The sequence below is a fragment of the Cricetulus griseus genome, chromosome 3 (genome assembly GCF_003668045.3).
Source record: "Cricetulus griseus strain 17A/GY chromosome 3, alternate assembly CriGri-PICRH-1.0, whole genome shotgun sequence".
In the NCBI taxonomy this organism is placed as follows: Eukaryota; Metazoa; Chordata; class Mammalia; order Rodentia; family Cricetidae; genus Cricetulus; species Cricetulus griseus.
In genome coordinates, this window is record NC_048596.1 from 219,505,898 (window position 1) to 219,650,076 (window position 144,179).

The following is a 144,179-nucleotide window of genomic DNA, read 5'->3' on the forward strand; positions in this document are numbered from 1 at the left end:
CCTCTGGCATTTAAGATGTGTTCCCTTCAATTCCTCAGTATATCTCTGTCCCCTAATCTTTTTTCTTCATAAGGACACTGGTAATACTAGATTGGGATCCATCAATTTGACTTATTTTAACTTAATGATTTTCCTAAAGAATCTATAAATAAGGGCATATTCTCTAGGACTGGAATTAAGGCTTCAACATACAAATACTCAGTACATCCAGAAACACCACCAAAAAGAAAGCTATAACAGGACCCCTCCCTTTTTTTAGTGCTGGGTCTTGGGCCTAGGGCCTCTCACAGGCTAAGCAAGCACTCTACAAGAGAACTAGATTGGTTTTTTTGTTTGTTTGTTTTTGGTTTTGGTTTTTGGTTTTTGGTTTTTCGAGACAGGTTTTCTCTGTGTAGCTTTGGAGCCTATCCTGGCACTCGCTCTGGAGACCAGGCTGGCCTCGCACTCACAGAGATCTGCCTGCCTCTGCCTGGGATTAAAGTCGTAGGCCACCAACACCCGGTCGATTGTTTTTAAATTTATTTTTAAATTAAAATGTAGTGTGTGTGTGTGTGTGTGTGTGTGTGTGTGTGTGTGTGTGTGTGTGTATGAGATCATGAATGGAGGGCAACTAGTGGGTCTTTTTTCTCTTCTTCCACCATGTGGGGATTGAACTTCAGTCATTGAGTACAGTGGTAGGCTCCTCTGTTTTTTTGTTTGTTTGTTTGTTTGTTTGTTTTTTTTAATTTTTAGACAACAGAAAATTAAGTTGCTCAGGCTAATCTTGAACTTGATCATCCTTACTCAGCCTTCTGAGTAGCTGGGATTACAGGCCCACGCAATATCCGGTTCAAGGTAAAAGGGTCTTGATTAATGAGACACAGTTCCAGACAGAATGGACAGAGAGGATGGTTCTGAGGAAGCACAACTTTTAAATAAAAGGTTTTTTGTTTTGTTTTAATTTTTTAAATTTTTTTTTTAAAGAGTGAATCTTCAGAGCAAGTGACCTCTAAGGCATGCTAGGTAGGGGGTAATACTAACAAAGAACCATGCCTGGAAACATATATGAGTCGTGTCAGTGGAAGGAACAAAAATTGAAGCTAGTGATGACTGATGGATTTTCAGTGGTAATAGAAATTAAAGTCGTAAGCAGGCATAAAATATGACTAGTGTGACATTATGACTTAGAGATTCATTTTGAGACTTTGAGATGATGGGGCCTTTAGAAATCTCTAGAAAGTGGGAGGAATAATGTTACCATCTCTTGGGGTGAGGAATCTCAATTGGGTATGTCAGATGAGAACTGGGACAAGCTGGAGGCCAGGAGACCCAACACGTTGGAAGTTATTCCAAAGGCCCTGCCATGTTGCCATAAAGCCATGCTCTAGAAACCATTTTGAAGGAGAAAAAGACAAAGTAGAAACAATTTCAAAGGATGATTCTGAAAAAGCCAAAGATCAGCATTGAAATCTCTTAGTTACAAGAAATAAGTCACACTCATTAAATTCCCTGGACATGGTAACCTGGAGGGAAGCTATGTCACAAGTACAGCTCATCTGACTCCGCAATTAAAATTCATGAGGTGCTGCAAGCTTGGATTGGAAATCCTGATTGAATGTTCCTGTTCTCAGTGGATGGTAGATGTCTAGCTGTGCTAGCAACTAGAACATTCTTCTTTGCCTTCATCTCTCAGGCATATCCATGTCTAAGTCACAGTTTCCTTTAGCTCAGTTGTATTCTGTCACCAAAAATCCCTACATTGAAACTCTCATCCCAACTCTTTAAAGATGACAATACTTAAAGTAACTAAAACTCAATGATTCCATATGGGTGGGCCCTAATCTGATGGGTCTGGTAGTTGTTAAGGAGAGAGATTGGGATACTGGCATGGAGAAAAACTATGGGAAGATACAAGGGAAAGAAGGTTGTGTTAGCTTTCCTTTACAGTGACAAAATAACTGAGATGCTTATTTTGGCTCATAATTTTGGAAGCTCAAGACCATAATTTATGGGCCATAGTGCCATATGATGAGGTAGCATTTCATGGAAAAAGAGATACACCCACTGTATTAGTAACTTTTCTGTTGCCGAGATGAAACACTATGACCAAGGCACTTACAGAGGAAAGGGTTTGTTTGGCATCTGGTTCCAGAATAATAGTCTGTAATGGTAGGGAAGTGTGGCCACAAGCAGCAGCACAGCAGATGGAGTGCAAGCTGAGGGCTACATCCTGAACCACAAGTGCCAATCAGAGAGTGCATGCCAGAAGGCAGTGTCATTCTTATTACTCTCAAAGCCCACCCCCCAGTGATGTACTTCCTCCAATAAGGCCACAGACCACCTAAACAGTGCCATCAACTGGAGACCAAATGTTCAAATGCCAGAGACAATGAGGGAACCTCTCATCTTATCCAAACCATCACATCCTCTTTGATGGAGAAAAAGCCATTCACCTTATGTCCAAGACCTGGAGAGAGAGGGAGACAGAGAGGGAGGTGGGGGATGGAGAGATGAGGATCTTACAACTTCCTCCTCTTTTGGCATGCTCCTAAGATTTAAAACCTCCCTCCACACCCACATCATAAAAATTCCCGTTACTTCTCAGTACTAACAAGCTGAGGACTAAGCCTTTAGCACATGGACCCTTGGGGGAACATTCTGGATTTAAACTATCACAACAACCATTCACAAACCAAGGTGAAAGACAGTCACAAACCACTCTGCTGTTATTTGGGTGTCAGGCTTCTGGCTTCTAGAACTATGGGAAAACCAAGTTCCATCAAGCTACCTTCTGTGTGACACTTTGTCATACAGTCCTCAGCTAAACAAAATGCTGCTTCACTCATGGCCACTTCTGACCATGTTGTGTTACCGGGAGGCCTTCTGGATCCTCATTTCATGAGATATTGCTCACAGCCAACTAATGACTCGCTGTTTCAGGTTATGTGCATTTCTTTCCCATTTTGTCCTTCTCTGAGAAAAAGAAACCTTATCATCTGAATACACCACACCTCTGAGCACAAAGCCACTGGTTACCTGTTTAAATTTAAATTAATTAAATGAAATAAAATGATAGATTCACTTTCCTGTTTGCACTAGTTATATTTGAAGTGCTCAGCCATCTTTTGTGACTAGAGGCTACCTTAATGGTCACAACAAGTGCAGGACGTTCCCATCATGTCTACTAGAAAGTTCTAGTAGATAGCATTGCACAGATACAGAAGAAAGCGTAAAAATCCTCATTAAATCACTTAAAGCCCATCATGGCTGTTTTGTTAGGGTTTGCATTTGTAAGGAACATAAAACCATTTACGGCAGTATAATAAGAAAAGAAGTGGAATAAGAAGGTAGTAGTTGGCCTCATTGTCATATCCTACAGGGTCTGAAGGACTGGTGAGAGCTTCCAGAAGTCCTCTGTGGTCATTTCTCCTTGGACCTACCAATGGTCTATACCTTCATTTATCACTTTTTAAAAAGACATGGTCTCACTTTGTAGTTATGACTGGCTTGGTACTTCCAAGTGCAGAGACCTGGTTAGTCTTGAACTCACAGAGATCCTCCTGTTTCTACCTCCCAAATATTAGAGTTATTGGAAAGCCCATGACTTTTTATATCCAGATTTTGAAAATCAAGAAAGAGAACCCAACTTGACTGGCCCATATAGAGATGAGGAACTACCTGGCCAGATAGGACGGAAGCAAAGGTGGCAGTCTCAGGGACAAAAATCCCATCCCAGGGGAGTCTATACAGGTTCCTCTGTTGCAGCTATTTGTGTCTCTTTAGTTGGTACAGAATGTTCCATTGAACAATAACCACTGAATATGCTTTGATCTTTACTTTTAGAGTGGCAAAAGGAGCTAATACCTTTCTCTTTACTCATTAGAAAGGTTTTTCCTGAATACTTCTTGGGTGCACAAATGCTGCTACCAGGCACTATGAGAGACATTAGAGAGAAAGATCAGTTTTGTTCGAAGTACCCTAGCCCATTAAATAAGTTTGTCCCACCCAAAGAACAACCTAAGAACTGAAGGGGATGTGGGCTCTCTAGTTTCTGGATCCATACTTTAGCCTCCTTAGTAATTTTAATCCTACTTCAGCATTAAGGAGAACAAAACAAATAGCTTCCAAATTTGAGACCCTCTCTTCAAACCAGCCATCTTATTTTCTGTAACAAGCTCTTACTGCCAAGATAAAATATGAAAGTGTCTTCTCATAGCCCCAAATATTATGTTACTGAGACAAATCCTGTAATTTTCCACTTTCATGAACAGTTCATCTAAAAGGAGTTTTCCAATTTCAATCTCGCACATTCTATTTGAGTCAGTGTATATACACCTCAATCATCCCCAACCCCAACCTCTGGCGATTGCAGGTAAATGCCACACAAAGACCTGAAATCCCTTTAAAATACTCCAGCTCCCACAAAGAGTCCACTTCATTTCAGGAAGCTCAGTTTCAATTAAAGTCTCTTCTATGTTAAAATTGAAAAGTTTCGAGAATGAATAATGAAAACAATCACATTTGTGGTTTAAAAATTAAGTTGCCAATAATTCCAGAGTTAATAGCCAGGAAACAAAGGATGGAGTACATAACAGCCTCAACAGAATCCACTGGATAATGAAAGAGTGCAGGTTTTAATTTGGAGCTGTGTCATACCCAGGTCTGCAGTGATGGCATGCATCCATCAAGTTTCTGATGAAGATGAGATGCCATTCGGTTTAGCGTGCCAGCTGAGCCCTGAGTGAGGCTAACAGCATGTTTCTACCAGGTAGAAGGAAGCAGCAGCCACAGCATGTACAGCACATCCTCACTGTTCCTCTCCCCATTGCCCACTGGTCATTTGTAATTGCACCGACAAAGAGAACCCAGTTGTTTAGCTACTCCCACAGTGCTTCAAAATCGTTCCCTGACGATAAGGCTATTTGAAGGCTGAACTTAAATGCACCACCATGTTTAAAACTTGAGTTATTCCAAGAAAGCTGGTAGGTGAAGCACTCAAAGAAAGGAAATCGCCAAATCATTTTTCTCTTCTTGAGACTCCCTTTTCACTAGTTTGAACCACGTGTATTTATTCTTGCATTTTTTGTCTCCTTAGTTCCATTCTCTTTTGTATCGTGTAAGAGTATTTATTTCTGCAGCTGAATTATGTCCTCTTTATTGCTCTGGAAGAGCAGCTTGCCTGCTATCTTTCATGGGTGGGAAAGTGGTACCTTTTGAGTGGTTTCTGGCCGTGGGTATTAATGCAGCCATCACAGGGATGGCATTATCATCCACTGAAGCCACTTCAAGTTGATTTGCATTGTACAATATGTATTGCTATATTTGTGTGGATTTAAGAAGAGCTGAAACTCATTAAAATTCAAACTATACTCCATGCTTAAAACTTCATAAAATTCATTGACTATCTCAAGTGTGCTGTGGTGTCTTACCTGGAATGCATTGTCTATGTTTCCAGAGCTGGTGACTAGTTATGTGACAATGTATACAGACAGACAGAAGTAGTTACTGGGGTTGGAATAAATGCTGTAATTATAAGTAACAAATCAAAATGTGAAGGGGAAATGTGACATTCGAATTTGTAGTGAGTAGATCCGTGCTTACAAATGCTCAAGTCTGCAAGCAGCTGTTAGGACGTTTGGTAACTGAATAGTTGTGTAGTTATACCAAATAAAGGATAAAACCATTTGTGTGTGGAGAAGGAGGAGTGAGAGAGTGAGAGAGGACACACACACACACACACACACACACAGAGAGAGAGAGAGAGAGAGAGAGAGAGAGAGAGAGAGAGAGAGAGAGAGAGCATATGCAGGCCTGAGGTTGATGTCATGTCCTCTCTTACTCTCCACCTGTCTTAGTTCCCTTTCCTGTTCCAATGACAAAACACCTGGAGAAAGCAAGATAGAGAAGGTGTTTACTTTATTTAGTTTATTTTAGAGGTGTATTCCAAGTTGCAGTCCACCTTAATAGAAAAGTCAAGGTGGCAGGGACTTGAGGTGACTGGTCACATCTGCAGTCAAGAGCAGAGAGAATGAATGCTCAGCTGGCTCCCCCTTTTCATTCAGTCCTAGGCCCAGCCTTTGAAACAGTGCTACCCATATTCAGAGTGAATTTTGTCACCTTCATTAACCCAATTAAGAAAATCTCTTACAGGTATGCTCACAAGTCAACACAATTCAGAGAATTCCTTATTCATATCTGATTCTAGATTTTACCAAGTTGACTATTGAAACTAATCATCATGGGGCATAGAGAGAGATGCTTCAGCAGTTAAGAGCTTTTATTGCTCTTTCAAAGGACCTGGGTTCAATCCCAGCACCCACTTAGTGGCTAAGGATTGTCTATTATTATTGCTCCAGAGGATCTGATGCCCTTTTCTGTTCTTTTTGGGCACCAGGCATATGTGTGGTTCATAGACACATGTATGCAAAACATTCATGCAAATAAAACAATAAGATATTTTTTTAAATAAAAGAAAATCACCACCACGCCATCTTAATGTTTTTGAGACAAGGTGTCTCATGGAACCCAGAACTTACTAACTGGCTAGGCAGTCAGCTGAGGAGTTCCAGAGATCTAATACCTCTATCCCTTCCCCCATTGTTGAGGTCAATACAGTACCGGGGCAACTTTTCTTTTTTTAACATAATTTCTTTATTGAATCCTTGGGAATTTCACATCATGCTCCCCAATTCTGCTCACCTCCCAGTCCCTCCATATCCTCTCCTCCCCCTGCAGCCCCCCCCAAAATGAACATTAAAAAAATCAAAACAAAATAGACAAGCAAATAAACTCAAGGAGAAAAAAAAAACAAGAACAAAAACAAAATAATAACAACAAAAACTTCTTCACTCCTCCATATTTCCTGACTTTCCAACACCTCTTCATTTGTCCTGGTGGCATTTTGAGCCTCAGTGTGTCACACAGTATACCCTTTTGTCCAATACCTCAGTGCTTGGAGTCAGGTCTGTAGGCTTGAGTAACAGTCACCCACTAATCCATCTCCCCAGCCCTTCCTTTTTGTTTTAAAAACTGGATATTTTGGTAGGTCTAGTAAATTTCTTATGTGCTCAAAGATAAAAAACAACAAAATACAAGTAGTAACATATCCATATCTGTAGTAATTAATAGATTCAGATATTGTTGGCATAGTATGGGAATAAATCTGCCAACTGCTTTAACTTTCTTGCTCTCCCTTCCTCCTTCCCTCTTCCCCTCCCTCTTACTGCCCTTCCTCCTTTTCCTCCCTCCCTCCCTTCCTAAGTCTGAACTTGGCTTCCTTCTTTTTTACTTCTGTCTTCTACCATGGAATAATGCTGCAGGAAGACCTTCACAGATGCCAAACAGATGGCAGCATTATGCCTTGGACTTCCAGCCTTTAGAGCTGTGATTAAATTCATTCCTCTTCTTTATATATTACCTAGTATGTACCATTCCTTTATATAAACACCAAGTGACGAAAACATGTCAGGAGACCACAGATTAAAAGACCCGGTACTGTTCAAGATGGCAGGAGAGAGGACAGGGCTTAGAGTGAAGTACAGTGAGGTGGGTGCTGTCAGAGGAGCATGCTTGAGAAATACAGAGGAAGGTCCAGTGAGGCAAGGAGCTCAGGACAACAGGAGATGGAACAGTGTCCAGAAGGGGAGAGCAGAGAAAAAGGTGTTGAACAGACACTCAGGAAAGCCTGGAAATGGCAAGACTATTTCAGGATGATTAACTGATAATTGGCCAATGATGTGAAAGACAGGCCAGTTATGCAAATCGGGCCTGGGAATTCAAAGAAGCTTTGCACCAGTGACTGGGGCTTAGGGAATTAGAGTCTCTGACCTCAAGGACAGCCAGCAAGTCCTAATTTCTGAGCCGTGGTTGTAGGCCTTGAACAATTGCTGAAGGTGATGAGAAAAGATGGGTGGAGGGTGACATGGACCGTGTTTGGGTCTCTTCTCACATGTTTTATGCTAAATTGAATCGAATTAAATGGAATGTATTAATGAGAAAATAATAGAACTGATTTATCCAGAGAACTTATTCTCACCAGTGCAGTCAAACACTAGATAAAACATTAGATTATGGCCTCTGAGCCAGTTAGAATTTCAGAAGGAAAAGCCAACATGTAGTCTACAGTGTACATGTAATTTTTTTTCCTGAGAAATATGCTTTATGTAGAATTTCTCTTAATTGGTCCCTCCCCCCAACCTTAGTTCTATTCTAGGACTTTAAACCAAGAGGTATATAGACACCATGCTTGGCCATGGGACAATGGACAGAAAGGGCTAGTGGGTGTTCTGTGTTGTTATGGCAGCATGTATGCTCATTCCTAGGGGGACATGCCCAAATTATGGGATTTCAACCAAGAGACATCATTATAGGTATTTCGTATCTTGCGTTCTTTACTTTCCCATTTGGACCTTCTGTCCATCTGTAAAAACAAATAAAATTAAATATAAAGATCATACATTGCATATATAGAAAGAGACAAATGCATAAATGTTTACATATTGATTTGTACTATTAGATAATACATAATGGGAGACATATATAAATACATACATAGTGGAAGACACTGTGAAATAGATATATTTAGGCAACTTCTAATTTAATAGATAATTTTAATAGTTTTTCACAAAAGCATCTATTGATAACACAGACTTCTGCCTCTATCCTGGGGAAGTTGCTGTTTCACAGGAATGGTTTGAACGTAGCAGTAACAAGCTAGAATAGGCAAAAATGGGGTTTAGGTGATGGCTCATTGGGCTAAGTGCTTATTATGCAAGCATTAGGAATCTAGTTCAGATTAGATTAGTTCAGAGCCCCCAAACCCACACAAAAACTGAGTGGGCATGGTGGCCCACCTGTAATCCCAGCACAAAGAAAGTAGAGACAGGAGTCACCTAAATAAGTTGTCTAGATAGATTAGTCAAAATAGCAAGCTCTGAGTTCATCCAGAAGCACTGACTCAATATAAAAAGTAGAGAGCTACGAAGGAAGGCACCATGTCAACCTCTGACATCCACACATATGCACACACAGATGTATATAAACATGTTCACACATGTGCCCACATACATGCAAAAATGTACAAAGAAATGCACATATACCACACAGATGTTAATGCCAAGACAGGCAGAAACACCTGCGACCGTTTATCAGACAAGGCTTGTACTGGAAACCCAAGCTGTAGACATCTTGTTAGAAAGGTCTGAGTGAGAAACATTTGTAGTGATTATATTATTCATGATTTATTAAAGCTTGCCTGCAGATTCAGAAAGCAAAGTCAGATACAAGCTATAGAAGCCAGGCACACACATTTAATCCAGCAGCCAGAAGCTAGGAGGTGGTAGTACACACCTTTAACCCTAGGACTCAGGATTAAGAGACAGACGGATCTCTTTGAGTCCAAGGCCATTCAGATCTACACAAGAGTGAATCAGTCTAAAAGAGAGTTATAGCTCACACTTTTAATCCCAACATCAGGGAAGTATATAAGACAGAAGCAAGGACTCAGAGAGACATTCATTCTCCAGCTACGCTGAGGAGAGGCTTGGTGAAGAGCTGGTGTATGGATCAGCCCTTTAAGCCTGAGCTAGAGGTGAGAGCTAGTGGCCAGTTGCTTTGCTTTTATGAAGTTTGAACCCAAATATTAATCTCTGGTCTTTTATTTTTCAGCTACAAACATTCTTTTCTGTGGATACTGATCAATGGAAGCTTATTGCCATTTGACTCTGGAGCTAAAATAGTAAAAAACCCCACAAAGTTATGATTTAAGTATGATTCTTACAGATTTTCTCCATAGTCCAGAGCCTAAAATAATTATTCATTAATTAATTAAATTATGAAATACATAACTGTTTTGAAGGGCAAACATCACAGTAAAGTTACAACTATTGATCTTAAAAAGCAGAGCTACCCTTCAGAGGGTCATTTTTGTCCCCACTTTACTCTGTGTCTTATTAAAACTCTAAAACACCTTGATAAATTATGTTTTAAGATTCCAGTTTAAAAGTAGAACATTAGTATACAGTTGAGAATTCTCCCTGCATTAGGAAAAGCTGTTATTTCTTTTTGGCACATGGGTACTCCAAAGCATGTTATTTGTTCACAGGTCATGTTTTTTTACATAGGGTCATGCATTGTTCCGAGGTTATACTCATGTAGGTGTGAAACCAAGTACATCTACCAGTGGAGTTCACATTTTCTCTGGGTTGACCACTCTTAGGACCAGATTCTAGAATATCAGCTGTTCTTGTCATGATGTAGCTCTGTTGAAAGCCTTTTATGACCTCCCTTTGCAAAATGCATGGCATCCCTGGATTATTTAACAAAACAATAAAAGCACTACAATTTTCATCACTTCTTCTTATGAGACCAGTCTTTGGATGCACAGTTTGTCTTTTCTGCTGGAGTTAGTTAACTTTACTCCCTTGAATCTACCACTTGTCTTTGATGACTGTGTTCATGTGACCACAGCTTAAGAGGATAGTATTAGTTGCTTTTGAATTGCTGAAATCAAAATACCTGAGAATAACATAAGGGGAAGAGTTACTTACTTTTCATCTTGGTTTCAGCCTAGCATAGCAGGGAAGGCATGACAGAACAGCTGTTCATAGCAGTGGAAATGTACAACAGACACTGTTCACATCCCATTGAGCCAGGGGACAGAAGACAGGGAAATGTAGGTGCTGTGCCGGCTTTATGCTTTTGCCACCTTTATCACTTCTGGGCTCCTAATGCATGGGATTGTGCTACCAATGTGTAGGTTGGTCTCTTCATTCAGCCATTCTTTCTGAAAACACAGATATACCCAGAGATGTGTCTTTACCATATTCCGGTGACTTTAAACCTAGCCAAGTTAACAATGAAAGTCAGAAATCAGAGAAGACTGATTCATACCTCAATCCTTAGTAACTTGCCCTTCATTCTACATCAGCAGGGTAGTAGGGACCAAGCACTATATTCATGACACGTAGAAAACACCATATTCATCCTGGAGATTGTATCCTTACATTTATACAGCTAGAATCTGAGACCAGTTTGAATATTTGTTCTATTCTAGTCTTTGGTAATGAGCTGGTTGCTACCTCCAGCCACCTATTCACTGGTTTGGTCACAACTGATCTGTCAAACTACCCTTCCAACTCATTCTCCTGTGTATTGAAAATTGTCAACCTGATACTATGGTGCTGACTGAGAAGTCCTTCAAAGTGATTGACCTTCTTGCTAATGTACAAGCAGCCTCAGTTGGCACGTTTCCTTATTTGAGGGTGATCATAAGCAGTAGTTCCCAAATAACTACCTCAATAATTTTAAAGTAGGACCATGACTTGTCAGCTTCAGAGAGGGCTTTCCTACAGGAAAAAGGTACATCCTCTTCGATCCTCCATCTGAAACCTTCAGTGAATCCAAATAACCTTGGTGTGCAATTTTCTTTGTCTTACCTTGGAGAAGTCATCCTCATTTTGAGTTTTGTCTTTCTTTGTCTTAGATCAGTGATCCTCAACCTTCCTAATTCTGTGACTGGTTAATGCAGTTCCTCATGTTGTGGTGACCCCAACCCTAAAATTATTTTCATTATTACTTCATAACTGCAATTTTGCTACTGTTATGAATTGTAATGTAAATATCTGATATGCAGGATATCTGTGAAAGGGGGTTATTAGACTGCTAAGGGATCACGGCCCACATGTTGAGAACCACTGCCTTAGATGATAGAAGATGTCACGTGACAACTCAACTGGAGAATTTTCATGTTCTTTCTAAGTTTATCTAAGTCTATAGCACTAATTGTCCATTAAATGCCATTTCTCTTAAGTTGCTCTTAAATTCCATGCATTCTACCATCCAATTGATAGATGCATGTCCTGCTCAGCATCCCTATAATACACAAATGCAAATTATTGAGTTCTCACAAATTGGGTACCATTGTGATTATCTGTATTAATTCTTCAATCTCCACAACTCTGTGATTTAGATACTAACATTATTCCCATTTCATGGAAAAAGGAATTGAAGCTCAGAGCCAGTAAGCATCCTTCCCAGCTACATAATGAAGACATATAGGGAACACATTAAGAACCATCTAGTTCTCAAACCATAAGGATATATTGTTTTCTCACATATTTCCAAACAGGCCCTTGAAAGCTAGAAACTTAATACTTCTCAGTCAAAAGAGCATATGTTGGGAAACACAATTTGGAGACTCAGACATTCAAGGTGAATAGCTGACCAAGTCCCAATTTTTAAAAACAATTTCTTATGCCTGTTTTTCTAGCTTGGACCTATTAATTTGTTACTTTTCTTATTATAAGAAATGCTATTTCTGTTTAAGTGCTGCTAGATTTGGAAGTCATTCTTATGACTAAATATTTGTTTGCCTGTAAGAGCCCAGGCTAAGGCTATGCTGCCAGTGGGTGCTCAATAAAGATTAATGGATGGCTCTGTATATCTGTGTGGGAGTCTTGTACTTAAGATCTGCCCAGCTCTTCGAAAGCAGCATAAATGATGCAGGAAGATAAACATCAAAGATCACCACCCTACCACGAGATCATAGGTTTCTGGACCAGGCTATGTCAGCTAAAGCATCCCAAAAGCTCAGATACTGGTGAGAATGCCACTCGTGTTCTCTCTCTCTCTCTCTCTCTCTCTCTCTCTCTCTCTCTCTCTCTCTCTCCAGAAACAGTGCGAAAACGAGACTCCACAGCCATTTCCAGGACTAATAACAAATATGAGAAAAAACTTGCTTTACCGATGAACACTAAAGAAAACCAAATATTTTAATCGACACGTTTTCTATCATTCCATTGTATATATAAAGAAGATGAATAAGAAGCCACATCAGATGCTTTATTCAAACTGTCAGAACAAGAGATGAAGCATGAGTAACTCTCCAGAGAGGCTTCTGTGGACTAGAGCGGTAGAAAATGACAGTAAGCAGCCATACATTCATTTACTACCGAGTCATCCCTGAATATCGTGGGGAAACAGAAACCGTTTTCTCCCAAAGTGCATGGTGGGGGTATTTCTCAAAGAAGAGGAAGGAGGGTGATAACTTTAACTTACTTTACAAAAAAAGCCAAATGCTCCTGTGTGCCCTCAGAAATGTGCTTGTTATTTGGGAGGGGGTGCCTTCATTCTCAACAAGCAGCACTGGACATCTTGAGAAACTTCAGCGGAGTTCTAGGATGTCAGAACAGTTGCCTGCAATATCAAACTTTGAATTGCCTTAAAAAGAAGTGGACGAAGGAATGTCCCATGTTACCACCCTTCTCAGGCTGGACTAATGTATTAATATTATGAAGAGATCATCCCAGTGAGCTCACCCGATGGTCCCGACTCTGCACTGGTCTGGGTCTTCCCATCTGCATGAGAAGATGGAGACTAATTTATTGGGGCTGATCTTGACTCTAGCACATCACATTCTTATTGATGAATTCTCTCATGAAGTGAGCATCCTTAAAAGGAAAGCCCTTTGTGTCCCAGACATTTGATGAGCATTTATTTATCTCCATCTTTTAAAAACTCCTTTTTTATTTCAAACATTCTTTCCATCAAACTCTTCTTAGTAATTAAGATGGCTTTATGAATTGTGATATTTTGGAACATGAAAGAAGAGTTCGTTTCATTAGTACATTTCCTTCCACTGTGGGCACGCATTATGGTTCACCATTTTCTCACCCCAGAGAAATATCTTTGGGAAACAAGCAAGAAGGTGTGTTGGGAAGATAGGTGTTGGTATTATGGCCTGAAATGATTGGCCTCTGTGTTTGCTACTTAAAAATACATGAACAAAAATTTGCAAAATATATATGCCAAAGATATTGGTGCTCATTTATAAAAACCATTATCCTAAAATGAAAGTTAAGATTTTGAGAGCTGGAAGGCCATGTCTTATTACCAGTAGCTAGAGCCTTATCAGCAGCCTGGCTGATGGTGACAGAACATGGTGCAGCTGGACCATTGGAAAGTAAGCCCAGTTCTCTAGTGTTGACTCTCCCAGAAAGCCTTCAAGGAGCTGCCGACATTCCCCTCCAAGGAATCAATGAATCCATTTCTATCTGTCACTTGACCTTACTTAGTTTTGAATCAGAGAGAAGGGACTTAACTGTTGGGTTAGGGGAGAGTAAGGAGAGGCTGCAGAATCTTGTAGGAGATGCCATGCCTTGGAACCTACAGGCAAGACCATTTGCTGGTAGTCACCTACGATTTATTGCTTGCTTGTTATATTATTACTTGTTCCTGCCTCTCATTTCAGATTCTCACCCTGTTGTAATAAGTAACTGCCTTCCCAGCCATCATTCTGTATTGACAAGTAAATGTCACCCATGTTTGATTGACATCTATTACTCCTGAATGCAGAAGTACGATTTGGGAATCAATTCTACTTACTTACTTAAAACCATTCATATGTGTCAAATGTATTTTGTTGGTGGAATAACCCTCCTAATACCCACTCTCTGGGGGCCTTCTATTGATATTCTAAATTCAAGTGGTTTCTTCATCCAGCTCTTCCACTGTTAGGGGTGGTGGCTTTTCTTTGTCATAATTTCCCTACTTCCCCTCCCCCAATTCACATCTGGGAAATTTGCTATGGCGCCTACAGAACTCTCTGTGTGTCTTATGAAATCTGGCACCACGCAGACGCCACTTGCTTTGTTGTAAGACCTTCGAAGGCATACTGACAAGTGATTATTCCTCCTGCATGCTGCACCTTTAAGCAAATGCAACTTCAAGTGCAATGATGGTATCTTCTAAAGGGCAACTGCAATTGGAAGCCCCTAAGTCAAATGCTCACATATGCTCTCACCATTGTGTGGCACTTGTAAGAACCAGCTCTCCTTCTTTTGGGTGGTGGACAAGTTCATTTAAATCAAGAAATGTCTTTTGGTTTTTAAATACACTTTACTGTTCTCAGGGTAACATCTTATTTCATTTAGGAGGCTGTGGAAGCAAATGCTAAGGTTAAAAAAAAAAAACAACTCACATCTACTGTCTGTCTGGAAAATTGGAAAGGGCCCTCCTTATGTTAAAAGTGGCATTTGAAAAACACCTGAAGCACTGATTGTAGATGAGCCAGGAGAGAAATATTGTCACCAAACCTCCCTCCTTTCAACCTTCGCTTCCACCTCCAACAAGGGCTGCTGGCTCTGGGGAAATTGACTTAGGTGTGACCCTTGAGTCCTGAGAGCTGTCACACAGCTGTGTCCCTCCCCTAGTGTGTCCAGCTAGGGAGCTGCCATCGCCTGGATTAGACAAGGGAGTATTCAGGATTTCACTGTTCATCACTTGCAGAGAAGGAAAAAAAAAAAAAAGGCCGAAAAAAAAAATCCCACATTGTCAGAGTAATGCCAAACTCTGTGTGAGTGGGATGAGCAGAGCAGATGCTGCAGAGAGATGCCAAAGCGGCTCCCCTTCCTCTGTGCCTTGGGTTCCTATAAATTGCTCCGGCGCGCGTTTGTCAGCCTCCTCTTCTCCTGGCAGGTGGTACCCAGGCAGAATTCTGCGTTCAGCCTCTCTCGCTCGGCTCTCGCCGCTGCTGGCTAGCTCCTATCTCCAGCCCTGAGCCTCTCTGAGCCGCTGATCCTGCGAACCGCCGCCGCTCAGCGCATCTCGGGGGGCGCCCGAACCGAGCTCCCTTAGCCCACTAGGGGCTTTGGGGGTGCGCTTCTATTAGAGTTGTGGTGGTTGCGAAAGAGGAAGAAAAAAAAGAAGAAAGAAAGAAAAAAGGCAAGGGACGATCCCAGCCAGAGAAAGAAAAGAAGCAAGGCCCAGGAAAAAAAAAAAAAAAAAGGCAACTTCAGACGGAAAGTTGGTGCGAACTGGCGCAGTCTGCAAAAAAGGAAAAGTCGATCGCCGGAGCAGCCGCATAAAAGTGTGAGCCGCCCGGGGCGAGCGCAGGAGGCAGCGGCTGGCTCTGCCCTCCGGGTAGCCGCGCCGGCACCCGAAGCAGCCACAGGTGCGAAGGGGCTGTCTGGAGGCGAGAGGGCGCCCTGAGCACCCCTCCCCCAGCCCCCACCCCCAGCTCGGGACTTCAGATCAAGTCACTTGGCACCCTAGCTCCCTCCCCAGCCGCAGCCTCAGCGGGGGGAGCAGGAGCCGGAGAAGAACTACCGGCGCGCACCCGCCCAGGGGAGTTGGGGTTCGAAGGGGGATTGTTTTCGGCTCTGAGGAGGTCCCCGCCCAACCTTCAAAATTTTGTCCAAAAGCAGACAAGAGGATCGGCCCGCGCTGAGCCGGCTCGTGGGCAGCAGGAGGCGCCTGATCGCCGCCGGGGCGCTGGGGGTGGTGATGGTGCTTCTGCTGGTCATCCTCATCCCGGTGCTGGTGAGCTCGGCCGGCACGTCGGCGCACTACGAGATGCTGGGCACCTGCCGCATGGTCTGCGACCCCTACGGGGGCACCAAGGCTCCCAGCACGGCAGCCACTCCGGACCGCGGCCTCATGCAGTCTCTCCCCACCTTCATCCAGGGTCCCAAAGGCGAGGCCGGCAGGCCGGGGAAGGCAGGCCCCCGTGGGCCCCCCGGAGAGCCCGGACCACCGGGACCCGTGGGGCCCCCGGGCGAGAAGGGCGAACCTGGCCGCCAAGGCCTGCCGGGCCCGCCTGGGGCGCCCGGCCTGAATGCGGCCGGGGCCATCAGCGCGGCCACCTACAGCACGGTGCCCAAGATCGCCTTCTACGCTGGCCTCAAAAGGCAGCATGAAGGCTATGAGGTGCTCAAGTTCGACGACGTGGTCACCAACCTCGGCAACCACTATGATCCCACTACGGGCAAGTTCACCTGCTCCATCCCGGGTATCTACTTCTTCACCTACCACGTCCTGATGCGCGGAGGGGACGGCACCAGCATGTGGGCTGATCTCTGCAAAAACAACCAGGTGAGCGCGAGCAGGCAGTGGGGAGGGCGGGGAGCGAGTGCGGGAAGGTACAAGCAAGAGGGAGGAGACCCCGGAAATGGGGGTGGGAGGCCGCGGAGGAAGGGCGCGGCAACCCGGCTCCCGGGAGCCAGGGCAAGGGGGACTCTGTGACATGCTGGAGTGATGGGGGTCATACGCGTAGGAGCCTGGGGAGGGTGGTTCTAGGGTGTCAGATCCGAATTGTGGGCACGACCCTCGAGGGGCGAGAAACTGGGAGTCTGGCCCTGGGACAGTTCGTGTACTAGGGGAGCTGGGTAGGGGCGCTGGGCAAAAATCCCTGGCGGGTGAGAGCCTCAGCAGCTTAGGGTCCTTTACAGCCTTTCTGCGAACGTAGCAGGCTTCTGGAGCCCGAAATGGGCGTGTCAGGGCCCCAGACTCTGGGGAGATAGACCAGGATCCCGGGGAGAAAGGAAGGACCCCCAAGAGTGAGTCTCAGACAGGACCATCCGGGACTTAGACAACACTGTGCCGCGCGCGCGAGGTCTTAGGCAGTGAAACTCAGTTACTTTACACTCCGGCTAGTTTCTGAAAGAGGTACTGCTGTGAAAAGGAAAAGTTGCGTTTACTCTGCAGAAATACAGCTGCTCGCACCCAAACACCGGAACCCCAACTTCACTGTTTGGAGTAGGAAAATACACAAGGAGGTGGTTGGGAAGGTGGAGGGTCAGAGTCATCACCGGGGAGCCCCGGAGGCACACTGGTAGAGGCTTTCTAACTCTAGGCTTCTTGATCACAGACTCCCTGCGTTGGCTGTAAAATATCCTCAGGTGAGCCCCAACCCGGACCTGCTCTTCAGAGCTGGTGGGTGGTGCCAGAGAGGCCACTGGTCTGCAGTATCTATGGGCCAAGGATACTTTGCTAGAACCAAGGGCAAGCCAGTGCAAAACTGATGCATTTTTTCATCTTTTAGCCACAGAAAGAAAATACATTTCTATCTAAAAGTGTAATCGGACTTTGTGCACACTCCGAGTCCATGGCACCAGGATGAGGCCTTGGCACTTGTAGCCTGCTGTAGGAGCTGAGTACCTGAGCCCTAAACTTTGCTTACTGACAGTAAGAAAGACCTAGTGATCCTGCCACCCATCCCCCTCCCCCCCAAGATACCTCAATTCGAGCAGTAATTTTGACTTAACAAGGGCTGTTGTGTTGCAGGTCTTTGGTCCCCTGGAAATTCCGATTTTAGCTAAACCCCTATTTTCTACTGAGCACCTTTAGGGCCTGTTTGTTTTTGTTTGTTTGTTTGTTTTCCTCAAGACCCAATTTAGTGTCAGGATTTTTTCAAAGGTAAAAGATTAAATGTAAATGTATGAAACACTTTTTCAATGTCCCTTGATTCCTCTTTTCTGCAAATCCTTTAAAGAACTGTCAAAATACCAGAAACAACAAAAAAAGGAAACATGGCCACCAGGAGGCACTGACCGGGTTGTTCATTATAGTTAATATGCATGAAAATAACAGTAAGATAAATAAAAAATGTTCCCGGAACACTAGGCTAGGTAGTTGCAGGTATGTGGCTACAAAGGGTATGGCTCACTATACCAAAATAGAGGCATTGTGTCTGGCTGACCAAATGGCTTAGGAATGCCACCCCCCAATCCTCCAGCAGGCAGCCATGGGGACCTTTTCATTTATACATTGACTCTGTCTGACTCAAAAGTTGTGTCTGTAAAACTATACTGGGGAGATATTTTTAGGGCCACCCATTAAAATGTACTAAAATTCCTGTTTTGTCAACAAATAATAGAAATGGTAATTTTTAAAATATCTGGAGATTGCAAATGCAGGAAGCCCTAGGAAGCTGCACAATGGAGTTAGTTCAGACGCTGGTGGTTAGAGGGCAGACTCTGGCATATACCCTTGAGTCAATAGAAAGCATTCTGTATATGAATTCTAAAATGCAAACATGCAGGTGTTTTGTGTTTTAAACCATTTCATTGGGGCATGTGTCACTTGAGCATACAGATTCTATGGGAGTCAGGAAAGCAAGTGGGTAAAACACTGGCTGCTTATCCAGTTGCTGCTTTGTCGAAAAGTGGGTAACGGGTAATTCAGAAAAATATATCAATAGTGGTAAACAAAGTCCTTCTGAGTTCAGTGTGGACAGTCTCAGAAAAAGGTTGCTGCAATACTTTGGCTAAGGAATTTGGTCTTTAGAATAAAACTTTCATAAAGTCTGGTTGGCTGCAGCCAGTGCCAAGTGGGAAATCTTGTAAAATCTCTTTTTTTTTTATTAATTTTAAGTAAATATTTTATTCTGGATTTTCAATTATAGTCTGTAAGGTTGTTTCTTAGAATGACAGTTCCCTTTCTGAACTGACCTAATTTGTTTTTATAAAAACTGAAACTCAGAGAGCCATGTCAGAGTGATATTCTGTGGATTAAGTGGATTTTCAGAAGCACAGAGACGAAGCACCAAGGGAAGAATGCAGTCTTTCACTGTAGGAGGGGGCAGTGCCTGCATCATAACCATATGAGGGCCATCTTATTTATGCTTTGTGTTGAATGTAGGGTCACAGATGGAAACATCAAAGGTCAATAAATTAACCTGATGTGCCACTTAACCTTTTGTTTATGGTTCCACAGGAGTACAATGAAAATGAAATTACCACAACATCAGCAGCAATTAATTAAATTAGCAAATGTTACCATAAATACTTTGTATAATGATAACCCCTCAATAATAAGACAATGCTAAAACTATACAGCCTATTATATTCTCACAATCCTATCATGTCCTATAAAGGACAATGGTTTTCATATTCCCCATGAAACCATTAGCCTACACTTAATCGTATCAATTGTTGAGAGGCCATCACATTACATATGAAAGGTAAAAAATAGAGCTTAAATAGCTTTATATAGATACAGGAAGAATTCCTAATGCTTGTATACTTGTAGTTAAAAACCTGAAAAAATAGTTTCTGAATACAGTTACTATAATGTCATTATCATAAGCCACCACAATAAAACTAAATTGCCAGAAGATTAGTCATATAAAATAATTAGAGATAAGCCTTTCACTTAACAAGAATTTATTAGTTATGGTAACAATGTACGTGAACCACATCGGAAAGAATGAATACTGTGGGGTTTTACATTCATTTGTCAGAAAGAGTGATGATGTGCCATGCCAAATTAGTTATCTCTTGAGAAACAGAGCAATACATACTGAAGGTAAAGCAAAAACAATATAGTTAGCATACTAAGAAAATGATATTAAAGAGAATTTAGGAATAAATGGGTATATCGGGCTGAGAAAGGATGCATTATGCTCCCTGACAAAATGCTGAAATAGGTGCACATTTAGGAATCTGAAAATAGCCTTCAGGGTGAACACATTACCTTTCTCAATAGTTTGATGGCTTCAAGGAAGAATTGCTGAAGTCAGTGGGATACATATCAGAGCTTGAAATTCCAAGTCCCATTATACTCTTAGAGTGTGATGGGTGGACAGGCATACTGACATCATGGACACTGGCAGATGGTGGGTATTTAATTGAAAAAGTCCTTTACTGCTGCATAGGTAAAAATCTTAGGGAATTGCTTTTTATTATAAAGCCACCATACTGGCTTTTTCCAACAAAGGAAATAAAACACGCTAAGGATAACCTTCTAGTGTGTGGAGTCACACTAATGCATTAGCAGGTTTCTATGGTTTTTACCTACTGAATTAAAACTGGTAACATTTACTTGGTTTTGTGGCTACATTCTATAGAATTAAAAACTTCACTGTATATTTTAAAAAGATTATAGTCTCTAACTCAAAGATTTCAATGGGTCCTGGCTCCTAAAGGTTTCATGTAGAAAACAATGATAATGGACAACATTCATACAGCATATACTAAATATCCAAAGTGCTGAATAAACTGCATTCTCATTTGTAATAGCTGAGAAGTATATTAGTTTGATGATTAATTAACATATTGCTAATGTAGATAATTGCTAGTTTGTATTTTAATTTTTCACATCCATTAATAGTCTACATTTCTAAAAGTCAAGCTATAATGATGACATTCTCATTGTGTAGATTTTCTTCACTGGGAATTAATAACCAGATTAAATAAATGAACTAAAAGCCTTCGGCTTCTATAAACTGAAGGTTAATTTCTAGGAAATATTATGAAGTGTAAATGCATTGTTATGTAATGGTTAAAATGGATCACCTCAGTACGGTGCACACATTTGAGTCAAGGCTTTTGAGTATAATCATGCAGCATATTGGTTTCATTATATTAATGCCAGCTAGCATAGTGATAAGTAATTCTAAATCCTTTAAGCCCTTCTCTCCTTTTGCTATATGATACTCAGAAAGAAAAAATGTTAAAATACTACTCAAATTACTTTGCAAGTTCAGTGGTGTCCAAGAGCCTTCTCCTTTTATGGCATTTCAGCATTAATGTGAGAACGTATCTTCCCATGAAAATTTAATTTGAAAGCCCATCAGTTAGATTTTTGAAAGACATGCATGGAAATTCTTGACTTATGTCTCCTTTCTCTCATTTTGCCAAGTGATAAAACCTAGCATATTATACCCCAAGTCATACATTATTACATAGTGCAGGTTTACAAAAACCACTAAATCACTTGCTATGTTATTCAGGGAAATACCATTATAGTGGAACCGAAACAAGCCAGAGTAGAAGATGTGTTACTGAAATAAATCACACACAAGCCTGCCTTTTGAAAGATTTTTTTTCCCATGGCAGAATCAAAATATGTCTAAATGAAGCTGAAGGAGAGAGTGTGACAGAATGTCCATATGACATGATATGATAGGCAATTTGACTGTTTGCAAATGTTGATCAACTCTCTAATGAGACTAACGGCAGAACATAAGCAGATTATAGTCAGCTCCCATCCTCAAAAACAGACACATTTACAATCTCACAGATCGGAAAAGCTATGCAACAATACCATGCAGAACTCCTAGAGAACTGAGCAATGTCAGGTCACAAATTTAATTCCTTCTAAAACTTTTGGATCTGGTCGATTTAAAGGCATATATAATTAAATGACAAAAAGACACCATCAAGTAAATGGAAGTTTGGAAATTGGGAGATATAAACAAAGATATTTAAATGAACTAAGTGCTTCTGAAGAAACCTGGTTAACAGGGGCTTTGTTTGTATCAGATTTCCAGGGCTCTAAACTAAAAAAAGCTTCCCCCCTACCCTCTACATAGTAGCAAAGTGGTATTTCCCTAGGTCTTTTGCCACTTGAGATATCAGTTTTCTAATAATTATGATGAGCCATTGAAGTACACAGTTGGTTGGAAGTACACAGGAATGTTGCTATTTGGCTTAGATTAAAATGCAAAACAATACTGCCATTTCCATTTCAAAAAGTGACTGAAAGTGGAGACTGAAGGAATTAGAAAAAGCAGTAATCTAAGAGAAAATTGGATTGGCATGCTTTATTTACAAGGAAAGAAAAGATTGCTACAGTGTCCCTTATGAAAGCAACATTTTCTCTTGTCTAGTAACAGTTGAAGTTGTTACAGCAATTCCTTCTAAAGCTGTGGGACCAAAGACAGCACCACTGTGCTACATTCTATGCTATGGCAGAAAGTCTCCTATTATGCAAAACAGGCAACTTGAAGATTCTCTTTTAGGCACTCTAATTCTTGTCTGTTTCACATAGGTGCGCGCTAGTGCAATTGCCCAAGATGCTGACCAGAATTACGACTATGCCAGCAACAGTGTGGTCCTTCACCTGGAACCAGGAGATGAAGTCTACATCAAATTAGATGGTGGGAAAGCCCATGGAGGAAACAACAACAAATACAGCACATTTTCTGGATTTATTATTTATGCTGACTGATAATGCAGAAACTGAACTTGCTATTCTGAGTTGGAACGATGGATTCGTATGGCTAACGTCAGTGAATCAAGGATCCCGGGGGATGCCGACTGCAGGGCATCTCGGTTGTGTAAATGTGGGGAGATCAAATGCTACCTGACTCACATCTGTATCACTCAGACACATTATGTAAAAAAGTATTTAACGCAAGATAAGCAGATGTGTGATCCACTACCGCCAAAGCAAATACTCCTTATTGTTAGTGTCCATGTGAATGAAGTCCTATATAGATCACAAATTTTTATAGAAAAATCTAAGACACTGAATTATTTCTTCAATATCTATGATACTTTGGTGTACTGTGATCTTGCTGCTTTTATCCATGTGTCAGCTTTGGTTCTTGTGAGTTTACCCGCTTATTAAGATACTCGGAGTCTATTTGTAGTGTGGGGAGGAGTCATTTTACCCTGCAGGAGAAGGTCTAATTGAAGTAATGCTGCTTGTCCCCAAAGATATTGTTTGCCTTGTACTCTCGTTAACTTTAGAGCTAGACCTGGGAATGATTCAACTTCAAGCCTTAACCTGGAATTTTCTGGATTTGTGGGAATTCCCAAGCCTGTGATCATTTTCACATTTTTTTTTCTTTTCATGTGAAATTTTTTTCTCTTTTCTGGTGATAGTCTTAAGAAAATAGAGATTGAAACTGTATCATATAGGATTACCCTCTAAGTGTGAAAATGTGTAATTATGTATGGTATTTAGAAAAAAAACCTGTGTGTCCATTTTGTCAATAGAATACATTTAGACTCACTTGAACAGTCAGAGAAATTTATTCTTTGGTATGAAGTCAGATAGAGGCTTTGCTTTCTTTGGAACAAAAGATTGTTCATAACCTAAGGCACGAAGGTTTAATCTGAGCTACTGCATGCATCATCAAGGGGACAGTAAGTAAGGCCTTCAAACAGTTACCACAAATCTGTGGCCTGAGGTTATTTCAAAATTAACAGTTTCACATAGAACCAATATGATTACAAAGTGTATATATTTTATATAAGTATCTGCCACACACTTATTTATATACATATATGTTAGATGAAATATTATATATACCTGGCTTCAGTCCACTAGTTGTGGTGGCTGTACAGCTCAAAAAACTAATTTAAAAAGTATATATGTATACACACAGAACCATGCACAAATTATTTGACTTATTTTAGATTGAAATATATTTTAGATGATACAAATATATAGGGTAACAAAATAATAAAAGTGACTTCTCTTTAAGAGTTATCCAGAAAATGAAACCTCAGCAGATTCAAATGCCCCACATTGAACATGTGTGAGTTAGTTGATTCCATGGTCACTGTATTCCATATGCAATCGATATTTTAACTGCATTCTCTGGCAGACCATTAATAAGGGACTTCAGGAAGCAAGCACAGTCCTTCACAATGTTTATGAAACATATACATTGGAATAGTCAATTCTTTCCTTTCTATCTGGTGGATTGAAGCTGACAGTATAGTGCAAACTCATTCTCTCTAGTTAAAAACACACTGCCAAGAGCTATCTCTTTAATCTAAGGGAAAGATCAAAATGCATGAGAATATATCCTACTAGCACACAACTTCCCCTCTTACAATGGAAAATCTGTTCCCATTTCAGTTGCCTTTAAACAGTCTTTGACAAGTAGATTTCAAAACCAGAGATTTAAAAATCTGTGTACTTTGCTGGTGAAAGACATTTGCATTTTCCCCTTTAAAGGAATGGGGCCGTCCCCCTGGCTCATTTCACTTCAGTACTTTTTGTTCTAATACACAGAGAGCTCAATCAGCTATGATCAACTGAAATAGCTTTAGTTTAGCAAAACCTCAACTTTCCAAGAGATTTGCATGGTGTTCCCATCTAAAGGTGGTGTCTGCCGTGTTTAAATGCCTTGGTCTGAATAATGGTCATGATTTATATGATAAAAAACACTTAGATCATTCATCAAGAGTAGTGACTGATTCGATTTGGCCCTTCTAATATATAAGGTAACTCATAAATGAATTGCCACAGTTTTAATTTCTATTTAACAACATATATTTTTCAAAGATGGATTGGCAGAGAGGATCAAGGGATTAGCTCACAAACAACAGTGTACATCAATTAAGCGTCTTAACTAACAATTTTGAAAAGGAATTATTAGCAAAGAACTTCATGGCTGGATCTCTTCTAAAGAGTAACATTTACAAACAGACTGTCATTTCCAATAGATCTGACCTTTTCTTTAGATAAATAAGCATTATTTTCTCTGTTTAGGCCTGAGGAAAAAAGAAATAAAAGGTAAATGAAATAAAGGGACTATATATAAGGCAAGCATTTCTCTTTTTCTTTGCATTATAACTTATGAATTAATTAAATTGTGGCCTTTGTTATTATAACTGTAATGATTCATTAAACTATATTATGTAATATATTTTTACTTTTATGATTTCATTTTTGTAATTCACTATTGTTATACGTGCTTAGACAGGCTTTGCAAACACAACACAACTAACAGCAAAAATGACAACCAGAAAGCCAGAGTCAGCAAAAATGATTTATTATAAGTTTACATAGATAGTGCAAAGCACAGTTAACCTTCCAAAATATTTTTATTGTTGTGAATTGGTAATTTTATAGCAGTCTCCTTTGGAAAAAAAAAGTCTCAAAATTTAACTTCCCTTGTTGCAAAAGTGATTTGAAAATGCCATATTATTCATTAAGCATTAATTAAAGAACAGCAGGATAATTAGTAGGATCATCAATATTACAAGAAACATTAGATTGCTCCAGAAGGGGGCAACTTAACTAGAAACACTATAATTTTTCTCAAGTAGTGTAGATGATAGAGTCAGGGGAAAAAAGATTCAAAATGACTCGGGAGATATATCTCTAAATTATTGTTTGGAAACACACTCTTTTGTATTTGTTTTATTAAGGTAAGACAATAGGACTCACTTAAACCCAGTAGCCCCCACCAGAGATTTCCCTGTGATAGTTATCAGGTTTCTCACAGGAGGGAAGTGATCAGTCATTGGTCCTGTGTAGCTTGGATTAACATCTCAGATTGGAAATCATGGAATATTCTCTACAAATTTAACCTCTAGGTCTGTGTTCATAAACAGTCGTCCTATTTAAAAGTTAGCCATTGTCTAGGGTTTTCTATTAGGATCTTATCAACTGCCCTCTCAGTTATTCCTCTGAGGAGCATCTTAGGAACAATGTTGGTGAGAATATGCGAGTAGCCATGGCCTCCATACTTCATCAGTCGGTGTTTCGTGTGTATGTCATGTGCCATGAGAATCCGATCTTCATAGCCCTCATCCACCAGGAAACGGACCCTGGGGGAAAAAAGTTAACTCATCACATGCCATCAGTCTCACATTTTAGACGTTACCTTCCACTCCTGAATGTGCTTGTAAAACTTCTGCCTTTTGCTGTGGCATATGTACCAGGAGACTCTAAATGAACACTGCGTGGTGAAGATGCAGGTGCCACTTCACACCAAGATGAATAAGATCCTTATTCTGTGCACATAGAAATTTCTACCCGGTGGTATTTCTGACATTGTCCGCCAATGCTGCCCTAGACAGAGCTTACTGAGGTTAGGCCAGCTGAATGAATGGCCACAATAGCAGTCCACTGAATAATTTTATATTCGGCTCTCCTCTCTAAAATGCTTGTCTTAGGCTCAATTTTGAAATACCATTCTCTCTCTCTCTCTCTCTCTCTCTCTCTCTCTCTCTCTCTCTTTTAAAGTCAGTGGGCGTTCGTGATTAAAATATAGAAACAAAAGGATTCTTCATATGAATAAAATATTTGGAGTAAAATCAGCTGATTTTCAAGTGCAAGGTCCATGTTATTCGGTTTTACAGTTGGCAAAGTTCTCTGGGTTCAAGTCATCTGTTCCTCTGCAGTCTACAGGAATTCTGTCTTAGTTGGTGATAGTCTCTGAGCATTAGATGAAACTGACCAAAAGTTTTTAGTCTATCTTCCTTGTCGACAAGGCTGCTAAAATAGCAAGCTGTTCCTTTAAATCCATAGTCAGTTGACTAAAAGACAGCTTCCTGGCTGTAAAAAAAAAAAATGTAATCCTCTTTGCCTAGTTAAGAGCATAATCTGCAGCATGAGTCACCTCCTGACAGCCACCATCTGTATGTGTCCGCACTCTGGGCAGTGTCTGTCCCTGACCACCACGAGTCTTTGATGTCAGGGGTACAACTTGCAAACAAAGACTTTTCTTTGGGATTCTGGTATAGTCTTTTGAATATCAAGAGTACCAAATGGATGTAGGTAGATGGATCATGCTCTTCCTCTGGGGGATATTTGAAAAGTCTTGTTTTAATAGACAGAAAGGGGCATTTCTTGCTATTCTCAGGTAGGCGTGAGTCCTATTTAATAACTACTGTGGTACTCAAGGGACACTATACACAAAAATCCAAGTTACAATTGGATTGTAACTTGCCCCCTGAGAACCTTTAAAATAAGTTACAATTGAATACTAGACCCACCTGAAGGTCAAAGGAATGGAAGTGCTGTGGTAAAGAGCCAATCAGTGTGTTTGGTAAAGCCACCAGTTCAGCAGGCACACGGACACCATGCCTGTCTTACAGTGGCGTGGCACCTGTAACCTCATTTATGCCTCTATGTTATTTGGTTTGTTAAAACTGGTCCTGAAGATCTGATTTGCTGTTACTTTTTGAAGAAACTGTAGTTCAGGGGGACTAGCTAAGAGAGCCATATGATCATTTACCATACAAAGGGACAAGTTTGCAGTGTTGACCCCCCAAGATGACTGCAGAATAGAATGTCACCAGAAGGGGAGCTTATAGGGTGCACTTTCTTCCTGAGAACTATATCTCCTGGTGCAAATTTAGTTCCAAAAAGCAGGTAGACCTTAGACCAAGTGCATTATGGGCTCTGGACTCAATCCCCAGCACTACCTAGAAAGGTGTGGTAAGACACACAAGTCTGTAAGGTAATCCCACCCCAGAGGTTGAAGTTGGAGGAGCTGGAGCAGGACTTCAGGCTTGCCCTTGGCCTCAGGTCACTCCAGGGTCCCCACCTAGGCTGTTTTGGACTTTTTCCCCTCCAAAACAATGAAAGAAAAGCTGGGCCATTCCTCTTCAAGCTGATGCTGTAACTCAGTGGTAGAGTGGTTGCTTTTCTGAGAACTTCTATGTTTCATTACTACAATGATATACATTCAGAAAACTTCCTATAATACACTTTTATTCCACTTTGAAACACATGGGAAGTTGAAGGAGAGAACATGATGGATTAAATGCTTGTAATAAAAAAAGAGAACCGTACAAAATTGTAACACCTCCTCCAAAAATGAGAAGAGAAACTTGGAGTCCTTCTTATCCTATTTCAGCTAAACTATGAATAAATTCCTTTTGAGTGGGGTGGGGGGGGAGGAAACTCTTAGAAATCACAATGAAGTCAAGGCTGAAGAGCTGTGTTATCTCATGAACATGATAATATTCTGTTTCCAGAAACACAATCAAACCATACGCTGACCATGAATGGAAAGTGCCTGGACATGCCTACCCCAAGAGTTCATCTCTGATGAACATCTGCGAAGAACAAGAGTTACAAAGACACTGCCAGAAGGGAGGAACCACTACAGACGAGAAGACAAAAAATCACAGTAATTATAGCAATACAAATGAGTCCATGTTTTGCAAACAAATATTAGAGAGAGACTACAAAGTGTGAAAAGGCAGAGATATAATAAGATTTGAGAAATGGAGCATAAGATTGAAAACAGGTGTTAGACACAGAATTTCTGGTTCTGAGAACCAGAGGTAGGCAGAAGCGTGTTTCTACATTCCTGCACTTGGGGAGCTGCAGATTGCCATGGCTGAGAAAAGACTGCCAATGAATGACGCAAAGCAAGTACTCAATACATGGGGACAGTGGGGTTTGGGAATGCACATAGCCCCAAAGGTCATTCAGTTATTATCACTAGCTGGGAAGACTGAACAAATGCATTGTATTGATTTAAGGACAAATAAGCAAGAAACACACACACAGACACACACACACACACACACACACACACACACACACACACACACACACACACATACAGCATATACAGATAATTTATATTCACACATATACACATTTTATTCAATGTTTAACACATAAAGAATGATTACATTGGAACAATAAGAGATAACCAAAATTACCAAAGTAGTTGCAAAGGATTAATTGGGAAGCCATCAGTCATTTATCCATTATCACATCCCCTCTTTATCAGCCCCCTTTCTTGTTCCAGAGGGCCTGGCAATCTCACTGAAGGCACAGTGATATAAAGACACACCCCACTGGCCAAAGAGATTTAGGAAGAAAAAGCAGATCCAGAGTAGAAACTTCCCATTCCAAACTGAAGAGTTGAAAATCTTCATTCCCAACTAAATTTAAAATATATTGAAGACATTCATTATGAAAGAGTTATTGAAGACCCATTTGAAAGAGAATGTGTGTGTGTGTGTGTGTGTGTGTGTGTGTGTGTGTGTTTAGGCATAGCATATACATGCAGGTGCCTGTTGAGGCCAAAAGTGGGCCTCAAATCCCCTGGATCTATAATTATAGGTGGTTGTAAGTCCCTGGGAAGTGGGTGCTGGGAACCAAGCTCCAATTCTCTTCAACAGAAGTACTGCTAACTGCTGAGCCATCTCTCTAGCCCAATGTTTTGGTTTGTCTTACCTTGAGATAATGAAAGATGATAACTTACTATAGCACATCATCTTAAAATCCAAGTCAGTGGACAAAGAAGTTTTACCTCTGAGTACGGCACAAATTGGTAGAGCCTTAAAGAAACCTGTTTGTCCATACGAACAGTGTTCCTGACCAGGAAAATTAAAGTCATGAAGCAAAATAAGTGATAAAAATAGAGACTGGGGAGATGTCTTAATGTGTCTTCACTACATTAAGAGTGAAGATCAGAGTTCAGATCTTCAACACCCACATAAAAAAGGTGGGCAGATATGGTGACCCACTTGTAATGCCAGCCTTGGAAGGTGGAGTCAGGGGATCTCTGGAGCATGCTGGCTAGCTAGATTAGCTGCATCAGCACACTCTTCGATCTGCAAGAGACCTATTTCAGTATATAAGGTGAAGAGCAATGAGGAAGACACTCATTGTTAACCTCTGACCTCCCCACAGTCATGCACACATGCTCATGTGCACCCTGTGCCTCAAAGATGCCTGCATACTACACAGATATACACAAAAGGAACAAAGAGAGGCAATGGATTGGTTTGCCAAAGAACTAGTTCAAGTATCAAAAAAAAAAAAAAAAAACAGCTTCATTGGTCAGGTTGGAGGAAGCACTTTACTGTGTGGAATAGTCTTCACTTTACACGACTAATGTAAATATCGGCTAGCTCTCTCCACCTAATGACACGGAAGTGGGATCATTGTAGACAAATGTCAATACATAGCAGTCTAGGAAAGCACAGAGATACAAACGTCACCTTCCTGAGGGAGCAATCTGCAGCTTGTTTGAAATGAATATGGGCTTGGGATGGTCCTCTCAATCCCACTGTATGCATGTTCAACTATTGATACCTGCCTCAGTTTGTAGACGTTATTTCTCAGTCCTAGTTTTGCTCACTCCCATCCCATCAGCTTTCTACACAAAACCCTTGAGTTTTGGTCCTTGTTATCACAGGACCTTGTCTTTTCAGGACTGCTCTCTCTGAAATCTTAATCTTCAGTTTCTCATGCTCATCATTCAACCTCTTTGTACTGTTTCCATTCACCCTACTTTACATACTCATGCACTTCTTTTAAAGTCTATAACTTAACTTTTCTGTTATGTTATTTCTAAATATACACACATTTCTTTTTTGTATTTTTTATTAGAAAGAAAATTATTTTACATGTCAATGCCAGGTCCCTCTCCCTCCCCTCCTCCCCTGCTCCCCCAACTAATACCCTACCTATCCCATACCCTTTCTGCTCCCCAGAGAAGGTGAGGCCTTCAATAGGGGGTATTCAAAGTCTGTCATATTCTTTGGGATAGGGCCTAGGCCAACCCTCTTGTGTCTAGGCTCAGGGAGTATCCCTCCCTGTGGGATGGGCTTCCAAAGTCCATTCCTATGCTAGGGATAAGTACTGATCCACTACAAAAGGCCCCATAGATTTCCAAGGTCTCCTCACTGACACCCACATTCAGCGGGTCTGGATCAGTTCCATGCTGGTTTCCCAGCAATCACTCTGGGGACCAAGAGCTCCCCTTTGTTCAGGTCAGCTGTTTCTGTGGGTTTCACCAGCCTGGTCTGGACCCCTTTACTCATCCCTCCTCCTTCTCTGCAACTGGATTCCAGTTCAGTGATTAGCTGTGGGTATCTGCTACTACTTCAATCAGCTGCTGGATGAAGGCTCTAGGATGGCATATAAGTTAGTCTTCAGTCTCATTATCAGGAGACAGCATTTAAGGTAGCTTCTCTTCTGTTGCTTAGATTGTTAGTTGGTGTCATCTTTGTAAATCTCCAGACATTTCCCTAGAGCCTGATTTCTCTTTAAACCTATAATCTCTCCCTCTATTATATTATCTCTTATCTTGCTCTCTTCTGTTCTTCCCCCAACCTCCCTGCCCCATCATGTCTTCCTCACCCCTCCACTTCTCCCCTTCTCATTCTCCTAGTTCTCCCCCCCAATTTTCTCAGGAGATCTTGTCCTTTTCCCCTTCTCCAGGGGACCATGTATGTCTCTCTTAGGGTCCTCCTTGATTACCAGCCTCTCTGGCAGCATGGACTGCAGGCTGGTAATCCTTTACTCTATGTCTAAAATCCACATATGAATGAGTACATACCATGTTTGTCTTTTTGTGACTGGGTTACCTCACTCAGAATGGTTTCTTCTAGTTCCATCCATTTGCCTGCAAATTCAATATTTCTTCATATACCTTACCCCCAGCTTGTACACCCTGACTCTCATTTCAACCCTTCCTCTGCTTCCTTTGACTATCAACTGCATCTTTCTGATAAAAACCCCAATCCTAGCTTTCTTTGTGTGTTCACATTTAGTTTTTTGACCCACAATGCTTCACTAACACTATTTTCGATATTAAAAACATCCTTTGGGAAAACAATCAGTAAACCATGTGCAGTAGTGCCAACACAGTCATGCAACCATGATTTCCAGGCTTGGATGAGTCTCAGAAATATGCCTCCAACTCAGCAGCCATTCCTGTTCTTCCCTGTTCTCCACAAGACCCCACCTTTAATCTATCCCTTCTTTCTCCAGAGACAATTCTGTCTGCCTCACATGAAGACTGGAGAACACAAAGGTACTTGGCCTCAGTTCTGGATCTTCTTGCTAAGACATTTATTTGTATCAACATTACTGTTTGCTTCCTGCTTTCCCAATGCAAAGGAGAAATTCTCTCTCAAATAATGTGTTACCCACTCCCCAGATTCCACCCCTTTGTCTCTTTAGGCACCTGGATCTACATTTATTTTTCCATATATTTTTGTGTGAACATTCATCAAATATTTCCATATTTGGTAACATACATTCATACAAAACTCTGAATACTGTATTTTTATGTAAATTGCGTATTAATCTCTTAGAACTACCTTTCTTTCTTGCACCTATTCTCTCTGTGTCTGTCTCTCCCTACTTCTGATCTTAGCTTCATAAACTGTTGAACTTTGGAAAATGTTTCTCTGGATCACCTGTTGTCCTCCAGCCCACCTCCCTGTTTCCCTCTACTACTATAGTTTTGCAAAGAGTAACCTTCACATTCTCTGCCCCCTTCCTTAGCTCCTACTCATTTCTCAAGCCTTCTACTGAGACCACACTTCCTGACTATGAGAGTTTCCTAATTTGCAACCCAGTTGTTATTCTTCAGCCTTGATATCTGCTGTCTACTGTAAGCCTTTGTCTTTAAGCCTCTCTTCTCACTGATATATATTACATTTCCCCTGATGGTATCAGGTTGCAAACATCTCTACCTATCTGTCCCTAAGATGCTGTTATTGACTCCATCTATTCAATATCTGTGTCTCCAGATCTCTGTCCTCTTTCCTCTCTCCATGGTCTTTGGTATTCCCAAGATTTGAACAAGCTCCTACAAACTGATTATGTCTACTTTTATGTCTCAGCCCAGATCCTCGCGCTGAGCTTCACACTCCAATGTTAGTTATTATTTTAGGGAGTAACATTACTTAGATACTCCCACGCTAACGTCTTCATTGTCAATCTCAGATGTATTTCTCCTCTCTGTGTCACTATCTTGGATCATCTAATATTCATGTCACCCTGTGACCAGGACCAATCAAAGTAGCCATCTTTGACTCCATCAAAGAATGAATGCTGTTGTGATTTGCTTTATCACACATTAGACAATTTGGGGAAGATGTGATGTATGGTGTTTACATGTGGCATTTTACCACTTAAGTTGTAATGACCACCTTAATGGATACATCTAATAAAGCATTTTAACTGATAGTTGCAGAAAATCTTGGCTTCTGTGAGATCAACCAGAAAGAGGAAGTGCTGATTCCACTATGGGTAAAAGGGGGAAATGGCTTTCATTCTCTCCTTGTCATGGCAAAGGCAGGGTATTATCTGTTTCTTGTCAGCTGTCCATCTGCACTGAACTTCTACGGCTCTGATAGCTTTAGCCTACTTACTATGACTCATTTTCTTCTTGAAATAATATATAGAGATTTTCTCCCTGGAACAGCTCAGATACATTTTTCTCTGCCAAGGCTGCTTCAGCCTGCTTACTATTTTCCAAATCTTTGCTAAAACTCACCCAGCTATGACAAGCCAAAAGGGCTGGCAGAAGAGAATGTGATGAGAGACTCCAGCATATTTACCTTCTAATTCTTTTGTTATCATCAGGCATATCGATATCAGGGCTGAACTGGTAATTAAGGAGCTCCGTGCCAAAGAGATCATATTCCAAGTAGCAGCCAAGTTGTGCAAACTCCAGCAGCTCCTTCTTATTAAGTATAGACCTAGAGACAATAAGGAAGACATATTGCTATTGCTGTTATTAAAAACATATTCTCTACATGTATCCTGTGAATGAATATATATATATATATATATATATATATATATATATATATATTTGAGGGACAGGAGAGATGACTCAGTGTGTATCAAAAGTACTAGCTGCCAAGATTGATTGATGACCTGAGTTCAAATCCCTAGGACTCACATGGTGTAAGGAGCCCTCTGAACTCTGTATTCTATAGGATGAACATGCCTACACACATGTGTAAAATAAATGTCATAAAAAATTATGAACCTCTTTATGTTCACGTTCAATTAAACTAAGTTTAACTCATTACCAGAAATATGGAAACCTACCTAGAAAATGAAGTTACCATTCTAAAGTCCTTAGGAACTAGCCCTTACATCAGTTTTTTCTGCTATTATCCAAGCAGAATTTTTTAACTCCCTTTGAGAATTTTTTTTTTTTAGGATATGTTCCATGTTCTTCTAAAACTCTTTACTAGCCTGCATTTTCATCCCATAGGACTGCCATGAGCTCTGAAAGCTATCAAAGGTATCAGGTCTCACCACACCAGTTAGGTTAATAATGCCAATCTGGCCAAAACAGGAAGTTCTTGCTGCATGGTGGAAGCAGGGTGATTTTCTTGAGAAATGGTTCTGAAATTAATTCCAAAGCCTACGTGAGTATCATTCCAACACTTTTCAAAGGGGCAATAGCCATAAAATTAATATGTTTAGGGGGCTGGGGAGATGAATCTGTCTGTGAAGTGCCTGAAACAGAAGCCTGAGGACCTGGGTTCAGATCCCCAGCAACATAAAAGGCTGAGTGTAGACGCAGCGTATCTGTAACCCAAGAACTGGGGGTTAGGAGGGGAGGGAAGGAGGAACAGTAGATTCTGGGATCCCAGTGGCCCGTCTGCCTACCTGAATTGATGAGTTTCAATGAAAAAACCATGTCTCAAAAAATAAGTTGGAGAGAGACTGAGGAAAATACTCAACATCAACCACTGCCGTCCACATGCACATGTCCACACATGCAGTTGCACACACGTTTAATAGGAATATGTACATACACCATAAATATATATATATATGTGTGTGTGTTCTTAAAATAAGATTTATTATTTATCAATATCTTGTCAAATTAATAGGTGGATTAAAAGTCTTTCTATTGTAGAATATAACCATGTAAATGAATGGAAAGGAAAAAAGATAAGAAAATACAGATAGGGCAAGAGGATAGAGCAAAAGTTATCTCAAAAAAAATAGATGATAACAGCTAAAAAGGGATGCACTATATTACCACCCAAGTAACTTTGTAGAATTTCAATCACTTGGAGAAATAGGATAGAATAACAGAGCCTGCCAGCATACAGTGTGGAAAAGTATACAGGGGGAGGAATTCCTTTAGACTCGGCATGAAGGCCTGGAGAAAAAGCTGAGAGAAAGGAAGTGATTGCTTGAGGCCCCAAACTGGCCTGGAGAAGAAATAAAAATGCCAGTTTATCCTTACCCTGTAGGTTATTATGCACGCTGAGGTTCTATTACTTTAACTACTTCAGGATCCAAATATTAGTGCAAGATTCTATGTCTGTGATTCTGCCACTTAGCAACCAGAAGTATCTTCAAAGCTTTTCTCCCAAACAATGGAGGATCAATTAAGCTTCCCTGTGCTGTGGGGCCAAGAGGTGCCTGCTTCCCACACTTCCAGGGAGGCTGACCACTGACTCACTCTGAAATGTCATGGTATAGCTGGCTCCTTTCTTGTTCCCCAGTTTAACACAATTTAGAGCTCATGGTACTGTTTTAGGAGGGGAGGCTGAGGAGGCCTTCCTGTATACTTTAAAACACCAATCACCACTGTGCTAATGTCTATTAATACTACTCCTTGCCCGTCTTCTTACCATGGAGACAAGCTTTTGCTTCCAAATTTACTTAGCTAAAAGGATATGTGTTTTTCTGTAGTAAACATATTCTGTTTTTCCCAAAGAACCATGATTAGAAACAAAATATACACAATTAAAAATAACAGGAAGGAGAAGAGATTAAGCTTAGTATTTTCTCTTTTGAGTGAAATTTGAATTGTTAATTACCCAATATGCGCAAGCTACTGGAGGGGGAAGCCAGAGGAGCCAGAGGAGAATGGCAGCATTGACAGGTCAGATTAGGGTCTCTTTTCCTAGTACTTTTTTCCATTTTTTTCTTTGGACCAACGCCCCTAAACAAAGTTTTCTACATTTTAAGTAATGCATTAAGGCATATGCTTAAACAACAACAAAAAATAAAGTAGGTACAAAGCCACAAGAAAATCTTCAGTTCCAATTGGAAGTAAAAACTAGGGGTTGGGGGGAGGGGGCGGAGCGGGGTAGCTCAAGCTGGTAAAGTGCTTGCTGAGCAAACATGAGAACCTGGGTCTGATTCCCCATCAAAAGCCATGCATTCTGGCAGATGCTGGTAATCTCCGTGCTGAGGAAGTGGATGCAGGCAGATGCCTGGAGCTTGCCCTCCAGCTAGCCTCCTCTAACTGGCAAGTCCCAAGTCCCAGTGAGAGACAGGTTTCAAAAAGCAAGGCAAGCAGCCCCTGAGGCACAACGCCTAGGATTGACTTCTGCCCTCCACATGTATGAACACACATGTACATGAATAACCACATGTGTACTCCCCAGCACTTGTGCTGTTTTACTATCTCATTTAATGCTTCCCATAATCCTATCAGTTCTTGATTTCAATGATGAACTGGAGAAGTGATAATGAGGTAATGTGCTAAACTCACTTCAGAGTTGGAAGCCATTCTCTTAACCACCACACTACACAACTTGTCCCAATACCATTTTTTTTTTCACTCAAAGGAAAAACTGAATATACACATAGTATATGTCATTTTAAAGCTAGGCATCTGATTCCTCTCCCACACTATCCTGAAACCATGTTTGAAAAAAACGGGACTCCAACGGGAATATGGGTGTCAGGAAGGGAAAATTCCAGAAGGACAAGAACAGATTAGCTTGTAGAGTATTTTAATTCCTAGGTGGGAGTATGATTAATATGATAAGTCAAATAGGTAATATTGGGCTTTCCAGTTATTTTAGACAAAATGCTTAAGTGAGGAGCTGGAGCAACCTTAGTCAAGACTGTTGCTTTGCTTTTTCACATGAGCCTCACATTGCTCTATGCTCTTTATAAATGCTAAGAGGCATACAGGGATCTTCTTTCACCGGATCAGACAAGATGGTGCTTGTGATCTACCATCCATATTGGCTGCCTCCACACCCTTCTTTACCTCAATTGGTTCAAGGGCATATTCATCAAAGGTTTATGCATTAGATCTTGACCCACCCCCCCCACGCTCCTGGAACTATTAGCAAGTAGAACCCAGAGAAGTAGAACCCAGCACGAGGTCTTCAATCACTGGGTGACACCCTTGAAAGAAGTGTATTTGGATTCCAGTCCCTTTTTCCTCTCTTTCTCAGCTTGGCTATGAGTTGAGGATCTTTGTCTTGCTAAGTGCTCCCACTATAGCATTCAGTATTCCCAAACACAGAGAAGTCTAATCTTGGACTCTTGGATTCTACCTCTACAACTATGAGTTGGCTAGTGCAGTTTTGTTTACACAAATGATTTTTCTTTCACTTGCAAAAGAGTTGTTCCAAAATGTCAATATGGAAAAAATGGACTCTATGTGGAGTCTGTCACGGGAGATCTCAACTCTTCCAGCTAGCAGTGACTTTAGAGAACAGTCTATAGAAGTGGAGGTGCTAACCTCCAACAGTCCTCTGCCTTCCATATTTTATATCCATGAATGGCTTTATTCTTTTCTACACTAAGAATCCATAGACTTTAAGATAAGGGTTTTACATTTTTTTTCTTTTCTGTACCAATTATGACATGTAAAAGAGCTTCTGGATTTCCAACATGGCTTCATGGATAAGGCACTTATTATCAAGCCTGACAACCTCAGTTCAATACCAGGGACCCATGCTGTAGAAATCAATGGCTCCCTGAAATTGTGCTCTGACCTCCTCACACATACCATGGCATGTGCATGTCCATAAACATACATACCTACACACACACACACACACACACACACACACACACACACACACACAATTGTTAAAAGAGCTGTTGAATTCAACATAAAGAATATCTCATCTTTTGATGAAAGAAATGACTTCCATGCCATTTATGAAGTATCTTGGAAACTCTGGCATGAAAATCAGACCTGTTTTTAGTCAAGTATTTGTTCTTGTCACCCTATGATATAATTTCATCTGCTTCATACTTTAAACTTTTGCTTTTCAGCTAGCAAATTAATACTATATACATTACAAAGTAATATATCTATAGAAGGAACAGACACCAATTTAATAAAAACAGATGTTAAACTTAAAATGTATTGTCATCCCCCTAGGAAGTGGCATCTGAAGTGCTCTGTCTTCATTTTCAAAACATACTTACAATTTACCTAGTGTTTCAAGACTGGTGTGATCATGCTAGTGATCATTGATTCTGTTCTTCCTGTTCCCTCTGTAGTCTAGCTTTTGTCATGTTCTGAGGGATTTGATTTGATTTAATGTCAAAATGTACCCTGAATGGGATAGGGATGTCTGTATAAAATGACAATTTGGACAGGTTTGGGGGCCTTTTTTGTAGAAGAACTAAGAGTCAGAGACAAAGCTGTGATTCATGGATACCACAAAGATGGCAACAGCGCCTCCTACTTGTCTGGAGGCTGCCAGTTCACAGAACTCCCAAACACACTATGCCATTTCATATATCCAATTCTGCCTTATGAAATTGCTTAGCAAACATTTCCTATCACTTGTCTTGTATTATCCTTTATGTTGGGAATACAAAGATGAATAAAAACCTTCAGCTGTCATCTAAAGTAACTTAAAGTCTGTGGAAGAAGACAGATGTTTTAAAGTAATAATTATAATTCAATTTTCTAGAGTTTTTATAGTACAAATAAACACAAGATATTATGAAAGAACAGTGAATGAATGGATTTACTTGAGCTGAGTCTTGAAGTATCTCATTTACATAAAGTTAGGTGGGGTTCAGGTGTTGCATAAGAGGTACTCAATCCAGAGGAACACCTGTTGAGAGTAAAGAAAGGCACTTATTGCTTTTAAATGTAAAGAAATACCTTATCTGAGGGGAAGTACATGAGAGAGAAAACTCCATCCATCCATCCATCCATCCATCCATCCATCCATCTATCCAAATACCCAGTAAACCATCCATTCATCTCTCTAATTAGTAAGAAATTGTTGGCCTCCTATTAGCATAACTCATGAGCTGGAAAACAAAGACAAATAGCACACAGTCCTGTCCTTCAGAAAAGTTAGTATCTATTAAGGAAAAGAGACACCTACACAAATAACTGTTTTATAGAATTTACCAAGCTTCATGATAACAATACTTCTAAGAATGAGGTTAGCAAATAGAAAAAGGCAAAAAGGCATCTTGACTGGCTCAGGAAAAACTTTGGTGAGTTGCATATTGATGGAAGACTTCCAAACAGACACAAGGAATAGAACAAGATATTACAGTAGATTGTCATAGTTTTATGAGAGCCTGGAGGCACAGGGCACTTGAAACAGTTCCTGGAGAATTATTGGAGATCAGATAGAGCAAGAGGTGGGCACCAAAGGACCAAGGACCAGTTGGATTTTGTGTCTACACAGAGGTTATTCACTGAAGGGTTTTAAGTCAAAGGGAGTGACATAGTCAGGGTTGTGTTTGGGAATATGTGTCTAGTTGATTGTGGAGACCAGATTTTGCAGGAAGGCTAAGGAATTGAGTTCTTTTTGGGAAACTCACAGTAGTTCAGGTGACAGATGAAGGCCTGAATTCAGACAATAAGAGAGAAGTGGATAGGAAGAACTGTGTTTGGAGATCTTTATGAGGTGGGTACATGGTAGCATGCTTAGACTCCAAAGAGAGTAACACTCAGGCTAGTGTTCAAAGTGAACAGTCATGGTCACAACAAGGAAGTAGCAAGCAGCTGGGGTGAACCATGGGGGCCTGTCAGTACAGTGACAGGGATGGGGGATGAACCCAGGGCAGCTAATTAGTTGAATTAAGTTCTTCCAAGAACATGGGAGGAGCAGGTTCTGAAGCACACAATACACTGAAGACATAATTATACCACATGAAAATGTCATTACACAAAAAAGAAACTGAAGTGTGGATCATGCAAAGCATAGGCAAGCCTGGTCCTCCAGTACCTAAGTCCAGTGTTCTTGCCTTATATTGTGCAGTGACCTAGTCATTAGACATTCAGATCTATGGAATCCCGAGGCTAGAGGCTGGGAACTGTGGAGAGAGCTCTGTATTGCTAACTGAAACAGCACATAAGGTAGTATGGACTACATTTCCTACAAAATCATGTACTCTTGATCAAGTAAAATTTTAAATGTTGGCATACACATGCAAAGATAGACATTCATATATGCAACTGCTTTATTAAAAACTAAATTTTGATGAATGCCCACTGTAAAAGCTAATCACCAAAAAAGTGATTTATTTATTCCCCTCACTATTTGAATTTTTTTACTTTCAAGCTAAGGAATATTTGTACAGATAGAGTATGTGGGATGTTTAATTATGCTATAGAAACATTTCAATAGCTACTTTGAATTACTAAACTCAACTAGAAATATTCATCTAGTACTCTAGAATGAATTTTAATGTATTTGATATTTTAAGCAAATATATAACATTATAGCTCAATGGTAATAATCTAATAAATTAATACTGAATCCAGGCCTGATGGCTCATGTCTTTAATTTTAGAACTCTGAAGACTGAGCTAGGAGGATCAAGATTTCAAGACCTCTCTGGACTATATTGTTGATTTTAGGATTGGTTGGGTGGGTTACAATGTGAGACCTGTCTCAAAAAATGAAAAAAAATCAACTTAAATTTCCAAACACTCTCCTCATGTATGTTCTACACTGCCCATGGTGGCCTTACCTCAATGAAAAGACTGGAAAAACTTTAATTTGGGGGAAGGTTCTGGTTATCGAACCCAGGGCCTCACACGTGATCTGTATTCTACTTTTGCCACCACAGGGATGGAAGATACCAGTTAATGAATTTTAATTAATTAAAGTAAATGTCAAAAAATATGGGGAGCAAATATTGCCAACAAATTTTAAGACAACTCTGTATTTCAAATAAATGTTTACCAAGAATTTGAGTTTCATTCAAACTCATCATTTAGAATGGGACATTCAATTAATATATTAGCTTATGGCTATATTTGAAGGTATTTGAAATGTCAATGTACATGTTTTGAAAGATTCTTTTGACATCCTTTTATGGGCCAGATTTCGATGCTAGTAATTAACTGGGAATAAAAACCAAGAGGAAAATAATTCCAACTACCATTATTTATATTTTAATAAGCATCTCCCACACTTGCCAGTTCTGATTGATCAAGCCCTTGTTTAAAGGGACCATAGGAAGAAATGATGTCACACTTTAAATAGTATGACTTCAGGTTTCAATAAAAGGAACAGAAGGCCACAAGGAAGAAAAACACATGTTTGTTACACTAAAACCAGAAGGTGGGTCCGAATTGCAAAGCATAATTAAAGTTTTATTTTAAAAGACACTTCACAGTTTATATACTCCACGAAAAGCTTTTTACATGAACTTTCCAGCTTCCATACAGCACAAAAGAGGCCGCATTTTTCATGTTCGGCAATACATACAGTACAGGGGATGATGGTGTTGAGGACAGTGAAGATAAATCTCATAGACCCAACAATCCTATTTGTTAAACTGTCACCTTTCATGTGAATGGTATCAGAGTCATGACAAATTGCTTCAGGAAAAAAAATTAATAGTGGAAGTTTTGGGATGGTTGAATAGGCTGGGAAGAACACATGACTAGGGCAGCCTTTTGGCATTATATTGGCAGATCTACAAACAGAAATTTGTGATACTGAAAATATCAAATATACCACAAATATCATTGTAGTATAGTTGCAGTTTATCGGACAGTGTCTGTACATAGAAGTTAAGCTGCCTTTCAGTTTGTGAAAGGCTTGGCTGGATTTTTTCTTCTTTTTATCTCTGTGTCTGTCTTTTAAGTAGGACCCATCTTAAAAGAAAACCCATGGTAAGCAATAATAGAAAGACATTTTCATGGCACTTTAAGGGTTAAGAAATATTTTTCTTGGCTGGAGAGATGGCTCAGTGGGGAAGAGGACTTGCTATGCAAGCAAGAGGGCCCAAGTTCAAATCCCCAGAATCACTGTAAAAAGCTAGGTGTATCAACATACCTATATCCCTACTGCTGTGGGAGCTGGAGACCAGAGGATTGCCAAGATTTACCGGCCACCAGCCTAGTGCCAGGTTGAGTGAAAGATCATGTCTCAAGGAGTACCTGATGTCTTCGTGAGGCCTCCATGTGCATAAGGGCACCTGCACATACACGAATTATTTTTCTTAACCCCTTTAAACAAACAGATTTGGAGGCTTAAATAACTTATTGAAAGTCACTCGGCAAGCAAATAAAACATGAAACCAGGGAATCTAACTTCATCACTTCTCTCTTGTATCCAGTCTGTGCCGCATTAATGAAAGAATCACTGTAGCCAATGTCATCACATAATTTTGGTTGTGAGCCTAGACTTTAGTGTCTGAGCCATCTCTCCAGCCCAAAGTCACATAATTTTAACTTAAAATACATTCAACGTTTGTATCAGTAAGGACTTTATTAAAATGTATACTTTGTATAAAATGTGTTACCAGAATCCACATGTACACAAAAGCAGCAAAGATGCCATGTTAAAAAACACCTAGGTTATCATGCATGTGATATACATACACACACTACCCAGTGAATTTTCTGTTATAATGAAAACAGAGGACATGCTAGTGAGCATTAGTCACTGTAGGAAAAAAAAGTGCTATTAGTAAATATTTTCTATTAAAAGTTCTCACTTGCTCATCCTTTGTTGCCTGCACCAATTTCTTTAATTTCTCACTCTAGTTGGATCTCAGCCAACCTGACTGACATTGTTTTTCCTGCACATTAAATACGTACTGCACATGCTACACAATGCACGCTTAGTCTTCTTGACTCACTTTGCACATCATGTCTGCAATGCGTGTACATGAATTCTCCTAATTACAAACTGATAAGAAATGGAGCTGCATTTATAGCCTTCTGAACACTGCACACCACTGTAGGTGCACAGTGCTCCAAACATTCTTTTGAAGAATGCTGCTGTACCATTTAGCAATACAAAGATGTTTTGTCCAATTATATTTGCCAGACATTTTTCTTGGAACTATCTGAATGACTTCAAATTAATTCATTAGAATTTATACAAATTAAAAGTGTACAGTTCTGAGGAGCCTGCAGAATTTTTTTGTGCCTTTTCAAAGAAAATCTTAAGGTTAAAAGTCACCAAAATTATAATTAAATAATCACTTTGACAAAAATGGAAGCCCAATGTTTGATATATACACACGGGAATTAGTCACTCAAATATTTGTTGTATGAATGAAGTGATATTCCACTCTTTTCATTTAATTAACAGCATGGGAAAAAAGTGTCAGATCTGTATCCTTCCAAGAGTTTGGCCAATTTGGCATGCGTGATCAAAAGCAAAGAGAACGGATGTTTTTGGATCATTCTGAGTTTTTCTTTCTGGTCTTTCACATACCCTTGGGTCAAATTCCTTTTCCTTCCCCAGGGAGCAATTTTCAAAGAGAGTGATGTGCTATCTGCCTGCACTTAATTATCATGTCCCTAATCAGACCCTGGATGTCCATCAAAACTCTCTGGCTTGTTAAATAGATATCCAAGAAGATAAAAGATTTAGGACTAGCACCTGTCTGTGGCCCTCCAAGAAGCTCAAAATTTGAATTTGCAAATAGTTCCCAAATATTTGTTATTTGAACCATGTTTTATATTTTTTCCCACTCAGCTTTCTCTGGTAAAGAAATAATTCTGTTGTATATTCATGGTTACAACTACTCTAATAGTGCATTAATAGTAAGCCCTGTTTGAAAATGACAAAAAGAACAGCTGTTGGGGGGATTCTGTTTTTTAAAACATACTTTATTTAACTATATTTTTATGTGCATTGGTGTAAGGATACCAGATCCCCTGGAACTGGAGTTACAGACAGGTGTGAGCTTCCATGTGGGTGCTGGGAATAGAACCCAGGTCCTCTGGAAGAGCAGCCATTGATCTTAACCACTGAGCCGTTCTCCAGCCCAGGTGGGGAATTCTTTAAAGCACACATAGTCCATATTAGACCTGCCCCAAGGTGGTGCTGTTGATAGCTACCACCTGGAAATGTGGCTAGATTTTCTGCAGGTGGTAAAATTATTTTAAATGTTTAATGGTGCAAACACTTTCCCCCGAAGAGCCTAAATAATAACACAGGAATGCTATTATTTTCTAACATATGCTGACTTTGGGTGGCTATCACTCTCAAGGACAGTCCTTTTTGATGCCCCTAAGGGTTCAATTCACAGCAGTCAAATTGTTCTTCAACAGACTCATGTGCCTTAAGTGAAACAGATGGTTAGGGGAGGGCTTGGAACATAACAGATTTATTTTATCAAGTTGTTGCCTGTTTAATGATCTTTAGCTGGTAACCAATGGTCACATGATAACAGTGTGGTTTGGAGGTCTTCAAAGAGATGATCATCCATTAACTCTTTTCAGCATCTCAACTGCCCCCTTGGATAACCATGCAAAAAGTTCTTATTGTTGCAGTGGTGTGTGAATGTGTGTGTGTGTGTGTGTGTGTGTGTGTGTGTGTGTGTGTGTGTGTGTGTGTGTCCATCTATCCATCCATCTGTATCTGTCTGCCTGTCTCTCTGTCTGGGTAAATCCTCATGCAGATTTTATAAATGTTTAGAAATATTTAACTGCTTCCATAGGATTGGGAGCACACTGAAATATTTTCTGGGTTCCCCCAGATGAAATCTACAATTGAAGGGAAAACTAAAGTAATTTTACAGGTAGTCAAGGCTGAAGACCACTCTGCTCAACCCAAAGCCCTTGTGTTTCAAAGTGAGCCAAAAGGCACAGCGGCCACCCCAAGCTACCACTTCCCAAACTTAACAGGTAACAGCTTTAGAACCTTCCATCCTATGCCCAGAAACATGGTGGGAGAATGAAATGGCCTCATGTTTGGTTTGGGGAGTTTTAGAGGCTGTGCTTTAGGGAATGTCTCCTTTTTATAGCTTCCACATTGTGGCCAGCTCTTTTGTGAGTTGTCCCCATTACAAAGAGCTGACACCCCTGCTCTTTCCACACAGATCAGATTGTGTGCACTGCCCAGCAGAGCTCAGACAGCCTGTGGAAAGCTGACCTAGTCAAACTCCAGCCTGGAACTGGTCTGCTGTGAACAGTCACTTCAAACAGCCACCCACTTCCTACTTTTGCCACCTCATTTTTCTCTGTTACTTTATTTGGTTTGTTTTCAAAAGCTATTTTCTCTGGTTACTTCCCCATGGAAGCATTTCCATGTATTTCTTTGTCATGCACTGGAATCCCAAATGATCCATACCATGGGTGCAGAGTGGGCAGTTGCACTTTCAATTGCCTCAGGATGTACTCGTATGCTTGGGACTTGTGTGGGGTCATGTCAATCCTGAACCACCCAAGAGGCAAATAATGAACTTGTAGCCAATGGAAATCAATAATAGGTCTACTGAAAAACATATTTCACACCACTAGGAAATCAATACTAGTACTTTTTAAAATATTGTTTAATTTTTATAAGCCAGGAAATATTGTTGTGGTAGTTCAGGTTTATTTCACATTTACAATGGAAACTTATTTTCTAAGTGTGCCAAGCATAATCTTTCTAAGTTAATGTCTAACTGTGAAAAAAGAAGGATAGTCAGATTGTGCTTGAAGGAGCATCTTGATCCAGTTTCAAGCAGTGTGGCAGACGAAGCGTTCACAGAAAACCTTTCCAACAGAGTCCATGTAAAACACTGAATAATACTGAAGAGAAAAAAGAATGTCTCATACTTTTAACTGCCTGGTTGAGGCTGCTGTCAAGGTTAAGACTTGTTCAGGGGCAGAAGCAACAAAGGTGGTGAGAAAATGAGCAGTAAGGGCTGGCAATGCAAGGACTGCATGACAGGTGGGGAGAGCTAAGGGAGCCAGGGCTTGGGACTAAACAAGGAGTGAGATCAGTTTGGAGATGCTCCACCAGCAAAAGAAACATCCATCCCTGTCAGTGAATAGGGAGGCACCTTGAGCCACAGAGTTCTCAAGAGTGCATGCTTATCTTCATCTCAGCTGATGAGATGGGAAAGATGGGAGAGAGTCTTGAGAATCTACAGTTATCACTGTGTGCCTACCAAGTGTGAGGGAGGGAACTCAGCGGGTGTGTGATGTAGGACAGGCTCTCCTGTCAGAAACGTAAACAACCACAAAAAGCTGTGTCTGTTCCCATTCATTCGAAGTAGTTGGTGTTCAGACTCACAGAGAGGGAAAGTAGCTTAGGAGGCTGTCCTGGAGGTAGCTCTTGTAGATCAGGCTAGTCTAGAACTCACTGAGATCCACCTGCCTCTGCCTCCCAAATGCTGGAATTAAAGACGTGTGTCACCACTACCCAGCTTTGCAACACTGACTTTAATTTATGCTTACTACAAGCCTTTATAAATCCTGCCTTCCAGGAACTGTGGTATAATCAGTAGAGTATGTGATAGTTGTACTTGTGAATCCCTTTGTTTGACATTCAGAATTGGAAAAAAATATCACCTTCCAGGTAGTCTCTGCATCTCCTTATGTAATTAGTGTTTCATTTATCTCATCACTGGTGGTTTTTCATTTTGATAACCCCTTAGTTGTTCAGTGGTTTACAGTGATTTGTAAGGTACCATACTACTTACCTGTCAAGGTGGGACATAACTGTTTTAGAGATGTCTGCACCTGCTTCTTGCAATATACGGATGATCTGAAACGGTGCAACTGGGCTCCTTCCAGGATGGATGATGACAGGACAGCCAAGCTGAGCCTGGGCATGAGCTGTAGCCTGAAGTACCTTTCTCTCACTGTCAGTCAAAGGCCAGGAGCAGCCAATTTCTCCAATGACTCCACACTTGATACTGGTTCCATCAGCTCCATGGAGAATTTCATTAATAAGGACATCTGTAAGCTGAGGAAGAGTAAGAATGAGCTCATCGTTCAGATTGTGAATTACATCCAAACAAACTCATACTATACAAAGGCATTTATTTAGGAATGTACTCTTCTAAAACTATGTAGAGCTAGTGGACAGGGAGGATAGATAGCTCAGTGAGTAAAGAGCCTGCCTCACAATCATGAAGACCTATGTTCCAGCCCCAGAACTCCCATAAGAATGCTGGGTGTGTGGTGCATTCTTGTGACCCCAGCGCTGGGAAGACAGAGATAGATGGATCCCAAAGGCTCGCTGGCCAGCTGCACTAGCCTAGTATCACCAATTAGCTCCAGGCCAATGGAAAACCCCATCTCAAAGGAGATGTGCAGTTTTCCTAAGGATGACATTTGAGGTTGTCCTCCAGCTCCAAACACACACCCCCTTCCTTGCACTGACACATATATTAACACCTTTCTTTCATTTTCATTCTTTCTTTCTTTCTCTCTCTCTCTCTCTCTCTCTCTCTCTCTCTCTCTCTCTCTCTCTCTCTCTCTCCTTCTTTCCTCCCTACCCCCTACACATATAAAATTCAACATTCATTTAGTGAATATTGGCTAATTTGCAAATTCAACAAGTTATTTTAAGTGTCTTACTGAGACTATCTGAGAAACTCATCACTTAAAGATGCTGTAGGGACAAGGAGGAAGACAGTGTGTTCAGACTTAAAAAAAAGGATCTTTATTTTAATCCGGGTACAGCACCTATGGATGCTATTGAATCTGTCAACTCTATCAAGTAATTCTTTAATTCTCTCCTCATTTAGCCTAGAAAATTCACAACACACAATATCTACGTTACTTAGTTTGACAAGTATATAATCCTTGTCATTATCTCAGTCTTCAACTAATGTAAGTGAATACATTTAAACGTTTATTGGAACATAATGCAGATGAAAATTTAAAACAAATCATTTTAAATACAAACAGATATTTCAATAAGAATTTACCTGACATTCTGTACCTGTGAAACAGACTATGGGAAATATATAGGGATACATACTGTATGTAAACACATGTAAACTGACACGTGTGTTTTAAGCAAGAGAATACACACATGTGCAACAGAGCCCTGCAAGCTTAGCTTCCTTCTGCCCATCTTACTTAATATTATAATCAAGAGAATGGACCTTCCCCCACCCTCTCAGTTTGTAATAAGAGAAGAAGCTGTATTTGCAAACGTACCAAGTCTCTGCCTGCCAGGTCTCACCCTACTGTGAATTTTCATTGCTGTTTATTATAAAACCCAAGGGGAAAGCTGAAGCTGCGAGGCTGAAGCTTATGATGGGAAAACGAGGTTTACAAACAGACTGAAGTGGAACCACTGAGCTCTGATAGAATTTGTACAGACTAAGCATTAATACATCGGAGCTGTCAATGACCAGTGCGTTGAGAGCTCCTTCCTCAATACTTGAAAGATGCGGAATCTCACTAATTTGGATCCTAGTCAGCAGCTGTCTTTGTGAACTAGCAATTTTTTTTTTTGGTCACATATCCAGTTACTTCTGAGCCAATAGCACTTCCAAAGTTTAGATTGTCCTGAATTTATAAACAATGTCATAAGTAGTACTTTTTACCTGCTCCACTGACATGGCCCTGGTTGCTGCTGAGTGAGTTGCATCAACATAAAACCCAGCTCCAGCTATGATGTGGACTCCAGTTTGCTCTGCTAGCCACTTCAGTGTTTGCACGTCCCTGCTGAGTCCAGTGGTGGTGTTCTCCACCAAGGCTCCTCCACCCTTAGCCTTGAAATATAACAGTTCTTCCTTTACGGCTTCTGTCTCCTGATTCAACTGAAGGTTCTCCTGATGGGAATAAGGATTTTTCTGAATCCAAAATAAATTTTTCAGCATGATAGTTTCCTTGGAGGTAGTTTCGTGGCATGGAGGAGGTGGGTAGTAAAAATTGTCAAAGGTCATTGTTAAATGCTCATGGGTCAAGGTGCGTCCCAGTTTGCTTGGTTCTACAAGACCCAAAACGGTTTGCACTTTCCCACTTAAGGAAGACATTTCTGGAAGTGGCCCAAGGATTTACTCTAAAGAGGAAATAGGAAACAAGAATTAGAACATTTAACACAAACATGCAATCTGTCTGTAGAGGGCAGGGTTGTGAATGTGCCAGTCTGGAGAATCAATGAAACTAGAGATATAACCTCATTTGCCATCTCCCTCAAGGGGGATGTATAGATAAGATGTCCCCAGTCATTTCCACCAGGTCTCCTCTGATGGATCAATTCCAAATTTATTTACTGGAAAAATTCTTGATATTCAGTTCATTTTTATATTTCACTTATTTTTGTCCCAGTTATAAGTATGCTTCTTGGGTACTTCAACAAAAACCATTCTCCTTCATAATGGATAACTTCCATTAAAACTATTCATGTATTAATATTATCTCATCACTTTTCACCCAAATGAAATATACAGGGGCGTCTACTCATGGTGCTACCCATATGCTACTGAAGAGAATGAACTACTGTTGGAGACCTGTTATGTGTCAAAAGCATAACATGAAATCCTCAACCCTCACAGCTTCATTGGGGACGAGACCCCAAAATAATTGGGGGAGGAACAAATGCATAGCTAGTTTTTTAAAATGTCAAAAGTAAGAAGAAACAAACCATTTCACTTTCAAGAGTTTATCGTCTAGCGCACACAGAAAGTAACCCTTCAAAATAACTTAGAAATAAATTGTCATTGTTATAATGAAAGTGACTACAATGCTATCTGTGATGGTGAGAAGTTAAATGTTAACTTGAACCAACCTAAGATCACTTGGAAAGAGTATCTCAGTGAGGAATTGTCTACACTGGGTTAGTTTGTGTGTGTGTGTGTCTGTAGGGAATTATCTTAATTACATTAATAGGCATGAGAAGACCAAGATGAGTGGCAACATTCATTCCCCAGGCAGGGGAACCCTGAACTATATCAGAGTGAAGAAATTGAGTTGAGCACAAGCAAGCAAACAATTGGATATGTGTTCATTTCTCTCTGCTCTTGACTGGGCGTGATGTAACCATCTGTCTCAGCACTCGCCTCTGTGACTTCTCTGCAGTGATGGACTGTCACCTGGAATCACAGCCAGAAGAAACCTTTCCTCCCCCAAGTTGCTTTGTATCAGGGTATTTTATCACAGCAACAGATACGAAGCTAGAACACTATTAAAACAGAAATCACCTGCTGTCTCTTAAAAGAGCAAGGACCACTTTGTCCCCTATGTAGTTTCCTTTCAGGCACAGATTAAGTGCTTGCCCATGTTTCTCTCAGTGACAATGACAGTGAACTCCGATTTCAGCACTCCCATGTTCAATGTACATCCCTAACAGAAGGGATTGGATGAAGAAGATGACACTGAACCTGGTGAACAGATACCCCATAGCTGAGGGCAGGACCACTGCGGCACTACCAGAAGTGAAACTCCATCCAGGGGACCAGCCAGATATGCTCACAGGATTGGAAGAAACAGGTTGGGGACTGAGAACAGAGTAGCTTTTAAAGCTTTCAAAGTGTTCCTACAACAAATATTCTAAGATTATTTCTGCCATATCTTCGGAGGCCTTCTCTATATGTGTGAAGGTGGTATACAGGTTTGGGCCTAAGCATGTGGAAGTCAGAAGTCAACTGAGGTGTCATTCCTCTGAAGCCATCCACTGTGTTTTTAGAGACAGGGTCTCTCCTTGGCCTGGAGCTCACAAAGAAGGCTAAATAGCAAGCTCCAGTAATCTAGCTATGACTAAGCCTGATTATGGCATTACTAATGCCTACTAAAACATCCATCTATTTTAGGTGGGTTCTGGGAATTGCACTTAGGTCCTCATGCCCTACAGGGAAAGCACTTTAGACATGGAAGCATCTTCTAGCCCCATCCTATCATTATCTGAGAGTCTGGGTTTCTCACAAGTAAATTAGAGACTCTACATTGCATAGCAATCAAATTGAGTAGGAATTAAGTAAAACGCCATAGGAAACTATACATAAAACATTGGTACAAGTGGCACATGGCCTGTAGTCAGCAAAGAGTATCATTATTTTGCACTTTGACTAGATTACTTCTTTTTGTAGAAGAAAGGGTATGGATCTGGATGTGGGGGATGGGTAAGAACTGGGAGTAGTTGGGGAAGAAGAAACCATAATCAGAATATATTATATGAAAAATGTATTTTCAATAAAAGAAAAAATGTAAAAAATGTAATGGGCACAGTACAGAGTTTGAAAACAAAGTCAGAGGTCAGGGGGAAAGGTTTTTTTTACAAACTATAGGTCAATTTTTATCCAGTCACTTCAATAACCTTGAACTTGGATGTTTGGGAAAATTTACTGACAGTCATAAGTGACTGATTTATACTTTTCACAGAGAACTTCAGGGTTGTAAACAGTGTGACCAATGAGTTTTGTTTGACAGTGCTTTTGGGCAAACCATACTTCCAACATTAATCTGTACACACAAAGGCCACGAGGAACGCATGGAATTTACTCAGCAAATCACCATTCATTTGCAAGACCCCACACAGGAAATATTTTTCACTGATGATCTCACTGTTCAGAAGCGAGGTGCATGGGGGGGTGGTATGATTATAGACTGGGACTGACTGTTCAAAGCTTTATTCTTTGCTACTAAAAATAAACAGTCTGTAGTTACTTATTTGGTTGATGAGATCACAGCACTATTAATAATAGATTCAATCCTCCACATGGGTTAATTTTCTGTTTCCTTCCTTCTGGCTGATAGCATTACAGATGTGTTTGGGAGAGTCACAGAGGGGAGCGGAAATTAGGATAAATGGATAAAACACCACCACATCTACTAGAGAAGTATCAAACTATATACTTAATTGATGTGTATTTGAAAGATCAACATGGTATGCTTCAAGCTTACAAGCTGTGAGTCTGTTGAAAAAAAAATTGCTTAAGAAATGTCATCCCCTCTGGGAAACTCCTCTAATGCTCTCAAACAGAGCTGGCTGGTTCTTCTGTGATCACATACAATGGCACGCACACACAGAGGATAAGAAAAGATTAAGGAACAAAATGCAGGCAGCACTGCTTTAAGTGAGAAGGCATCTTTGAGTGGAGCAAGACACAGACCAGGAATTCATGGTTCCAATGTGGCTAAGAAGCCCGTTTCTGTCTGTGTTCTGTCTGGAAGTCACGCCCAGCACATATGATCTTTCATCATAAAGATGAGCACTTGTATAACCAGGAATGACAAGTAAAGGATGAGAGTGGCAGGGCACATCTGTGCAGAGGGGAGTGACCACCCACACAAAAGGAGGCTTCCAGTGTTTTCCAGAGCCTCCCACAGAAAGTTCCACATTATACACATCTGCATTGAAAAAGGATAGCTGGATCTATACACACGTTTGACAAAAGCTTTGCTCCACATCAACTGTGAAATCTGAATAATGTATGAAAGGGTACTCTGCAAGCATTATAATAGTCCAGGCAACACCAACAGCCTAGGGTAGCTAATACTGATGTTCAACTTGACAGGATCTGGAATCATTAAGGGTCAAGCTTCCAGGCGTGTGTCTGAAGGATTACCTAGATCAGGTTAATTGAGATGAGAAGCCCAAGCCAAACTGTGGGCAGAGGCATGCCACCGGCTGGGATACCACATGGCAAAGAAGAGAGCTAGATGAACACCATCATTCATCTTTCTCTGCTTCTCTGCTGTTGGTGTGGTCTGACCAGACGAAGTCCAAGTGCTTCTGCCTTGATGGATGGTATCAATCTAACCCCAAATAAATCCTTCCTTCCTCATATTGCTTTGTCTGCGCAACAAGACAAGTAACTAACACATAATAACCCTTCTAACCTTTCTTTTTTTCTTTTTTAATTTTTTGAGACAGGATTTCTCTGTGTAGCTTTGTACACCAGGCTGGTCACGAACTCGCAGAGATTCGCCTGCCTCTGCTTCCTAAGTGCTCAGATTAAAGGCATGCACCACCACTGCCCAACTCCCTTCTAACCTTTTTTAAAATTTGTTTTTGTTTTATGAGACCAAGTCTCACTCTGTAGCTTATACTAGCTTGAACTCATGGTGATCCTCCTGCCTCAGACTCCTAAGTCCCAGAAATACAGGTGTGAGCCACTATGTCTGTCAACCCATCTAGTCTTGCTAGGCCTTGAATAAAAAGAGAACCTTGACAAGAAAAGGAAGACAAGAAGAGAGTAAGAGAATTGAACAACACTGCCATACCACAGCCGAAAACAGAGATAGTAAGTGTGACTTGATTACTTATAAATATATGCATATACTAACTTTTATAAGATATATAAAAAGTTTGCTTCATGACAGAAGATGTGGTGGGGAGGAAAAAGTCTGGATATAACTTTGGTTTCTATTCAGTTTCACTGGAATTTTGACAGTTATTTTGGTCTGGCCATTATGTTTAAGTGTGTTCTGTCTACCTAAGTTGAATATCATTTTCAGTTATGGTCATGGTTAATTTATCAACTTAATTTGACTTCGATGCACCTAGGTTATTTGGAAATCACATACCTGGCTGCATCTGTGAGGACCTTTCAGAGACAATTAGATCATAAAGGCACTGACCCAGTGAACAGATTAAGCCCCAAAGGATTCATAAATGGTGGCATTTGGGGGAGTTGGTAGGGGCGGGGCCAACATGGAAGAAGCAGGCTACTGGCTGTACATGTTCTTAGAGGCCATATCTTCTCCTGTCTCCTTCCCAAAGCCCTTTAATTCTATGTTTCCTAGCCACAATAAGGTGAACAGCCTCCTCTAGCACATTTTCCCTCAGCCATGAAGGTCAGTACTACCAAATCAAGAGTCCCAGGGACTACGTGGATTGAACTCTCTGAGACAATGCATCAAAAGAAATGTTTCATTTTCCTGTTTGGTGATTCATGTCATATTTTGCCACATTGGTGAGAAAAGTAACTGACAAGGTTGCCTTCATGTTTCAGAGGAGAGAGGACATCTGGAAGTCTGGATATTTTGTACAGGCAAGTGGGAACTCTTAAACACACACCCTCTACACACTGTAGACACCAGACTTTGTCCTGTTTCTACACTGGTGTGCTAGCCCTAGAGCTAACTGAAGCCATTAGTACTTCAACTTAGATATAACAGTCAAATTGGCAAACTGACTTTTTTTCTGAAATGATTTAAAATTCCCTAACTGGACTTCTCCCACAACAGTGAAAGGTCTAATGCCTTTTATGAAACCCTCTGCTGCATTTCACTCATCTTTTCTCCATGAATAAACCCTTACTGATGAGGGAGAAGAGATGGAACCAAGGCCATGTCCCTGCAGAGACCTGTAGGGTATGGCTATAATGCAGAAAGAAAGAAAAAAAAATCAGATGGTGGCTTGGTCTGAAATGACACCAGTTGAGATGGCAAAAAAGCAGAAGAGCAGATGGGACTTTCTAACTGGTCTTGCTGGTACTAAAAAAATACCCTGCAAATAAATGGCCCAAATATATCAACACTTCTATTTTTTATGTGTTACATCACAGGATAGCAGTACTCCATAAACACTGCACTTAAAGCTGACATTTGATTTGTGGTAAAAATATTTTAACAGCTATATAATATTTTTTAAAGCTTGTTTGAATACTTCCATCATGGAAAGGTTCAAATCTGTGACACAGCCTCTCTGAAACAGTATGGGTCTGGCTGCTGTACAAGGGCGACCCTAGGAGTCCATCTTGCACACAACTACTGCCTTTTCTCTATCCCATGTACTTATGCTGGATTAAGGAAAGATCTAGCAGGGTATGGTGACACAACTACTCAAGAGGCTGAGGCAAGAGGATCCTAAGTTCAAGGCCTGTCTGGGCCACTGTGTGAGTCTGAGGCCAGTTTGTTCAGTGAGACTTTGTCTCAAGCTAACAATCAAAAAGGGCTAGAGAGGCAGCTCAATGGTAGAGCCCTTGCTTAAAATGCATACGGGTGAGGCCTGGGTATCATGTCCTGTACAGAGAGGCAGGGGAGGGAGGGAAAGCAAAGTATGTAAATGGAACTCAGTACATTCCTCAAACTGTGAGATAGGTAAAACACAGTGGTTCAGAGAACTAACTCTAGGTCCATCAAAATGGGCCAGTTGGGCAACTCTATACCACACTCTGTGCAGATTGTGGTCACTGCCTTGTTGATTTTGTTAGCTCGCTGTTTAGTGAAACAACTAAAGTCATACTCTTGACATGAAGACAACAAGGTAAAAAGAGGAGAAGCCGGGGGAGGCAATGGAAGATGAGAGGAGGAAAGGGGAAGAAAGTGGTGTCTTTGCTTAAGTCAAAATGAAGTATGATGTGCACTGGTGACATCCCAGAGTCTGAGCAAACATAACAGTCCATACTGCCTGGCAGTCACATCTTATGCCCTTCCTTCAGGAGAAGCCTCCACCCTGGATTCTGGGAGAATCCTTGGAGAAATACTTTGATTTCAACACTAACAATAATCCTGAAAGCAAAACATACACCAGTCATCAGAAGGCCAGTTACGACTTCATTTTTATCACAGAGCACATTTCATACCAGGAGTTGGAGGAATCAGTGCAGTAGTAGTATGCTTGTCTAGCAAGCAGAAGGCCACAAGGTCCTTGGTGTGGTTCCCTTGCACAAAAAAATTAATAAAAGAAAAGAAAAGAAATCTCTACATTGAATTTAGTCCTTAGATTTTCATTCATAGAAGCAAGAGGTTGTTGCCCAGAAGTTGCAATACTCTGAACAGATATTAAAGCTGGTTTTGATCTGTACTCAATCACTAAGGAACTAAAGTGTTCACATTTAATTCCTGGAAAATCATAAATTAGTATCTGAAATATATAATATCAGCATTTTCTTATTTCCTTCTCCACTTCTTTCCTTCCTTCCTTCCTTCCTTCCTTCCTTCCTTCCTTCCTTCCTTTCTTCCTTCTTTTTTGTTATTCTTTCTTTTGTTTTACAAGACAGAATCCTAGAAGCCCAGGTTGGCCTGGAACTAACTATGAAGCTTGGGTTGGTCTTGAACTCATGGTTATCTTCCTGTCTTAGTGTCCCGAGTGCTAGGACTACAGAAATGAACCATCACATCCAGCATTTTCACATGAATTTACTTAGAAATCTATTCTTCAAGGGCACAAATGAAGCTGGAAAATTAGCAGGTTTCAGAGTCCATAGTTCTTGGCTGTTCCACTAAATGATGGTGTCATTTGGGGTAAGAGACGTAACCAATCTGAATCTGTTTTCCTAACTGTGAAATGAAGGGTTGGAAAGATGAGTTCCCAATGCAGTCCAAATTTCAAAGTTTATTCTTTAAGCGAAAGACCTTAAAATATACACACACACACACACACACACACACACACACACACACACACACACACACACACACACACTATAGGAGGATGGATTTCATATTCAGGCCCTTCAACGTTTAAGAGAACACAAGGAGAATGGGTCCTGGCTCTGATGTTTCTTCTCTGAGGAAAACTTAACAGCTTGTGATGAGCTATTTTCCTCACTTGAAAACTCAAACATTCTCCTGAACTACCATACAAGATCAAAAGGAAAAGGCAAGTAAGAGAATACCCCAAAGCACTATTCAAATTATAAAGCTCCATCTAACTGTTTGGAATTATTATGAACTTTGAATTATTTCCCAAATATTTTCTTAGTACCCACAGCCAAATGGACCTGAACTTGTTCTTTTTAAAAACTAACAATAGGGGGTTGAAGTTTATGAATCAAACTGAAGCTCTAATTTGCTTATAAATGAATTCCTGCACTTGAGACCCGGGATTGTTAAAAGTAGATTGACTATTTCGATTGACATCAGAGCTCATTAGGTTTTTGGAAATGCCCACCAAAGTGATTAAAGCTGCGGGAGGTCCTCATTAGCCATGGGGAACTGCAACTAGAAACGCCTTTAAAAATGAATGTGCGGAAAGCAGTGTGTTAGTCTTCACAGATGGCCATCAGTGATCAGTGTGCCTCCCAACGTCACCAATCCTGTGCAGCCCCAAGCCACCCTGAACCTGAGCTCACCTGCAACTTACTGTAACCAAAGCAATATGGCAGAAGTGACGGACCAATGATTGGCAGTCTGAGACTGAAACCTTCAGTGATGGATCAATGGATGGCAGTTGGAGACCGAAATCTTCAGAAGCAGCCTCTTCCTTTGTGCTTTGGGCAACTGAATTACAGTGTAAGAAGTCTCTTTATGTTTGCATGTGAAGGAGAGGTTCTGAGAGTGTATGGAAAGAGGAGGCTCCAAGCCATCCAGCCCCTGTCAGCCCTGTGGAGGTACCAGAGAGTTGAGAGAACACATTCAATGCCTTTGTTCCACAAAGATCCCAAGCGACTACAAGCTGAACTCCACATGACTCGGTAGAGCATGGTACACCTAGAGGGTTGTGGGAGATTATAAAGTGACTCTTGTTTGAAGCCTCTGGTTTAAGGTAGTGCTGCGGGCTGAACCTTGAATCTTTTCCCAGGCCACATGTGGAGAAGCTATGAGATCATGAAAGCAGGGCCCTTTGCAATGAGATCAGCTGATCTCTGAGTTTTCTTTGCTACTGTTTCCATGTAAAGACATAACAAGATGACAGGCCTTTTAAGATCCACAAAGAAGTTAAGAGTCTGCAAGGACTGTTTTAGACTTTTGGCCTCCAGAACTATGAAGTGTCATGTGAGACTGTATGCCTGTCATATAAGCCAGGAAGTCTGTGATACTTTGTTCTTGTACACCACACAAATGGAGACAGGCAGAATGTTATTCTGTAAGAGATAATGTATGTGAAGAGCAATGCTGAATAAGTAAATTTTTAAAAGGTTTCATCAAGCTACACATCCAGACTCCTAGACCTGGGGAAACTGAGGACAACACAGGCTGCACAGCAAAAACTTGTGGAAAAAAACCAAAACAAATCAACAAAATGGTTGAAAAATATTTCAAATTAGAATAAAACATTATTCAAATTAAGCTATAATCATTAATTTGTCCTACTTATAGATTAGTTGAATGTTGGGTGCGAAGAAGGGTTGGGGTAACTTTTGTGATAAGTATTTGTGATATTAAATTCTTAAATTATGTATCCTATTGATAAAAGGGTAAGCTTTGTAAAGCTTTGCTTATATCATATCAATTTTAAATATTGTGAATGGCAATTAAAAACAAAAATGGGGAGCTGCAAACATATTTCAGCAGTGAAGAACACTTTTTACTCTTGTAGAGAACCTGGGTTCAGTTCTTAGCACCTGTATGATGGCTCGTAACCATCTGTAACTCCAGTTCCAGATTTGGTGCCCTCTTCTGACCTTCTTGGGCAACAGGCACACATGTGGCACACATACATTCATGCAGGCAAACACTCATATACATAAAATAAGTTTTTAAAATTAAAAACAAAATATACACATTATCGCAGTGCCATATAATATTTTGATACACGTATGTGTATCTAAATCAGGTTAAACATTTTATAATTTCTTAATGGTGAAAATGTCAAGATCCCCTTTTCAAGCCTTGTGAAACATACTTTAGACTGCTGCTGTCTCTAGCACACCATTGCAATGGCTCCCCATAGCTTGTCTCTCATCTCACTGTGGCCTAGTCTTCAATTATCAGTGTCTTTCTTGTCTGTCTCCTCACCCTCTAATCACCCTGCTTCTGGTGAGCACCCTTCTAATCTAACCCCCCACAAGAGCAATTCTCTTAAATTTCATGTATGTGGGAGATCTTGTGTTACTTGTCTTTGCTCTTGGCTTTAACACATGATTCCATCTCTGTTGATGCAAAAGACAGGAGGGATTGGCCCCTTTCAATGTCTGGCTAGTACTCTGAATACTCTAGGTTTGGGTATCCAAGTTTCACTATACATCCAAATACGAATGTGTATTCATGACTTTTCTTCGTCATTAATCACCTGGGTTGTTTCTATTTCTTTTTTATTGCAAACAGTGCTGCCATAAACATAGAGTGCTGACATGTCTTTGACTTCCATTGAATATGTACCCAATGGTAAGATGAATGCTAATTCTAGTCTTGGGTTTAGTCATGTGTTTTCCATCGTGGTTGACTAGTTTTCATCCCCCCAACAGTAAACAAGAGTTCCCTTTCCTCCCCATCCTTGCCTGCTCTTGTTTTGTCTTTTTGATAATAGTATTTTACTTGGAAAGAGGTAATATTTTATTGTAATTCATTTGCATTTCCCTAATGATTAGTGAGGTGGAGAAGATTTTCACGTCATCTGTTAGCAACTTGCTCATCATGTTTTGAGAAAAACCTGTTGAGCTCTATCACTCCCTTCCAATCAATTTTTTTAAGTGTTCAGTTCCTTATACATTCTGGGCACAACCCCTATAAGATTCACAGTTTGTAAACACTTTCTCCTGTTTTTGAAAGTTTTCTCTTCATTATGCTGATAGTTTCCTTTGCTATGAAAAAAAAAAAGCTTTTTAGCTTGATATCATCTCACTTATAAATTTTTGCTTTTGTTCTGTGCTTTTGGAATGTAATAATAAAAAAAGTGCTCTCCCATTTCAATGTCCTGAAGAATCTCCCCTGTATTTTCTTATGGTAATTTGAAGTCTTACATTTCCAATTGCTTTTTGAATGTGGGGAGAGAGGGATCTGCAATGACTCCTCTATACTTGAGTGTCCGGTTTTCACAGCACCGTTTATTGAAGACATTCCTTTCCCTAGTGCATGGTTCTCAGCAGCCTTACTGAAGATCAGCTGGCTGTGGATGTATGAGTTTCTAGGCAGGCTCTTACAGTGGTCTGTGTGTCTGCTGTTATACAAGTATATGCCACTGTAATTACTATATTACAGCTGCATATTGTACTGTATTAAACCAAGCAAAGTAATGCCTCCTGCTTTGTTCTTTTTGGTCAGGATTGTTTCGGTAATTGATCTTTATTTAGAGTTGCCTTTTTAAAGTTCCATGTAGAAAGTCATGCATATTTTGAAAGGGGTTGCGCCGACTGGACACACCATTTTGAAAAGTATGAGTGTAATAAAATATTGTTAATAGTTTTTAAGAGACATGCTATATTAAAAACAATTTCCAAACAGTGGCACAACACAATGCAACACCCCTATATATTTCAAATATCTGTCTAACTGTTCTATTGGCAGATAAGTAGGGGATTTATTTGGGATTGATGCCACCATATAAGACTCTAAAACATGATAGGAGAAAAGGCCATGCAATTTCAGTTTGGTATGAGCATTTCTAAAGAATAAAGATACAGTCCGGTGAGAAGGCTCAGCAAGTAAAGGCACTTGCTGCCAAGCCCCGAGACCCTAGCTGATCCCTGCAACTCATGAGGTAGGAGACAGCAGATTTCTAAAAGTTGTCCTCTGAGCTCCATTTGTGCATTATGATGCATGTACATACACGTAATAAACAAAATGTACTGTTTAACATGTAAAATTATTTAACGTCTATCGTTTAAAGATCCTAACTTACGTCTATAGCAGTGGTATCAGATGACTGTCAGTGATTTTCATGGATAGAAATCTTGTTTCACTCATCAGGGAACAGCTTTATATCTGAAATGGTAACTTAGTCCTTACAAGTGGGCAGAAATGGTAACACTGTAGGGTTCCTTCCGAAAAAATTTCCCTTGGATGACAGTTACAACACACTTGCCATTTCACTGAGTAGTTTTTGAAAATAAACCCCACTGCAATGAAGGCAGGAATGCCACAGTCCCTCTTCCTGTAATGCTGCAGAAGCGAAGGCTTCCTCAGCTTCAAAGAAAAACACCAGCAATATTATCTGAATCACAGTCTGAAACATGTTACTTTGATGTTAGGAATCTGATTCAAGGAGATGTCTAGGCACATGTAAAAATATTGACATACAAAGATTTCATTATGTCATTATCTAGAACAGCACCAAGTTCTTGGGGGCTGGAGAGATGGCACAGTGTTAGTTAAGTGTACTAGTGGTTCTTACAGAAGACCCTGGCTCAGTTCCCAGTGCTGGCATATGGAGACTCACAACGGCTTGTAACTTCTAACCCTCTTCTGGCCTCCCCAGGCACTGTATGAACATTATACACATATTCACACACACACACACACACACACACACACACACACACACACACACACACACACTATATTTTTTTAAAGCAACAAACATATCTTAGAAGAAAATGGTGATATATACTATGGAGCTTTATATAATCAGTGAAAAAATATTCAAAGAATATTTTCCATATTTGTGTATGTTTGTGTGTTGTGTTTGGTGTGGTGTATGCATGTGTACACATGTGTGAGGGCACAAGTGTGTGAGTGCACATGCATGTGATGTATGTGTATGTATATGTGGAGGCTCAAGGTTGATGCCAGCAATCATTCTCCGTTTCTCTTCTACCTTATTTACTAATACAATGTCTCTCAATCAAACCCAGAGCTCACTGATATAGCTATTCTCACTAGCTAACTTGCTCCATTTTTGTTTTCTGAGACTGGAATTCAAAGGGGAGCCACGATGTCTATTCAGAATTTACACAGGGTTTGGGAATCTGAACTCTGATCACCATGCTTATACAGCCAGCACTTTAACCACATTTTCAAAGAACATTTAATGACTTAGAAAGATGCTCATATTGTAATATATGAAAAAGCAAAACTATACTAAGTATGATAAATATGTGCCCAATATACACATCTGCATAAGAGCTTAAAACTAGACATACTGAAATTTTGTGCTTATTGTAGGCTGGTCGAATAAGCAAAGAGAGTTCATATTTTTCTCATTACAACAATATTTTCCCTAGCATTTGTGTTTACCTTTCATATTTATAATCAGTAAAAGAAAATAAAATGGGAAAAGATCAACACCCATACTAAAATCACATGTAAAAATCTGTTTGAACCCCCAACTTAAGTCCAAAGGCAGACAGCAATAAATGATTGCAACCCATCTTGCCAAGCTTTCTTGAATGCAAGCACAAACCATTCTCTCTCTCTCTCTCTCTCTCTCTCTCTCTCTCTCTCTCTCTCTGTCCCGCGCGCTCTCTGTATTTCTCGCCAGCAAGAAATCATACACGGGACACTCGGATCCTTCTGCAGACAAGCTTTAATGCATCTTGAGAGGAGAGCATAAGCTTCCCAGAGCGGAGACCCTGAACCAAGAAGCCCGTCCCCTAATAAAGGAGGGCAACCGCCGCCTTGGACATGTCACCCCATGATTGGCTGCAGCTCATCCGGCCATATGACGCCACGGAATAGGCAGAGATCAAGGAATGGAAATTTACCCAGCGCCTGCGCAATAATCTTGTTTACATTCGGTGCCTGCCGGATGCAGGCGCCATCTTGTAATGGAGAATGCAGGGACGGCTCCCTACATCTCTCTCTCTCTCTCTCTCTCTCTGTGTGTGTGTGTGTGTGTGTGTGTGTGTGTGTGCATGTTGTATGAATGCAATTGCTTACAGAAGCCAGGAAAGGACATCAGGTCCCCTAGACTAGAGTTAGAGACAGCTGTGTTGCTTAACATAGGTGCTGGGCATTGAACTCTGGTCATGTGAAAGAGCAGGAAGTGCTCTTAACCACTGATCCATCTTTCCAGGCCCCCTTCCCCAAAATATTAACCCAAAGTTTGATAGTTTTCCCACCCTATCCCCATGCCTATGCTCTGCTCATGAACCCTAAACTCCAGAAGCTGCCTGTCTCTGGTCTTCACAAATTCTCACCTGCTTGTCTTCCTCTTTCAAATAAGTTTGTAAACTCTACTGGCTCATTTCCCTAACCCCTTTCCTGGTTAACCTGCCTGGCCTTTATGACAGGTTGGGCATCATTTCTAATCAAACACTTCTCTTAATATTTCTCTTGAGATTTCAAGCAATCTGAGTCATGTGCTGGTCTTAGGCACTAGTATAGCACCATCACAATGTACCTATGCTTTGTTACTCTCTTATACTTTGACCTTGGCAGGTAAGTCTGTATCTTATCTGTCCTCAACTTTCTTCTGTGCCTGGTATCCAGGAGCAATTGGTATCTACTTGCTTTTACTATAACTAAGCTGTAATCTATAAGTGACTTACATAAAGGAAACATAACAAAGAAAGGGAATTTTATTAAAGCAAAAACAAGAAAATTATAAATAGGTGTACATTTAGGGTCAGAAAAGAATCCTAACACTTATGATGGTGAGGCAAGAAAACTGTCTTGAGTTTGAGGCCATTCTTAGCAAAACAATGAGTCCAGGCCACCCTGGAGCCACCCTCCAGGCTATACCTATACCAGAGTCCCTATCTCAAAACAAAACAAGACAAAACAGAACAAAAAACAGCAACTAAAAAAACCTCCAACATAAACATATAGTCCACAGATGTTAAAAACTGTTAATAAAAGGTTACGCTTTTTCCTCGAATGAGTATTTAATATAATTCTGACAATAGAGAATTCTCAGGTAGCAGATTCTTTTTGTTGAGAATTACATTATTTCCCTGAATCATAACATCAAAAATTATTTAAAAGCATGGAAAATGTTTTCTATCAGTTTCTGGGCGACAGATTTTAAAAACAGGTTTGTTTCTTCAATTTGCCTGTATCTTCACACTCCAGGCAATTGGAAGACAGCGAACACAACTTTCTAGCTCATTCTCCTGTGCCCCACACAGTACTATATAGGGATCCATGACTTTTGTACACTTAAAAATAACAGTGAGTGACTTCATCTCAATTCCCAGCTAAGTTAGTGGAGACAAAATGTAAACCAGAAAAGCACAAAACCAAGTAAAGTTACAGCAGTAGTGTCTGTCCACAGTGATTATTTTATAAAGAGGAAAAAGATGGATCAATGACTTTTAGGCTTATGTTTCATGTGTATATATGTATGGGGTGGGTATTTCATGTGAGTGTGTATGGGGGTGGGTATTGCATGTGTGTGTGTGTGTATGGGGTGGGTATTTCCTGTGTGTGTGTGGGGTGGGTATTTCATGTCTGTCTGTGTGTGTGTGTGTGTGTGTGTGTGTGTGTGTGTGTGTGTATGAGGTGGGTATTTCATGTGTGTGTGGGTTGGGGTGGGTATTGCATGTGTGTGTATTTCGTGTGTGTGTGTGTGTGTGTGTGTGTGTGTGTGTGTGTGTTTATGTGTATGGAGTGGGTATTTCATGTGTGTGTGGATTGTGGTGGGTATTTCCTGTATGTGTGTGTATGGGGTAGGTATTTCCTGTGTGTGTGTGTGTGGGGTGGGTATTTCATGTCTGTGTGTGTGTGTGTGTGTGTGTGTGTGTGTGTGTGTGTGGTATGAGGTGGGTATTTCATGTGTGTGTGGTGTTCTGTGTGTGTGTGTGCATGGGGTGGGTATTTCCTGTATGTGTGTGTATGGGTAGGTATTTCCTGTGTGTGTGTGTGGGGGGTGGGTATTTCATGTCTGTGTGTGTGTGTGTGTGTGTGTGTGGTGTGTGTGTGTGTGTGTATGAGGTGGGTATTTCATGTGTGTGTGGATTGGGGTGGTATTGTATGTGTGTGTGTATTTCGTGTGTGTGTGTGTGTGTGTGTGTGTGTATGGGGGTATTTGTGTGTGTGTGTGTGTGTGTGTGTGTGTGTGTGTGTGTGCATGGGTGGGTATTTCCTGTATGTGTGTGTATGGGGTAGGTATTTCCTGTGTGTGTGTGGGGGTGGGTATTTCATGTCTGTGTGTGTGTGTGTGTGTGTGTGTGTGTGTGTGTGTGTGTATGGGGTGGGTATTTCCTGTGTGTGTGGATGGGTATTTCCAATGTATGTCATGTAGGAGTGGGTGGTACGTGTGTGTGTGTGGGGGGGGGTACGTTAGCATGTGCCTTTAGAGGCAGAGGTTGATGCTGGCAGTCTTCCTCCATCATATTTTCCCTTAGTCTTTGAGACTGGGACTCTCACTGAAGCTGAAGGTTGTTCAGTATGCCTTGGGTTTCTGTCTGTCTCCACATTCCCAGTACTGTGAGTGCAAGTCTGTGCTACCATGCTTGGCTTTTTGGTGTGGGTGTTTAGGTATGAACTTGGGACCTTGTGTTTGCATGGCAAGAACTTTACTGACTGATCCATCTCCCAAATGCCCCTAGATTCATGTTTTTCAGTGTATTGAGCCGAGACCATCCACACCAGTATAATTTTAAGTAAGTTTAATTTTAAAATCTTCCTTGAATCACAGATTCAATTGCACAACTGTGTATTAAAAGATACTCCCTACAAACTTCCCACATCGGTTAATTTGAAGGTGAGATTAAAAAGGCTTGAAATTTGCTACTCTGTTTAGCTAATTTAGAGTTTAATAAAGAACCAGTGCTACATGGTTTTAGAAAGTCAGGATGAACCTGTTTGGTGTAAAAAGGAAACAAACAAACAAACAAACAAACAAAAAACAACAAAAACAGGGTAGTTATACTAAAAAAAGGTCTAAAAAACACAGCAGAGAACATTCAAGATGCTGCCAGCCTTCTTCTAGTTCTTGATGTTGATCTGGTCAGAGCTTAGTTCCTTCCTAGCTGGGCAACTGTGTGACAAACATCATGGCATGCCTGAAGGAGGGGAGAGTGAGGCTTGAAACTAGCCTTACCTTCTTAACTACTTGAGTCTATTCCTGCTCTCAGAGCTGTAGATGCCAATGCTGAGCTATAAGTGTGATTGACAACTAATAGGCACTCCACAACCAAAGAACTAATATTTAGTCTAGTATTGTCCATCCTTTAGTTCCATTCCAATGGAAAGTATTTTAGGCATATGCTCTCTTTAGTATTGTGTTATTTATATAGACTTTTCACCACCCATTGCTAGTTTTAAGATGGAAAATCATGCTATAATTTATAGCGGACACCTTGACATCTAAGTGCAAAAGATATTGGAAGGCAACATAAAGAAGCCAAGATTTCCAGGCGCATACAATTTTACTGGATACTTTTCAACTCAATGTAGCAGATGTTTGCCAAGGATCTCCCATGTTCAGAGAAAGATATTAAGGAAAATGAAGATAAAAATGTAACAGACTAGGAAGTCACAGAAGCCATGACAATATACTGGCACATGGTGAATACCAATGAGAGGTTAGTTGGTTTTCTATATTAATGAAATATTCATGAAATCATGGATTATGATGACATCAGGAAGGAGGTGCAAGGCAGATGCTCTGTTGGGTGTGTCTGGGCAACAGTCACCAACATGAGTGGTACCAAGAAGGCTTCCTGGAATAGGAGAAGGAACCTAGCATGAGCAACAAAAGGCATATTGGGACTTGCAAGCAGCATGGAGGGCCTCATGCATGGACTTCATATTAGTTCATTATAAAACACAATGACACATGGGCATGGCCCGAAGATGAGCCCTGCATTCTAGTGACAATCGAATGGCCAGTGCAGTGCATGGACTGAATGCTCGGGAGGGAAAGGCAGAAGTGACAAGTTAGGAAAAGAAACTAAAGGATCTGTCTTTGTACCTCAGGGACAACATTTCAGGGTACATGCCAGCTTGGACAGGCACCCTCCTCTTTTTCCTGTAATATGGAAAAGTGTTAAAAAGATTACCATATGAGAACAAACTGCTAAGTCTTGAAGGCTGACTGCAACCAGCATTACTTGAATACTTAGCTGATCTTTAAAATATGTTCCTTTGTGATGGCCAAAGTTAAATCACTTAGAATGGCCAGAAAGGCCCCAGTAATTCAACTTTGAACTCTTAAAACCCAGTCATTAATATAGCATTGTACGAATGAATGTATTTTCATTAAACTCTATAGTATAAGCCCCAGTATTCTACATAGCTAGTTCCATTACCTTTGAGAGATCACTGAGCAACAAAACAGTTATTTAAAATAATAATTTCAGGTGTTTCCCTGAAGAGCTTAAGACACCCTGCATACTTTAATTAAGTCTCCTAATGTCCAGGACAAGCAGGCAAGGGATGGAGGTGAGTCATCAAAAGTACCCAACAGTAGAAGACTAGGCCACAGGATGTGCTTTGAGATGAAATCCACTTATTATTGCTCCCATTTCAGCAATGAGGAAATGGAGTTAGTTCTTGTTCAGACAAGGGTGAGGAGCTACAGTCCATTTTCACTAAAGGCAGAACACACTGCTGCGGGCTCTGGAGCCATCCCCTGGGAGACCTTCAAAAATAGTATCACACCCGTGACCTGTGAAGCTTGTCTTTTGAGAGTCTACCAACATTTATTAATAAAGACCTAAAATGTCTGCCAAAGAAAATATACATCATTTTCCTCTTGGAAAGAAACAAAGGACACGTTGTGGTGTGTAACATGTAACTGCTTATGGGAAGTGTCTTAAGTACACCTTTTCATTATAACAAAATACCAGACAGAAAGAAATTACAGGGGTGGAGATTCATTTTGATTCCTGATTTCAGAGAACTCTCCCTCCATGGTTTCTTGGTCCTGTGTGCTTCCGTACATGCAAAAACCCATCTGCAGAAGCATGCAGCAGAGAGTGTTCTTCACTATACTGCATTGATTGGTTGGGTGGGGGAGGAGGACCTGAAGGAGGCAGGGCAAGCTGTAACTTCAAGTTACTTCTTCCCATTAGGTTTCTCTTCCTACAGTTTACCACCACTCATCAGTGCCATTACATTATGAATCCAATAAGGGATTAATCCGTTCATTATGTAAAAGAGTTTAAGGTGTACTATCTCCAGAAAGGCCCTCACATTCACCTCCAGCGGTGTGCTCTACCACTCAAGTCTGCAATCCTCAACCAAGACTGACTAGCACAAGTATCTTGTGTGACTGTCTCTGTCTTATCCTCCATATATCTCTTGTTAACTTCAGCTCCAGAGAGATGAGTGGGTACACCCTGATCATTAGAGGGAGTGTTGAGAGTAGGGTTGATTATATTGTAGATACAGTACATATTATAGGACTAGATATTGAAAAGACTACAGTATGGTTTGGCTATGGATTAAATACATAGTCCTATGGTTCATGAACTGGGAGCTTGGTTCTCCTTGTGGCAATGTGAGAAGTGGTTTGGCCTTTAAGAGATGGAGTCTAGTGAAAAGAATTGTGGGTACCACCCTTGTAACAAAGTGAGGAGCTCTCTTGGGATCTAGGTTAATTTATATATGATGGTTATATCACCAAGTGTCTCTTCCTACTCTCCCTGGCTTTCTCTCTGACTAGGGATCTTTCTCTGTTCAAGGATGTCATGATGCCACCCATGATGATGGGACAGCCATGGAGATTTATGCCCAAACTAAGAAGATACTAGTGTCATGTTCTTGAACCTCTAAAATTACAAGCTATGTAGATTTATTTTCTTTATAAATCATCCACTTTTAGGTATTTTGCTACAGTAACAGAAAAATGGATTACTGTAGACTAGAAAAGTGAAGAAGTCTTTCTTTTTACTTCTACCCCTGCTATAGTGGTATAGACCCCAATTAAGACTCTGAAGAGCAAATTTATGCACAACTGTCATATACAATCTTGTAAAAAATCAACTTAATTTCTTATAAAGAAACTCAATAACCCTAACTGCTTTATCAAACTGATAACATTCACTCAGTCCAAATCTCCCCTAATGTACCATGAGAAAATTGTGGCTTCCAGGGAAATAGAGACCACAATAAAAGAGAAGACAAATGTTATTGCTTCATGACTTTGTGAAAATATTTTTTAACCATTAGGGCCTTAAAAAAAAACCAGAGATACAAACAAACAGTGATGAAACTCTATGGCAACATTTTGACATCAAATGAACACGGCATCCTAGGGAGTAATTGCTTGTACTGTGTTATCACAACAATGAAAAAGCAAAATCCAAAACTTGATTGGGAATTTGTGGAACCACAAGGTTAAGAAAAATTTGATTGAAGAGGGTGTCAATGGGTTAAGGAAGGAAATCAGGTGGCAGAATCAGCTTAGTCCTAAGAGAGAACATGGCACCTGATACAGGAACTGATTTGGAGAAAAGATATTAGAGTTTTTGATGTACTAAAAGTGCTGTTTTATCAAAAAAAGAGAGAGAGAAAGGGAATGATGTTGGGTGGATGGGGAGGTGGGAAGGATCTGGGAGGAGCTGAGGGTGAAGAGATGGCTCAGCAGTTAAGAATACTTCCTGCTCCTAAAAGAAACTAGAGTTTGGTTCCTAGCACCTGAGCCTGGCAGCTCACAAGCACCTGTACCCCTAATTCCCCCTTCTGGTCTCCCTGGGTACACACACACACACACACACACACACACACACACACACACACACACACACACCTTCCCTCTTTAAAAGGAAGGTTTGTCGAGCACAATATTGTGCATTTCTATCACTGCTTCCTAAGACCTCTTAGACTCATCCTATTTATTTATAATTATTTAGCTATGTTCTTAAGGAAAACGTTCCTTCAATTATAGCTTAAAATACACTTTATCAAAATCACCAAAATACCCAAGGACTATAATTTTAATCTCTTTTTTTGAGATTTGATTTATGCCTGTAACTTTAAGAATTTTACACAGTTTCTTGAATAAAAAAGTCATTTTAAGTCAAATCACAAATCTACTGCCAAAACATGTCAGATGGTGAAATGCCATCCAAGTAAAGTATGGTTTTGAATTTAGATCAATGATTTTACAGTAACAAAAATATTGGGCATTTTATTAAATATTAAAAAGATGTGTTTACAATGAAGATGTTTAAATTTCAATTAACGTTAAATGCTATGTGCCCAAGAGTTTTTAAACTGAAAGGGACTACAAGGGTCATTCAATTCCAAGTCTTTGTTTTACAGATGTGAAAACTGAATCCTTTTTCATTCAAAGGTCCAGTAATCTAAACCAGAACTGGGTCTCTTAACATCTCAACCTCATGATTGTTTTATTAAGTGATAGGAACATCAGCTATGGACACCACAATGAGTTCCTATGGTCTTCTTTAATATGGAAGTGCTACCAAAGAAAATACAATTCATTGCTCTAGAAACACTTCTACAACAACCTAATTCCAGCTGCACTGTTCTTGGGTGACACAAAGCAGCCACTGGATTGCAGTGTATTCCTGTTCCTAATTATAAAAATAAGGACTTTAGTAATTTAGAGTCACCTATTTAATTTGGTTGTTGCAAGAAGCAATAATAAAAATAACTCTAAAGCATACCACATAGCTAAATGCAAACTAAATGCTTAATAACAAAAACCCATCTCAACTATATTTAAACCAAGAAGCAATAACCACTTGGAGTCATAATGAGTAGAGAGGAGTGTCTTCGTGTCCCTATAACACCCAAGCAAGCTAATACAGCTGCATATCTAAGAGGCTCTATGACTCCTAAATGTTCCTGCTTTTCCATAATCCAGTTTCATGTTTACCTAAGCCATATAACAATTATGGATTGAGACCAAATTAGAAGTCAGTGCCTCCTCACAGGTGCCATCGGTTCCTAAGCAGGAGGCACTGTTAAGTAAGCACCTCTGTTGTCACTGATACACCCTGAAGAATCCACTTACATTTTTCCTGTAACAGGGCAGAAGTGCTGCCAAGTTTCATCCGCTAATAGTAAAATATGGCTTCCCAGGTGACATGCAAAATTGTCTAGCTTGAGCTGACCTTTAAAAAAAAACAAACAAAAATTTACCGACTAGATTCTCTTGGATAAGAGATAGATTCTGCATCAGGAAAGAGTGGCAAGTATCAATAATTATATTATAAAAGTGTTGTAAATGCAAATTTTGAACCAAGGTGAGTATATTAGATATAGAGAATAGGGTTATGAAAGAAGGTCTGTGACAAAATGCATGTCTAGCATGCAAAGATCTCTGGTTCCTTCTCTAGCACCAGGATGGGTAGGCACCTTGTCTAGGGATGGGATATTCTTTTAAAAGAAACTTTTTTCAAACTCCTCTTCTCCTTGCTCTTATCTTTTTCAAACATGGATCACTATGGGGTTAGGGGTAACCTACCTAATATGCCCGAGATCCTGGGTTCAATCAACATGACTACAGAATAAGAAAATAAGTAGAAATAAGTATGGATTACTTTTGATTACACACACACTTACACACACACACACACACACACACACACACACACACACGTAATTTTTATGTGAAAAATAATTTGCTTCAGTCTCTTCTACTTGGCAAAGTATGACATTCATAAAAGGAATGAAACAAGAATGTTGGGAATGTGAGTTGGCGGTAGGGAAAGCATGGGAACTGGAACCATTTTTTTTGGATTGGATTCTTGATCCCAGTTCTTGGTGATGCTTTTTGGGGAAGCCACTCTATGCAGTTAGTACTAAAAGGTGGAGTTGAAAATGGTTTCTAACCATTTTTTAAGCTTATGCTCAACATGCATCCTTTCTTAAAGCCCACAGTTTTCCTTTCTGAATTGTATGTCTCCATCTCAAATTTAAACAAGCATTGCTCTCAGTGTTTAATTACAATTTAATGGAAATAGTACTTGCATTCCAATTAGCTTTTAGTTTTCACATCACGAATATGCATCCAAGTTATTGTGTCATTATAATCTCATGTTATAATGGCTTCATAATGCAAGTCCCTGCAGGGTTGAATTAGTAGTTTCCTATGGTAATCGCCCATCACTATAATATCATAATCACATAAGCACAGTCCCCTCATGCTCCGCTGCAATCATTCTGACATCGTAAGAGCATTTTAATAGTATTAGCATAGATTCTCTAGAGAAATCATCTCATTGTCACTGCATTGCCACACAAGATTAATTGTGATGGAGCCAAGTTGTTGTGGTGTAAGAGCTTGAAAGGAAAGAGTGATGTTCAGCAATATGGAGTTTACCTCCTCCAAAGGTCAATGTGTTCTGTAATAAGGTCAGCAGACGACCCCTGACTGAATATTTGTCCTTTCCTAAGATATTAAGGTTTGAGTTTGTTTGTGAGGACTCAAACAATAGTAATTAACTGGGGCAGTACCTTTCTGGAAGACAAAGTAAAAATAGACAAGGTTCCTACCTACAAAGAGTTTGCAATTTAATTGGATTTGCATTGAATGCTTTTGTGAAAATTAATGTACTCTAAAGAGATTGGCAATACCTAGGGCTGGGTATTATTGAAGAATTTACTGTTGTTGCTTGCAGTGTTGAGGATGGAGCCCAAGACCTTCTACATGCTAGGCAACTGCTCAACTACTAAGCTACATCCTCAACTAGGACTATCTAAATAGGAAAAGAGTTGAAAAGAGTTGAATGTAGTAAGCACAGTTATTTTGTCAGAAATGGAATGCATGTTATAAGCATCTGAATGGTTTCTTTGTATTCATTAATTCTGGGAGGAGAAAAGAACTCTAGCAGAATACATGGCCCCAGCAGCAACTAAGCATAGGCTAGAAGCTGTGCTTTGGGTTGAAGATTCATGCTGGGTCATATTCCCCATTTAAAAATATGGAGATGAACTTAGGAAATTTAAGAGTAGAGAGGCCTTGTGGGAGGTGACTGGATCATGACAATCCTGAGAGGGGACTAATGCTGATGGATCTTAGGGGATGAGTTGCATCTCCCAGTAGTAAGTTAGTTTCTACAAAAGTGGGTTGTTTAAAAGAGGTGAGCAAAGGCTGAGAAGCACTCACTATCCTTAGAGAGGGTCCATGTTTGGTTCCCAGCACCCACAAGGAAGTTCATAACTGACAGTAACTTCGGTTGCAAAAGTATCTAATGCCCTCTTCTGACCTCCACAGGCTTCTGCACACACTTGGCGCACAATCCCTCAGGGCCATACAATACACATTAAATCAATCAATCAGTCAATAAACAAATAAGGTAAGCTAGTCTTTCCCTCACTCTTTGCTTTTATATTATTAAACAAACAGTCACACACACACACACACACACACACACACACACACACACACACAATACACACACACACACACACACACACACACACACACACACACACACGGTAACATAACCCTCTCCAGATTCTGTAACCATGCTGTTTGGGTTTCCTAGTCACAAGTGTCACATCTTCTTTTAGTATTTTCCATGCAGGGAATAGAAAGAAGCTGCATTGTTCTGGATGAAGAAAGAGCACAGCCTTCCGCATGTAGCTTCAGATACAGCACCAGGAGAAAGAAAGTCCTATAGAGAAAAATGCTGCCCATCCCCCACAGTCTCCTTGGTTTCCTGAGTTGACACCACAATGTAAAATGACTGTCATCGTGTCAATGACAAATGGCACACATGGCAGGGACTGGCAGGATATTGTGTTCATTGGAGGGGCCTCTAATCTCCTAGTATTCTCGTGGGACCCCACAGGAGAATTGCAAACAGATCCTCATAACTCATGAAGAATCTTCCCTGCTCGATGTTGAAGTGAGAACAACGTCACAGCAGCACTTAGTGCCATGCCTGGCCCAAAGCAGACATTCTATAAATGTTTATGGATGGATGAATAAATTAACTTGACTGGAAAGAATATGCGGGTTTCAGAGCCGCTGTGGGTCTGAAAACACAGGGAACAGATTTGAGATATGTAGTCTCTGGTGACACTAACAGTAGAATAGTTACCAACTGGCAATGCTTCCCAGATTATTGCTTGTCTTCTTGGTCATGGCACATTGCAGTCTTCGGAGGGATGATGGTGCCTAATATTCCCTTTCTGGGGTTGTGTGCACCCAGAAGACCCCAGAACCACTTCAAGATTCTAGTTTCCAAAAAGAAGCAATAGCACTTTTTAATTGGAACACAGCAAGGATAAAGATATATTCTCTAAGTACTCAAAGCTACTTTTACCAACAAGCTGCGGAGCAATATAAACCGATTACATAAACAGAATTAGCTGTCCTTCCTTTGAAGTTATTTTTAACTTCATAGGTAAAGTCTTTACAGCCCTTGCTACTCTATTTTGCTTTGGGTTCTTGTTTAAGCATCCTGTGAAATTTAATCTCATTTCCTGGTTTATTCTTTCCAGTAAAGTCATCTCATGCATTTTTCATGATGTAATGGTATAAAATGGGCTTTTATTATATTTGGTTATCAGTTTTTATCATTTGTTCTATTACTAGATATGATCACAGGTTTTAAAAAAATCAATAATTTGGGGGACTAGTGAGATGGCTCAGTGGGCAAAAGTGCTTGCCACCAAACCTGAGGACCTGAGTCAGACCTGTAGGATCCACAGAGTAGGGCAGAACTGACCATGGAAAGCTATCCTCTGATATCCACACGTGCATGCCATGCAATGTCCATTTAAACCCACAGATATACACACATAACAAATTAATACATTTAATTTTCTTAAATCAAGAATTTAGGATGTTTAAATCCATGTATACTTGATGGAAAAACAGAAAGCATACTAATTATGTATATCTTGCCATTTAGAAAAAATTACTAAATATGTCCCTCTCATTCAATACTTCCAAAAGCAATGTAAATAATTCCTGATTAATTAGATGTATTTCCCAATTCAGTAAGTTAGAGCATATAAGATATATTAAATGATAATTATGAAGTATCTTGAATGTTACCAAAATCTACTATCAACTTAAGATACTTAATCAATATCTTAGTCAGGGTTTCAATCCCTGTGATGAAACATCATGACCAAAGCAAGTTGGAGAGGAAAGGGTTTATTTGGCTTGCTCTTCCTCATCACTGTTCATCATCAAAGGAAATCAAGACAGGAACTCAGACAGGACAGGAACGTGGAGACAAGAGCTGATACAGGAGCAATGGAAGGGTGTTGCTTACTGGCTTGCTCCTCATGGCTTGCTCAGGCTGCTTTCTTATAGAACCCAGGACCACCTGCTCAGGGGTGGTACTACCCACAATGGGCAGATTACTACAGTGTCAATCACTAACTAAAAGAATGCCCTATCAGCCTTCCTATAGCCCAATCTTACGGAGACATTTTCTCAATTGAGGCTCCCTCCTCTTCATTAACTCCAATTTGTGTCAAGATGACAAAAACAAAAAACAAAACAAAACAAAAAATCTAGGTAGCACAACCAATCAATATGAATGAGAAAATGAACACAGATTGGGAAAATGATGGTTTTCTGAATAAATCCCAATTTTCCTCAAGAGGAATAAAAGCTGGAACTTTACCAACTTTATAAATATTCCAAAGGAAGTTATTATGCTAAAACCTTGTCTTTGAACCCCAGTCTGTGGACCTTAGTTTTCAATTAACAAAATTAAAAAGTCGAATAAGGTGATCCCTAAAGTTACAAGTTCTAGGGTGGTATCTGAAGAGGCATTTTGTATGTGTCTTCTATAGCCTTTCTGCATGTTCAATATTTAGATATTTAGAGAATAGGAACTGGAGTATTACTAGGTGTGATGGCCTACACCTTTAATTCCAGCACTCAGGGGGCAGACAGGCAGGCAGATGTCTGTGAATTTAAGGTCAGTCTGATTTACATAGAGTTCCAGGTCAGCCAGGGCTACATAGTGAGACCCTGGAGAAAGAAGGATGGAGGGAGGGAGGAAGGAGAGATGGAGGAAGAGAGAGAACAGAGGCAGAGAGACAAAGAAATGAGACAGAGACAGAGAGACTAGATATAGGTAGAAGATTTTCTCCATCTATCTCGATCACACTGGACCGTTTTTTCTCTGCTCATCAGGCCCCACAGCTGCTTAAGAAATAACCACACAGAGGCTTAATATATATTTATAATTGTTTGGCCATTGGCTTTGGCTTTTTGCTGGCTAGCTCTCTTTTAATTATTAACCAATTTTTTATTAATCTGTGTATCTCTATGTAGTCTTGTCTTACTGGAGAATGCACGGGCACCCTGCCATGGCTACACAGCATCTCTCCTTTGTCTTCCTTTTCCCTATCTCCTTGTTTGGAATTCCCACCGAGCTAAATCCTGCCTTTCCATTGGCCAAAACAGCTTTATTCATCAACCAATAAAAGCAACACATATTTTCAGCATACAGAAGGACCTCCCACATCAGATATATACATAGTAGAAACTGTAAACTTTCTCATTAAGGAATATAAAACCTACTGGCACCTTTCCCTAAAATTCTCCTTTTATAGTATGTAGTTTTGAGTTACTATAAACCATAGATTAGTACTAACAGATGAATAAAATTGAATGACTTTACAACCCAGAAGTTCTAGGCTGTTAAGTATTTGTTACCCTTTATACTGCTCATAAAAGTAAAATAAAGCAAGGAACACATAATGACAGCCCCATTATCTCTCAAATTAGATGTTCTATTGAAGCAACTCAACACTGTTATTTCCCAAGTAACTGTGAGAGTGATTTATGATCTGACTACATACATGTGTATGTGTGTAATATAGTTTAGCAATAATTTCTAATCATTATAGTAGAAACACAAAAACTATTCTTAAGTATTGGTGTCAACCAAACAACTAAAAAACAGTTTATTCTTTAGTGGACAGTGATATACACTTTTAAAAAGTCAATAATCCACTTCATCTATAGCACAGAAAGGTCTCAGTGATGTCAGTATTTGAGGTATGGGACACTGTCCTACTGAGGAACTGAGTTTCAGCAAGATATTTCCATAGAGGAGAAAGAGAACCACCCTTGAAAAGTGTGCTTGACTGAATGATGATGAGTCAAGTTCAAGGCAGCACAGAAATCAATGGAAACCTATACCAGGCCCAATATGAATTAGATTAGCCAAGTCCAGGGCATTTCCAATCCTACACATGGAATAATTTGGACAGACACTGCCAACAGCAGAAGGAATCTGAGCTTCAGAAAATCACCCCTCTGCAAAGCACTCTTGCCTAATGTCAACCTCTAAGACTTCTGCTGCTGCAGCAGAGGGGTAGTTTTTAGATACAGCATTGAGCAGGAATTTTAATGCTTAGGGTATTGGTAAATTAACAGGCTCCCAAGTAAAAAACTGAATTCAAGAAACAATATCCCACGAGTCCAGTAAACTAGTAGAAAAGCACTGAGTTGTGGAAGCAATAGACATATCATATGATAGAAAATAAGAAAACACATTAAGCAGGGAAAGGCATTCTCATAGCATAGCCTTCTTGCACTTTTTCAATGGAGCAACTGGTAATTTGCATTAGTTACATTCTTTATTGTTGTGACCAGAACAGAAACAATGAAAAGGAGGAAGAACCAATTCGGGCCCATGGTTTGAGGGTACAGTCCACCATAACAGAGAAGGCATACCAGTAGAATCGTGAGGAGGCTGGTCACATTGCATCACAATCAGGAAGCAGAGAGAGATGATTGCTGGTATTCAGTTCACTTACTCCTTTCCTCCTTTTATTCAGTCCAGGTCCCCAGCCCATGAGATGGTGCTGTACACATTCAGGGTGAACCCTTCTCATTTAACCCTCTTAAGAAATTCCCTCAGAGAAAAGCCTACATGCATGTTTACTAGGTGACCCCAAATTGAAAGTGAAAATTGACAATCATATAACTAAAACTATTCTTCTTACATAAAAATTATCTAACATGTGCATGCAAACTCCATCTTCTTCAGGCCCCTAAGCATCAAGTCTTTCATCATTATAGGCTGCGTAAATCATTCATTTCCTCTTATGTATTTTTCTTTTCTATTTATTTACTTGTTTAGTTTTAGTCCAACCTGCCTAGAATTTACTATACAGCCAAAAGTGTATTTTTGATTTATAGAAAATTCTTGGGCAAAAACGCTTGCAAATTACTAAGGAAATATTTGAATGGTTACAGTTCGGATAGTAAGGAATAAAGTTGACTACGTTTTGGTTGTTTAATAAATTCATTCACTAAATGATGTCACTTCAGTTTTAATCTAATTATATCAATGTTAAGTCACAGGCATAAAGTTCCTTTTCAAATAATATTCAAGAGAAGTTCTTGCATAAAGCAGACTCCACGGGACTTGCCTTCATCACTTAGCAGCTCATATTTGATAAAGAAAATTACTCCAAAAGTGGTCATTTCGAGAGACCATTACCATACTACACTGGAATTATCCTGCCCCCCCCCCACACACACCCACACGTTTGGATTCCTAACCCACAGTACTTCAGAACAAGACTGCTTGTTGAAAGGGTCTTACAGAGGAACTTCCTTAAAATGAGGTTGCTATGGTAGCACTAACCCCACAGGCCTAGGTGTTTTTGTAAGAGGAGGAGGTTAGGACACAGACACACAGAGAGGGAGGGCAAAGTACACAGGAAGACGATGACAATCTGCCAGACAAGGAGAGGAGGGGCCTCAGTAGAAGACAGCCTGGGTAGTCGACACGTACATCTTGAACTTCCAAATCTCTTGACTGTGAGAGAATCCATTTCTGTGGGGTTTTTTGTTTGTTTGTTTGTTTGTTTGTTTGTTTTGTTTTTTAAGCCACCCAGTTTGTGGCATTTTGTTATCATAGACCAAAGAAACAAATGTAATCCAGCAATGGAGGCCATCTAATCTAAGCTACAGAAATGCCCTTTAGCTACACCTGGAGGCTCAGGGTTCTAAAAACTGGAATGATGACTTTGGGAAAGGCAGGCCTGACACATGTAATTCAACATACCATGATATGACAGATTTTGATGATACCAGGTGATAGTTGAGGACAAGGCCTTAGATCAAGTAAACGAGAAGCTAATTGAGAAATTTAACAGCTATCACACGATGTATGTAGCAATGGTATGGTGTGAACTAGCCCTGAATTGGGGTGGGGACTTTTAGGCTTTTAGAGAACAAGACTGACAGAATTTAATGTTTCAGCTGTGTGAATCATGTAGTGGAGAGAACATGTAGCAGTGTGGTGTGGTAAACAAGAGATAGGTTTAAGAGTTCATAAAAAAATTTTAGAATATTTTAAAGATCAATACATGTATTGATAGATTGGGTAATAGTAAACAACAGGAGGATAGAAATCCTTGTTGATTCTCAATAATACTGAAGACTTTGTGGAGGCATGGGCTTTTAATTACACAAAAGAGCATTAAATTAACAATAATATTTACCAATATTCTGTTCAAAATGCTTTTCAAACACCAAATAATTACCCAATTAAGCCACTGTAAGATAAGCTGTTATCACTGAGAATTTAGTGAAGAAGACTAATAATTATTATTACAACAATTTCTCTGAAGTAAGACAGTGTTTACCATGTATAACTAAGAACAGCTCACACCATCTTAATGAGGAGAGAGCAGAAGAAACAAAAGGCTGATTATCTACGTGAACTCAGCAGGAAACAGAGTTGCCTAAGAACCAAGCATCACGGCCCGCAGATAGAAAATTTAACATGCAAAGCAAGATCAAATTGGCAGAAGGCTATTTATGAATATTGCCAATACTGAATATCACAGACTGACAATAGAGAATCTTTGGTCATGCCCTGAACAACATAATTCATCACACCAGTGCTCGGGGCAGTCATGTCCAAGCAATTTATCATCATCATATCACTCGTTGAGTACAAGAAGGGGAAAACGTTGATTGTTAACCTCTAGGGAGGGTGGATTTATAGCTGTCGCCCCTCAGAATGCAGCCTGGCTCTGCCCAAAGCAGAATGTTCCTTGCTTCACTTCTGTTTAAGTCATAGTCAAAGAAAGCACGATGCCTACAGGATTCAGTGAGCAAAGCCCCAAACTGATATTCTGATACCCAAATAGGATAGTCAGGAAATCGTATTTTAAATGTCCTTTAAGCTGCATGAAAAAAATTAGTCAATGGTAAATATACATGATTCATTTCAAATGTCCTTTGGTGACAAATCAATTTTGGAAGTGCATTCACTGATAACTACATTTGGGAAGGAATGTCTCTTCACAACTCATCTATGATCATTCCTCCATGTTGGAAAACTTGGCAGCATGAAACACACACACACACACACACACACACACACACACACACAGATTTCCACCCTTTCTGGGTATTGAGTCTGTATGTATTTTTACTTACTGACCCTGGCTGTGCTTGCAGAATGTAATTGAGCATCTAATTCAGTGGTTCTTAACCTTCCTAATGCTGTGACCCTTAAAGTGGTTCATCATGTTGTGGTAACCTCAACCATAAAATTATTTTTGTTGCTACTTCATAACTGTAATTTTGCTACTGTTATGAATCATAATGTAAATATCTATGTTTTCTGATGGTCTTAGGTGACCCCTGTGAAGGGGTTTGTTCAACCTCCAAAGGAGTTGTGACCCACGGGTTGAGAATCACTGATCTAACTGCTACTCTTTCCACCTTTGTTTTAAATCATGAAGCTGACTAGGGCACTGTGGGAAATAGTGTGCCTGTCATCCTCCCAACAGCGAAATGGATATTAGTCATAATAAAAGCCCTGTACAACCAGCACCTTCCATGAGGCTCTCTGGGTATCTGGTGAATTGGACACAGAAACACCTGGTTGAATGCTGCTCAGACCTCCTGGAGTCTGTAAGGCAGACTAGGTGAGGATGAGGATGCACCAACAAATTCTCCAGTCTCAGAGACTAAAGGCAATGAAAATGTATTCCTAGGCCACTTCAGATGTCTACACTAAGTGGTGGTTTGTGCTGATTGCCAACTTGAGAAGAATCTAGAATTGCTTAGAAGACGAACCATCAGGGGCTAAATAGAGAGAGCCTGTCTCTCTCGGATGAACCTCAGTCCTCAAGTATAGGACATTCTTACAAGAGGAAATAAATAACGAAGTTATAAATATAGTGTGCCATATGGGGATTAGCAATATGGGGGAAAAGAAAGTGAGTATGAAGACAAGGAATACTAAGCCAAATAAGGGTACTAAAGGGTTATAGCAAACATCAGGAAAGTGCTGATTGTGTGACGTAGACAACTTCACTTCTCTGCCTCCACTGCCACTGGTGACACCAGACCTGTTCTCAGCTTGTGTTTGGGTTTCATCACACCCACTTTCGTGTTACTCCCCTGTTCCCTGCAGTTAGTACACTGAGAGCCAAATGACACAAATCCCCACATAACCTGCACCCCCACACATCTCCAACTTCATCTTGAACTGGACACTGAAACCTTCCAGAAGTTCCAGAATGCATCAAATTCTTTCATGCCTCCCCTGCCCTTGTAGGTCCCAGTAAAAGGGATATCTTTAAGTCCTTCTCATCTTCCTACATCAGAAGCTAAACTGGTGAGGCAACTCCATCACCAAATAAAAAAGCACACCCTCTCCACCATAACCCACCCCAGCCCCCTACTTACAAGTTGCATATGTATATTAATTTGCTTGTTGGCGCCTACATCCCCCAGCAGAATATGAACTCAAGAATCTGGTGTCTTTATTTGTCCTGCTCTCATTATAGTCCCTGTGAGTATTCAGGCTCAGAGTACATATTTATTGATTGAATAAAGTAGCCCTTCCTGACCACCTTGTAATTTCAACACCAGATGTGACCAAAATATCATTAACTGAAAGCAGTATCTTATTTTCATAAATCCATAGATTATTAGGTTGAGTCAAGACTTAGAGATCAATGATCTCCGTGTGCCTAGGAAAGCTGAGTAACTTCTATAAAGCTGTGTTGACTACAGAGTTGCAAGCAGACAGACTCATCATCGGTCCAAGTTCTTCAAAACAGCAGCTACTTTCTCTCTCTTTAAATAATATTATTTTTTATTGTTGGGGGTTGGTCAGAGGGCCTTGTGCATGCTAGGCAAGCACTATGCCACTAAGCTTTAGTCCCAGCCCCTTTTTAATTTTCTATTTTGACCCAGGTTCTTGCTCTGTAGCCCAAGCTGGTTTGGGACTTGGAATCCTCTTGCCTAGGCTTCCTGAGTAGCTTGGGCAGGTGTTTGCCACCAGACCAGGCCCCCAGAAAGGACTCTTATGCTGTATTCTAGATCCTGACCTTAGACTCTGTTGGGGGTCAGACAAGCTTATAATATACAAGGTGGAAACAGTCTAAGGGAGAGCATAGACTTCAGAGTCAGAAAAACAGACTTTCTCCTAACACCTTCCAGCAGTGTTGCCAGAGCAGTGTTCTGTACCTGATCTTGCTCATTTGTACTGTGAAGCTACCTGGCATGCTGTGTGAGGGATTAAAGTGTAGAGTTCAACTAACTTTCACTAACTGTCAAAAAAACAGTACTTGGACATCCCTGGCATTTGGAATCCAATGATAGAAACAAAAAAAATCCATTTGCTCTTTTATTCCAAAATTACATATGTTATTCTAACTTTGATAATTCTATTTTTTGTTTGTTTGTTTGAGACAGGGCTCACTATGCAGCTATGGCTGTCCCGGGACTCACTTTGTAGACTAGGCTGGCCTCAAAGGGATCCGCCTGCCTCTGCAGTGCTGGGATTAAAGGCATGGACCACCACAGTCCAGCAACTTTGATAACTCTAAGGCAACATCCAGCCTCCACAAATGAAAACATAATTTCATAAAGACACATTTGGTGAAGCTGGAGTTCAAATTATCCTTTTGAATACCATTATTTGACCCAACAACAGTCAGAAATGTTTCAGTGTGCACTGTGGTTTTTCTTCCCTCCCTCCCTCCTTCTTTCCTTCCTTCTCTCCTTCCTTCCTTTTCTTTGAAGGGATTGGTCATTTGTAGAACGGTATCAGGCCTCAAGGATAACTGTTGGACATTCCTTCTGTCTGTGTAAACTAAAAAGGAATAGGCCAAGTGGGTAGTCTGGGGACTCTTCTTACAGTGGTTTCTTCTCTGTAGCAATGAATAATGGAACCTTAGGAGCAGGAATTAAGCGCTTGTCAATCTGCTCTATATCTTCGGAGATTTGAAGATGTCCCCTTTGGCAGGTATCACTATACCCACGGTATCTTTATAGCTACCACTCAATATCAGGGCTGTATAAACTTCGCTAAAAGATCTAAGCAGATGAATTTAAGTGCTGGAATACATGTACAAGAAGGTAAAGGCTTCAGGCTGAAGGTTCTGATGTCAAAGCTTGTTAAAGAAACCCCAAGCGAGGAACAGAGGCCTCCACTTTCCATTTCCCCTCCCTCCCCAGCACAGCTGCTCCAACCTAAAGCTCAGCACTAAAGCTGAGCAGAGCAAGCAAAGTGCAGGACCCGCCCAGGGTAGCGAGCTTTCAAGTTAGACTTTGGGAGATCAGCGCCCTCAGAGCCCAGGCCAGCTCCCCAAGGCCTGGACTCCTGAAGCCAGGCCCCCCAGTATTTGCAACCTCGCAGGAGACTTTGAGAGAAAAGTGGCAGAGCCACAGTGCAGCTTTCCTGGCCCAGAATGGGGTTTCACGTGTCTCCTTGCCGGACAAGCCCTGAGTTCCAGGCTTTGGTCCCCACATTTCCTACCGGGCCCACAGCTCCTGCACCGGCTCCGGGGCTTCCTTCCTCCTGCCTTTCGCCGTCTGCTCCCCTGGGAATTTGAGCTAGGACTGCTTCCCCTCCCCTTTAGTAGTTCCCCTTCCCTCCCACTTTGCCTTTTCCTCTAGCCTTTTCCCCGCCCACTCACCCTATGTTACGCCCCACTCCAGCCCAAAGCCACTCCCAGCGAGCTCTTGCCACCCCTGAGACCAAGCCTATTAGGTTCCTGTTCTGCCAGACAAGCATTTAGGCCCAGGCTGAGCTCCCACCAGCTAATGTGCACGCCTTAAGCTTGCAGCTAAGGAGCTGCTCTCAAAGGCTAAGCTAGGAGCCCATCCACTCTACACCCTAATTGTTCCATTTCTCTTTGGCTTGGTTGATGTTAGATCCTCAAGAGGAAAGGAAGCAGCAGGATTTTCACCAGGTCTCAATTTTCCATTAAACAGCCTGGAAAGGTGGATTCCTTGAGTAACTTTTTCTGTGTCCTCCAAGACTATCAGAGCACTGAGCACTGCCCATTTGGTGTCGGGCTGCATTTTGGATCCCCCTGCTTAATGCTCAGAGCTCTGGTTTTGTATTCCCTGTTGGGTTATTATGCTACACTAGAGCGTTTGTAGCAGGCCTGGAACTTGATATCACTGGAGCAAGCTTAGGAAATAGGCGGGGGTCTACAGAACATGGTCAGTAGGAGCTACTGATGTGATACAGAGTAACACCTTTCTGTTTGTACTACCAGTTCATTTGAATCTGAAATCCGAGGAAAAGAACCTCAGAGCAGTCATTTCCGAGGAAGAGAGTGGTTTCGTGGGACCAACTGATGGTTGATGGAGGCTGTTCTGGTATGCTTTAAAATCAGTGTGTTTTGTGCTGAAAAAAATTTTTTTTCTTTTTAAATTTATTTATTAGTTCTAGTTAGGGAACAAGCTTGTTTCACATGTAAGTCCCTTCTCCCTCTCCCTCCCCTCACCCCCATCCCTCCTCCCCCACCCCCAGCCTACCCCCCACCCCATCCACCCACCACTCCCCAGGCAGGGTAGGGCCCTCAAAGGGGGCTCTGCAAAGTCCACCAAATCTTCCTGTGCTGGTCCTGGGCCCTTCCCCATGTGTCCAGGGCCAGAGTGTAACCCTTCACGTGGGATGGGCTCTCAAAGTCCCTTCTTTTGTGCTGAAAATTTTAAAATAGATTTTTATTTGTTTAAAAATTGTTTTTACATTTTATTTATTTGTGCGTGTGAAATGGTTTTCCTCAGATTCCCTTTCACTGTATGGGTCCCGGGATGGAACCCGGGTTATCTGACTGGATGGACAAGTCACCTTTAACTGCTAAGTCATTTTGCAGGCCCTTGTGATTAATGTTTTAACAACCAACACATGACTTTTTTCTCTAGTTATAGGCAAGAAAACAGACTTAGAGAGTAATCATCAAGTTCAAGGCCAGAAATAAAATTCAGTTTAGTTGATATCAACCATGGTATCATATCTTCATAGGGGCCCCTGGTTGGAGGGCAGGAAGTAAACTTATTTTAGTCAGAAGGCAGGGAAGCAAAAAAAGGTTTCCCTCTTTCCTCATTTACTTTTTTTTTTTTTTTTTTTTTTAAGCAGTGTTAGAGTATGAGAAGCCCCCGAGAAAGGGGATAATAACGACACATATTGAGAACCATGTGGCTGGGTAAATCCCAGAAGAAAGGATGAGAATAATTGTAGGGCTTCAATATCAGAGAGACAAGAATAAATGAATAAATGTAGAGTTAGGAAGCAGAGCACCCTCCTTTGAGTCCTGGGAGGGGTGAATCTTGCTGGAGGGAGCGGGGCTCAGACAGAGATTGGAGAAGGAATAGATGGACTGAGGGGCGCCGTCGGAGTGATTTCAGTGCTGGCTAACACTTTCCATTGCTTGCACTGTAACCATGAAGCCATATAAATGTGTACCTGACAATGATTGTTTAAAAGAGGCGTAAAAGTCATTATTTATAATGTTATGTGTTTTATCAGCCCATGCTCCCAGAGGTGAAATTATGCACAAGGTTCATGTTAAAAACTGACTTTGTTTTTTCTTTATGGAAGTTACTAAGTTCTCTGCTGACCACATTAAACTCATAGAACAGTATTCATGATGGATCTCACATGCAGACTCTTACCTTCTGTGGCTTTTATTCCTTAAAATGATAGTGTTAAATAAAAATGACCATATGCTTTATTTATTTTTGAAGGAAACAGCAGCAAAGAAATTTCAAATTAATATGTAAAATATTTACTTAGATTAAGACATCCCCTCCCCCATACAGTGAGTCTGTGGGCAAGAGTGAAACACTTTAAGCATGTTGTGTCAGCACATACATTGTTATCTTGCTGCATATGATAAGTGATTTTGTGTGCTACTGCTAGCTAACTAACAAATACCGTTAGATTTTAAAAATAAATCAAATAGGGGTTACAGAGATGACCCACCTATTGACCTTGTAGAGGAGCCCAGTTCAGATTCCAGTACTCATGTTGCACAGCTCACAACACCAGGTAACTCCAGTTCCAGAGGAGCCAACATCTTTCTTCTGCGTCCTCAGGCACCTGTACTCACATTCACAGACCCACACATAGACATTTACATATAACGAAAAGTAATAAAATGTTTATTACAATTCCATATGTAATTATTGTATTTACATTATTTCCCCCGTCTTGTCCTCCCTACAACTTCTCCCATATCATCCCCTTTCCTTCTCAAATTCATAGCTTCTGATTTTTTAATTACTATTGTCACACATATACATAATTTATACATAATACAATCTGTTGAGTTCATTTAGTGTCACTCACATGTATTTAGGGCTGACCACTTGGGTTGGATCATGTATCGGGGAGCTCCTCCCTGGAAAAGATCAGTTCTTCCTCTCAGCAACCATTAATTGTCTGTAAAGCTGCATCTAAGGGTGGGGCCCTGTGAGATTCCTCCCACCCACATTGGCATGTCAGTTGGTATTATCATTTTCAGGTCTTATTTAGGCAGCCATATGTACCAGGCTGTTTTTTGGGGGAGCTTCCAACCATCTCCCAAATCATGACACAGACACTTATTATTAGTTTTGAATGTTCAACCTTAACTTAGCTCTTATTCTAATCTGCTTTTATTCATTTACATCTTGCCTTGGCACTTTTTACCTTTCTTTCATTTTGTACATCTTACTTTCACTGTTTTTTTATGTCTGGCTGGCTGATGGCTGCCGGACTTCTGACCCTGGGCATGGTCCTTTCTTTCTCCCTCATTCCCTTCTTTCCTCTCACTCCAGGCTAGATTTTTCTCCTAACTTATCCTCTCTGCCTGCCAGCCCCACTTATCCCTCTTCTGCTTAACTATTGGACATTCAGCTTTTTATTAGACCAATCAGATGCGTTAGGTAGGCAACGTGAAACAAATGTATCCCCATATTTACATAATTAAACAAATGGATCATAAACAAATATGACATACTTTCACATAGTTAAAGTAGTATTCCACAGCATAAACAAATGTATCACATCTTTGCATAGTTAAAGTAATTCCCCCAACAGCCGTGTTATTGAGATCTCATGGGTACTATTCCCTGTCATGTGTAGAAGACACTATGTCACAGCAGATGCCCTAAATCTTTTTTTTAATGCCAAAACCCCTTTATTGTTGATCTTGGAATCTATTAGCTCTGTATATAACAAAATAAGAACGACTGCAAAGGAAGCATTATGTTATTTAACAGACAGAAAAGATAATCCAGCATCATCAGGCTTGTGTTCCACTTCATTATTAAGTCTTTCTTTCTGGAGAAACTTAGTTTGGAGATATTTTTGAATCCTGGAGTAATAATGCCTATGATGAAATACTGAGTTGAAAACCACATTATTAAGGAACCAAAGGCTTCAAAATCAACCTCCCAGTTAAGGATTTAGTTCAAACACACTCTCAATTCTACAGTGTTCGCTTTTCATTCTCACAGGGTCTTTGAATGTCAGTGGTACCTGTACTCAGACACGCTAAACTGGCAGAGAGAATGAAATCAAACTCAGACCTTCATAGTCCCTTGCTGTTTGGGTTAAAATGCAAGAAATGTCCAGGTTTTTCACAGTCCTGGTTAGTTGTTTTAATTATGGACACAAACAGTTTATAGAAATACCCTAGAGAACAAAACCCAGAATAATCCAGAAAAGCATCAGGGAGTTAATAATGGGAAGCACAATGTTATCAGCACCTTGTTAATTAGACATTAGCATTTACAGGGGGCTTGAGAAGGTCTTAGTCTCAGATTTGATCATAGTGTGGTGAACTATTCCTATCATTTCTAGGAAACATAATATCGACTATTGCAGAAAAGAACCAGACCCAAAATCTGTGTGTAATTTTCCTGTTAAATACCTATCTGTTAAAGTAACTATTCAACATGTTTTATCTTCCTTTTTAATAATGATGTAAGGCTTGTGTGTGCAGGGTCCTGAATTAAATCACCAGTACTTCCAATAATAATAATCATAATAATGAAATAAAGGAAAATAATTAAAATTATTTTGACTATTAAAAATGAAGTTGAAAACATATAATCTTCCAGTTGAGTGAAACTTTTACTGAGCAAAATATTTATAGGTAGTTATACAATCTCTCCTAGGGATCAGTCATCAGTTTGTCTTTTTTTCTTTACTTTTTTTATTTAAGTTCTTTAATTACTACTCATATTTACATATCCACCCACCCCATTCCCTCACCCTCCCATCCTCCCATGTTCCCCACCAACCCACCAACCCATCCCCCACCTCCTCCCCAGGGATAGTGAAGCCCTCCACAGGGGACCTTCAAAGTCTGTCATATCATTTGGGGGAAGGCCTAGGCCCTCCTTGCTGTATCTGGGCTGCAATAGTATCCCTCCATAGGGAATGGGCTCCCAAAGTCCATTTGTGCTCTAGGGTTAAAGACTGGCTCCACTGTTAGAGGTCCCATAGACTGTCTTGGCCTCCTAGCTGGCACCCACATTCAGAGGGCTTGGTTCAGTCCAATGCTGGTTACCCAGTTTTATGACTAGGGTCTCCATGCTCTCAGTAGTTCAAGTCAACTGTTTCTGTGGGTTTCTCCAGCACTGTCTTGGCTCCTTTGTTCATCCCGTCTCTACAACTGGTTTCCAGGAGTATGGTTCAGTGCTTAGCTGTGGGTGCCTGTTTCTGCTTCGAACAGCTACTTCATCCAGTTTGTTTTAAAAGATATTTTGGCACAGCTAGGCATACTAATCATGTCTGTAATCCCAGCATTAGGAGGCCGAGGCAGGGAGAATCACAGGGACTTTGAGATAAGCCTCAGGAAACCAAAGCACACCCTGCTGTGAAAAAAGTTCCTCAAAATAGAAGGAAAAGAAAAAACATGATTTGGCAATTTCTCTCTTTGATGTGTATCCAAGAAGTGAAATAAGGCCTGACACAGATATACATTTGTGCTCACAGTATCATTATTCATGATCTCCAACAGGAGAAAGTAACTGAATTGTCCAGAGGTAAGTGTACAGATAATCAGACTGCTATGCATACACAGTGGTTAGCAAACTGCTATGTACACATAGTAGATCTCGAAAACTGTACACATAGTAGGATATTGTTTACTCTTAGATTAAACCTTGAGCCACGAAAATATTGTTCAAGCAGGAATAAGCTAGACTCACTAAGACAGATGTCCTATTTTACATGTATAAGTTACTTGGAATAGTTAAATTCATAGGGACAGAAGGTAGGATGGTGGCTTCCCGGTGATAGGGGAAAAGGAACAGGAGATGGGGAATTACTTGTCGGGTACAGAGTTTCAGTTTGGACAGTGAGAAACGCAGATATGAATAATGATGACAGCTGCTCAGCAACATAAATGCTCTGACGGCCACTGAACTGCACACTTTGAAAAGTTAAAATGGTAAGATACCATTTTGTTTCAGCAAAAATATGTGACCCTAAACAGCTGCTTGTAGATAATCCATAAACACATGAATTAGAACACTTCCCCTCACTTGTCTCTACTGGTGTGAAATAAAAGGTCACTTTTGGGGTGATGAGCTAGTCCATCAGTGGAGCATGCTGTGTTCTTGTAGAAGACCTGGCTTCTGTGCCCAGCATGCATACACAGAAGCTTACAACTCAGGTTCCAGGGGACTTGATGCCCTTTTCTGGTCTCTAAGGGCAATACATGCTTCCGGTGTGCATACATACACACAGGCAAACATTTATACACATAAAATTTAAAAAGACATGTTTGAAAGACCATGAATTTAAATTATGTCTCATTATTTAGAAATATGTTTACTAATTAAATGAAATGGATTTAATTATTTTTGTCTAAAGACTCCTTTTGGAGTTTGTAAGAATGATGCAATTTGATCAGGTTTGCTAAACTCATTTCCCCCCTTCCTCTTACATTGCTGTACTACTTTGGCCAACATGGTTTCAATGCAGTGGCATCTGCATAATGACAGTGATAGGAAGGAAAATAAGTATCATTTATTGGCTGTCTGTGTGCCACTACCTAACCTAATAACCATAGCCTTTGTGGTAGTAGTATAAATACCATTAAGACTCATCTTTTACAGATTCCTAGAGATGTGATTTTTTTTTTTTTTGCTTAAAATCTCGTAAATTAAATTGAGGTTCAAATCTAGGGTTTGATGAAGTACAATTAAAACCCACGAGAGCTAGTCAGCAACTCTAGTAATGTGCTCAGTACAGTGCATAGCAGAGGGTTAAATAGAGATGTGTTAATATTTAGACAAGGGGTTGAATATCTGTAGGGAAGACCAGAAGCCAGATAAGAGTTAACCCGGAGACACAGTGAGGCCAGGCTTCTGATATCCAGTGTGTGGAGTGGGGCATGTTTAGAGGAAGCAGGGCAGCAAGGGGTGGGAGGTGGGAGAGATCCATCAGTGAGTAAGGTTGACTCACATTAAAGGAGTCAAGCAGCCAGCGATTTAGAGTCCCAAGCATTCTTCTTCCTCTCAATAATGTAGAGAAGAGTCTGGAGGCTTTGATAGCAAGGATGTTGGAAAGGCAAGCTAACACTTTCCTTGATTGTTCCAGAATCCCTCGCTTTTAGAGCCAGAAGATTTTAAGAAAAAAGAGAAAGAAAAGCCTAGTATCTTGTCCTCTCCTCATGGCAGTCAGCAAAGGACATCTTTGGGATTAAAAAAAAAAAAAATCACCAGCTGCTGAGAAACAAGCAAACTCTACAGGGCTTTTAGCTCAAAGAGCCAGGAGTCTTGGGGAAAGGTTTTGACCTTGGAGAAGCAGGGTGAGTCAGAAGCACTTCATAATCAGGGCGTGTGTGCAAGAGTGAGCTGAGATGCTTGCCAGTGGTAACCAGAGTGCTGGGAAAACGGGGAGATTTTAACAATATTGTTAAGATTCTTTAAACAGAATTTGTTTTGCTATTGTGATATTTAGATAGTAATTTAATGTGAGATGGCTTGGAAATTTTCATAAAATTCTTTTTTAAACATAAGACATATAAATAAGTGAATGCTTTAACAGTCAATCATATCTGAATATTGGAAAATCCTGTTTTGGAAATGAGACAGAATGACATATCAAATGCCCAGTAAATAAGTTACAAAGCTCAGTAATAAATGAAAAATGAAGCTTCTGCTAATTTTACTATCCTCAGCCTGTCTCAATGTGTTCTCATCTGCACTACCCCCATATTTAACTTCTCTTTAAAGTCAGCTAATGGGGTTAAGGAGATGGTTCGCTGTGAGCACCTGGCCTGCAAGTGTAAGGGCTGGGGTTGTTGAAATTCTCAGGTGTGGCCATCAAATATGATCTGTAAGTCTAGCACTGTGGGTGGGGGGCAGAGACAGGAGGACTTGAAGCTTGCTAACTGCTACCTGTCATAGTGTGATTTCTATTGTTGTGATAAAAACCACAACTAAAAATCAACTTGGGGAGGAAAGGGCTTAATTTATCTTCCAGCTAGCAGTCCATCCTGAAGGGAGTCAGGACATGAATTCAAGGCAGGAACCTGGAGGCAGGAACTGAAGCAGAGGCCATGAAAGACGGCTGCTTAATGTCTTATTTTCTTGGTTTATTCAGTTTACTTTCTTATACACCCCAGAGCCTCCTGCCTAGAAATGGCACCACCCACAGTGGAATGGGCCCTTCTGCATTAATCATCTATCAATAAAATGCCCCACTGGCCAATCTGATTTGGGTATTTTCTCAGTTGAGGTTCCTTCTTCTCAACTCTATCTTGTGTCAAGATGACACCCCCCAAAACAAACAAAAAACAAAAAGGAAAACAACTCCCAAACATCACACCAGCCTGGCTCCAGGTTCAGTGAGAGACCCTGAAGTAAGAGGGTCACGGGGCAGGATACTGGTCAACCTACTCTAGTCTTTTAGTGCATGCGGGAGCACACAGACACACACACACACACACACACACACACACACACACACACACACACACACACACACCAGCTAATGATAGTATTTTTCATACACATCAAAAATAAGGCAGAGATGACTTTGTCACATGGACTTTAGGATCTCTTATCCTTGAGGAATGCAATGAAGTCCAAGGGTATCGGGTCCTCCATCCAAATGGGACTTGAATCTCCCAAGGAAATGAGTTGTCATCAGTCATGGGTACTACATACCTGCTGGAGTCAAGCACATTTCATGACAAGAAGGTTTATGACTTTGTCAGAAGGTGAATTGGTAATGAAATTCATAAAGGGATGATGTAAGGGAGCTCTGCCTTTGTCTTTCCTTCACAAAGCTAAGTAAATGAAGACAACAATGCTTAAATAACCAGTTTTACTATTTTGAGGGTAATGCCATCTCTGATTTTACAGTTAAATTTGACACATCTTTCTCTGTCTCTGCTTGTGCGTTCTAGACTCAGTTTCAGAGTGGAGATGCTGGTGGCTGCTCTGTGTCTGCTCCAACAAGATACACTGTGCTTTGTGTTAAAGCAGACTTACCACATTCCTCTACCTCACGGGCAGGATAGATAGACATCTCCTGCTGAGAGCTGTATGAGAACCTTACATGTCTGTTCATTGTTCATACCTGACCCTGTGGTCACACCTGCACTGAGATACTCTTGTTCAGATTCAGAGTCCTCAGAAGGCCTAACCTAAAGATGCCTTCCTCACCAGTGGGGGATAGACAGAAGGACAAAGATGGAAAAGAGGTTGAAAAGACAAGAGTTGAGATGAATCAGGGGCTATTAGGAAGGGCACACTTCCTCCTCTTACATTATTAGTTAGAGTGATAGAGACACTACTTTCTACATCTGCACAGCAGGCAACTTCAATACTTTGCAATAGTAAGATTTCATGAAGACCCCTCAGAAATAGAGTTATTGCTTCGCTTTGGCAAGGGCAGACTCTTGGAAATGTTTGTTTCCCTGACTTTTTCACTTGCCTTCTTTCCTCTTTCAGGTAACAAGACAGCCTGACTTAACAGCATAAAAAGTATTTCTGTCAGCATCCAGAGAATATGGGGCAAGTGTAAAAGGAGAACAGCTATGTCAGCCTGTGCTCTTAACCTAAGGCCAAACACCAATAGCTTCAGTAAATTAAAAAAAAAAAGAAGTTGCAAGCTGCCGTGTTAATTAACACTTGATAAGGTACAAATATTTTAACACATCATATAAGGGGCAGATTGCACCTTTTGACAGGTAGTAGGAACTTCTTGTGAAAATATTTCATTGAATGTAAGTGTTAGGGTGGAAAACATGACTGTAGGTGGGAAGAGGGAAAATAAAACAAAAATCTGGTTAAAGCAGGACCTGTTGCCCCTTCAGTGAGAAAGGGATATGATCCAAAGTCACAGCCACATAAGGAGCCTTTGCTGAATTACAGTGCTGACATGATGCTCTGCCCACCCAAGCAGACCCCCTGCTGCTCTGGTTCCACAGGGAGGGATGATGGAAGTATTCTTAGTTAGCATCAAGTGAATTTAATTTTAAAATTACGGTGGTATTTGTACATATGCATTCAGTCTTCACTGAAACTTTACTTAACAGAACAAATTAATATTCCATGGTGATAACTACTGAGGGTGCTACTCAAAGGGAAAAAAATCTCCAAGCTCTCATTAAAAGAATAAATGCAAATAGAGAATTTAAAATTGTGTGCTTTTGAGCAATGGTTGTAAAAACCACAAAAAAATGTTTTCTGGTGAAAAGGGAAATTAAATTAAAGTTGAGGTGGGTGTTGGGGAACTAGCTCACTGCATAAAAACGGATGCTCTGCAACATGAGGGATTGAGTTCGAGGCCCCAAGCATCCACTTAAAAATCGGGCCTGGCTATGTGTGCCTGTAACCCCAGCATGAGGATAGGGTGAAGACAGTCCACTGCAGCAGCTGGTCAGCAAACACAGCCAAAGCAGCAAGCTTTCAGTCCACAGAGAGATCCCGTCTCAAGGTCATAAATACAGAGCATTAATGGAAGACACTAAGCATCCCTGTTCTGGCTTCTACATGGACATGCAAGGGAGTGTACACCTGCATACAGATGTACATGCAACAGACCATACACACGCACGCACCCACGCATGCAAATATGTTTGGAGAGTCATGGAACACTAGTGTTTAGGCATTGACTGTATTCTTCAGCAGTCCTTGAAATTACTCTCACTTATATTTATGACTTAAGAAAAAAATATTTTATGTAACTCTCCGTGAATGTGAGGGCTTTCACGGCTCACTAAAGTATTGGATTTTTTTTTCCTGGCTAGGTTGTTCATAGGCAAAAGATTTCCACGAACAAAAATTGCCTTTACTGCCTCCTGCCTTTCATGCTCTTCACCTCCAGTGTGGTCTTTTTGTGATTCTCCTCACTGTCTTGGGAATCCTTATTATATACTCTTCCCTCACTATACGATTTATTTGAAATTTATTTTTATTTTAAAAATTTACTTGTCATTTTACATACCATCCCCAGTTCCCCTTTCCTCCCCTTCTCCTGGCCCCCGCCACCAGCCTCCCATCCTTCCCACCCCAGATCCATTCCTCAGAGGGGGTAAAGCCTTGGTTGGGAAATCAACAAAGTCTGGTAGTTCATGCCCCTGGGATAGTTGCTGGTGCCACTGTCACCCCCCAACATATCAAGTCACCCACATTCAGAGGGTCTAGTTTGGTCCCATGCTGTCAGTCCAAAGTCCTTGAGCTCCCTCTAGCTCAGATCAAATGTCTCTGTGGTTTTCCCCTTCATGGTTTTGACCCATCTTGTTCATATGATCCCTCCTCCCTCTCTTCAACTGAACTCCAGGAACTCAACACAGTGCTTGGCTGTGGGTCACTGCATCTGCTTCTATTATCAGTTACTGGATGTAGGTTCTATGATGACAATTAGGGTAGTCACTAATCTGATTAAAGGGGAAGGACCATTCTGACACTATTGCTAGGAGTCTTAGCAGGGGTCATCCTTGTGGATTCCCGAGAACTTCTCTAGCATCAGGTTTCTCCCTAACCCTATAATGGCTCACTCAATCAAAATATCTTTTTCACTGCTCTCACCCTCCAGCCCTCCCCCAACTCCGTTTTCCTGATCTCTCAGGTTCCCATCGTCCCCCATCCCCTCCTTTCTATCTCCCTCCCCCCAGGAGATTTTAATTATTTTCCCTTCCTGAGCCTTCCATGTGTGTCCCTCTCAGGGTCCTGCTTTTTACCTAACTCCTCTGGGGTTGTGGATTGTAGCCTGGTTATCCTTTGCTTTACCTTTAATATCAACTTAAGAGTGAATACATACTGTGTTTGTCTTTCTGGGTCTGGGTTACCTCAGGATGTTTTTATCTAGTTCCATTCATTTGCCTGAAAATTTCAAGATTTCATTGTTTTTTACTGCTGAGTAATACTCCATTGTTAACTTTGGTTAATGGGCATCTAGGCTGTTTTCAGGCTCTGACTATTACAAGTAATGCTGCTATTTAATATAGTGATATGATTGTGTATATACCCAAGAATGTTATCGCTGGGTCTTGAGATAGATTGATTTCCAATTTTCTGAGAAACCGCTATACTGATTTCCAAAATAACTGTACAAGTTTGCACTCCCACCAGCAATGAAGGAGTGTTCCCCTGACACCACATTCTCTCCAGCATAAGCTGTCATCACTGTTTTTTATCTTAGCCATTCTGATAGGTGTAAGATGGTATCTCAGGGTCCTTTTGATTTCCATTTCCCTGATGGCTAAGGACATTGAGCAATTTCTTAAATGTTTTAGGCCATTTGAGTTTCTTCTGTTGAGAATTCTCTGTTTAGATCTGTACCCCATTTTTAAATTGGATTATATGGTATTTTGGTGTCTAGTTTCTTGAGTTCTTTATATATTTTGGAGATAAGCCCTCTGTCAGATATGGGGTTGAGGAAGATCTTTTCCCATTCTGTAAGCTGCTGTTTTGTCTTATTGACCATATCTTTTGCCTCACTTGCTTCTCAGTTTCAGGGGGTCCCATTTATTGATTTTTGCTCTCAGAATCTATGCTACTGGTGTTTTTATTTTATGTGTGTGGATGGTTTTGAAGGGACCAGACCCTTACCAGGCCCCCTGCTTTAGCAGCCATGACAAGCTTCAGAAAAGACCCAGCAAGACAAAAGGCCCCTGACTCAGCAACATGTGCTTGCCTGACCTTGCCTGACCTCCTAATCACAAGGAAGTCAGATATACTCCATGTGGCAGGCTCTGGCTCTGCTTTATGGTAAAAGTGTCATAACAGTGGCGTGCAGAGCATAGCAACTACCCTAGGAGGGCCTATAGGCCATAACAACCAGTTGACCAATCAACACAGGACAGGTTGCCCAGGCTCGGAAGTGTACCAATCCTGAGACTGTTGCATACCCCTAGACACTCCCCTTGCACACCCCAATAAATTTCCTGCCTCAAGGTTTCTCCAGGTCCTTCTCACTCCACTCGCCATGATGAACAGAGTAAGGGCCCAAGTTAAGACAGCTAACTCGATAAACAATAAGGCTCTTTGCTTTTGCATGGGAATGGGTCTCTTGGTGATTTTGGGGTTCAGAATTTGGGCACAATAGTTTGTATACATGTTTATCTGTATACCACATGGGTGCCCTGTAGCTGGAGTTACAGATGTTGTGACCTGTCATGGGGCTTCTGAGAATTTAACCCGGTCCTTCTGAAAAACAGCCAGTGCTCTTAACTACTAAACCATGAATCCTGCCTCACTGGGCAATTTCTCAACAGACTGAATAGTGTTCTGGATCTTATTTGTGCAACAGTATTCTTTGTCCATCCCCTGCACACCTAAGTGTCATTAAATGTTCTATCAAGCCAAATGAAAATCCCTATTGCTTCAAGTTTGTGTTCTTTAAAGCCAGTTATTTTGATCAAAAATAAATAAATAAAATCGACAATCAAGTAGTCATGCACAATCTTGGGCTCACAGCTCATTCTATTATATTTGCACCTGTCTGCCACAATCACACACAAGCTCACACAAAGATATTTTTGAATTTTTGTGCTTTAAATATTTGTATTTGGCTTGTGATCAGGCCATGAGGAACCCTCTTAAAAGACTTCGTGCTTTTATAACAGAAACAGCAGCAAGCTAGCTCTCCCCTTCCATGTGTGAAGGAAGACAGGAGGCCAGGTGTCCAAACACACGAATCTTTAAGGGGCATTTCATATGAAAACCACAAAAAATAGGAAAAAAATTTGATGCATTTCACAAAGATATTCATTAGTAAGGATTGAAATAAAAAGGGCCTTCTCTCTAACCAAAATTTATTGTTAAAAATTACCAAAGATGTTCAGAAGAACTTTGAACTGGTGAATTTTTATCCAGAGGAGTAATGTCCTTTAAGAAGAGGGTGTCAAGTTTCTAAACCTTTTCTTCTTGGACTCTCTTTAACTAATTGTGTAATCCTCTGCCATCCAGAAATGGGTTTTTGAAGGACTGCAAAGTGGGAGAGAAACAGCCATGGGATGAAGGGTTTTTACAGACACATCGAGGATTCTCTGGAAAAAAAAATTAATATACCTACAACCATTTACCAAGAAGAGAAAGGAACTTTGTTGGTCATATCATTTTCTTGCACTGTTTTGGGTTAAAATTTCTTACTTTTTTATTAATTTTTACTAAGTAGGTATATTTGTGTGTCTCTTTATCTCTCTCTGTGTGTGTGTATGTGTTCGTGTAGGGAGGGTTTTTTTTGCACATAAGTACAGATACCTATGGAGGGCAGGGGGTTGGGCCCTTCTGGAGCTGGAGCACAGGTGCTTGTGAGCAACCAAGTGTGAATTCTAGAAACCAAATTTGGGTCCTCTGGAAGAACCATAAGTGCTCCTAACTATTGAGCCATCTCTCCAATCTCTTCTTTTCCTTTCCCCTTCTCTCTACACTCTCTCCTCTCTTTAACACTTTCTCTCTTGCTCTTTCATCCTCAGTCTCCCCTACTCTCTCGCTCTAGTCCTCACTTCCTCCCTCATTCTTTCTTTTCTTTTCTTTTCTTTTCTTTTTCTTTTTTTTTTTGAGATAGGGTCTGGTTATATAATTCAGGGTGACTGAATTCATTATATAGACCAGGCTGTTCCTGAGCTCTCAATATTGTAAATGCCCAGATCACAAGCATGTACAAAAACATCCTACTCATGGCTTCTAAGAACAGTCTTTGACATCAGTGTTGCAAGACAATGTACAAGGTCATTTTATTTTCTTTGTACATTTCCTCCAAAGAGGTGACTGAATGACTGTTTCCCCACTGTCATGTAGTTGTTGAAGGTGCGGATGCTCGATTCTTTCTAAGTCAGTCTCCTAAAAGGTCTGTTTCCCGAGTCTGGATTTCTTGGCAATTCTTATACAAACCTGGAGAGCCCACTTTTTCTTTCTCTAACTTGCTTTACCACTAGTTTCTTTCAAAGAAAATGGGAAGAAGAAAATGTTGGAAATCCACATGATGATAGAATGAAGTAACTAATTCCAAGCATAAAAAATGCACCATGCAATGAAGATTGCCGTGTTGTCATTTCCCTTAAGACGCGAAGGGAGCTGCCACACTGCTGCTCTCTGTTATTTGTGAAAAATGAAGAAGGCACCAGGGCCTGGCAGAGTGTGGCATCTTCTTTCTTTTGAGGTCCTGTTAAATGGGAGCTTGGAGATGCTCCAAGGTTTATTTGTTCAGCAACCTCCTCTGAATCCTTTCAGGGACCAGAGCATTCACTGGCACACACAGGGTAAACAAGTGAACAAAAGTATCTTTAAATTCCCTTTCAATACTTATAATCAACATATACTGTGTTTTCTAGTAGAAGCATAAAGTTAAATCAGAAGCTAAAGTGAAAACAAATGTAGTTTGGGGCTTTCTAAAACAATAGTGAAGATATAGCCAATCTCTATTTTTCAAACTATTCTATTCTTTGTTTTGTCAATTTTTCTTTTAAAATAAAACACATTATTTTTACTATTTTTAGAATTTCATACAAACATACAATGTTTTTGGATCATATTCATCTTCCACTACTCCCCCTAAACACCTCCCAGGTGAACTGCTCACCCCTCATTCTTTCCCAGCTTCATGTAACTTTTCTTTCTATATCCCACTGATTCAAATTAATGTTTTTTCTCGAATATAAATGTAACAATATAGATTGGAAAGATGATTCAGTGGCTAAAGCATTGACTGTGAGGCCCAGTGACCCATGCAAAAGTGCAAGAAGAGACCAACTCATCACACACACACACACACACACACACACACACACACACACACACACACATTTAGAACAATAAAAATATTGCATACCAATGAAAAATGCTACATAAATATAGTGGATGCATGTGAGGAAACAGGAAATAGTATTGTGTGAAAAAAATCAAGTTACAGAACAATTTATATAGTGGTTCCATATATATACACTGGCAACATCCAACATATGTGCCAAACTACAAGGAAGAGCAAAAGACTAACAGACCAAAATTCAGGGCAGCAATTTCTTCTGTGGAGGATAGGTATGCCATCACACAGAGGCAAGCGATGTCCTATTACCATATACATCAAAAATTATCTTCAGCAGTACCCAAACACTGTCTTATCTTGGATGGTGGACACAAGGTATCCAATCTTCTTGTAATTTATTATGTCTTTTTTTTTTGAAGCACTCATAATTTACATATCCATCCCCCCATTCCCTCACCCTCTCATCCTCCCATGTTCCCTATTAACTGCCCTCAACCTATCCCACAACTCCTCCCCTGGGATAGTGAGGTCTCCACGGGGGACCTTCAAAGTCTATCATATCATTTGGGGGAGGGCCTAGGCCTCCTTGCTGTGTCTGGGCTGCAATAGTATCCCTCCATAGGGAATGGGCTCCCAAAGTCCATTTGTGCTCTAGGGTTAAAGACTGGCTCCACTGTTAGAGGTCCCATAGACTGTCTTGGCCTCCTAGCTGGCACCCACATTCAGAGGGCTTGGTTCAGTCCAATGCTGGTTACCCAGTTTTATGACTAGGGTCTCCATGCTCTCAGTAGTTCAGGCTAACTGTTTCTGTGGATTTCTCCAGCACCATCTTGGTTCCTTTACTCATCTCTCCTCCCTTTCCTCAACTGGTTTCCAGGAGTATGGTTCAGTGCTTAGCTGTGGGTGCCGGTTTCTGCTTCCAACAGCTACTGGATGAAGGCTCTAGGAATGGTAACCAGGGTAGACATCAATCTCATTATAGGGGAAGGGCATCAAAGGCATTCTCTACACCACTGCCTAGATTCTTAGTTGTGGTCATCCCTTTGTATCCCCCTACATTTCCCCTGTGCCAGACCTTTCAGCAGCACATATCCTAAAATTTATTATGTCTTAAACATATTAAAAGCATTATTTCACTTTCATTCAGTTTGTGTGCATATATTTAGTGTTGGTCTGTGCAGATGAGCATATGGGTGGGTAGAGGCCAGAGGCTGACATAAAGACCTTTCCTCAATTAGTATCCACCTTTATTTTATTGTTTGCTTTTTGAGACAAAGTCTCATATAGTCCAGGCTGGCCTCAAGCGCTTTATGTAGCTGATGTTGGCCTTAAAGTCCAGATCCTCCTGCATCTATCTTCCAAATGTTGAGGTTGTAGATCTAATGCCCATCCCCTTTCAGTTTGAGGCAGGGTCTCTAACTGATTCTGAAGTCGACCAGTTCAGCAAGGCTGGTTGGCCAATGAGCTTAAGGGATCCATTTGTGCCTTATCTCCTCAGCACTTGAGTTGCAGGCACATGTTGCCATTCCCTAATTTTGCAAGGTTTTTGGAGCACCAAGCTCAAGTCTTCATGGTTGCATAGCAAACACCTGACTGACTCAGCCATCTCCCCAGACCTCATTCAGTCTTTAATAGATGATTCATGAGAATGAAGTAGAGAAAGTCTTGCTTTAGTGATTATTCCTATACAAAACAAAACAACATGAATAGCACAAGGTAAGAGAATATCAACAAATATGTAACTTGTACCTTTCCTAAAGGAAGGCAGAACTACATAAACATGGGTTGTGAAAGGCATGCATTTATGCAAACAGTGAACGTTAGTGCCAGATTTCCATAGTACCACTTTTGAGAGCTATTATTAGTTTCTATATTCAAATGACATAAATTCTTTTTATTTACAACATTTGAAACTAGGACCTATTCCTTCTTTTGTTGATCATGAATGCAATTGTTCATGTAAAAATATCATTTTCTAGGTTGTGGCATGCCAGCAATCCTGGCACTCCAGAGGATGAGACAGGAGGGAGTAAATCTGAAGCCAGTGTAGGCTAGATAACAAATTCCGAGGCCAACCATTCTGGGCTTCACAACACGGCTTTATTTCAGAAGTCCCAGGGCTGGAATGTAGCTCAGCAGCAGAGCACCTGTTCAACATGTGTATGGCTTTGATTTCAACCTTTAACACTGAAACAATAAACAAATCATTATTCACAAGCTGCTTTGCAAAAACTTTTCAAAAGAACTCCAGATGGTATAAAAGTGGAGTCTGGGTTTCATGGTTAAAATGTTGAAACTAGCAGTCTTCTGTCAGTAACTGGGTATAGTTTGAAGTTTTACAAAATGATTCCTTTTCTGAAGCTGGCCAGTCAGTGAGGTTTATGAGAGATAACATTTTCAGGAATGTGGGGAAATTATCAAAACAGTAATGATTTTAGAACTTAGAAATCTTCCTCTAACTCTAAGGGGTTTCACCATTAACAATGGTACCATGTTTACTCATATAAAAATGTACAACCACTTTCTTTTTCACCAAAGCTCTTCCATGATTGACAGCCTTTGGGTCACACAGCTATACCTGTGTGACCAAGTTCCCCTATTACACAAATAACTTCTCTATCCCTAAGATTTTGTAAATTAAACAAATCTCATGCCTCATGCTAGCATATAGAAAAAGAAATTTACCTCCCTAAAATTCAATACTTAACATTAATAATTAAAAATACAATACAAAAATAGAAATCATTTGCTTGGTTTTAAAAAGTGCACTATAAACTTTGGGATGTGTCTTACTTCTGAGGATTACAGAAATACCTATGAAATAGAAGATTAATGTAGCTCATGGCCACTTATCATAGAAAATGACAAAGAAAACCATATCCTCACTTATATCTTGTTGCTATGGAACATTTTACAGTTTGTATATGCACCCCAATCTGTTTTTAAGAATGGAATAGACAATGCAACAAAGATGAAAATCATTATAATTCTGAACATTTAAAACAATGGTGACATAGTATTTTTCTCCTATAGAGATGAAAGCAAGCTGAGCCATTTGCTATTTTTTTTCTATGGGGACATATTTTATATTTGAAAATAGAATTACCCAACTGGATGTCAAGGGGTAAAATACGTGGCACCTAAAAATGGATCTTGTGGGAGATACACGAAGATGCAGAGGAGAGGAGCAAGGAAGAGCTACGTACATAGTACTGACCAGAGCAGTACCAACAGAGGAAGTCGTCGTCAGATACCCATTTGCTGAAACCGAGACAAAAGGGAGGGAGCCCTTATGAATAGAGAAGCACAATACTGCCAGGTAAGAACCCAGGCTAGTGCCAAAGCAAATCAAACAGCTCAGTAGCCAATGTGATCCAAAGCGTCCAACAGTTCTCACACTAACCCATTTCTGCTGAAGCTTGGTGAAACTGTTTATGCGATTATGCAGACTCTCAGAGAAAGATCCTATTAAGTCAAACTAAATTGTACCAAGTGCCTTAAAGAGACGCCTGTCTGCTTTAATTTTCCCAACACTCCTCATGGAAGCTTGGTCTAATAGTGCTTGTATGGGGCTATTAGGAATGCACGAGAGAGAAAAATGCACTTGTCAGTTACCCCTTTATAATTCTGATGCCTTACAATAATATTTTTCATGACCATTGTTACAGCAAAAGCATATATTGGCCTACTACCTCCAGACCAGTTAAGTGACAAATTTTATACTGTGCTAAAACAAAACACTGTCTAGGGTACTGACCAAGGTTTGCTTTCTTACATAAGTGTCTATTATAGACATAAAAAATTGCACCCTGTAAATGAAATTAACAATGCAATGCATATTTTGGGAAATCTAATTATTTAAACTAGTTGAGGTTTTAACACTTCCTCTCCTTTAGTGATACAGGCTTTCCATGCAGTGAAGAGATTTCCCAAGCACAGTTTCTTTTTCATGTGTTACAATAACGAGTGCAATGGAAAGGTCAAATTTCATCAATAATATGTTTTGATTCTGAAATAGCAAGCCAATCCACAAAACAATGAACAAGTAACATGTGATGGAAATGGAGAGTTCTTTTACAAACAGACGCACAATTAAAACTTATCAAGAAATCAATGAGGTAAAAATACTTGGCCAGGGAAATACAATGAAACAGAGGATTATCATTGCTTGATTCATTCGCATCTATTTGGGACTCGTTACTGTTCACTTTCACTGCCAGCCACATTTATTTCCATCCTTGTACATCCATAAGCTTTTATTTTCTGGGCTGGACCATTGTAATCTTTAAATTAAATTTTGAATTGTGTGTGTGTGTGTGTGTGTGTGTGTGTGTGTGTGTGTGTGTGTGTGTGTGTGTGTGTGTTCATATGCTATTGTGCTCCAGTTAGTGTGTGGAGTTCAGAGGACAATTTTGTAACCTCAGTTCTCTTTTTCTATCTTACTGTTGGGCTTGGGTAGCAAATGTTTCACTGAGCCTTCTTTCCAGCCCCCATTAAAGTATTTTTAAGGTGTTGCATTTAAGTTTCTTCGATGCAAATTGAACAGTTTTCAGCTTGTTTATTTCTGATGGGTTGGCAGCTAATTAAATGATAGATCCAGAATTCTCAGTATTCCACCTTCCCTCAGTATTGTCTGATCATCATGACTTGGCTCTATCTACCCACTTAAAATAGCTAAGCACTTTCTGAGACAACACTACAGTATTTTTTTTTGTTGTTGTTCATTTGTTTTGTTTAAACAGCGGGTTTATAAAAACATCATTCACCTTGCAATCTTTACACGTTCCTTCTGTTTCTGTCAAATCCCATAAAAATCTAGGATGCTGTGAGGGCTTCTAGCAGAGACAACTCAGAGTGAGGTATCACAGTGGCCCATCTTAGAGAAAGGAAGGTTGCTCTTCACTCTCTGGAGGCTTCTTTTCAAAGCATCACAATGAGATCATTCGTTTCGCCTCTGAGATGGAATCTCAGCTCTGGTGTAGCATTAGCAGCTCATATATTCATCAGGCATATTTTTTTTCTGCTTTGGAAGATAAGGTTTCTTCTGTGTTGGGTGTGAAAAGGGGTTTTAATGCTATCTTTCTGACTTATTCTCCTGCGCCTTTCCCTTTACATGTTCATATTATCCGCAGCAATGCTCTTCCCCTCTTCTTTCTTTTTAAGTAGCGTGCCTTTTAAGCAGAGCAGACCCTGGTGGAAATGATCAGAGAGCATTGCACGGAAATATTGCTTCTACAACAGGCTGTCATTTCCCCTCCTAACAGATTGAAAAAGAGCAGTGTTTGTCTTCTTGTAGCCCCGCCACAGCACTGATGTTTACTGCTCCTCTTTATCACTATCCCCAGAGCTGGGATGAAGTTTGAAAGACAAGTCAGAAATAAACCATTTTTTCCACTTCAGTTATTGATAGGCCATTCGGTGATAAGGAATATTGATTATTATCTTGACTAGAGACTGCAGCTGAGGGGCAGAAGGGAGCAGTCCTCTGCTACATTCTCATTTTAACTCAGATGAACTGAAGTTTGCACAAAGCAGTGTCATCCAGTGGCACCTCACTTGGGGCCTCAGCATCTTCATGTGCTGCAAAGATTAAGCACATCCCCTCTGGCCTCATAGCTTCATGCAAGGAACTCTGTGTTTCATGGAGGATGCTCTGGAAGAGTTACAGGATCACCAGAATACCAACTATTTACAAAATAATAACTCATAACCAGAATACTGAGGTCTAAGAACGACTTTTCTTGTTTAGTGTACTCTGACTGCTTCTGATCACCATCCATCATCATCATCATCATCATCATCATCATCATCATAAAAGTTCAAAGACACATGCTATGAATGATATTTGAAAGATCAAAGGTGAAATGGAAGTCCACTGAACCTCTCATTTCTTCCTAACCCCACTACTGTAATGAGTGTAAAGAATCCCCACCTGTCAGTCATGGGGTACCTTATTTTGATTTTTCATTCAACTTTGATAAAATCCTCGTTCTACATCCCTCTTTACTTACCTCCTCAAAAGATTTGTAGCAATCCAAATGGGGCACTATTTCCCCCCCCCCTCACATACAGCCTCCTTTTTGTTTGATTTCCTTTCACGTGTGTGCGCAGGTGCCTGTGTGTATATGTATGTTTGCAGGTGAAGTGTGCATATGTGTTTCTAAGAGAACAACCTTGAGTGTAGTTCCTCTGGGACTGTCCAACTTTTATTTTTCCCTTCAGACCATGGTCTATCTTGGACTTGGAACTCTCCAAACAGATTAGGCTGACTAGCTAGTGAGCCCCAGGGATCTGCCTGTCTTCACTTCCCTCGAATTATGCCTGGCTTTTTAAAGGTGGGTTGCGTGGATGGAACTCAGGTCCTTGTGCTTGCAAGGCAAGCACTTTATCGACTGAGCTATCAATTGAGTGCTGCTTGATTCTTCTTCAGCAATGTTTCAACTTTGTTCTGATATTTACTGAACACCAAATGCACTCTAGGCTTAGATACTGTGACATTTCCAGGAATTGGAAACTGTGATTAGTTCTCATGTGGTGGGTAACAGGCTGAAAACTGGACAGTTAGCATCTGTCCCAGTGTCACCCTGGAAAGGACTGACTGGGGATTCTTTGAGCCTAGTGGTTTGACTTCAGCCTCAATGCTGTGTGCTGTATCCGACAGACTGATTTATTGCTCTCCACCACAGAAGTGAATCTGTAACTGGTAAACATCTTGCTCTTTAAACGGTCCCCATCGTGATTGCCATGGGGATCCAGAAATAGTTTATGCCTTCATAGATATTTGAAGGTCCTCACTGCTGATTCTAGTAACTGGCTAGCTCTTTTGTTTGTTAGCAAAAAGTCTTGAATTTCTCAGGCAGAGACCAAAGAATATAGGAAACAGTTACGGAAATTGGAATCAACATAAACATTTTGGGACAGTATTTATCTTCTAAAAGCAAAGCAATCATATGTAAATTAGGAATAATTTTATTTATTTATGTTTATATTTATTTATATTCACACCTACCTTTATATAACAGGGACATGGACCCGATTTGATTCTGAGTTATTTTTCCCATTATCAAGAGAAGCATGGTTAGCTTTGCTGTGTTCTTCTAAGTGGCCCAAACATTTAATTTTCAGAGACAGTCACTAGGCTCTTAGTTAACACCTATTGCTTTTTAACATTTGCTTTTCATGACTCTTATATCAAATTACTGCTTCTATTTTATTTATTTACTTTTCTTCAGTTTCCAAATGATTATCTTATTAGATAATTCTAACATTACATGTTCTCCATTGGCAATTCAAAATAGTTACCTGTAATTTGCAGTTTTGACTGTGTATTTGCTCTTGTTATACATTTGTTTACTGAACTCTTTGATACAATATTCTTGGGGGCATTCAGACTGCCACAATACAAATCACAAGAGAACTTTGCTTTTGTAATGCCAATTTTCAAGCATTTAAATCTTGGTTTGGATTGTGGCACTTTCTGTCTTTGAAGCCTGTATTTTTTATTTATAACTACTATATTTTTACTTTTCTACATCCTCTAACTCCTGAGTTTTACTTTCCTCCCTTCACCCCAAAGCTCCTCTTACACATGAACCGTGTTACTAGAAAAGGCAACTTGATGAAAAGACTAGGACCAGAGATCTGACCTTTCATCAGTGTTTTCTCTAGAATAATTAAAAACAAAGACAAACCAAACCTAAAGAGCATCCATCCTTTATTATTGTTCTTACTAGGTTTTAAAACAAGTCTCTTGTACTGCACCAGCAGCCAGGAACTTCAGTTACTCTATGGACTGCAACACCAAATCCCTTGATTTTCTGGGGGAAAAAAAACTGCAGTGACTTGAAGTGGAGAAAGTGAGTACCACCTCACTCACACACACTCATTCTCAGACTGTGATATCCCCCATGCACCTTCTACATCACATGTACACTACCAACTCCAAGGGTACAGTGAAAGTGGGATCAAGATCCAGTCTCCATCTTCCTGCTCAGTGGCAAAGACCAGATTGCCTTTTACAGCACTGCCCTATACCTACATCCAGGTCCTCCAATCCCAAACCATTTGGGACTGGATAAGACAGGAAAGATAGTTTTAGATTCCTATGGGAAAAGACTTTTTAAAAAAATAAACAAGTAAATCCACCACTTTTCTTTTCCAAGATGTCTGACAGCATGGTTTTCTACAAAGTCACTGATTACTTAGCTCACTAACTGTGCTACTATTGTCAGAATTTTCTATTGTCACTTCAGTCTCTGTGAGCCCCTATGAGCCCTGCTTAGTTGATTCTGTGGGCTGTGTTCTGGTGTCCTCAACTGCTCTGGCTCCTACAATCCTTCCTTTTCTGCAGGATTCCCCCAAGCTCTACCTAATGTTTGGCTCTACCTAATGTGGGCCTCTTCACCTACTCTCATCAGCTGCTGGAGGAAGCCTCTCTAATGATGATTGGGTTAGACACCAACATTTTAGTATAGTAGATTGTCATTATGAATAATTTTAATGACTTAAATTATTACTATTATTAATTTATTTTGCCAGTCATGTTTGGTACTATCTTAGGTCTCTGAGCACTCTTGCCTTTGGTTTCTGGCTATCCCAGAAGTGTCTGGCATGGGCTTCCTATTGCAGGAAGTTAGACCTCAAGTTAGACTAATCATTGGTTGCTCGTGCCCACAAGCTCTGAGCTACCATTGTCCCAGTACATCTTTCAGGCAAGATAGGTTGCAGATGGAAGGTTTTGTTGCAGGGTTTGTCCCAGTCCCATCACTAGAAGTGACAGGATCTTCAATGTTTTCAAACTTCATTCACTCATCCTCTCATTCCCGTTCAACATCCATGCACAATTTTCACTTCTGGGTTTTTCAAAGATTGGAGATTTTCAGTTGGGGTCTCAGGTCATCATCACTATGGTACCAGACCAATCTTAGTTCTCCAGTTTCCTCAGTTTGCTCATTGCACCTAGAAAGGGTCTCTGATAGTTTTCCATCTCATCCTCAAGTTAATAGTTCATGGACTATATCACTGGACTAGCTTCTCCTACTTAACACCTATTTGGTTTTAACATTTGGTTATTTTTCATGATGCTTATACAAAATGACTTATTTTATTTATGTCTTGGTCCTTGGGTAGACCTTCATTTTGTTTAGAGAAAATTGAAGGTTTCTCTTGCTGAAAACAAGAAAGATAAATAGATAGTTAGAGATATTAAATAAAAACATTATGCTAAACTGAATATGAGAATAGCAAAACATAAAAAGTACCATCATAATATATTCTACTTCCCTTAATTTGACACTAAACTGCTTGCTTTCCTTCATCCACAGTCAACATCGGCTCACCAGAAGGTTGGTAGTTAAGAAACAAGCTGTTAAATATTAAAGTCGTATCCATGTAATTGAATGTTTGGGGTACGGCTGTGTTCTAAATATATGCTATTAAGAAACTGTTCTGCCGAGATATTTAATTACTGACATCTAATCATGTTATTGCTGTTTCTTTAACCAGGCAAAATTACAAAGTACTGGAAAGAAAACAATTTCATTTTGAACAGCTACATTTTATTAATCTCAGCAATAAAAGCAAACTGAAATCTCAAAATGAAATCATCTTTTTTTTTTTTTTAACGACAGCTTTTCTCAGCTTGATAACCCTTGCATATCATTGAGAAATATGGCCATACTTAAGGTGGTCAAACATTCTCACAAATGATGCACACAATAAAAGTTAATTATGCTCATTTATTACATCAAAATAAAATCTGAACACTGAAATTTGCAAGGAGAATTTCACAGTCAACCATGAAGTGTGACGGTAGATGTTTATGACCACCACATTCTAAACATCATCCATAGTTTACAAAGATGTCAAGACCAAAATCATATAATAACATTTTCTTTTACTGGTTCTTACCCCAACAAATTCACTAACATTATTTCATCTCATCATGACATGACATGCTGTGAGTGAGTGGAAAAGACATTGGTGTAACTATTTTATACATACGAGGAAACTGAAAACGTGGGCATACATGACTTAAGCTTATACAGCAAGTTAGTGAGTAAAATTGAGATAGGATATGATACTCTAAATCCAGTTCCTCTGAATCAGAAGCTGTGTTAAATGTTACTAGGATCAGCATAGGAGTTCAATAATATGTATGAAAGGGGTCCTAGGTAAAAGGATTTGGCAAAAGACAAAGTAGAAGCTAACTTTCTGGGGAGGAGAAGAGGGTAATGGGGGTTGAATATGATTGAAATGCATTATATACATGTGTGAAATTATCAGAGAAAAAATATTAGTCACTTAAGAAATGAATTGACCAATAAATATTTGCTCTCTGTTCAAACATGGTAAGATTTCTAACTTTATGCAAATCCTATGAAATAGTGGTGTGAAAAATGCAAGTTAATTGTCCTTCTGGAGGGGGAGACTCATGGGCTTTCCCTCATTAATGATGAAATACTGACACACCAGTCTTGTGCTGACGATGGGCAGGTATCCACAGCTACAGTGACTGCATGTGTCATGTCCAGAAGACATTTTGTTGTACACCTGCCCATTCTTTCTACCTCCTCTTTCTCAATGTTCCTCGAAGCTTGAAGGAGCTGTTATAGCTGTCCCACGTGGTACAGGGAATGCAACTATCATTTATTCTCAAAATTAACACTTGTTTGGGAAGGGTGTCGTTTTCTTGATGGATGTAGACATTTACAAATTTCCCTTTCTCTGCTGAATAACCTCCTACCCATGGCCTGGTAAGTAACTCTAATCAAATTTAGTGCCTACAGAAAAAGAAGTGATAGGAAGAGAAATTGGTGAGGCAGGATCCAGGGGGAAGGGTGGAGGAAAGGGAATAGGTCAAAATGACTAAAATTCATTATGTAACTATCTTTAAACAGCTGGGTATGGTGACATTCACCTTTAGTGCTAGCACTCAAGAGGCAGAGGCAGACAGATGTCTGTGAGTTCAAGGAAAACCTGGTCTCCATAGTGAGTTTCACATTAGCCATGGTTACACAGTGAGATCCTGCCTCTAAACAAGTGTGAAGTTGCCAAACAATAAAAAAAATATAGAAAACCTCCAAACTAACCAGCTCAACCTAACCTAGGCAACTAAAGCAAAAGGGGAAAAAAGAAAAAGAAAACACTAGAAGCTGGCATTAGCAGGTATGCTTATAATTGAATGATGGGGGGATTGAGGCAGGAGAACTGCAAGTTCTAGGCCAGCCTTGAACCATCAAAACTAAAGCAATCAATTCACCAACAGAATACTCCCACACGGCAAAGTCATCCCCGTCAATGTGTCATTTTTATCAGCAAAGTCTGCTTCCTGGTTTCCTTCTCTTCTTCATTGTATTTCCTCTTACAAATTATTAACGTCTATCAGGGAGAACCAAGTGACTATTTTCTCTCTAATATCTATAAATATATTCAGACAAGGCAAGAAGGAAGTAGAAGTGACACACCATGAATGCTTAAGCAATTTTCTAAAGGTGCTGCCATTCTGTACTGACAAGGCAATTTAGTCCATATTCATCATGAAAGAGCTAAGGAATAGGAAGCTTGGTCATTGCTTAAGAAGTTTATGCACCATTATGTTATCTAAGCTCTGAAGACATTTAAAGCAAACAGAACAGCGATAGAATTTTATGACTATGGATTAAAACACCTATCAGCCCTCTAATCAAACAGGTAAGTGACAGTTCAACAACTGGACATTCAAACCTTCCATGAAAGCCAAATCTGAACACAATCAGTGTAAGTATCTACACCAAAGATGATCTCTTTGGTTATTTAATAAAGAGCCAGATTAGTAGGTTGACCAGGCTTTCAGTGTATATAGTCTCCATTGCAACTATTCAACTCTTCTGTAATATAATGGCAGTCACAGTCAAATGGATAAATAGAGACAGCTGTTTCTAATAAGGTTTTAGACCTCTCATCTAGATGGGTGGGATTTTGTTTTGTGATTATGAATCATTATCCCCAAAAGATTAGTTGGAATTCATTTTTCAAATAATTGGTTTTATTTTAAAAACATAGATATAAATTTTGTGTATTATATTTACTTGTCAAATAACAACATATAATTAAACACTCCTTGTTGTTTTTCTTTCTTGCTAGGTACAAAAACTTAGAGATTTGGAGGAATTTTAGTAGAATTTATTTCATGGATTTCCTTAAGCAGGGTTGTTGAGAAATTCTAACAAGGCTGTGCATAGGAGAAGGGATTAAGCTGTAAGTCATTGTGATGTCATCAATACTTTTCATAGAGACAGTACAATATACATCCCAGGTGCTCTGCTATTGCAGGTAGAATGGGCCAGTGCAGCAGCTCTGTTAACTCACTGGAATCTAGTAGCTAGAGCCTGCACATATGTGTCTCAGTCTTTAGTGGTACTCGTAGAAGGAATGGAGAGAAATGCTTTAAGATGTGCAGTCATGGCCTGGAGCATGATTGATTTAATAACCTCTTTTGGAACAAGCACTGGGCATTCACCCAAAGAGGGAACATAGACACATGCCTAGAGAGTGCTTACAGAGTAACCTACTGTTGAAGCTGACCACTGCCCCGTATACAGAAAAGATGAAAATGGAGGTTGCTTTTAACTGAGCATATCACTTTTAGTTGACATCAGGTATCCTCCTCCATTGCTTGCTACCTTGTGTTTTCAGCACAGGTCTTTGAATCTGCAGCTCATCTTTTCAGCTAGGCCCACTGGCCAGCAAGCCTCAGTGGTTTTCCTGTTTCCGCCATGCCAACACTGGAACTACAGGTATGCACTACTATGCCTTTCTTCTTTGTGGGTGCTGGGGAACTGAACCAAGTTCCTCAGATCTGTGCGATAATCACCTTAAGGCTGAGTCAACTTGGCAGGCCCATACCCCCTTCTATGAGACAGGGTTTTTCTCTGCAGTCACTGATTGAAAGTCCATTGCAACCATCCATGGAAAGACTTTTCACTGTTTGAAAGTCAGATTTAGGCAGATACATCAAAATGGAAGGATACAAACACAGAAAATGTATCAGCTCTTTGGCTCTTGGTGGTGGGGGGGGGCGCCACCCACCTCCCACATAAATCACACATAGAGTCTTATTCTTTCTTATAAACACCCAACCTTAGCTTGGCTTGTTTCTTGCCAGCTTTTCTTAAATTATCTTGACTGCCTTTTGCCTCTGGGTTTTTTCCTTTTCTTACTTCTGTATATCTTACTCTCACTCTTACTCTGTGGCTGGCTGGGTAGCTGGCCCCTAGTGTCCTCCTCTCCTTGTTCTCTTGCTTTTCCCCCTTCTCTTCCTTCTCCTCTTATTTATTCTCTCTGTCTGTCAGCTCTGTCTATCCTTTCTTCTGCCTCACTACTGGCCATTCAGCTCTTTATTAGACCATCAGGTACTTTAGACAGGCAAAGAATCACAGCTTCACAGAATTAAACATATGCAGCATGAACAAAAGCAACACATCTTTACATGATTAAATGAATGATTCAGAGCATAAACAAATGTAACATACCTTAAAATAATATTCTACAACAGTGGAGTAAACCCCCCCCATGTTCATATCAAGTTGGGGCATCTTTCACCAGGAATTCCATATGGCTCTGGTTAAGTATTGAAATTCTCAACCCTTTGCCCACCATAGCATGCTTTGAGAGAGGCTAGCATATTGCAGAGCTTGTAATAAGATTCAGTCATTCTGATAAATATAAATTATTTATCACTTACTCCCAATTTTATGGGTTTCATGGTATTTTGAATTACATTACCCAGCATCATCTCTCTCCCTTCTCTACTCTTCACAGTACTAAGACCCTCTGCTAAAGGGACAAATTGGCCAATTTGGCATAGGAATGACAGGCTTTCAAACAGATAGATGGAGTGATTGCATAATTTAATCATAGCCACTTACTAAATTGAAGCCTTTATGAAGTAGAGAATCACAGCAACAAATTTTCCCTTTCAAGGATATATGCAAGGTGGTATTAATCTATGGCTGAGGTACTGGTTTGACTGGATGGCAAGAATGCAGCAACCCTCACCAAGATAGAAGCACTGTATGACCTATTGAGGTTTTAGTCCTCTATAATAGCATGATGAAGAATCCTCAGCTGGTTCAAATCAGAGCATATCTATGAAGAGGTCCCCTGGCAGATAGCTGAGTTTCTAATTCCAGGGAGAGAAATATGAGTGTTATAGGAAACCAGAGATCAATGTGTGGTGACTTGCTGAGGTTATTAACACAAATCCCATACAGTTGACCTCCAGAGCCCAGCAACTGTTCCTGGAGGTGAGCAGAACTAAGCAGAAACTAAGCATAAAAGCACAGAGAAAGTGAGAGTTTATTTGATTCCTGAAGGCCCTTGGAGGTAGAGCCATTCACTGCTAAAGATGCTTATGTGTGACGAAGCCAAAAATAACTTTGAAAAATACAAGGTGAGGAGATAACAGAGACTCAGCACAGGGTTCACAGTTCCTTTAAAGACAGACCATAAGAACCAGGGTTCAAGACCAATGGAACAGACACTGGAAACAGCAGCTACATGAATCAGGCAGCTGAATTTGTAATTGGGTAGACAGTACGCTTTTGTGTCTACACTGATAGAATGAGCAATACATTAATTAGAAGGGAGGTTCTGGCCAAAAGACAAGAAAGATGAAATAATCAATATGTCAAGGGGTACTTGTTTGCCTTGATGGATGTAACATCTGGTAAGTGGTGACCCTGGAAAGCAATCAATATTGATGGAGTTAGATGGTCACTTGGGGGCACTTAAAGAGGGGGATGGGGTAGAAAGGTGCTGCCCTCTGAATGAATAGACTTCTGAGCTTTGGAGAGAACCAGCAAAATCTTAATGTGGAATAAATTTCACTGATAAGCAGTCTGGGGATGTATTTAGGCTGAATTGAATTCATTCTAAGAAGTCCTTCTTGGCACAATTATGCTTTCTTTTTAATCCCCACATTTTCCTTTATGCTCTGTTCTTATAGCAGGAGACAAGGACTTCTCATAATAACTCCCTTCTAGGATATAAACTGCACAGAGGTGAGGATTTGGGTGGAGTCCCACACCCATTATATCTCCAGTGGCTACAATGGAATCTGCCTGTTTGCCCATGTATCTATCTGCTAAGTGTCTACAGTCCTTTCTAAAGTTTTTCTTTCCACTTGTAGTTGCATTCTGCTTATTCTCTTGCTTTAACTTGCTGTCTGAATCCTGAGCTGGTTAAAAAAAAAAAAAAGATGGAAAGCCTTGTGTGGTGCTGAAAGCAGCTCAGATCCATCTACTCTACTCTCAGGAAAGAGATTTCATCTAGTAGTAGGATTGGTTGCATGACTGTTGAATTTCTGCTTGATTAACCCCCCCCCCAACTCACTTCCATCCAGGATTCTCAGTTGTAATTTTGGAGTGACTTAAGTGTTACTTCAATCATCCATCCTTATATTTAACTTACTAAGCCTTCTTAGAAGCCCCACATGTCTATAGGCTTACTAAGGAGCACAGAGAAAACCTACAGACAACTGATTTTTAAAAAAAGATGAACGCTTTCCCTCCAAACTAAGCAAGGTAGCTTCTAGATTCCTTGCTGCCCTTCTAAGTTCATTTTGTCTCACTGGTAAATTGACGATATGGCTTCTTAAAAATATTATGCTCAGAAATGAATCTGTTAAAAAAACAAAACACTGGGATACTCTCTCAGCCTAGATACATGGGGGAGGGTCTAGACCCTGCTCCAAATGATATGACAGACTTTAAAGATCCCCCATGGAAGACATCACATTCCCTGGGGAGCAGAAAAGGGATGGGATAGGGGGTCAGTTGGGGGGCAGGGGAGGAGGGGAGGGAGAAGGAATTGGGATTGACACATAAAACAAGCTTGTTTCTAATTTAAATTTAAAAAGGGGAAAACAACATTGAATGAGTAGGATTAGCGCATTCCAAAAGCCAAGGAAACAAAAGTGTAAGAAAGAAGAATATTAAATTAATGGTGTCTCATCGTCTGTTATAGTAATACTCATGTTCTGAGATTCCCCCTCCCATTTGAGTCCCCCCTTTTTTATCTATCCTATGGTTTAACTCATGACAGTCTAACTTGCAACACACCTAAATGTGGTCCCATGTTTAAGATTAAAATTTAATTGCACACATTTCTAGAAGTTGGTTCCTGTATTTCTGCCCTGAGGTATGGCATATTTTTGGATGGTATAAACATTGTATAAACTATGAGCATTATCATATGGTAATTTTTTCTATAGTTAAAGCCAGATTCAAACATGTAGTCTATTAGCTTAACTTCCTGACAACAATACTATTTATGAAGGAATTACTCTTCTTTTTAATCATCAAACAAGCACATATGCAGGATTTATGGGAGCTAAAGTTCAGGCAAATTGAAATTGGTTTAATAAATAATCAGAAGAGATTCGTGCAAGTGAGTCGTCCATGGGCTTCATTATCCCACCATCTCTGCAAGTCCAAAGTCCAGGTCTTTAAAATTCTAAAAGGCAGGTGGGCATTATCTATGGCATGTTGAAGAGCCAGGAACTCCCATAAATTTCAACACTTTCTTGGGACCACACAGTGAGTGTGCAAGAGCTGAGACCACATGCAAGTAACAATGAGCTTCTTCAAAGGCCAGGTGTCCTGGCTTGGCTTCCAGATGCTTCTGGGTGACGTGCAAGACCGAATCTGTGCAGAGATATGTAAGTGGTGGCATTCTTCCTCAGCTTCTTCAGGACTCCACAAACTGAGCTCCAAAGGATGAAAAACTACTTGTTCTACACTTGAAAAGCAACCTAGTAAACAGAACTTTGTGATTTAAGCATATTTAACAACCAAGATTTGACAAAAAAAGGTTTTTAGTGAATGAAAAAGAAGGGAGAGAGAAGTACCATTGATTTTTTGAGAGAGTATTTTGCAGCAAACATGTAATTCCCATTAGAAACCTGTGAAATAGATGCACACATCTCAATTTCTTTGAGCACTGAGGATACTGAGACTCACAAATCAAGTATGTAGATTAAATTCATTCAACTCTCACATCAAAGAAGGTGGCTGCTATGTGTTTCAAATAGCAATGGTTTTAAGCAAAGCACAGCTCAGTAAAACATCCAGTCAATTCTACACTTAACTGCGTACAAGTTAACACAACAGAACACATAGGAAGACAGGGGTGGATTTTAGTTTGGAAAATATAAAGTATGATCTATCTTACACAGCATAGCATCACTGAATTGTTTAATTGCAGTCTATTTAAGGTCTTAGTTAGAAAGAATAGGGAAGACCTATTAACACTCAATACAAAAAAAGTGACAGAACAGTAAGAGAACAGACAATTCCAGTTTCTAATTGTGAAGTCATTCTGTGTTTAGGTTCAATGCAGCAGTTTCCAGCAAGCTCATTAAAGTCCTGCAAGCGACCATCTTTCTACCCAGAGCTCGTTGCTCAGAGCCCCCTGAGAAGTGGTCCGACTGTTAGCCCACATCTCTCCTCCCTTATGGGGCTGTATGTCAACCTTTGACCTTACAAGAGTAGGAAGTTACAATGAGGAATTAGAAAATATTTTGCTCCCTGGATGATCTATAGAAAAGTGTTTCTAGATTATTTTCAGTGACAAAGGAAAGGAGAGTGAACGTGTGCTCTGAAGGCCTTTGTACTCACAGAGTCATGAAGGGAAATGTGTGTTACTCCTTTTGCTAATAATGAGAATGCACACATTCACTGTGTCTGGTCCAGTGTTATTCACTGAGAATTCTCTGACTTCACACCATAGTAGCAAAAAAGGTGCTTGGTCCTATGTGGCGCACATTTACATTTTATTATAGCGATTGAACAAAAGAAGCATATTTTCTTATGCATTTCTCCTGTTTATACTTCGGTTAGTTATTCTTTACAGGGGATGCTTCAAATAAAAGCCAACAATCTATTTGGGGTCAGTATAGCAGAAAACATTTAATTAAATGTAGTTTGCTCTTCAGCAGTTACGATCTTCACAAAAGTATCATAAAGTGTAACCTCATAATGAGAGTAAGGTTGTGATTTAGACTCTGGTTGCTTTTCCTAGCATTTTTTGTGAGATCAGCTTGCCTGAATTTTCCTTCCACTGTATTGTCAGTGGAGCAGCTGACTGATTGCTATCCAGTTATATTTCTGGTAATATCCATCAGGACCCTTTCCTGGGGCTGCAAGAATCTTCCTCAGTGCTGACCCAGACCACTGGAGCAGAGGCAGCTGGGCAGCAGCAGAAGTTGGCATGTTTTCCCAGCTCAGTTTCCAACCATATGTCTCTCTCCACACTTTGGCACGGACCCTACAGCGTGTGTGGGAACAGCCTAATCGGCGGCAGCAGCCTACTCTGAGGAGGCAGTTCTTGAGATAATCAGATATGCTTCTTGTGAGGGTCTGTGGATTTTACCTCGTCCCTCTATAGGATGGGAGCCTCTGAGTATTACCATGGTGATCAATTTGTCTCCTGGGAAGTAGCCAGAGACCATCACAGTGATTCTATGCAGGCCATTAGGTAATACTGAGACTCTTGGAAAGAATTGCATTTTTGTATGAAAAGAATCCCTGTGGACAACCAGAGCTGGGCTTAATTGGCCTGTGTAGTTAATACTGATGGAGAGGCGACAAAGGGTCTAGGGAAATAGTCACCCAAGTGAACTGAGTGATGGGTTAGTCATATTTCTTCCATGGTTCTTCTTCCCTTTTTAGGTATTTATCAGGAAGGAAATGAATCTCTGTGTTTTAGGGCCAGAAGCTATAGGCTATTTTTAAGTAATGGATTTGCAGATAACAAATTGTTGGGAAATTTTTAGAGTGCAGCCTGCATTTAGGTCTTCATTGCCAGACACCTGAAAAGTAATTGTTGCTTCTTAGAGACCAATTACTAGACATCAGCCCAGTTGGAGACCACATCCATGCTCTCTCATTCCTTATTTCGGGCTAGGATTTTGTCATAGGCAAACCAACCATCCTTGGTATCCTTTCTGAACTTTAGGAACTCTAGTCTTAAGTTTTCTGGCATTTTCTAATCAGCACTGCTCTGAACCAGGAAGCCTTTCTTCAGTTCAATCTCTGTTGCCTCCTACTTTGGTTTTTAACTATTGGCTGTTGGGTGAATACTCAAGTCATTAATGAGAGTTTATGTGGTTTTATAGGCTTTTCCAATTGGTTTATTTCTCTATCGTTAAGTGTAGGCAATGCTATGCTGTATCTATAAACCCTGAAACACAAGTGGTCAGTGTATCTAACCCTGAGGTCATTAGAGAAGGGGGTAAGACTAAGGTTAAAATCCTTTGTTAGATAAAACACATATTAGGGTTATAGTGTTGGATTTATTTCTCTTGCTACTTCTTTCTGTTAGGATGTTGACTTCAGGGTTACTGAGCTAATCTTGCACAGCCCAAGTATGCTAACTCCTACATTCAAATGCTATCTTCCTTTCTGTGACTCCTATGCTTAGAAAATAGGAATTCCAGGATTTCATCACACTTTGGAATGCTCTAATCTAAAAGCCACAAAGCCCTCTCTGCTATCTTTCAAATGTAGCTTTTCAGAATCAACTCAATCTTATTTCTTTGGAAATATACAAGGCTCTCTGTTATTGGCTAACATCTTCCCACAAGCTCTTCCAGGATGCTCCTTATCTCCAGCATATGCAAAGGATATCATGAAACTAGTGAGGGTCTAGCCCAAATCCCCCTGCTCTTGCTTATTTCCCACCCACCTCTAGCAGTATATTAATGTCTTCCCTGGCTCCCTGCATGCCTTCCTAGAGACGGGAATGAAGTTTTCTTTATCATAAGCCAGTTGAACTCTGTAGCAACTTTCCTCCATGCTACTGTGAATATTAACATCTCAGCTTATCTATCAAGATGTATTCTCTGGATAGCAACTAAGTGATAGACAGAAGACCATTTATGATTATTTTTCTCATTCATATTCCTGGATTGGTGATCTTTGTCTTCTTAACAAACATGTGCACTCAATGTGTAAGGGAATAATGTTGTAGACAGAAGATAGAAATATGAAATTATAGCAGAAACCAAAAACTGTAATGCCAGAAACCAGCAGAACATACCAGCCATATGAGCGTAACAATTCCTGGATGCTTCTCGAAGGTGATGATGATGGTTCATGACAACTGGTTAGCACATCGCACCTGTTCAAAATGTGATTGTGAAACTACCTAACTTCAGTTGATGTTTCAAAGTCCTTTGAACCTTAGAATTACTGTTACTTCTGCCTCCTACAGTAACTTCTCATTTTACATTACATTTGTAGGGGTTTATTCTTTTTTAAAGGTCAAACTTTCTTCAGTTCTCCCCTTTTATGGTTACTTTTTTCCTTCTCAAGACTCAATTTCTGTTTCATATTCTTTCCCCATAGCATCAGTACCTTCTGAAAAGTGGTTTTGTCACAATTCAGCAATATCCTTCAATCACTTCTCTACATTCTGGTTGCCATAGCATCCTCTTTTGGTGCAGAAACTGTAAATAACCAAGAAAGAAAATTCTTGACTCATTAATCATTTGCTTGGTATCTATGCCAATTGGACTTGAAGCAGTTAATCATGAGACAGTTATCCATTTGTACAGGGCAATGCTATGGACTGTGATCACCAATGAGTCATCTCTAAATGAAGAACTTGTGTGAATCATTATTTACTTTTCAAATAAAGGTTAACCGCCGAGTCTAGGTTAAACCATTATTAAATCAAAGTCCAGAAATTAACTTTGCAGATCAAATGGTTAATCAATCTAGTAAAACTTAATTTATGATGGTCTAGACCTCTGCACTATTCAGTCAGTTTTTGTTCTTTTTGCATGGCTTTTGGTCTATTTCTTTCCCAGAGAATTTTTTAAGGTAGAGTAGTTTCAAATGACACTGAAAATTTCATTAAACTGCATTTAAGCCTGTTTTACATCTTATGAGACTCTACCTTATGAAAATTTCATCACTTTTTAAAGTTAATCTCATTAATCTTTCAAGTCATCCCCTGATCTTCATAGGAGATATGAACTAAGTTATGAGTTCTCTGTGAAGAAATACATTTCTATCTGTTTAAATTCCTTGGTAACTTCTAATGAAATGAGCTTAAGTGTTATAACATAGAAAATATCTCATTGTCTTCCTTTAAAAACCATATCAATGTCAAGGCCATATTAGTTTCAATGGGTTTAAACATTGTATGTAAAATAAAAAAATACAAAAAGAACAACTTGAATATATAGAGTCGAGGTGGGAATGGAGTCAATAGAGGAGATGGTAGCTTATGAGGTATCACTACGTACAGAAATCAAAGAAAGGGAAAGATAAAGATAATGGGCTTTGATATCTAAAAGACATGGTCAGAATGGTCAGATGGTCAGATAGATTGACCAAGTCACTACTGAGCTGTGTTAGTTAATGGCTTAGAATTGTTCTTCGTTAAATCCAGGGAGGTGGAAATGTGTTCTAGTCTTCAGTGTATTCTGTAGAATAAACAAGTGGAACTCTAGCCACATGCTTAGCTCATAGCATGTGCTGAGTATTTCTGTCCTTTGATGTGATGTTCCTAATTTTCTGCTTCTGTTTATGTGTATGGACGGGTTAGGGCATTTGATTGTTCAGAAGTATGCACTAAGGTGGGGGCTGGAGATGCACCTTGAGGTGTTCCTGTGCATGGGAAAAATTTAGACAGCATGATGCAGAACTGAGATATAAAGGAGGCAAGATTTTTCCTACTTTAAGTGAAATTTAAGTCAAATCATGATTAGTCCTGCATGGAGAAGCTGTAGATTAAATGAGAAAAGTTTGTCTTTCTCAAGTCAGGAAATGTCACCAGGGTCAATATAAGCAAAAAACAGTAACAGTTCAAAAAGATATATTAGTTTTTATTTAACTTTGAGCTTATAATAATACATATTTTAAAATACCATCTAGTGCTAGGTAGGTTTAAATGTGAGAAGTTGACATTTAAAAAGATATTCTGTTTAGGCAAACAAATGAGGTAAAAAATTAAACTCATAGAAAACAACATGACTGTAAATCTTTGAGACCTTGAGATAAGGCCTATTGAGATATGGTAACAAACTGATAATCACAAGCCAAAAGTCAGACAAACTAGACTTATCAACTTAAAATCTTTGGAGCATCTATAATATACTATAATAAGTGAAGTGACAGTCTACAAATGATAAAAGGAAAAAAGTACATATTCTGGTCAGATGGCTAGTTGTTTGGAACAGGGTGTCATAAATGAGGCACCATTTCTTAGATGATGACAATGGTCCTGAATCTCAGAAACAGCATCTATGAAAGAGTGGAAGAATCTGAAGCAATATTCCAGAAAACTCAAATTCATCAAGTGATGAAAAGCTTTTACATTTTTAAAATAAAAAAATTGTTTTGATTTAATGAAGTTTTGTTTTTCCATCAACCTGTTCATGCATCTTCATGAGTAGCCAGGGTATCTCCACATTTTTGTTTCTGGTGTAAATTACTTGGGCTCTTTGAAACCAGCTCGGTAAGCCCTTTGTTAAGTAACTCATGAAGGACTGCCCTGGCCAAAGAGCTTCGGATCTGCAGTCTCTCAGAGCCCACAGCTGGAGGAATTATTTTATAGTTGGGAGCTTCCTTACAGAGTTTGTTGTATGGCACTTTGTCAAACAGGACTGGATTGTTGAGCTTATCTGGAACATTGCCTTTGGACCACTACTTCTTTTTGGCCTTTGGCCTTGCCACCAGACTTACTTACTGGGTCTCTGTCTTTTTTGGCCAACTTTTGGCATCTTTCCTCTTGTCATCCTTGGGCAGCATGACAAAGCTCAGAGAGTGGACAAACACAGCAGCCTTCTCTTATAATAGGATTTTTTTTAAAAAATGAGGGATATATTAAATATTAAGAAAAGTCTTTTCTCAAAATCCAGCTTCAGGGTTGGGATTTGTAGTGCTTTTAGGTTGGGACAGGGACTGTGAGCCATTTCCCACTTAGTACCCACGAGCCTGAGGGCTGTGACAATCAGATGGGTTGCAGAACAGAAAGTTTGTGTACAGGTTAACAATCTCAAAAGACAGCTGACAGCGGCTTCTGAACAGCCACTGACAATGGATTTGGTTTGAGCATTGGGCCTGATAGGTTCCCAAAGTGTTTACAACTGTTTTTAGATTCAAATGCCTGCAAATGTGCTTGGCCTTTACATTTTGTCCATCTCTTTCTGTCGTGTGACCGTCCACTTAGTTACCACATCAGTCCTGTGCTAGATCGTCTGGTCTGTGTGTGCTGAGCATAAGAGCAGTCCTTTACAATGTTGATTGAGGGATCATTCACAAAATAAAACAAGTTGCAAATTTTTTATTTTATAAATACATTTGAGATTTAATTTCAGTTTTAAGACTCATCTTTTTAAAAATTTCAAAAACTAGATGGTTGTTGAATGATTTTGCTTGAAATCTGAATTGTATTAAATGAAAATTTTGGATATATATTGATTATACAATTTATTTTGTTTATTTTAATTCATGATTCTATTATTAGGAAAAATATTTTTAATTTCACATTTACATTAATTTATATTTGGGATGAAAACATCAAGTTTTAGGCACAAGTAAAAATTGTAGTAATTACTAAATTAAAAATTCCTTATGTAATTACTGAAATTGATAATTTCAAAAATTATGTAAATATCACCATTACAACATGATTACTATTTTTGTGGAAAGGAAATAAAAATTAACTTTAAAAGTTACATATAATCATTATTTTTGTTGCTCATTTAAATACCACTGGTGTATTTATCAATGATTTTGATATACACATTAGTAATTAAATTTACCCATATTCTGAGTTCACTAGTTTGTACTTACATGAAAGACATTGCTTTACAAACTTCCATATTTTGATTTTTAAAGGCATACACATCAAGATGGGAAACCACTTAGGTCATAATTTGTAGCTGGCTTTTTCATGTGGAAATGCTTACATAAATATTGCTCAGCTTAATCCCTCTACAAACATCAGTTGCAGGTGCAGACAGGCGGAATAGGGCAACCATAAGAAACACTTTCATAGCCTCAGTGAATTCTAGCAACAACGTCATTGGAGCATTTTTTTTCTGGCATCATGACAGATGTCTGCTCTATACTGACTTGAGAAATTGAGCCGTGCTTTTACAAACAATTCTAGTCTCACACTCAAGGCTCCTCGATTCAAGAGCTCCCTCTGTGTTTCTCATAGCCTTTGTCTACAGAAACATGACTTCTAGAAAATCTTTATCAAATACTGGTGTTCAAAAAGGAATTAAAAGTCAAATTAGTAATAATCTTTTATTATTATTATTATTATTATTATTATTATTATTATTATTATTATTATTTTTGGTTTTTCGAGACAGGGTTTCTCTGTGTAGCTTTGGAGCCTATCCTGGTACTCTGGAGACCAGGCTGGCCTAGAACTCACAGAAATCCCCCTGCCTCTGCCTCCTGAGTGCCACTCACTGTGATATTTGCATGAGAAAAGGGTTTCTCCATGGGCCATCAAACCAAAAAGTTCCTTCTCTTTTCAGCTCTTCCCTGGGCCAGCTCCCTGCTGTCTTTTGCTACCACCAATTTCTATTCTAGAATTTTATGAGTGGAAACATCGTGTATGCCTGTATGTTTGTTTTCCTTCTGATTGGAGTAGTATTTCTGAGAAGTGATTTCCCCTTTCGTCTATCATTCTTTTTTTTTTTTTAAATTTATTTATTAGTTCTAGTTAGGGAACAAGCTTGTTTCACATGTAAGTCCCTTCTCCCTCTCCCTCTCCTCACCCCTATTCTTCCTCCCCCATCCCCACCCTACCCCCCACCCCATCCACCCACGACTCCTCAGGAAGGGTAGGTAGGGCCCTCAACGGGGGCTCTGCAAAGTCCACCAAATCTTCCTGTGCTGGTCCTGGGCCCTTCCCCATGTGTCCAGGGCCAGAGTGTAACCCTTCACATGGGATGGGCTCTCAAAGTCCCTTCTTGCACCAGGGAAAAATACTAATCCACCACCAGAGGCTCCCTGGAGTGCAGAGGCCTCCTTATTGACATCCCTGTTCAGGGGGCTGGATCAGTCCCATACTGGCCTCCCAAAGAGCATCTGGGGTCGATATGCTTTCCCTTTTTCAGGCCAACTGTTCCTGTGAGTTTCTCCAACCTGGTACAGACCCCTTTGCTCTTCATTCCTCCCTCTCTTCAACTAAATTCCCGATTTCAGCTCAGTGTATATCTGTGGATGTCTGTCTCTGCTTCCATCAGCCACTGGATGAGGGCTCTAGGATGGCATAAAGAGAAGTCATTAATCTCATTTTAGGGGGAGGGCTTTTAGGTTATCCTCTCCACCATTGCCAGAATTGTCAGATCATGTCATCCTTGTAGGTCTCTGGAGATCTCCCTGGTTCCAGATCTCTTCTCGGACCTATAGTGGCTCCCTCTGATATGGTATCTCTCATCCTGCTCTCTCTCCTCTATTCTTCCCCCAACTCAATATTTCTGCCCCTCCATTTCCTCTCCTCTACTCCTCTTCTCTTGCTCTTATTGTAGCAGCTCCCTCCCCCCTACCCTCATGCTCCCAATTAGTTCAGGAGTTCATGCCACTTCCATTCCTGGGGACCATTTATCCCTTAGAGTCCTTCATGTTTCCTAGTTTCTTTGGTGAAGAGGATTATAGGCTGGTAATCCTTTGCTCTATGTCTAAAATTAATATATGAGTGAGTACATACCATGTTTGTCTTTTTGTGACTGGGTTACCTCATTCAAGATGGTTTCTTCTAGTTCCATCCATTTGCCTGCTAATTTCAAGATCCCATTGCTTTTTTCTGCTGAGTAGTACTCCATTGTATAAATGTACCACATTTTCTCAATGCATTCTTCAGTTGAGGGGCATCTAGGTTGCTTCCAGGTCTGGCTATTACAAGCAATGCTGCTATGAACATGGTTGTTGTATGAACATGCACTATTTGGGTATATACCCAAGAGAGGAATGGCTGGATCTTGAGGTAGACTGATTCCCATTTTTCTGAGCAACCGCCATACTGATTTCCAGAGTGGTCTTACAAGTTCGCACTCCCACCAGCAATGGAGGAGTGTTCCTTTTTCTCCACATCCTCTCCAGCATAGATTGTCATTGGTATTTTTGATTTTAGCCATTCTGACAGGTGTGAGGTGGTATCTCAGAGTTGTTTTGAGTTGCATTTCTCTGATGGCCAATGATTTTGAGCACTTTCTTAAGTGTCTTTCAGCCATTTCAGATTCCTCTGTTGAGAATTCTCTATTTAGTTCTGCACCCCACTTTTTAATTTCATTATTTGGTGTTTTGGTAGCTAGCTTCTTGAGCTCCTTATATATTTTGGAAATCAGACCTCTTTCAGATGTGGGATCGGTGAAGATCTTTTCCCATTCTGTGGGTGGTCATTTTGTCCTACTGACTGTTTCCTTTGCCTTGCAGAAGCTTCTCAGTTTCAGGAGGTCCCATTTATTAATTGCAGACCTCAATGTCTGTGCTACTGGCATAATGTTCAGGAAGCAGTCTCCTGTGCCAATTTGTTCAAGGGTAATTCCCACTTTCTCTTCTAGAAGATTCAGTGTGGCTGGATTTATGCTGAGATCTTTGATCCATTTGACTTAAGTTTTGTGCATGGTGACAGGTATATGGATCTATCTGCAATTTTCTGCATGTCCGAATCCAATTGTACCAGCGCCATTTGTTGAAGATGCTATCTTTTTTCCATTGTATAGATTTAGCACCTTTGTCAAAGATAAGGTATTCATAGGTGCGTGGGTTTTCAATTCGATTCCATTGATCTATCTGTCTATTTTTGAGCCAATACCAAGCTGTTTTCAGAACTATGGCTTTATAGTAGAGTTTGAAGTCCGGGATGGTGATGCCTCCAGAAGATCCTTTATTGTAAAGAGTTGTTTTGGCTATCCTGGGTTTTTTAGTTTTCCATATATAGTTGAGTATTGTTCTTTCAATGTCTGTGAAAAAGTGTGTTGGGATTTTGATGGGGATTGCATTGAATCTGTAGATTGCTTTTGGCAGGATTGCCATTTTTACTATGTTAATTCTACCTATCCAAGAGCATGGGAGATCTTTCCATTTTCTGGTATCTTCTTTAATTTCTTTCTTTAAAGTCTCAAAGTTCTTATTGTACAGGTCTTTCACTTTTTTGGTTAGTGTTACCCCAAGATATTTTATGTTGCTTGTGGATATTGTGAAAGGTGATGTTTCCCTGATTTCTTTCTCATTGGATTTATCATCTGTATATAGTAGGGCTACTGATTTTTTTGAGTTTATTTTGTATTCTGCTACCTTGCTGAAGGTGTTTATCAGCTGTAGGAGTTCCCTGGTAGAGTTTTTCGGGTCACTAATATAGACTATCTTGTCGTCTGCAAATAATGAAAGTTTGACTTCATCCTTTCCAATTTGTATCCCTTTGATCCCCTTTTCTTGTCTTATTGCTCTAGCCAGAACTTCAAGTACAATATTGAAGAGATATGGAGAGAGTGGACAGCCTTGTCTTGTTCCTGATTTTAGAGGAAACGCTTTGAGTTTCTCTCCATTTAGTTTGATGTTGGCTATTGGTTTGGTGTATATTGCGTTTATCATGTTTAGATATGTTCCTGTTATTCCTGTTCTCTCCAAGATCTTTATCATGAAGGGATGTTGGATTTTGTCAAAGGCTTTTTCAGTGTCTAGTGAGATGATCATGTGGTTTTTCTTTTTCAGTTTGTTTATATGGTGGATTACATTGATGGATTTTCGTATGTTGAACCATCCTTGCATCCCTGGGATGAAGCCTACTTGATCATGGTGGATGATTTTTCTGATATGTTCTTGGATTCGGTTGGCCAATATTTTATTGAGTATTTTAGCATCGATGTTCATGAGGGATATCGGTCTGTAGTTCTCTTTCTTAGTCATATCTTTGTGTGGCTTGGGTATCAAAGTGATTGTAGCCTTGTAGAAAGAGTTTGGCAATATCCCATCTGCTTCTATTGTGCAGAACAGTTTGAGGAGTACTGGAATTAGCTCTTGTTTGAATTTCTGGTAGAATTCTGCAGTGAAGCCATCTGGCCCTGGGCTTTTTTTGGTTGGGAGGCTTTTGATGACTGCTTCTATTTCATTAGGGGTTATAGGTCGATTTAAACTGTTTATCTGATCTTGATTTAATTTTGATAAGTGATATTTATCCAGAAAGCTGTCCCTTTCCTTTAGATTTTCCTATTTTGTGGAGTACAGGTTTTCAAAGTATGACCTGAAGATTCTCTGGATTTTCTCAGTGCCCGTTGTTATATCCCCCTTTTCATTTCTGATTTTGTTAGTTTGCATGCTCTCTCTCTGCCTTTTGGTTAGTTTGACTAGAGGTTTGTCTATCTTATTGATCTTCTCAAAGAACCAACTCTTTGTTTCATTGATTCTTTGTACTGTTTTCCTAGTTTCTACTTTGTTGATTTCGGCTCTCAGGTTGATTATTTCCTGGTGTCTACTCCTCCTTGGTGTGTTTGCTTCTTTTTGCTCTAAAGCTTTCAGTTCTAGTGTCAATTCTCTAATGTGACTTTCCTCCAGTTTCTTCATGTGGGCACTAGTGCTATGAACTTTCCTCTTAGCACTGCTTTCAGAGTGTCCCATAAGTTTGAGTATGTTGTGTCTACATTTTCATTAAATTCTAGGAAGTCTTTTATTTCTTTTTTTATTTCTTCCTCAACCCAGGAATGGTGCAATTGGGTGTTATTCATTTTCCATGTGAGTGTAGGTTTTCTGCAATTCATATTGCTGTTGAATTCTAGCTTTAATGCATGGTGGTCTGATAAGATACAGGGGATTATTTCAATTCTTTTGTAACTGTGGAGGTTTGCTTTGCTGCCAACTATGTGGTCAATTTTTGAGAAGGTTCCATGTGGTGCTGAGAAGAAGGTATATTCTTTTGTGTTTGGATGGAATGTTCTATAGATATCTGTTAAACCCAGTTGGGTCATAACTTCTGTCAGATCCTTTGTTTCTTTGTGAAGTTTCTGTCTGGTGGTCGTGTCTAGAGGTGTCTAGAGGGAGTTGAAGTCTCCTACTGTACGTGTGTGTGGTTTTATGTGTGATGCGAGCTTTAGTAATGCTTCTTTTACGAATGTGGGTGCCTTTGTATTTGGGGCATAGATGTTCAGGCTTGAGACTTCATCTTGATGGACTTTTCCTGTGATGAGTACGAAATGCCCTTCTTTATCTCTTTTGATTGATTTTAGTTTAAAGTCTAATTTGTTAGATATTAGGATTGCTACACCAGCTTGTTTCTTGAGCCCATTTGATTGGAAAATTTTACCCATCTTTTTACTGTGAGGTATTGCCTGTCTTTGAAATTGATGTGTGTTTCTTGTAAACAGCAGAAGGATGGATTCTGTCTTCATATTCATTCTGTTAGCCTGTATCTTTTTGTGGGTAAGTTAAGACCATTGACATTTAGGGATATTAGTGTCCATTGTTCATTGCTTCTCCTTTGTTTTGGATTTATTTTTGGTGGTGTCGTTGCGTGTGGGTTTCGCCCTCCTGTTTCTTTTTGTGTTTTCTAAAATTAGTTTATCTATTGCCAGTGTTTTTGTGAGTGTAGTTAAGTTTGTTGGGTTGGAGTTTTCCTTCCAGAACCTTCTGTAGTGCTGGATTTGTGGACATGTATTGTCTAAATCTGTTTTTGACATGGAATATCTTGTTTTCTCCATCTATAGTGATTGAAAGTTTTGCTGGGTACAGTAGTCTGGGTTGACATCCATGCTCCCTTAGTGCTCGTAGGGTATCTATCCAAGACCTTCTGGCTTTCAGAGTTTCCATTGAGAAGTCGGCTGTGATTCTGTTTGGTTTGCCTTTATATGTTACTTGGCCTTTTTCCTTTGCTGCTCTTAATATTTTCTCTTTATTCTGTAAATTTGGTGTTTTGATTATAATGTGTTGGGGGGACTTCTTTTTGTGTTCCAGTCTGTTTGGTGTCCTGTAAGCTTCTTGTACTTTCATAGGCATAGGTTGGGGAAGTTTTCTTCTATGATTTTGTTGAATGTTTTCTGTACCTTTGAGCAGTGTTTCTTCACCTTCTTCTACACCTATTAATTTTAGGTTTGGTCTTTTTACAGTGTCCCATATTTCCTGGATATTTTGTGTTAGGGTTTTGTTGGACTTGAGGTTTTCTTTGGTTGATGAATGTATATCCTCTATTGAGTTTTCAATAGCTGAGATTCTCTCTTCCATCTCTTGAATTCTATTGGTTATACGCACATCTTTAGTTCCTGATCCTTTATCCAGCCTTTCCATTTCCAGCATCGCCTCATTCTGTGTTTTCTTTATTGTGTCTATTTCAGTTTTCATGCTTTGAACTGTTTCAAGAACTTCCTTCACTTGTTTGGATGTTTTTTTCTTGGGTTTCTTTAGATTCTTTAAGACATTTGTTTATTTCTTGAATTTTTTGGTTTGTGTTTTCCTCCATTTCGTGTAATTTTTGTTTGCTTTTTCTTCTATTTCTTTAAGGGATTTTCTTGTTTCCTCTTTAAAGGTCTCTATCGTCTTGCTGAGATAATTTTTGAGGTCCATCTCATCTTCATGATCTGTGTTGGGCTTTTCAGATCTTGCTGGAATGGAGTCCCTAGATTCTGGTGGTGTCATATTGGTTTCTGTTGTTGAGTGAAATCTTCTTCTGTCTTCTTCCCATATCTTTTTTTAGTGGGTGCCGGTGGTGTCTCTCTGTCTCCTCTTGTGACCCAGTGGTGTGTGGGGGTCAGGAATTCAATGTCCACAACTCTGGATCATCTTGCCTCTCCTGGTAGTCTCCTCACTCCTAGTTCCTGGGTCGGTCAGCGGAAATGGCTATCATTCTTTTTTTTTTTTTTTTTTCTTCAAGACAGGGTTTCTCTGTGGCTTTGGAGGCTGTCCTGGAACTAGCTCTTGTAAACCATGCTGGTCTCAAACTCACAGAGATCTGCCTGTGTGCTGGGATTAAAGGCATGTGCCACCAACACAGGGCTCGTCTATCATTCTTATTGATCTTCAATATTCTGATGTATATGTAAACCACACAAATTTGCTAATATTTCATGGGTGAACTGGGTGTGGGTGGGGTTGGGGACAGGAAGGATCAGGTCAGAGGGGATAAAATACTGGGAGAATCGACAGGAATTGGGGGCGGATGCACTTCGGGGTTGAGGTGGAAAACTAGTGCAATGGAAACTCCATAGAATCTACAAGAGTAACCCTAGCAAAGACTCCTAGTCATGGGGGACACAGAGCCTGAACCAGCCATCCTCTGGAACCACGTACGGTCTCAAGTGGACGATTTGGGACACCATCCCAGACACAAAACCTTGGACCTGCAACTTGTCCTGCCTACACAGTCATCTGGGACTGGAGCCTAGCAGAATCCTCATCAAAGAGACCAGAGAGGCTTCATCTAGCAACCAATGGGAGCAGATGCAGTGTTTCACAGCGGAACATTCGGCAGAGCTCTGGAGTCCTGTGGAAGACGGAAAGGCAGGATGGGAGGAACTAAGGGGATCAGGGACACGAAGCAAACACGACCCACAGAATCAACTCACCAGGACATGTGGGAGCTCACAGAATTCATGGAGCCTGTAGGGGTTTAACCTAAGTCTTCTGCATATATATTATTGAAGGGACCAGCTCCCCATTTCGGCAGCCATAACAGCCTAGCACTTGCTTGCCTGACCTTTCCTTGGTCACTAGGAGGTCAGATGCCTGCCTCATGGCAAAGAACCAATCAGAAGTTAGCTGGTGGTGCTATGCTTTACAGTTCTGGGTGTGCTTTAGGGACAAGTGCACAGCAATGACGAGTAGAGCATAGCAATCATCCTGGGAGGGCCTATGGGCCATAACAACCAGTTGACCAATCAACTCAGGGCAAACCCTCCAAGCCTGGAGGCACACCAATCCTGAGCCTGTGCATACCACACCCCAGACACTCCTCTTACGCTGCCCTGTAAGATCTCTATGCTGAGGCTTCCAGGTGTCTTTCCTAGCCATCTGCTAGGTGGATGGATGAAAGGCCCGAGCTAACATGGGGTTAGCTTGTTAAACAACTGCAATAAAGCCTCGTGCTGTTTGCATCAAGCTTTTGCCTCCCCCTGGTGATTGGGGTTGCCGAATCCGGCCCCCAGGGTCTTTCACTATGACTGAGTAGTTTGACATTCTTGTAGGACTCCTAACAGCAGGAGCAGTCTTGGATTCCTCTGCCTACTTGTGTGACCACCTACTGGGTTGCCTCGTCCAGCATTGATATTATGGTATATGTCTGGTTTTAAGGTAGCTTGTTGAGGGGAGACAAAGGGGCATGGATCTGGGGGAGAGGGGAGGTAGGAGGGAAACACCGTGGGGAGAAAAGGGAGGGGAAACTGGTCGGGATGTAATAAATGAGATGAATAAAAAATGGACATCAGAGTTAGTTCCATGTTCTTATTATGAATAAAGCTTATATGAATATTAATATTCATATATGAATATAATACTCACTATATGTGTATACATATGTAACATATATTCATTTTTCTTGGTAAATAATCTGAGTGGAAAATTCTTGGATAAGGAAGGTGTAAGTATAGCTTTAAAATATTTTATCAATTATTATATTTTATTATATATTTTTATTTAATTTAGAAGCAGTCTTATTTTACATATCAATACCACTCTCTCCCTCCCATTGTCCCATGTCCCCCATTGACCCCCCATCCCAACTCCATCCACTCCCCAGCGAGGGTGAGGTCTCCCATGCAGGATCAAAGTCTCTTACAACATTTGGGGCAGGGCCTTGGCCTTCTCCTGTATATCTAGGCTGGGAGAGTAACCCTCCATAGGGAACGGGCTTCCAAAGTTCATTTGTGCGCTAGGGATAAACACTGGTTCCACTGTGAAAGGTCCCATAGGCTGCCCAGGCCTCCTAACTGACACCCACGTTCAGGAGGCTTGGTTTGGTCCAATGCTGGTTCCCCAGCTGTCAAAACTGGGTCATGAGCTCCCACTTTCTCAGGTTAGCTGTTTCTGTGGTTTTTTTTTCCAGCATGGTGTTGACTCCTTTGCTCATCCCTCTTCCCTCTCTACAACTGGATTCCAGGAGTTCGGCTCAGTGTTTAGCTGTGGATGTTTGCTTCTGCTTCCATCAGCTACTGGATGAAGGCTGTAGGATGTTATTTAGCTTTATTAAATAAAATCAATATAATATTGAACTTGTAAGCAATGAATATATTCACCAATTTATCCATGCTTTAATTCTACCCAATAAAGTTTTAGTTTCTAAACTTTATAGCTGTCCTTAAATTTATTTCTGACATATTTGTTGATATTATTTTACATGAAATAATTTTTAAACAAAGTTTTCATGTTTATTAAGTAATAATAGCACACACTTTAGAGTTGGGTACAGGCATTTAGAGAGACAGAGAACATTTTAACTTTCTTCACAGTGTGTGTGTGTGTGTGTGTGTGTGTGTGTGAGTGTGCGCGCGTGCATGCACGTACACTCAAGTATGTGCGCATATGCACATATGATTCTATGGCTCATTAAATTACATAATTATGTTAGTCAAAGGATATAATGTCAAGCAAAGTTTACAGACTAAGAAGAATTTAGAAAGTAAGTAAATTTTTAAATTTGGAAAAACTTGTTGATTTACTTCTAAAGGATTTTCTTCAAAATTAAAAAGAAATATTTTTAATTTCTTTGCCTTCACGTATATATGTGCATCATGAGCATGCATGGTACCTACTGAGGCCAGAAGAGGGTGTCAGATGCCCTGAGACTGGAGTTGCAGACAATTGTGATTCTCCAAGTAGGTGCTGGGAATCCAGGTCCACTGCAAGATCAGCAAATACTCTTAACCATTGAGTCATCTCTCCAGACCCTTGAAGGATTTTCATTAACAAATGAAATGGTGAGGTGGGTTTATGAAGTTCCTTGTCTAGATTTAGGATGAGAGAGGCATAGTGAACACAAGGCCACAAATATTCTGACCCCGTGTGAGTAGAGCTCATCATTTGTAATGTCTTGAGGACAAACACTGTATCTGCTATTTTTTACAGTTGTGTTGAAGTTTCCAGGAAGGCAGGTCCTGAATGGGAGACTGCTTTCTATTCCCACATCCCTTCATTTTCCCTGATTTTTTTATTCTGCCTCACATAATTTGCTAACTTTCTGGTTGAAGCTTTTATTACTGAAAACCAATGCCAAAACCAACCCCCCAAAATTCCCTCATGTGTATGGATGTTTTTCTTGCATATACATCTGTGTACCACTTGAGTGCCTGGTGTCTGAAGAGGGCATTTGGATCCCTGGAACTGGAGTTCCAGAAGGTGTGAGACACCTTCATGGAAAGATTTCTTAAAACTTTAATTTTCTAGAATGATAACTGACCTTTATGGTTGACCTTAGGAGAAACAACCTTGATAATTTTATAATTGTTTTTTATTTTTTTGTATAAAACATCTTAATTCTTGTTTTTGTTCTTTCCATATGCATGATGACTAGAACTATATGATATTGAATATAATTTCTGATAATTCATTGTCTTTTTCCCAATTTGGGGGAATTTTGAATATTTTACAATTAAATATTTAATTTTCCTGAGCCATCAGATTGAGAACATACCATCTATTTAAATTTTTTCTGTTTCTTTGTTGACATGAATGAACAATAAATTACCTTAAACAGCTTTAGGGAGATTTATTTAAATGATCATATCACAAATTCTTAGTAGATTGGTTATCTGCAAGTTAATTTAATTTTTAAAGAACCCAATGTTGTGATCTGGGGAGACAGATCAGTTGGTGAAGTACTTGTTGCACAAACAAGAGGACCTGTGTTCAAGCCTCAGATTCATGTAATAAAAAAGCAAGGCACAGTGTTGCTCATCTGTACCCCCAATGCTAAGGAGATGCAGAGAGGAGGAACCCTGAGTCCGTTGGCAACCAGTCCAGATGAATCACTGAGCTCCACGTTTAGTGGAAGATCCTGTCTCAAAAAATATAATGGAACCTGATTGAGAAGCTCAGCCAACATCAACCTATGGCATCCATACCCAAGCCATATGCATACACCTGCACTTGATAGTCACAGCCAAACCTACATGAACATGTGTGTATACACACATGCATGCCCATATAGATACAAGCCCTTATTTTATGTCTTTAATTCTACCTTGGATAATTATTTAATTTCATACTGTCATAGTTATTTGCATATTTCCCAAACTTTGAAGAAAACTCATTGTAATACTGAATTAAAATAGACTGTATGCTTATTTATTTTGTATCTGTTTTTATGAAACTTAATAAAAATAACTTCTGTGTACACACTATTTATGAATATCCTCAAAGATGTTTTAAATTTTATGCATACTTATTTTTTCAACCTGTTACAATACCAAAAACTTGCTTGATTTCTTGTGAGATTATATCACAAATGATTTCACACCTAATTTTAAAACAAATATAATTAATAAAATAATAATGTGAAGTATATATGATCCAACCCAGGGATTATAGTGGAGAAAAATATTTAGAAAACTACCTGTGTATGGTTATTTATCATATGCTCAAAGAATGGCATTCTTTCTAACTTTTGGGATCATTGTCATGCTTATGGCCAGAGGTTACACTGTTTAGAGAACAGGCTCTAGTTGTAGATTAGGTTGCAGAGGTGTGTAAGGGGTCATATTTGAGGAAGTAAGGGAAACCAAGCTGGATTGATAGTGAAATACAAATATGATTCTCTTAAAACAGAGCCCTTAGTGATTCCCACAGAGACTTCCAAAGCTAAGCTGGTTTTCTAATGTAACCATCTGTTGCAAGGTATAAAGACTTAACTCTTCATATGGCTGCCCTCTGGACAGGTATATAGCCTTCCTGTAAGCCTTCACTGCAATTGGACTGTGTTAGAAAACAAGCTGCCAACATGTCCAGCAGCTGGGAAATGAAAGTTGCTTTTAAAAAAAAAAAGATCTGGGTAGCACACTGCATTGCTTATCACACCCTAGTGTTTAGGAAGATGTGCAGGGTGTGGCTCAGTCATAGAGAACTTACAAAGAATGCTTAGGTTGATCCCCAGCTATAAGAACCAAAAATGATAGGCTACTTTAAGCCAGATAACTTAGTTCTGGATTCATCCATCTTTCTTATAATATTTGAACCTTTTTCTATAGCGTGCCCTCTAACACAGTGTCAACGGTAGTGTGAAGAGTCAGAATTTGGACTTCCAAAAGTGTTTTATGGCTTCCATTTTGTCCCTTTGTCACTCTTTGTAAACGTGTGAATGCAGTCCTTAAGGGATCTTTATCCTGATTTCCTAGTCTATTAACTCAAAAGAAGAGTATATCTGCAAGTTTACTGTGTAGGAAATGCCAGACTTTAAGTCATGCCTTTCTTCTGCAATGTTGCTGAAGAATCTTCCAACTATCATGCAGGTTATTTATTTTAGATATTTTGAAATTAAATCACAGAGAATGACTCGTAAAACCTGGTTGCCTTATTTTCTACTCTCTTTAAAGCAGAGACCTCTCTTTTCCAACGTGGTACACATGGACATATTTCTCTTTCCGTAATGTATATTATCAATTTATAAATGGTGGCATTTGTGGTTGAATTCCAAATTCCTGTGAACTAGGCTTGATTCTTCCTCCTCCTCCCTTGCGGCTCATCCTTGATGAGCATGCAGCATGTGGTGGCATTGAGAACAGAGGGTGAAGTGCAGGGGGGAATCATTGGAGATCAAATGGCAGTGAATCTTTGGTCAGCTCCCACCTTTGTTATTCTGCAAGAGTATGAGATGAGTTTCAGTCTCTCAAACCCCACTCTCCTTCACTTCCTCTTCTTCATTCCCCTGAAATGACATTATGTGATTTCCCCTGTATGCAACTTAGTTAATAGCTAAATCCTGTCAAAATCAATTTGTGAATGAATAAGCACCCCTAATAAACAGCACACTTTCAAAGCACATGTTCTCTGAATTGATCTAACATTATCCTATAAGTTGTGCCAATATCATTTCAAGTTAACTTCTGTCATGGTTAAATGCATTTAGAGGTTAATGGAGCAGTTTGTAATTTCACTAAACCTACACACTCCTCAGATATATAGCCTATAGTGGATAAATAAGTTGTTCAAAAGGTATCTGCATTGAATGTTCATGAAGGGTTCCCTCTCTTGCTGCCCTCACTTGCAGAAGCTATCCTGGGAGATGAATGTGCCAGGATAAGTTATCTGAGGCTCATAAAATCTTTTCCAGAGATTGAAATAAAGTCAGTGCTTGCAGAAGACAAATCAATTGTGACATTTCTGAATAGAGTGCGATGCATTTAATTAGCACAAGACATACTGGCAAATGCTGAATTACCCAATAAATCACTGGATGCTGGAACCTGTACAGAGCGGGAATCAGCTGTCTTGTGAGACGTACAGCAAGTGATAATAGGGAGATCTGGCCATTTGTATTGTCACTTTGACCCGTTCTCTGCTATTATTTTTTTTCTATTTTGACATTTGCACACAGGACTCTTTTAATTATTTTAAACCATCAGCCTTCTTGCTCCCTACCTACTGGGAGAATATTCACCAAATATTCACATTTGTAGAGGACATTTTGGTCTGTTCATGCAATATAGCATGTGGGGTCCACTGTAGAGGAGGAGTCAGTGCGCATCAAACTCCTCAGCACAAATCTACTGAAAAAGCAACTAATAGGGTCACTGTACTTCAATCCATTGAAAATATTGAAGGTGTTACTTTAGCCATTTCTGAATCTCACAGTGCTATCTACTAGTTTGAGCAGAAAAATGACCTGCTTTAATGTTTGACACTTTTGTTTAATTTTTTTTTAACCTAGAACTCAAATGCTGCCTCAGACTATCTTTGAAATGTGGAGCTGAAGAATACCAAGGCTTAAATTCAATGTTTTGGCTTTTGAAAATCTGGGGAAAAATTGAAAAGGAATTCCAAATGAGTCTTGCTGGCTTAGGAGGACAAAGTAGAGCATTTCCTCCCATGAGGGCTGTTGTATAGATAAATTGGCGGATTCTGCTGACACTTCTTCCAGGGAATCACTTTCCATGATATGAACACTGCAGCAGCTCATGCCATAAGCACCAGATCATACAAATGACCTCTGATGCACACCACCCTACACGGCTTTCAGCACTGTGTTAAGTGGTGACATTCAGCGCTAGACAGGGGTGGGTGGTGCACCATGCAAATATAAGGGTTGCAATGCGAGGAAACCAACAGGCTATCATTCTTAACTCTGTCATGCTGCAGTCTGATTTTCACTGGGACTGGAAACTCTGGAAATGTTATTGCTATATGTCTGCAGGAACAACAGCCATCTGTGACCAAGGGCTCTTTCTCATCAGAGCATGAAGGGGCAAAGAATTTCAGAATCATCTGGGAATTCTTTTCAAATTATACAAAGTCTCATTCTTTCTTTAGGCTGGGTATCCCAAAAATGTGGACAGGGAAGGACTTTCCTTCTCCAAGGAATATATATGAATTGGCAGGCAAGCATAATGAAACAGTGCAATGATGGGCATCCAATGATACAGAAATACTTGAGGCCAGAGGCACTCCACCTTTCTTTTTTGTTGGCCCCTTATACTGTACTGGGCTAGAGAAAGGTGAGTGTCACAGCTCAGGTGGCTGAATGTTCACTGGACTGAACTGGTTATGTCCATTTCCTTTATGTTGCCAGTGGCTGGTTGAGACAGAAGAAATAATAGCATTCTACCCAATATGGCATATTTGGAAGCATGCTGGACACTAGCTGGGGCATTTTATGGCTTTTAAATAGAGGCACACAAAAAGAAATGTCCTTTTCTGTCTCTAAATACATTTGCATGAGGTCACTTTTTAGCAATAAAAAGACAGGCTTGACGATGAAAGCCACAGTACCCAGAGGATGAAAGGGCTCATGTTCATGACCAACCATCAGTTTTGTCTGATATGTAGGTGGTCCCAGGGATGTTTGAGTATCAAAACTAAGAAAGTCTCAGTGGGTCTCCTCAGAAAAGAGAGTGGAATCTTGAGTCATATAACCATCTTCCTAAGTTAAGCAGTTCTGCAAAAGCCCAACACTTGTACTTTAGTCTACATGTGAACATCCCCATTAGCTGTTTCATTTGAAGCTGTGTTTTCTTTCATGAAGCTGAAAGTACCTCTAATGACCGATATGGAAAGAATTATAATCTTTAACAAAATTAGAGGGCCTGCCATAAGAAGGAACTCATCCTTCCCAAATGCTCTTCCTCCCCCTTTTCTCTTCTTATGTGTTTACATGTGTGCAGTGTACATGCATGTGTAGGAGTGATGAAATTTATTTGGGCACATGTGTGCAGGTGTGTTGTGTCCACACACGTATAGGTGTGTTGGCATTTGTGTGTGCACACCCGTGCAGGTGGAAGTCTGAGGCTGATGTCAGAAGTCTTCCATTGCTTTTCCATTTTGTTCTTGGAAGTAGGGTCTTGAACTGAAACTCAGAGCTCAATGAAGCTTGATTCAGGGGCCATTGTCTCCACCTTCTGAAGCTGGACTATAGTCAGGCTACAAGGACTACCTGGTGATTTTGTTCTGGCAACCTGAACTCTGGTCTTGTTGCTTGAGTGACAAACACTTGAATCACGGAGCCATCTCCCCAGTTGGAAAGGTTCTCTCCTTAATCCCAAACCTGTCTCTTATATTCATTAGCCAAGTAGACCCTTATTAAAATTAAATTACTTTATTGGCAACTGATAGTCATTCATAACCAAACATCATCTTGACTCCTATTTTATACTGAATTCCTGGGGCTGATGATGGCCATAAAACAGATTGAGCATGTGCTAACAGAAGTGTCTTTTGCAACAATAGTAAATGCCAAGTGAGCATGTAAGAAGGTGAAAATTTAATGAAGATTAGTCCTGGGAAGTTTCACTGTTTTTCGGATGTGTCTCTCATTCTGTGCTTCTTGGAGGAAGAGTTTATTTTGGAGATCTGTCTCAAGGTCTAAGACAAACATTTGACAATGTTCTTCAACTTGCTGCGTTCTTGATGCCATCACAAATACCTCTGGGTCTTAGTGGAGTGGTTGTTCAGTATTTGTCTTGCATATGACTATACCCTCTGTTTGAACACAAGGACTGCATAACTTTACACCAAAAGCATCACTTCATTGGGGGCAGGAAAGAGGGTTCATAGATTAACAGCACTTGCTTTGCAATCATGAGGATAAAAGACCTGCATAACAGGTTGGATGTGGCTACTTAAATGCCTGTATCTCTGGTGTGAAGGTGGACTGAGACAAGGCAGCAGGTTTGCTGGGTTGCAGCTTCTCTGAGATGCAAATTATGGGTTCCAGAAGATATCCCACCTCAGAGGGAAAGGTGGAAAGTGATGCAGGAGGATACCCTTTGGAACAAAGAAATTCTGGCAATAGCATTGATTGGATGCTGAGGACACCATGCTGCTGTTTCTTCCCAGGTCAGAGCTGGATGGTGGTAGTTTCCAACTGAGGGGAGGGATTAGATGGAATTGGTGGGATTTGTGCTGGACGTCACTGATGAGGGTCACCTGGAGATAGCACCAGGGGGCTTAAGGTATTGTGGTTGATGGGAGGATCACTACGTAAGTTGCATATCTTCCCTGGACAGATGTCTCTCTAGAAAAGGAAGGAGTTTTGAAAGGAATCACTACTAAGCCTCTCTATGGCTCTATATTTTCTCATACTCAGGTCAAATAAGCCAAATGAGAAACATGCACATTTAGAGGTCCAAGGACACATTTTATGTTGTTCCCTGGGAGCTATCTACCCAGCTTTTCTGCAAGGATGTGGGGCTTGCTAATTAGGCACTGTGTGACCATGGTGTGTCATGCATCCTTCTGTCTCTATCACTTTGACACAGGGTTGTAAGCACAATCATCAAGCCCAGATTCTTTTTATATGGAGCTGGAGATTGAACTTAGTTCCTCATGCTTACAAATGCTTTACCCACTAAACCGTATCTCCAGCCCTCTGCCCCATCTTTAAATGGCTGTATTCTTCTGTGATTCCTTTGTATCTCCTTACATCTGCAAATCTCATACATCTTCTAAAGATGATAATTACTGGGATTAGGGCTAACCATAATCATTATGATTCTATCTCAAGCATCTTTAGTTATAGCCAAGTTTTAAATATCTTAGAGGAACAGAAGACAACTAGTCTTAGAGAAGTACAAACAAAAGTTGATTTGGGGGGAACAAAAGAAGAACTGACTATAGCCAGTTTCACTTTCCAGAAAAATCTGTCATAAAATTCATCATTTGTTTTTGTTTTCCTTTTTCAGCCACATGCTCACATAGTATACTTGAACTAAGGCAACTATGAGGTCCTAGTTACATATGTGGCCTGTCATTGGCTTAAACATTCATGTGGGGCACCTGACTTACTGAGATTGACAGTGTGATGCAGTGAAGGAGCCGTCATTGAGTGTAAATCCTGGTCCTGCCATTTGATATGAATATCCTGGCCCTGCCATTTGATATGATATGATGAGGTCATATTGTACAGTGATACTATGTTGAAGTGTATAATCTGTTAAAAGGTGGTTTAAGTGTGTGAATGTGGCCTTATTGTCTGGCAGCCTCTGTCTGCTAAGGAAGTGAGCATGGGAAGAGAAGAAAATTGGGCTTCTTTTAGAAAAATAGACATAAGATGGGCTTTTGATATTCAAATTAGTTCTTTGCAGTCAACATCATTGCATTATAAATTTATCTATTTGTAGAGAAGGAATTAACTAAATTCTTCTGGTACTAGTGTCTATGTTTAGGCAAAAATCATAAAGCCAGGGATTTGGGTCATTGAGTACTCTCAAAATATATAGAAAATGCAATATTCATGACTAGTGTTTCTCTAGGCATTTGGAATTGGAAAGAAAGAGGTGTAAAACAACTCTGTTTTCTAGTTACAGGAGGGATATTGAGAGAGAAAGGGAAAACATTATCAAGAATATTTGGGTCTAAATTTTATGTGCTGGATATGATGAGAAAGTTCATCACCACCCATTGCTCCTGCCATGATAAAATATGTAAAGATGTCCATGTCTTCAAATGTCAGCACCATGGGTGCAAAGAAATCTAAAGACACCACATCCAAGAGAAGGCTCTACATTTCTAAGGTAAAAGACAGTAGCCAATTTTATCATGGGCAAATGACCAAATTACAGCATAGACAGACAGGATATTAAGTCTGCTACAGCCAGAGGGACTGCCTGGGGAAATGAGATAGGTCAGCTCAAAAACACAGCTCTCACAGGAAAGGGATTAAGAAATTATTTTTCTGTAGTCAAATATGTGTGACCGTGGCCAAGGAACACTGATTCAATTACCCAAATCATATGTTCCAATATCACAACATGTTTCATGAAGATTTTTATCAGAAAAGAGTCATAAATCAACAGACTTTTGGGATACATTGGTGAAAACACCGTGAAGGTTGGTTACAGCAAAAAGGGGGAAAACAGGAATCCTAGGTTCCATTTGAGAACAACATAATATGAAGTGTATTGGTAACTTTACTAAAGCAAAAGGAATTATACATAATTTTCACAAGACCCAAAGATGTGCTTTTACAAGAAATACATTCTAAATATGAAGATGATATGTAAAGGGAGTGAGAGTTGAAAACCCTATGCTCTTAAAATAGTAACTCTGGTAAAGCTGGTGTGTTGTCAGACAATACAAGTAAAGACCAGAAGCATTTTTGAAAGCAAATAATGGTATTTTAAAGTAATGAAATAAGTAGATGACAGTGTTGGCTGAATATTGTCTCAGCTACTCAGGAGGCCAAGGCAGGAAGATCCAATGAGCCCCAGGGTTTGAAGCATCCTTGGATGCCATATGTGATCCCGGCCACAAAAGTGATCCTGGCCATAAATAAGAAGTTTCATTATTTTAGCAGCATTGAGATCACTTAGATCTGTGATCTAAAGGATGCAATATTTCATTTATTGAATGCTGTACTCCTTTCTGGCATTAGATGCCTCAATTAGCAGAGGAGGAAGTAGCTGTTGATGGTTACTTAAATTCAACAGAGTAAGTGATGAATGAGGATTTGAACATGTACCTTGGTCACACTAAAGCCAACAGACTAGCAAACAGAACAGATGGTGCAGAGTTAGGACCAGACTGAGACTCCAGGACCAGAGATCTCTGCACCAGCAGGAAGAGACAGTATGAACAACTGAGGAAACGTATTCTTGTTTACCGCTATATTTGATCCCGAAGTTACACTGACATGGAAGTCATCTTGTGTTGTTGAACCCATGAAACAGCTGTTGAGAACCTTCTTGAAGGCTCTATTTCAAGTTTTCCCCAATCCTACCCTACCCTTATGAAATAAATGGACTGGTCTCATTGTTGACTAAAAGTTAATAAGACAGAACTATGAAGGAGTCCAATGATTTTCTGACATGTAACCCTAACGTGTACTGTAAACTGAGGAAATGGGTACAAAACCAAATGTAGTCTGCCCTGCCCCCTGCAACTCTATCACAGCATTGCCATTCTGACCACATCCTGAAGCAGAAGCTCCCTGCAGGTTCTTACTTCAAACTGATATGATACTGTAATAATGGGTCTTTGACACAAGAATAATAGAAATGCAATGTCTAAGGTTAGACCACAGGGTATTTTGTGGTTAGGGTTCACATTAATATGCTTGTTTGAGATAATGTGTTAAGATTGTAATGATGCCAGGCAAGTATGTTGCTGTTTAATTGGCAGCAACTTCTTAAGAAGACTGGCTGGAGAGATGGCTCACTGGTCAATAACTGACTGCTCTTCTCCAGGACTCTGGTTCGATTCCCAGTTCCTACGTGGTGGCTCACCACCACCTGCAACTCCAGTTCCACGGGATCTTCTGACTTCTGAAGGCATCAGGCATGCACATGGAACACAGACATACATGAAGGTGAACACATAACATAAAAATGAAACTTAAAATATTAAAAAAATTAAAGAAAGAAGCTGGGGTTTCTGTCTTCCTCTATAGTACTGAGGATTTTTCTGAGCCCACCCCCTCAATCTTCATGGTTTAAACTCAAGCCTCAGATCAATCACAGGTAGCTACAGTACTACCTGCTTCTGGGGAAACAACTAAACATAAACAAGGAGGAGGTGGGGCTCAATTCAGTAGTTTTAATTCCTTCGGGACTCCATGGAAGTATAGGAATGCAAGCACAGGCCTTCTCAGCCAAATGACTTAGGAGCCATACTTGCTTTTATTCTTCTTTCCTGTCTCCTCCCACCCCATTTCTCTCTGCCAGGATCTCCTCTACTACCCAAGGTTGCTCTACACTCTGGGGCCTAGGGTAATCTTTCCCACTTCTGTCTGCTGAGTCTAGCTGAGATTTCAAGCATTTACTTCTGTAATGGGTGATCTACCATGCCTGACTTTAAGATGCCTTTGTATCAATGAATTTTTAGATCAGGTAAGTCTGATTTCATATTCAACTGTGATATAAAAATGACTACTACAAAGGAGTGTGCCACATGAATCCATATTACTTTTCAAACAACAGTAGCAGAAAAAATAATACTAAACACTGATGAGCCTTTTTGATCTCTTCATTACTTGCATTCAAAAGCTACAGGAGGGAAGGGAGCATCATGAAAAGGCACCATTCTAGAACAGACTCAGGAGACAATTTCAAAAAGCAAATCTAAATGAACAGCAGAAAGCAAAGACAGAAGGGAAGGTAAAAGAGACATGCAAGCCAACTGATTCATTCAGTCATTCTTTCATTCATGCAACTTACACACCTACTCTCTGGAGACTGAAGTGACAAAGATGAGGCAGGAGACTGCTCCTGTTTATGCAATCACTGTTGTGTCCTGAATGAATGGCTCATTAGCCATTGTGCATAACTCATTCAGGTGGCACACACAGAGTAGGCACAGTGGTTACGCTCTGAACAACGAGCTACCAGTCAGACTATCCCCTACTTGACAGCTTGACCATCTCACTTGCATGTATCAGCTAAATGACTCCTAGCTAACTTTACTGACTGCATGGAACCTTCTATCTCATAAAAATGATTCTTGGATGCTGAAGAAAAGTTATCTTTAATTTTGTGTGGATGTGCTAAACATTTGGGCAAAACTCAGGGCCAGTGTTCAGTTTGCAATGTTTTGATTCCTGTACTTTGGCAAAGAGAGGGATTTCTGTGGGTGACTGTTCTTCTGAACATTTTTCCTGGATTAGCCATGCCACCTACACTGTCCTTTTATTAACATGGCACTGTCCTATTAGTTTTTATTTGAAGATGCTAATATGTACAGATTAGATTCTCCCTGTTTACTTGTGAGCTTATCTGTCATATGCCCATTATTTATAATAGCATGATGTCCCATATTACTCTCTCTAAAATACTCAGTCTTCTTAAATAGGATTTAAATTTGATAATATAAATACTTTGGTATAAGCTAAAGCATTTTAATGGGCAGGTAGCATTTAGACCATTTTATA

General features: G+C 40.1%; 2 protein-coding genes across 8 annotated transcripts; one reads left to right on the top strand and one right to left on the bottom strand.

Annotated features, from left to right (window-relative positions):
- Positions 1-8,159: 8,159 nt before the first annotated feature.
- Positions 8,160-83,092, bottom strand: Pter (phosphotriesterase related). Of its 7 annotated transcripts, XM_027405235.2 has the most exons (7): positions 82,980-83,077; positions 70,265-70,364; positions 56,871-57,120; positions 48,453-48,910; positions 46,590-46,855; positions 33,555-33,695; positions 25,250-26,051 (listed from the first exon to the last, which is right to left on the bottom strand). In XM_027405235.2, the coding sequence occupies exons 4-7, from the start codon at positions 48,882-48,884 to the stop codon at positions 25,841-25,843; spliced, it is 1,050 nt and encodes a 349-aa protein (XP_027261036.1). In that variant the 5' UTR covers positions 48,885-48,910; positions 56,871-57,120; positions 70,265-70,364; positions 82,980-83,077; the 3' UTR covers positions 25,250-25,840. The 7 variants fall into 7 exon arrangements, 6 of the variants coding, with proteins under 6 accessions (XP_027261036.1, XP_027261037.1, XP_027261038.1 ...); XR_004769336.1 differs by lacking the exons at positions 25,250-26,051; positions 56,871-57,120; positions 70,265-70,364 and adding exons at positions 8,160-8,398; positions 10,527-10,762 and having other exon boundaries at positions 82,980-83,092; XM_027405236.2 differs by lacking the exon at positions 70,265-70,364 and having other exon boundaries at positions 82,980-83,082.
- C1ql3 (complement C1q like 3) lies at positions 16,245-25,144 on the top strand. Its single transcript, XM_027405241.2, has 2 exons — positions 16,245-16,848; positions 22,528-25,144. Exons 1-2 carry the CDS (start codon positions 16,261-16,263, stop codon positions 22,705-22,707), a joined length of 768 nt encoding a protein of 255 aa, XP_027261042.1. The 5' UTR covers positions 16,245-16,260; the 3' UTR covers positions 22,708-25,144.
- Positions 83,093-144,179: the final 61,087 nt, after the last annotated feature.

Bases quoted from the DNA above. Each gene is read 5' to 3' on its own strand.
- Pter (XM_027405234.2), bottom strand. From the start codon at position 48,884: ATGTCTTCCTTAAGTGGGAAAGTGCAAACCGTTTTGGGTCTTGTAGAA. The intron at 46,856-48,452 runs GTAAAAAGTACT...ACTCTTCCTCAG, and splicing joins GGGCCATGTCAGTGGAGCAG to CTTACAGATGTCCTTATTAA. The intron at 26,052-33,554 runs GTAAATATGCTG...TTTTTCCCCCAG, and splicing joins GATAACAAAAGAATTAGAAG to GGTCCGTTTCCTGGTGGATG.
- C1ql3 (XM_027405241.2), top strand. From the start codon at position 16,261: ATGGTGCTTCTGCTGGTCATCCTCATCCCGGTGCTGGTGAGCTCGGCC. The intron at 16,849-22,527 runs GTGAGCGCGAGC...TGTTTCACATAG, and splicing joins ATCTCTGCAAAAACAACCAG to GTGCGCGCTAGTGCAATTGC.